This window comes from Nicotiana tabacum, chromosome 3 (genome assembly GCF_000715075.1).
Source record: "Nicotiana tabacum cultivar K326 chromosome 3, ASM71507v2, whole genome shotgun sequence".
Lineage (NCBI taxonomy): Eukaryota > Viridiplantae > Streptophyta > Magnoliopsida > Solanales > Solanaceae > Nicotiana > Nicotiana tabacum.
The window spans coordinates 214,384,855-214,529,033 of record NC_134082.1 but is presented as its reverse complement, the minus strand read 5'-3'; the positions used below and the strand labels follow the sequence as shown (position 1 = coordinate 214,529,033).

The 144,179-nt window shown below is 37.9% G+C and overlaps 9 protein-coding genes across 12 annotated transcripts in view; 6 read left to right on the top strand and 3 right to left on the bottom strand.

Annotated features, from left to right (window-relative positions):
• The window catches only part of LOC107827579 (uncharacterized), a 9,114-nt gene extending 6,749 nt beyond the window's left edge, over positions 1–2,365 (bottom strand). Inside the window, exons 1-3 of one of the 2 annotated variants that reach the window (XM_075250587.1) lie at positions 2,156–2,365; positions 693–1,110; positions 473–609 (exon numbers count right to left, since the gene is read on the bottom strand). In XM_075250587.1, coding sequence (XP_075106688.1) covers positions 473–609; positions 693–1,013 — 458 coding nt within the window. In that variant the 5' untranslated portion in view covers positions 1,014–1,110; positions 2,156–2,365. The remainder of the gene's footprint in view (positions 1–472; positions 610–692; positions 1,111–2,155) is intronic. The other variant, XM_075250588.1, reaches the window with a different exon arrangement.
• A 45,614-nt stretch (positions 2,366–47,979) lies between these two features.
• Positions 47,980–76,173, top strand: LOC107779612 (histone-lysine N-methyltransferase, H3 lysine-9 specific SUVH4). The gene is made up of 15 exons (XM_075250586.1): positions 47,980–48,510; positions 48,610–48,675; positions 49,493–49,552; positions 50,758–50,809; positions 52,218–52,330; positions 52,761–52,937; positions 54,716–54,814; positions 55,434–55,532; positions 66,099–66,148; positions 66,223–66,311; positions 72,799–72,958; positions 74,141–74,246; positions 74,344–74,526; positions 74,826–75,056; positions 75,884–76,173. Exons 1-15 carry the CDS (start codon positions 48,118–48,120, stop codon positions 75,995–75,997), a joined length of 1,992 nt encoding a protein of 663 aa, XP_075106687.1. The 5' UTR covers positions 47,980–48,117; the 3' UTR covers positions 75,998–76,173.
• A 2,241-nt stretch (positions 76,174–78,414) lies between these two features.
• LOC107779605 (uncharacterized) lies at positions 78,415–92,182 on the top strand. Of its 2 annotated transcripts, none has more exons than XM_016600058.2 (9): positions 78,415–78,720; positions 79,429–79,478; positions 79,645–80,895; positions 83,776–83,864; positions 89,477–89,579; positions 89,671–89,775; positions 90,622–90,739; positions 91,496–91,654; positions 91,808–92,182. In XM_016600058.2, exons 1-9 carry the CDS (start codon positions 78,564–78,566, stop codon positions 91,969–91,971), a joined length of 2,196 nt encoding a protein of 731 aa, XP_016455544.1. In that variant the 5' UTR covers positions 78,415–78,563; the 3' UTR covers positions 91,972–92,182. The 2 variants fall into 2 exon arrangements, with proteins under 2 accessions (XP_016455544.1, XP_016455545.1); XM_016600059.2 differs by having other exon boundaries at positions 78,491–78,720; positions 91,817–92,182.
• Positions 92,183–102,794: 10,612 nt separating this feature from the next.
• Positions 102,795–109,689, top strand: LOC107779606 (sialyltransferase-like protein 1). Its single transcript, NM_001325285.1, is given in 11 exon segments — positions 102,795–102,912; positions 103,047–103,126; positions 103,487–103,573; positions 103,674–103,751; positions 103,852–103,943; positions 104,083–104,284; positions 105,600–105,690; positions 107,432–107,490; positions 108,729–108,877; positions 109,139–109,220; positions 109,309–109,689. Coding segments are annotated over 11 exon segments (1,419 nt in total).
• Positions 109,690–110,229: 540 nt separating this feature from the next.
• Positions 110,230–110,989, bottom strand: LOC107779607 (uncharacterized). Its single transcript, XM_016600061.2, has one exon. The coding sequence runs from the start codon at positions 110,960–110,962 to the stop codon at positions 110,372–110,374; it is 591 nt and encodes a 196-aa protein (XP_016455547.1). The 5' UTR covers positions 110,963–110,989; the 3' UTR covers positions 110,230–110,371.
• A 2,467-nt stretch (positions 110,990–113,456) lies between these two features.
• Positions 113,457–116,820, top strand: LOC107779609 (uncharacterized). The gene is made up of 2 exons (XM_016600063.2): positions 113,457–114,577; positions 115,843–116,820. The coding sequence occupies exons 1-2, from the start codon at positions 114,002–114,004 to the stop codon at positions 116,557–116,559; spliced, it is 1,293 nt and encodes a 430-aa protein (XP_016455549.1). The 5' UTR covers positions 113,457–114,001; the 3' UTR covers positions 116,560–116,820.
• Positions 116,821–117,096: 276 nt separating this feature from the next.
• On the top strand, positions 117,097–119,936 carry LOC107779608 (pentatricopeptide repeat-containing protein At3g26782, mitochondrial-like). Of its 2 annotated transcripts, XR_001646649.2 has the most exons (3): positions 117,097–118,157; positions 118,264–119,445; positions 119,546–119,936. XR_001646649.2 is itself a non-coding variant. In XM_016600062.2 (2 exons), the coding sequence occupies exons 1-2, from the start codon at positions 117,240–117,242 to the stop codon at positions 119,305–119,307; spliced, it is 1,962 nt and encodes a 653-aa protein (XP_016455548.2). In that variant the 5' UTR covers positions 117,097–117,239; the 3' UTR covers positions 119,308–119,936. The 2 variants fall into 2 exon arrangements, 1 of the variants encoding a protein (XP_016455548.2); XM_016600062.2 differs by having other exon boundaries at positions 118,264–119,936.
• Positions 119,937–122,091: 2,155 nt separating this feature from the next.
• LOC107779610 (mitochondrial phosphate carrier protein 3, mitochondrial) lies at positions 122,092–126,444 on the top strand. Its single transcript, XM_016600064.2, has 6 exons — positions 122,092–122,541; positions 123,502–123,863; positions 123,947–123,990; positions 125,472–125,686; positions 125,820–125,944; positions 126,063–126,444. The coding sequence occupies exons 1-6, from the start codon at positions 122,125–122,127 to the stop codon at positions 126,121–126,123; spliced, it is 1,224 nt and encodes a 407-aa protein (XP_016455550.1). The 5' UTR covers positions 122,092–122,124; the 3' UTR covers positions 126,124–126,444.
• Positions 126,445–126,589: 145 nt separating this feature from the next.
• On the bottom strand, positions 126,590–135,455 carry LOC107779611 (B3 domain-containing transcription factor FUS3). Its single transcript, XM_016600065.2, has 6 exons — positions 134,711–135,455; positions 128,697–128,786; positions 128,376–128,476; positions 127,948–127,994; positions 127,760–127,836; positions 126,590–127,638 (listed from the first exon to the last, which is right to left on the bottom strand). Exons 1-6 carry the CDS (start codon positions 134,966–134,968, stop codon positions 127,318–127,320), a joined length of 894 nt encoding a protein of 297 aa, XP_016455551.2. The 5' UTR covers positions 134,969–135,455; the 3' UTR covers positions 126,590–127,317.
• Positions 135,456–144,179: the final 8,724 nt, after the last annotated feature.

Sequence of the window (144,179 nt, the reverse complement as noted above, 5' to 3'; positions counted from 1 at the left end):
ACACTAAGAAGCCTTAGTTCATCTTTTCTTCTCCATGTGCCTCACGACCTCTCTTTGCATCCGTAAAACAATTGCTGCTTGGTGGGATAACTATAATTTCCAATCTCATCGGAAGAACACAATGCTAAAATCAGTATCTTTATCTGCACAATCTCAATTTATATCAAAAACATCTCCTAGCTTCTTTTAAATGTATAGAAAACTAAGAAAAGGGAACCATATCCCATCAAAATTTGATAATTCCCTGAAATGGGAAGACCAACCCGAGTACTGTCAGATAAAAAATAAAATATCAAGAGCCCACCACAACTCCTACTGTCCGAAGTAACAATAGAAGTCACAGCAACCTGAAGTACAAATTCCTAATAAGTAAAAAATGGAAAATTGAATGTTTCCATAAGAACATCTGACATATTGTTCTCAGACATGTGCAATGTTGTCATGCGGAGATATTTAGTAAAGAAAGACTTGCCACTTAACAAAAGGATTTCCGAAGTGAAAATTTTCCTGCCCCAGCAATTTACAGACAATTTCATCTGGATCTGACCCTTCCGGCAAAAATTGGGTAAGAAATCCTCTCTCATCTTCTGACAAGTTTGCCTGCCAGACCTATATCAATTTTCATAGCGTAAGACACAAGGAAAGTCATAGCTTCCAGTATATTCAGCATACACAACTTCATAGACAATTACCTCGTGCGAGAGGACCTCACTTAAATTTTCGAATTCAAAAATTCCGTGAGGTAGAGTAAAAACATCAGCCAGTATACTATGATGGTGGGAGAGAGAATCCAAAAAGGGAGTCAAGTCTCTCCATGAAATGCCAATTTGCTCCTTCTTGGCAAGAACACACCTTTTTTTGTCATCCCAGACCAGAGAAACATTGGATCTTAACTTCAAACTATATCTTGCTAATCCCTGCTTCTTCTTCTTCTTCTTCAATCCATGGGGTTCCTGAGAATAGTCAACAGTGCTGGCAGCACGTAGACGTTTCTTCCACTGATCAGCCACCATTGTCAAAGCAAGCCACAACAATTACCACTAGAGCATAATGATGCTATCTCAATTTTGATCAATGAGTTCCTCCCTAGGAGTAGTCAGTTGAGAGCTTCTAACAAAAACATTAAAACAAAAAATTTAGCACCTAACACCAAATATTAGAGAATGTCATAGTGCTGGAAAAATATGTTCTTAGGTCATCCTGGTGCGATGGTACCCAAGAATGTTAATGCAAGGACCTTTTACTTTGAAAGCATTGTAGCCAAGAAAAATCAATTTTTGATGAAATATCAAAAGGAAGCTTGAAGTTGATGATTCTACAGACAACATGTCCTTGTTTTCACACATCCTATAGGTAAAAGAGGGGAAATAGAATGCCAATCAAGTGCAATGATACGCAGATGAGGTGAAATCGTTCATTAAAGGCATGTAGACAGAACAGGTAATAAATTATAAACAAACAAGCTTCATAAAGAGCAAGAGCTCATCCGAAAGCCTGTTCAATTAAGGAAACAATTGAGACACGTTTCAGTTGCCGAGTCACCTCTTAATGTATCGGTACCCAAGGAAAGCAGGTCAAGTCCACTTCTATGATCAAATAGATTAAGACTACGTTGAGATTACTGCAAAGGGTACTTCAGAAAACCATACAATCCCCACTCCACTATCAACCTCCAACTGTCCTTGTAGCTGTCCCCCTCCCCCCCCCCCACCCCACCCCACGGCACCCGGGCAAGGGAAATAATTGGAAAATAATAACAGAAAGAGATACTGATACACAAAATATATATATATATATTGAGATTGAGAGAGAGAGATCACTAATAAGATTAAGGGCACACCCAGTTAAGTGCGTTGGATAAACAAACTGATAACTGGTTATGTAAATAACAGAGTATAAAATTTATATCTAAAAAAGGTACCAAATAATGAAAGCCCAAAATACGAAAGACAGTGATAGTAGGAAAATGTGTAATTCTCGCGAGGAGAGGCAGGATTGATGCCGTTTAATAAGTAAAGGAGAAACAGAAATCCAGTGAAATAATATAGGGTTGAAGACTAATTAGATAAATCACAACATGAGAAAGATATAAAATCCAATAAAGAAGGCAACTTTGACACAAATAACAAAGCCCTAAATAATGAAGCTAAAATACCTGAAACAAAGTCAATACAGAGGAACGAGGCGGCACTCGCAGCAGCAATGAAGACAGGGCGACCGAGGAGCACAAGGGTTGCAGCGTTATCCGATACTCTTCGGGACAAAGCACAAGCACTGGCGACCTTTTTTCCTTTTTCTTTTTTTTATTTTCTCTCACTCTTCTCTCTTTTTTTTTTTTTTTTTTCTCTCTCCTTCTCTTTTCTTTTCTTTTCTTTTTTTCCTTCTGGCGTATACGTTTGGACCAACAGGACCCATTATGGTTTTTGCGCATAAAATCCGAAAAATTGAATTTCGAATCGGATTGAATTAATTTGGTATTTTGGTGTTGATTTAATCGATATTTTAGTATGGTATTTGTATAGGTCAAAATTTGATCGAAAGAATTCTATTTAAGGAAAAACGACCAGGAGTCAACCAAGCCGAAGTCACGTACAGGAAGCAATATACCAGTGAATGACTCAACTACGGTCGAGGTCGAGCACTCAGTTCGGCCCGAACGGCTAATTCAACACTTAGACATTTTAGAGGAATACTCTACAGGATATTCCAAAAACTTAGGTATTCCGGTTAAGGACCGCTGGGTAAGGAAAGCGTTTTGTATAAATATCATGAGAGAGAGTAACAGAAAGGGGGCTGATAGGAACACATATATACATATACATCTCTGAAGGAGAAGATGTTCCATCCTTTCAGGCTCTTCGCCAAAAGGGAGAGACAAATCTCACGATCCTCGTAGTCGTATGTAGTTCAACTTATCAAATGTACGAATGTCTATTTTGTTCAAAAATGGTGACTCTTTTCCTTTATGTATTCTTCGTTATCATTTGATATTTTTGGAGCCATCTTCCTTTTCTTACATTATGGATTCCAATCGCGATTGTAATCAAATTTTACGTTCAGCTATGCTTGTTTATTCATATCTTCTATCTCAGATCTAGAATAAATTATCTCTAGGCTAGGATTTACCCCATATCTTCTTATTTAATTAGTGAACAAAAAGGGTTAAAACTTTTTGGTCAAACAATTTGGCGTCGTCTGTGGGGATTTCCTAGCCAAAGTTTTAGTTTCCTCTAGATCTAAACTGGGTTCTAATTCTACTTCCCGTTCGTTGTAACTTCATCATTTCGCTATGAACACAAATTTGAGGAATTCGTAGGCAAGATCTTGAAATAACCAAACCAACTTTTAATCTAGAATCATAAAATCGAAATTATGTCTGATATATATACGAAAACTACGGTTCGACATAGTTATAGTTTCGGCACGTTGTGAATGCAAGCTGTCGAACTAGGACTGTGGCCGTCACGTATTTTGCACGTCCATAATCCCGTCATCATGTTACCAATCTATACCTTGCGCATACAACCTTCTCCCTCTCAGAAAGGAATAATAACCTGTTGTGTAATTCCTTGAAATGACAAAACTCATTCCCGCCTATATGTTTGCGGTGTGGATTATGTTTTCGTATCTTCATGCACTCGGGACTGAATCGGATTGGGACTTGAACTCGAAAACGGGCGAAGTAAGTCATCAGCCCACAAGGTGCCCAGATTCGACTAACGCTAAAGCTAAGTGTAAGGCTGAGATCGGATCTGAAACTGGCACTCTCAATTCATTGCAAATCAAATCAAAGGGACTTTCCAGACTCAAGTAGCGGAGATGGCAAAAACACCAAGCCAACGACCCACAAGATGTCATCCGAGTTCGATAGATATCATCTCAACCAATGATAGGATCTATGAAGCATAGCCAAATAAGGGAACATGGTCGCTCCCTTCCACCCATCAACCAACCAATTGAGGTAACAAACGATTCGTTCGGCTTTAACTTGCTATTTCTTTTCAGAGTGGGACAGGAACAGAGGCATCCTCACAGACACGTGAACAGGGAACAAATACCATCAAAATAGCACACCAAGAAAATGCCTCGCACCATATCATCCTGCAAGCGACGGTCGAGCGACCTCCCCCCCCCCCCATCAAATAAGTTGGTACTCAACACCATAAAGGAAAAGTCTATACAGACTGACCAGCTGGGAAAACATACGAACCTCTCCAACATGCAGATAGAACACAAATGTGTGAAACTCACTCACGGGCTCGCCAAAGTCACTATGCAACGACATAAATAGCTAAAATTCGATTCGTACATATATTAAGACATCCTGAAGCTTGAGCAATACATTCATCGTCAGCCTATCAACTACCTCTCCAGGTCGAGCGATGAAGGGACTAGATAGACCAGACTCCTCGAATGTATGTACGGATCGTACATCAACATGTAGTATTCTCCAATAAATGAGTAAGCGAAGCAGCATACGGAATTCTGACGTAACTCCACCAAGTTCACATCACGCCAACACAGGAAATGTACATTTGGCCTCGCTCGAATTCATTAAGAGTTAAATTCGGCCTCTCTCGAATTTACAACAAGACAAATTCGACCTCGATCGAATTTACGACAAGACAAATTCTACCTCACTCGAATTAGCAAGTCAAATTCGAACCCCCTCGAATTAACAAGTCAAATTCGACCCCGCTCGAATTAGCAAGCCAAATTCAACCCCTCTCGAATTAGCGAACCAAATTCAACCCAGCTTGAATTAGCGAGTCAAATTCGACCTCACTCGAATTAACGAGTAAAACTCGACCTCGCTCGAATTAACGAGTCAAACTCGACCTCGCTTGAATTAACGAGTCAAATTCGACCTCGCTCGAGTTAACAAGTTAAATTCAACCTCGCTCGAATTAACAAGCTACATTCGACCCCACTCGAATTAACTACCAAAAGTCAGGGATTTGTTGTGAGAAGATCCAAGAAATTCAAAAAAAAAAGGAAAGGCCAAAGACGTACAATCAAAGATAAATCAATTGTTCCATTCAAAGGAAAAATAGCGTTTTACAAAAGGCCAAGTGGGGGCCCACCCAACTAACTAAGTACTGAAAAACTAAGTACAGGAGGAAAAATTAAGTATAAAAGCTTCACTTAGCATTATCTCCATCCATTATGTCATCTCTCTCCCCGCTTGGTTCAGCGACTTCACATCCATCGTCACCCTCTCCATCAGAATGTTCATCATCAAAGGTAAACTCGTCCTCGGCTTCATCATTTCCACCGGCCTCTGGTGTCGCGGGGTCATAGCCGCAGGCAATTCGGGCCTCACGCACTTTAACACAAACTTCTTCGAAAGCGGCTTCAGGAACATTCCCCACTATCAACAAGCCCTTACATATATCCCGCTGAGCCTCAGCGTGGATCTACATATCGTACAAAGGGCGAGAAACGTCAACGGATGCGGACGAAAGAGAAGGAGTCGAAGCCAACAATCACGCCCTCTCAGCCTCGAAAGCAACAATTTGATCACCCAGGCTCAAGACATCTCCCTCAAGCCCACCAATTCGCCTATCAACCTGTGCTTCCCTCAGAGTGGCTCCATCTCAGTTGCTCGTTCATACATGAGGACGCGGATAGAATTTTCTAGTGTCGCAACCCTCGCCAAGGCCGCTACTCGGGCTCCCCTTGCCCTCTCCAGCTCGGTCGCCTTCCTTTCCAACTCGGTCACCTTCTCCGCCAATTCAACACTTAGACCAGCGACTCTGGTGGCACTCTGCTCAAGCTCCGCCCGCAGGCCACCACCTTCACCTGAAGATCAACACACTCAGCCACAATCCCCTTGCCCACATTGAGCTCTTCTTCTTTAGCCCTAAGCAGCCCCTCTAGTTCGTTTCATCTGCCAATGGACCGTATCAGGTCCTCGTCCTTCCGCTCAAACTCCTCCCTAAGGGACTTAAGATTGCCGCCCGCCTTGAGTCGTGCATGTATCTCGTGACATTTGTCACGATATCAGCAGTACTTTGAAACCATCTTCTGAAAAGCGACAGTCTGCCTCACCTCGCGGTGGATACTCTCAGTCTCCAAAATGAAAGTTTGAAGAAAGAAAATAGAACAGAAAGAAAAAGTTAGCAAGACTGTAAGACGTAAAACAAAGAAAGCAATAAAGTCCTCACCCTCAAAGTTATCCCGGCTACGCCCCATGACAGACCAGCATCACTGATCTCCTAAAGGGCCCTACTTTCAGTAGTGGAACAAAGAAGGGCAAATTGGGGCACCAGGCTCACCGTGCCCTCCAACAAATCGTAATCTGAAGAAATTTCGATCGCGCGGGAGGAACTGTCCATTCCTGCTTCAACTCGAGTGAACCCCGCCTCAAACATGTTTATGTCCTCAGGGTCAATATATGAACTGAACTCATAGTCATCTATTACCACGCCTTTTTCCCTCTCGATGGTCACAAAAGGAGCACGGGCCTGTTGTAAAGTCGACGGACCATTCGGACTGATCGCAGCAGCTTCTGAGCTCTGCCCCTACCATGGCAGACTCCCCTAGGCTAGGAATGGGCACCAACTCCACGCCCAAGGGGGATACAGTCTCCTCGTCTAAATTAGCATCACCATTAGGCGCAAACACTACCACACGGGATCACCCCTATGTGATGACCCAAAAGGTCATCACTTGTATTGCAAGTGAATTCCGTATTCCAAGGCCCTATTAACCTCTTTCAGTCTTACCTCGATGTGCGTGTGCAACCCGGGCATGTATCCGAAAAGCTATTTTTGTGAAATTTTTGTGGAAAATGATGAATATTACTTTTAAAATGAATTTGAGTTGACCTCGGTCAACATTTTGGGTAAACGGACCCGGAATTATGATTTGACAGTCCCGAAGGGTCCATAGGAAAATATGGACTTGGCCGTATACCCGAAATCAAATTCCGAGGTCCCAAGCCCGAGAAATAAATTTTTAAAGAAAATTGTTTTCTTAAATAAATATGAGTTTTTGAAAATGGAATGTGTTCGGAATTTAATGGTATCGGGACTGTAGTTTGGTTTCGGAGCCCGATACATGTCCTATATGGTATTTAAGTTGAGACCGTAAAGTTTAGTAAGAATCGGAGTCCGTTTAGTATAAATCGGACCTTCATTTGAGAAAATAGAGATTTTGGATGTTCTTGAGTAATTAAATAAATTTGAGGTTTAATTCATAGTTGTTGATGTTATTTTGATAATTTGATCACACAAAAAAGTCTGTATGATGTTTTTAGACTTGCGTGCACGTTTAGTTTGGAGCCTCGAGGGCTCGGGTGAGTTTTAGATAGGTCATAGAGTGGATTTAGACTTAGAACATAGTTGTTGCAGCTTCAGAAAAGTTGCAGGTCTCTGAACCAGTCTATGCGGTCCGCAGTGGTTTCTTGCGACCGCGGTGGGGACTTTGTGGCCGCGCTCGATTTCTTGCGGTTTGCTGTGGAGCTCCGCGGCCGCACTGCTTTTTTATGTGATCCGCGGAGAGGGTCTGAGAGGGGTATATTGAAACGGACTTTTTAGTTATTTCTCACTTTTCAAAACCCTAAAACATAAGAGACGATTTTTCAAAACACTCTTTCTTCTGCAAAACACTAGTAAGTGATTTTTAACCTACTTCTTTCACTCCTTAACTTCTTTTAACAAGATTTCATTCTAGAATCTATGGTTTTCATGGGGGAATTGCGGATTTTGGTTAAAACCTAAGAATAATGAAATTTGGGGATTTAGACCTCAAATTGAGGTCGGATTCCAAAACCAATTATATATCCGGGCTCGGGGGTGAATGGATAATCGAGTTTTGGTCCGAATTGTGGGTTTGGACCAAGAGGGTCCGGGGTCGATTTTTGACTTTTTGGGAAAAACTTTATAAAACCTATTTTTATGTGTTGGAGTTGATTCATTTAGCATTTATTGATATCGTTAAGTAAATTGTGGCTAGATACGAGTGAATTAGTAGTGGAATCAAGAGGTAAAGAAATAGTTGAGATTTGAATTGTGTTCGTGGCATCGAGGTAAGTGTTTGGTATAACCTTAGCTTGAGGGATTAGGAGTTGTGTCCTATTTGCTATGTGTTATTTGTCGAGTACGATGTATAGGCATGGTGACGAGTATCTATACGTTGGTGTCAAGAATGCCCGTGAGTCTTATACTATGATTAATGTGATCCTGTTTGTATTGTTCATGCCTTACGTGATGATTTCTATTGTTGAGCAAAGCTTGTGGAAGTAATAGTGATATTTGAACATTGAAGAGCGTTGGCTCAAGTTGTATAATGAATTGTGGAAGTATAATTGGCAATTGAACCTTATAGAGCATTGGCTCAAGTTGTGAAGTGAGTTGTGAAGTAAATGTGAAAAAGAGAAGAGGATTATTATATTATCTCCCTTGTCGGGATGTTGTTGCTTTTAATGTTATCTCCCTTGTCGGGATGTTGATGTTTTTGATATTGTTCCCTTGCTCGGATTTGATTGTTGAACTATTGTTCCCTTGCCGGAATTTTATTATGATTTTAATTATTTCCTTACCCTTATTGCTTGAGATTGTTGTTTGGGTGAGGAAGAGTGTTAAAGCATGAAGGGTGATGTCGTGTATTGTTTTGATGAGAGAGTGTTAAAGCACGAAGGGTGATGCCGTGTATGATTTTGTGAGGAAGAGTGTAAAGCACGAAGGATGATGTCATATTGCACAATGTACAATTCCGTGCAGATTATATTGATTTCATGGTGAGGACGAGAGTAAAAGCACAAAGGGTGATGTCGTGCACTTGTTTGATTTCTGATTCTTGTTGATAATTGAGTTATGGTATTCCTCATATTTATCTGATGTCCTTCTATTATCATTTGATGTTTCCCCGCAACATGTCTCCCCCTCCCATTCTTAACTATACATTATTGCTTTTATCTTCCGTTGTATATGATTTAACTGCACATGTTTATTTGATAGTCTGGTCCTAGCCTCGTCACTACTTCGTAGAGGTTAGGCTAGGTACTTACCAGCATATGAGGTCGGTTGTGCTGATACTATATATCACACCTCCCTTTTTCACTACACCCCGAAAGGGTGTAAAAGAGTTTTTCCAATTAAAGGATGATCGAAACGGGATTTATTATTTAAAAGATTCAGAGTCGCCACTTGGGAGATTTATGGTGTCCCAAGTTACCGGTTGAATCCCGAATCGAGGAAAAGCTTGACTCTGTTTAACAGTCCGCGAACCAGAAATTCGAGTAAGGAATTTTGTTAACCCGGGAGAAGGTGTTAGGCATTCCCGAGTTCCGTGGTTCTAACACGGTCGCTCAACTGTTATATTCGACTTAATTATCTGATTTTAAAACACTTTTAAGCCTATGTGCATTTTAACTTTTAACCGCTTTTAATCAATTTTAAAAGAAGATTGAACATCGTTTAAAACATGTCTTTGGATCGCGCCACATGAAATGCACCCACAATCCTAAACATATTTTATTCAACGTTTTAAGATTGTGATTTGGGTCACATAAAATGCACACCCGAGTTTAGGAAGGTAATATTATTAGGTGATGCACTTAAAGCAACTACGAGTTTGCAACTTTGCGAGGGCCATGAAAATTTGCTAAATGGCACGCCTCAAATTCTAAGAATTTTAAAAGAAATAATTAAGCGAGGGCCATGCAATTGTCATTTTTGTTCAGCGTGGCGCACCTCAATCTATTTGTCTAAGATTGATCAAAATATTGGGCCATAAATTATACATTTTCGGCTAATATGGCGTGCCCCAACCCATTTTAAAGGACCTAGTTAATTAACTAAAGGTCTAAAGTGATTTGAATTCCATCCAGGCAAACAAATAACTTAGCCCTTAAGAATCAATAAAATGGAACAACGTTTGGTTAACATAAAGCTCAATCAAAACAGGCACAAATCACATTCTGTCATTTTTGCACATTGGAAAAGGTCTAGGCTTGAACGAAATTTGTAGCACATCAAAAGGACATTGGGCCAACGCTAAAGGCCCAGTTGCAAGATTCAACGCCAAATCACACACAAGAACTTAGAATTGTACACAATTGGTTGAATACCAATCAGCTAAAACTATATTGAGCACATGATTAAACTAACATTTTTGCTTCTTTGATCATTTAATCATAGAGCACCTAAAACTATATTTCTAATTAGGTCTGCACTTTGGACCCAAGTTTGCCTTGGACTCACACGGCCACATCACAAGGAAAATAAGCATTGGGCCCAAACGAGCCCAAACCAGATTTCAAGGTCAATTGCTGGAGGTTTAAGACACAATATCGAGTCTCCTCAGAAGCAAACAACATATATCTAACCCTTTCTTCATAGCAATAAACCAGGCCTAAAATTAAAATATTTAAAGTCTCATTTCTCAAGATATCAACATTAAACTTATTGATGCCTCAATTTAAACAATACTAATAGGCAAATCCACTATTCTCAACATGAGTTTACGACCATATTTCAAAGTACAACCAATTCTGAGCAAGACAATACACACCACAACAGACTACACATTTTATACCTGTCATGATATTTGATTCTACATAAAATTGTTACCAAGTAATGTAAAACCGAAATGTATAGTCAAAACTAGAGAAAAGCTGAACAACCTGCCTCCAATCCAACTCATGAAACATGACTCCAAAATAAACTGAAAGCCAATAAATACCAAACAAGATTCAATTACAATTTTTAGTATAAACCTCAAAATTCAAAGTATAGCTCTACTTTAAACATACTACACCAAGGAAATCAAACCAAACAAATCCAGTGGAACCAAAATAAAGAAAAAAGACAGCTAGTAAGAAAAAGAAGGCCTTCATTTCTTCAAGATCATATCAACCATCTTACACAACTAGAATCATATATATATACCTGAAAATTGAAAGGAAAAAGAAGTAAGGAAGCAATAGAAAATTAGCAAAACAGTGCCCAACAGTAACAATAGAACAGTAACCTCACAGCAGTTCAAAGCCAGTTTTAAAATCCAAAATCAGACCATCTTCAACCCAGATAAGTACTTGTGATTTTTCAGAAATTATAGATAAACAAAAGGAGCTGAGAAAAACAAAAATCAGGACTCAATTTTGGATTAGTTTTACTAAGAAAAGTAGAGAATTCAATGTTCTTCTTTTGAGCAAGCCGTTTTTGTTTTTCTGTATTTTAGCTCTTAAAACTCTGCATTGAAAGGCAAGAAAAGATGCCTTTATATGCAAGGCAAGTAGGGCAGCCATAAGGAAATAGTTTCTGCACTTAGGCCCTTTATGAATTTTGGTTTTTGCTACTTAGTCCTTGGCTAGTTTTTTTTTTCTTTTTCTGAACTACCCTTAATGTATTTTGTAACTAACACAACAGCCCCCACCCCAGCTTCTAGGAAGCTTCCTAGTTCATTTACCATGAGATTCCCCACCCACAACTCCTATTTTACCCCTTTAAGCACCTTGTTATTACCCCTGAAATCAGACAGATATGGGTCATGGGTTGAATTGACCCAGTAGTTAAGCCAAACGTGGACTCAATGCTGACCCAATGGCCTAAAACAACCCCTTGGGGGGAATTCTAATTTGGCTTCAAAGCCCAAGCAAAAAAATGAGCCAAATCAAATCAATCAACAAATTGAGGGCAGACACTTAAATGATTTTGAAACCAAGCTTACACTAATTGAACACAAGTAAGCAGGATATTGACTAAGTTATCAAAATAAACCTAATTAAATTAACTAAGCGACTAAACGGGAGACGAAATCAGAACTTCAGTCATGCTGTTACCAAGAAAGACTAAACATACCAAGAAAAATCAAGGGACAAGATTTTGAAAAATAAAACTAAAAGGGAATAAAAAGAACATTATTTATTCTCGCCCAGAAAGTTTTGGTCGAGTTTCAGTTGAATTGACCAAAGAAGAAGAAGGAGAGATGAAGAGCAACGAAACTGAAATAATGTCAGAAATGAATAATGAAGGAAAAACTCACCGACCAAAGCTCAAACTCGGGACTGATATTTCGATTTAAACCCGCGAATAATGTCAACTGTCGAATAACGTTATTTCATGGTAAAACCGGCCCTGAACACTCATGAAAACTGGAGAAACACCCTTGCATGTGTAGATTTGGCTTTGACTTCTGGGGCTCGAACCTTAGATTTAAGATTCGAGACGATCTAGCAAGATTCAAGGGAAACGGAGTGGGGATTTGATACAAGGGGGTCATGGTGGTCTTGTGGTGTCAATTTGGAGTGGTTTGGGAGAAGTTAGGTTTTTGGTCTGACTTTTGATTGAAGATTCGACGAGTTCTAGTATGATTCGAGGGAGGAGGTTTGGAGATTTGGGAAGAGGAGGAGGAGAGGAATCTGTGGTGTTAATTTGGTAGTGATTGGACACAGACCGCCACCGTGGGCGATTTCCGGCGGGCAGCGGACGGTGGTTCGAGGTGGCGTTTGGTTGGGGTCTCTGAGGGTTTGAGGGAGATGAGAGATGAGACATGGGGGTTTTGAGGGAGGGGTGGTCTATTTCGGACAGATTTATATGGGGGAAAGGGTCAGTTCTGAGTCGTTGGATTTACACGGATCAACGGCTCAGATCAGGGGCCAAGGAAACGACGTCGTTTGGTTTCAGGTGAGACGGACCGGGTTGGGGATATAGGTTTTGGACCGGATTTAAAGGCAAATTGGTTTGGGCTTTGGGCAAATTTCGAATTTTGTCCCAAACTAACTCTCTTCTTCTTTTATTTCCTATTTCAAAACAATTCTTTCCAAAAATTCTTTTTTTCCTTTTTTTCCCTTTTTTAAAGTTAAATATAAATCTAAATTAAATCCTAAAACCTAATTAACCTATCAAAAACAATAATTAAACCTGAATAATAATTAACACAATTAATAAAGAAAACAAATTGAAAGAAAACTACTCAAAATTCAAAATTAAAATCAAAAGTGCAAATTAAACTATTTTTGTAATTTTTCCCACTTTTATAAACAACTAATTTGCAAATTAATCTTAAAATATAGTATTAAATCCTAAATGCACATGCCACATATTTTTGTATTTTTCATTAATTAAACAAAAATAAAAATGCACACACAAATGCAAACAATTATCAGAACATGCCACAAAATCCACAAAAAATGCAAATAATGAAAAGAAGTTATTTTGTTTTGAATTTATGGGAGTAATTCATATAGGGCAAAAATCACATGCTCACAGCTGCCCCTCTTTGTCCGGAAATATAAAGAGTTTTCGTGCAAAGATAAAGTGAGCGGATACAAGCGATTTTTGCCATTTGAATACTCTGTGGGAAGCATTTTTGAAAGATTTGACTGCGCCCTGCTTCTGAGGTTGCCTACATATCCTTGGCTATAAAGGAATCAGGTCAGTGTAGTTTGGGAAGTTTTGGTAGCTGGGACTACCATAAAACTGTGGTTTCACTATTGTTGTTGTTGCTGCTACTGCTTACTGCATCCACTTATTACACTATGATAAAATAAAAAGAAGCTAGACTAGAGTATGATCTATGCATTACAAAATCCTATCTATCTTCAAACTTGCTCTTGCGGTTCTTGTTGCCTTGTATTCTCCCGGTGGAATCCTTTTGTTGCCGCCTTGAATTGTAATCTGAGATATTTTCTATTTCTCCAGGTGGATGCCTCACTGCCAACTACATTTTAAGATGTTTTTTCTTTTCTCCAGGTGGACGCTTGACTGCTGAACCTGAATGTATTCCCTGCTCTCCAGGCGGGCTCCTAATTGCTGAACTTGAAATGTATTCCCTGCTCTCCAGGAGTGCTCCTGACTTCAATGAAATAGACAAAAAACAAAGAAAGTTTTCTGCCCCAGTTTGGTGGCTGGGCACACATGTAAGTGCAAAACGAATCACATAACCAAATATCAATAAGAACTTGAAAGCTAAAACTTGAATTGTACTCCCTTGTTCTCCAAGCGGGTTCCTGATTGCTGACTTGAAATGTATTCCCTACTCTTCAGGCGGGCTCCTGACTACTGACTTGAAATGTATTCCCTGCTCTCCAGGCGGCTCCTGATTGCTGACTTAAAATGTATTCCCTGCTCTTCAGGCGGGCTCCTGACTGCTAAACTTGAATGTATTCCCTGCTCTCCAGGCGGGCTCCTGACTGTATGACTTGAAATGTTTTCCCTGCTATCCAGGCGGGCTCCTCACTGCTGACTTGAAATGTATTCTGTGCTCTCCAGGCGGGCTCCTAACTGCATGACTTGAAATGTATTCCCTGCTTTCCAGGCGGGCTCCTGACTTCAACGAAATAGACAAAACAAAGAAAATTTTCTGCCCCAGTTTGGTAGTTGGGCACAGATGTGAGTGTAAACTACATCATGTTATCAAGTATTACAAAGAATTTGAAAGTTAGGTCCCATTATCCAGGAGGGTCCTAAAAACTCCTAGTCAAATGATGGCCTTACAAATCTAAATTATATCTTCTAAAGGTGTGAATCCTGCTAAATCTTGTTATCTAATAAGGTCTTAAAACTACATCTCATTATCCAGGGGGTCCTGAAAGTCAAACATCAAGTCTTATCTTAAGAGTGACAACTTTTACGGCTGAATTATACTACCCTACAACAAAACTTACGCTAAATGTTGTTATCTAATTGGAATCTTAAAGCCAAGTCTCATTATTTAGGTGGGTCCTGAAAACTCCTAATTGAATCTTATCTCGAACGTGCAAACTTCTAAACCTGCTTATATTCCTTTGGGATACATTTATGCTAGATTACGTTATTTCTGAACTTTATGCTAGGTCCCATTTTCCAGGAGGGTCCTGAAAATCAAAAATCAAACCTGTTTGGTGACCGCCTTTCTCCACGGAGGGTTTCTCCGAAACAACCGAATTTTCCTGCCCCTGTTTTAATCAAAGAAAATTTTTATTAGTTTAAAATGTGGTGGTTAGTTGATGGCATTCTTGCTGAAGGTCTCTCCGCTGTATTGTTTGTTTTGACTGGCTTCCCCAAACTGGCCCTGAACCGCTTAACTTTCCGACTGACTTTCAAACCTCCATGACTTTTGATGACCCGAGTGTTCTATACCCGAACCGTTGTTTCACACCTCTGACTCCTTTAACTGAAACCCTGCATCTCCCATAAAATTATTAAATCACTTTGCCGATGGAACTTTTGCTGGCACTTTATCCCACTTTACATCATGCTATCTTTGGTATGCTCTGATCATACCGTGCTTTGCAATCTTGAAGCTAGTAGTGAGCTTTGAAATTCCTTCTTATTTGCTTAAACAGAACTGACATCGGGAACATCTTAGAGAAATAAACCCAAAAGAAATGAAATGCAATGACTTTCAGAGTTAAGGATAAGAAAATCCAAAACTAGAAGACTATTTGAAGAGGAAAAGGAAAAAAGACTTATCTGAGTGGAGCAGCTGGCACCAATGATCATGAAATGCATTTCGGATTAATCGGCCCAATCTCACCAGCCAATCAACTTTCAGTTACCATACTTTGTTGCCTCGGAATTTCCATAACCTGATTTCTTCACCCAAATCCTGACCTTGTTCATCCTGCGGTGCCTTGAAAGATTTTCACCAGCATACCTCCCTCATTCGTTCATCTGTCAACTCACTTTCGCCTCAAGGTGCCCGTTAGGGTTTTCACCAATAAGACTCTCTCATTTTTATTTCTCTCTGCTCCCGTCGCCTTACGGTGCCCATGAGGGTTTTCACCAATAAGACTCTCTCATTTTTATCTCTCTCAGCTCTTGTCGCCTTATGGTGCCCATGAGGGTTTTCACCAGTAAGACTCTCTCATTTTTGTTTTATTTTCCCTATTTGGACCAGAGTGTTGCCCCTAATATGAATCACCTCTACCTGCTCGGTTTGGCATTTCTCAAAGACTGATCGGAAGGTTTTTTTTTTGGACCGTAATGTGGGCTTTTGGACGGGATTAGAAAGAAAGGGTATAGAAGGCTCAAAACAATCCGAAAGGGTTCAAAAATTACAACTTTCGGAATCAGATTTCTTACAACAACCTTCTGCCCTAGTTTCCTGTTTGGGGACTTTTGGATTTTTATTTTGATGGGACCGAACTATGAGGATGCCTACGTATCCTTGACAGGAATCAGGTCGAACGTAGTTCATGTCATAGAAATTACTTTGTTGTTGTGATTATCTCTTTTCTCTTTCTTTTCTTTTCTCATTTTGCTTTCTTTTTCTCTTTTGTTGCTTTTTTTTGTTGATAAAAACATATTTTCTCTTCTTTTTTACTTATCTTTCATGCTTGTATTTCTGATATTCGCTACTGATTCCGAAAGAGGGGTATAAAAGAAAATATATAAGGCTCAAAGGGATAACAAAGGATAAAGTATTTAGATAGCAGAACAAAATGCCTTCGTCATTCCAAATCTTCAAGAATATGCCAAGTACAAACAAATATAAATTAACCAGAGAAAATCATACATAGTATCTCTTGACCGTATCGGAATTGATGGCCATTTCTACACACTTGCCTTCTATATCTGTTAAATATAAAGCGCCATTTGACAACACTCTAGTTACGATGTATGGCCCCTGCCAGTTCGGGGCGAACTTGCCTTTGGCTTTAGCCTGATGAAGAAGAATGTGTTTCAATACTAACTGACCCACTTCAAACTTCCGTGGACGCACCTTCTTATTGTATGCTCTTGCCATTCTTTGTTGATACAATTGGCCATAACACACTGCTGCCAATCTTTTCTCGTCGATCAAACTCAATTGTTCCAAGCGGGTTTTGACCCACTCATCATCATCGATCTCAGCCTCCGTGACAATTCGAAGGGATGAAATTTCCACTTCCGCGGGTATCACTGCTTCGGTGCCATACATCAACAAATGAGGAGTCGCCCCTACTGAAGTATGGACAGTAGTGCGATAACCTAACAATGCAAACAGCAGCTTCTCATGCCATTGCCTGGACCCTTCCACCATTTTCCGAAGTATCCTCTTTATGTTCTTGTTGGCTGCCTCAACTGCTCCATTTGCCTTAGGGCGATATGGGGTGGAATTGAGATGTGTAATCTTAAACTGTTGGCACACCTCTTTCATCAGATGACTATTGAGATTAGCCCCATTGTCTGTAATGATCACCTTTGGTATCCCAAACCGGCAAATGATATTTGAGTGCACAAAATCAACCACCGCCTTCTTGGTTACCGACTTGAATGTTTTAGCTTCTACCCACTTTGTGAAATAGTCTATGTCCACCAGAATGAACATGTGCCCATTTTATGTTGATGGCTCAATTGGCCCAATGACATCCATGCCCCACGCGATAAAAGGCCACGGTGCAGACATCGTGTGTAATTCAGATGGTGGAGAATGAATCAAATCTCCATGAACTTGGCACTAATGACATTTATACACGAAATTGATACAATCTTGCTCCATAGTGAGCCAATAATAACCTGCTCGGAGAATCTTCTTTGCCAACACGCACCCGCTTATATGCGGTCCACAGACTCCAGAATGTACTTCGGTAATAATAGTCGTAGCCTGTCTAGCATCTATGCATCTTAGCAACCCAAGATCTGGAGTCATTTTGTACAGAACCCCTCCGCTGAAGAAAAGCCTGCTTGCCAACCGCCTAATTGTTCTCTTTTGATCACATGTGGCTTGTACTGGATACACCCCCATCCTGATGTACTCCCTAATATCGTGAAACCAAGGCTCCCCATCGAGCTCTTCTTCTACCACGTTACAATAAACATGCTGGTCGTGGACCTGGATATGCAAAGGGTCTATATAAGCCTTATCTGGATGATGTAACATTGACGCCAAAGTAGCTAAGACATCAGCGACCTCATTATGAATCCTCGGAATATGCCTAAACTCTATTGATTGGAATCGCTGACAAAGATCATGTAAACATTGTCGATACCGTATGAGTTTTAAATCCCGTGTTTCCCACTCCCCCTGAATCTGGTGCACCAGAAGGTCCGAGTCACCAAATACCAAGACTTTTTGGACACCCATATCCACAGCCATCCTCAAACCCAAAATTCATGCCTCGTACTCAGCCATGTTGTTAGTACAGTATAACCAAAACTAAGCTGTAACAGGGTAATGATGCCCTATTTCAGAAACAAGTATCGTTCCTATCCCAACACCTTTCATGTTAACAGCCCCACTAAAGAAAAGTTTCCATCCTGGCCTTTCAACCTGTTCCAACTCATCAATGTGCATTACCTCTTCATCAGGGAAAAAGGTCTTCAAAGGTTCGTATTCTTCATCCACAGGATTCTCAGCCAAATGGTCGGCCAATGCTTGTGCTTTTATCGCAGTCCGAGTCACGTAGACAATGTCAAATTCTGTGAGCAAGATCTGCCACTTTGCGAGCCTTCCCGTGGGCATAGGCTTTTGGAAGATATACTTCAATGGGTCCAAGCGAGAGATGGGGTAAGTAGTATAAGATGACAAATAATGTTTCAATTTATGGGCTACCCAAGTTAGGGCGCAACACGTCCTCTCAAGATGAGTGTACTTAACCTCATAAGATGTGAACTTCTTGCTGAGATGATAAATGGCTTGCTCCTTCCTGCTAGTGATGTCATGTTGTCCCAACACACATCCAAATGAATTGTCCAAGACCGTCAAACACATAATCAAAGGTCTCCATGGTTCTGGCGGGACCATCACTGGTGGGTTTGACAAGTACCCCTTTATCTTATCAAATGCTTCCTGACATTTATCTGTCCACTTAGCCGTAACATCTTTCTTTAACAGTTTGAAGATGGGCTCACAAGTTGTCGTGAGCTGAGCAATAAACCTACTGATGTAATTCAATCTCCCCAATAGACTCATCACCTCAGTCTTGTTCTTTGGGGGTGGCAACTCCTGGATAGCTTTGATATTTGACGGGTCTAATTCAATACCTCGGCGCTGACTATGAATCCCAACAACTTTCTAGACGGGACACCGAACGTGCATTTTATAGGATTAAGTTTGAGATTGTACATGCGAAGCCTTTGGAAAAACTTTCTCAGATCTCTAACATGGTCAGACTGCTTTGTAGACTTTACAATCACATCACCCACACAAACCTCGATCTCCATGTGTATCATGTCGTGGAATATGGTCGTCATTGCCCTCATGTAAGTTGCCCCGGCATTTTTCAGACCGAACGGCATGACCCGATAACAGTACGTTCCCTATGGTGTGATGAATGTCGTCTTTTTTGAGTCCTCCTCATCCATTAAGATCTGATGGTAGCCCACATAACAATCCACAAAAGAACCAATCTCGTGTTTGGCACAATTATCGATTAATATATGGATGTTCGGCAATGGGAAGTTATCCTTGGGACTACCTTGTTGAGATCTCGATAATCAACACACACCCTGGTCTTGCCATCCTTCTTCGGCATAGGTACAACATTGGCTAACCAGGTGGGATATTGTGTGACCTAAATAACCTTGGCCTCAAACTGTTTGGTGACCTCTTCCTTAATCTTCACACTCATATCAGTTTTAAATTTCCTTAGCTTCTACTTGATAGGGGAAATGTCGGGTTAGTGGGCAATTTGTGAACCACCAAGTCAATGCTTAAACCCGACATGTCGTCATATGACCATGCCAAGAACATCTTTATACTCTAACAATGCTTTAATTATCTCTTCTCTGAGTTGTGGTTCAAGATGGACGCTTACTTTAGTTTCCTAAACATTATCTTGGTCCCCTAAATTGATTGCTTCTGTATCACTCAGGTTAGGCTTGAGTTTTTCTTCAAAATGGCTTAATTCTTTACTAATCTCTTCAAAGGCTTCATCCTTATCATATTCTGATTCAACATCACATTCTATTTCTTGAACTACTATTTCAGAATTAGATTGGCTTTTAAGACTGGACTGGAGATTCCTCATGAATGTCATATCATTGAAGCCAATATAAAAAGAACTGTACAAGGAAGAAAAGAAAAATAAAAATAAAACTATCAGGAAGGAAGAAAAAAAGGAAATTGCATTTCATTGAACTTAAAGACAACAAGGTTTATACATCCAAACGGACGAAACATAGAATCTGAATTACAACCCTGGAATAATCCAGATAAACTGAAAGAAAATCAAAGCAAACTACCAAAACTCCTTCCTGGTGGGGAAAAGAGTAGCTTCCCGATTATTAATCTTTGCACTGGGCCCAACAAATTGCACATCCGCCTCGCTAGAACCCTCTCCAACTTCCACCATGTTCACTTCGTCAAATATCCTCTCGAACGTTTCCATCAAACCTCCATCCATATCAACCACCGAACTGGGAACCATCGTCACTGGGCGCTTTCTGGTGCTAGGCCTGACAAATGATCTGGAAAGATGCGGTACTGGCTTTGGAAGGGCCCATGCTCTCTGTTTCATTTTTCTGGCTCTTCTCACGTCTGCGACTGTGGGCTTGAACCCCAGAAAAATGTATCCAAGTTTTTAGGAAGAGAAACCGGTTGTACGATACCTTGCAGAGATGCACTCAAACCCTTGCCCGGTACAAAAGCATTTTTTAACATTTCAATGGCTACCGTGACTGATGCGGTAGCTACCCTTGGAGTTGGCACGCACTTCCCTTTTGGAATTTTATCTACCGATACCATGTTAAAAACCTGATAAACCCATGGTCCCTTGTCGTCTTCAAACTCTATGAACGGAATAATGGGATCACTGGGAACACACAAATTATCTTCGCCGTGTACAACAATTTCCTGTCTATCCCATTTAAACTTGACCATTTGATGCAAAGTAGACGTGACCGCTTTAGCAGCATGAATCTAGGGGCGCCCCAGCAAAAGGTTATAAGAGGCTGCCACATCTAACACTTGAAATTCCATATTTAACTCAACGGGCCCTATGGTTAGCTCTAGTATTATATCACCCACTGAATTTTTGCCCCCATCATCGAACCCCCGAACACAAATGTTGTTCTTGTGAATTATATCATCGTCCGCTTTCAGCTTGTTCAACGTGGAGAGGGGACAAATGTTCACACTAGATCTATTGTCGACTAGAACTCGGGTGACCACAGAATCTTTGCATTTCACCGTTAAATACATGGCCCTATTATGCTCAGTGCCCTCCACGGGCAACTCATCGTCGGAGAAAGTAACCCTGTTCACCTCAAATATCTTGTTAGCTATCTTTTCCAAGTGGTTTACTGAGATTTTGTCAAGAACGTAGGCCTCATTCAAGATCTTCATCAAAGCCCGACGGTGCTCATCTGAATGGATCAATAATGGCAATAGCGAGATCTGAGCCGGTGTCTTCCTTAAGTGTTCCATAATGGAATAGTCCTGCACTTTCATCTTTATCAGGAATTCCTCTGCTTCTTCCTCGGTCACAACTTTCTTTACCAACACTGGGTTATCTCTAGAGGTCTTAGCTTTTCTCAACTCTTCGGGGGCAAAGCATCTCCTCGATCGAGTCAAACCATGGGTCTCACACACTTCTTCTTTATCCTCTTTCCCCTTGTAAGTCACTGTCACTCGTTCATAATTTCATGGGACTGCCTTGCTGTTGACTATCGGTAATTGAGTTACTAATTTGATAATGACAGGATCTGTGTGGGCACCCTTCACAATTACCACATGCTTGTTTATCAGTCCTGGCACAACCACTTTCGCTCTTTCATATTTCCCTATAACGTCAATTAGGACCCCTTCTTGACCCCCACAGATGGTTCATTATTTGCCCCATTCAACTTGATCACAGACTTCTCACTTGTTGACTTTTCAAACAGCTTGGCTTCACTGGACTGAATCATCATGACAATTTGTGAAGGCTTCTTAGGCTCCCCTCCCTTGTGCACTATCTCAATCATATTTGTCTCATGATAGGACGACAACGGATTCTGGTTGATATTGGGTGCTTCCGGAGCTTGGACCTCAATCCGATTAGTATCAATGAGCTCTTGAATAGCTGTTTTCAATTTCCAGCATTTCTTTGTGTCATGACCCGGGGCCCCTGAACAATACTCACAACTCACTGAGCGGTCAAGATTTCTGGGAGGGGGATTTGGTAGTTTAGCCTTGATTGGATTCAACATACCCAACTGTCTCAATCTGTGTAATAGATTGGTATATGATTCTCCCAATGGAGTGAAAGTCTTTTGCTTTTGCAACCTCTCATTCTTGAAGGCCTGATTTGGCCGAAAACCTATTCTCGGGGGATTTATGTAGGCGCTTGGTGGTGGATAGGTATTTTGTGGAGCTGGGTATGGGTTTTGTGGAGCTGGCACATGCCATTTTGCGTGAGCGGGAGGTTGGGTATAGGTTTGTGCGCGATGGACGGAAAAATGGGGATCTGGCGGTGGGTAGTAGTGTTGTGGTGGGCTATATGAAGTGTGGGGGTAAGTTTGGGGATAGGGTCGAGGCTGGTTGTAGTAACGTGAAGGGCCCCTGGATCCAATCCAAGCTCATGACTCAATTGTCGCAACATCCTCTTTCTTCTTCTTCCCGAGTATACCTCCAGTGCCGTTTTGAATGACCTGGGTGGTCGCTTTGATTGATGAATAACTCATGATTTTGATGGACTTGAGTCCCTCCTCAACCATGCCTCCCATTTTTACAACCTCATTAAAGGACTTACCCACTGCTGACACCAAATAACCAAAATAAGTGGGCTCCAAAGCTTGTAAGAAATAATTAACCATTTCACTTTCTTTCATCTGAGGGTTAACCCTCGCTGCTTGATCTCTCCAACGGAATCCATATTCCCTGAAACTCTCACCGTGCTTTTTCTCAATCTTTGTTAATGATAGACGGTCTGGGATAATTTCAAGATTGTACTGAAAATGGCATGCGAAGGCTTGGGCCAAATCGTCTCATGTGTACCACCTACTGTGATCTTGTCTGGTATACCATTCCAATGCTGATCCACTAAGACTTTGGCTGAAATATGCCATCAGTAATTCATCTCTTCCGCCTGCTCCTCTCATCTTGCTACAAAATCCTTTTAAGTGTGCTACTGGGTTACCATGCCCATCATACAGATCAAACTTGGGCATCTTGAACCCTGATGGTAACTGAATGTCTGGGAACAGACATAAATCCTTGTAGGCCACACTTACTTGACCCCCAACCCCCTCATATCTCTGAATGATTGTTCTAAGCTTTTGACCTTTCTGATCATCTCTTCATATTCGGGATTTTTGGGTAGGTTCTCGGTCTCTGCCGAGAGATCAAGATGAGGGGTGTAAGAATATGGTTTCGGGACTTTGAAGGTGGGTTCAGGGGGATAGTACTGGTTGTCGTGAGTCTGGAACAAAGGTTCACTGGAAGATCGGTGTAATGCAGTAGGTGGAGGTGCCACAAAAATAGGAGTGATTGGTGGAGGAGGGTGCGGGACTTGTCTGGGTGGTGGAGCTTGAGATGTATGGGAAGTGGTGCCATGGCATTGTTGGTAGAGGGGAAAGGCTGGAGATGAGTTCACAGTGGGAGGTCCTGAGGTTGAGCCAATGGTAGGATATAAGCAGGGTTGGCAGGATAAACCGGTGGCTAATGCCCATTTGCCCAGGCTTGGTACATTTCAGCCATTTGATGCTTTAACTTATACATCTCTTTCTTCATCGCATTAATATCCAATTCTTCTACCTCTTTTGACGGGTCAACAATACTTGCCTCCAATTCTTGGTTGGTCATGTTCAGCTTGTCTTTTGATCGGGTGTTGTATGAGTGAGTTGCTAGAATGTCAATCAACTAACCACCTGCCTGGACTGAATACATCAATAACAACTTTGTTAGCGATTAGGGCTTTAACAGATTGGTAACCGCACATTTTGGGGAATGAATGCACCTAAGCAGTTAACCGTTTCTATTATGCATTTGATCGGATGCTTGCATCATCCCGGATTTTTCCCTTTTCTTCTTTTTTTTCTTTTCGTCTTTTCACTCTTGCCCTTGCTTTCTCTTTATTTTATCCTCTCATTTACCTCTTGTTTTGCTATTACTTATTTCTCCTGATTTTCTTTTTCTTCTCTTTTTTTTCTCTCTTGTTTTTCCTCTCTCTTTTTCGCTTGGTTATAGTCGAATCCTATGGAGATTGCCTACGTATCATGACCCCGCATCAATCAGACTGAGCGTAGTTCTGGGAGATAAGTGTGAAAGTAGATAATAAAACATTTTTGGGATTTTCAATTTTCATAAAGGGCAAATGTTTTAATTACAAAAACTCAAAACTAACAGACTCCAAGAGAAACTAACAGACGCTGATGAAAAGACGAAATACAGACTCCAAAAATAAAGAAAAATACATACTCGAAAACAATTGACAAACTCCAGCAGAAAGAAAATACAGACTCAAAACAACTGACAGACTCTAACGGAAAAGGAAATACATACTCAAATGAAAAATCATGAATACATCAATGCTCCTGGTGCCCGCAGGACATCATTCGGTCTCGCCGCGGGCCTATATGCAAGATCCCTTTAAAGTCGATCCAAGTCACTCATTATCTGTTTAACAAATGTCATCACTGCCGCGAAAAAGGTGGTGCGAGTCATATCCTCACAGGCTTGGCACTTCACGACAATGCAATCGGCGATGGCTCTAATTCTCTCTCTTATGACCCTTTTTTTCTTGTAACAAATGCCCAATCCACTGGGCCCTGGCTTCCAAAGTATGCTCGGCCACATGATTCTGCTCCTGAAGTTGTTGCAAATCTATTTCTAATTATGCTAATGTTATATAACAATGTTCCCTTTCAACCTTGAAGTCTTTCGCCTGTTTGATCATTTTGTTTTCCGTGGCGATGACTCTTTTCTTTAATCTCGCGACCTCATTGTCGTATTTTTCTTTCAACTACTTAACCAGGCGTGCTCGTTCATCTGCATTTTTAGCCAATTGCTTTCGAACCCTGGCTAGTTCACTTTCTGCTTTGTTCAAATCAAAACTATAGTCACTCACTTTCTGCCTTAGGTTATTTATGAGTTTTCATCTTTGGCACTTCAGGCGGGGTTTTTTGCCGCTGTTTTCATTTTCTGAATTTGAGCTCGAAGGGTCTCGTTTTCTTTAGCTAGCTTTTTCTTTTCTCCTTCGTCTGCCGTGGCTTGCAAGCTATTTTCAAACTGAAGGTCCCTGACTTGTTTTTCCAATTTGCTTAGGGTAGCCCTATACTCATTTTCTTTGGTCAACCAGTCCCATTGCACTTGTGCTCCGTCGGTAAACTGTTGGACATGGGGTCTCTTTGCGGGCCTTTCAAGCTCATGTTGAACTTATGATCTTTTACCATACCAAGCAGTATAACTAGGCTCCACCTCTCCTCTGGATAGATCTCGTACTTGAGTATTATGTCCTAAGAATCTGCACTTATGCCAAATCCGACGCACTTTTTCTTTTGGGAAGGCAACTTTTGGTTCTAACTCAATGACCTGCCAACTCAAATCTTTATCGTGTAGGATGGTCTGGTATCAGCCTAACTGACGTAGGGCTTTGTGCGGAGCATAAGGCTGGATACTCCGAAGACCCATCAACAGCAAAAAACACGCCTCTTCCGACATATAGATTACTTCACTCATCGAGAGCCACCCGATCGTCCATTCGATCTTGTTTGCATTCAAAGATCTCAAATGAGCATGCCATGCTTCTGTACCATCCGGGAACTCATAACTCTCTACCCGCTTTTCATGTTTTTAGATGCATTCAAGGCCAGTCATACCACAATTCAAGTATCCAGGACGGTGGCAAAGGTGTTCCTCCATCCATAGTTGTAACAACATATTGCACCCTTCAAAGAACTTCCCTCATTCTCGACAATGGGTCAGAGCTCGGTAAATTTCCGCCAAGATCAGCGACACTATAGTCCCATTTGCCTTTTTCATCATAAAGTGAGCTATCCCTACAAGTCCCAACTCTATGTTCTCGTCTTTTCTAGGGCAAGCCAAAATACTCAGGAACGCCACTATGAAAGTTAATCCTCTCCGAGCTTCCCACTTTTCTTGGTTTCCCGCGTGAGTAAGACCGGTATCTGGCGTTTTTAAGCCACGGGGATTCCCGTAACGTCGATACAGAAAGTAGAAAGTACAAATCCTTTAGCCAAATTTCCGTCTCGGATGTCACGACTGATGCTTAACAAGTCCAAAAATTTATGAGAGGTTACTGTTCTCGGTGCCATCGGGTATTGACTTATAAGATTCCCTTCGAAATCGGCGTAGCCTGCTATCTCTTCCAGTGTAGGAGTTAACTCAAAATCAGCAAAGTGAAATACATTATGTGTTGGGTCCCAGAATGGTATCAAGACCTCAATCACGTCTTTTCTTGGCTTAACCTTCAAGAGCCCGATAAGAACACCCAATGCTTTTGTCACAACCTTTGTGATTCCCCCAAATCATGCCACCACATATGTAGCTCCAAAGGGATCTCTTCACGGACTGAGAAAGGTTCATTTTGAATTATGCTCATCCTGCATATTTATTAAGGTGATTTTAATTAGAAGAAAACTATGACTCATTTTGACTCAAGAGAAATAACCATTTTTCAAAATTCTCACAAAATATCCGGCCTTGCCAATATGGCCTTTCAGCACTTCGAAAATGAAGATTTTAAGGTTGTGTCGGCTAACCAACCAAAACCTTTAAAAGTGACTAAAGGTGGTTGTTCTTGCAAAAATAGCCTTCCGGCACCCTTTTAGGGACATTCGACTATTTCTGACAAGAATGGCATCACCCTAATTATTTTCAAATTAAAGTAAAATTTTTGTTCTTTAGGGCTATTTTTGCAAAAAGGAAGTTGAACCCGATGGGGGTTGCCTACGTATCTTACACCCTGTGAGAATCAAACTGGCGTAGTTCAGGCAAATAAAACAAACTATTTTTGAAAACAAAACTCTTTTTTTTCTTCATTTTTCATTTCGTTTTTTCTCAAAAATCCGGCAAAGTTTTAGCACTATTTGGACATTGTTTTTTCTCAAAACAGGTGATTAACTTTCTGAACCCTCTACACTGCTATTTCTTTTTTTCTCGACTTTTTCCAATATTCATAAGCTGGTCAACATGCAAGTCCGAAGCAAATAAATGCACAAGTAGCAAATAAGATGCATCAGGATGGTCTTTTTCATTTTTGGTACATATGTCCTAGACATACCCAACCCCTGTGTTGAGTCTCCAAAGTTCAATGCATATGATGCAAGCAAACGTTCCTACTAGGGATCCGGCATGAGGTCTTGTTATACTAGGTTCAAAACCTGGGTTTATTGTTCTAGACCTGGCTTACCCAAGCGGACAGTTCGAGTCGGGGGAAGGGGGCAACGTACCGGTAATACAGAAGCTTCACCGGCTTTGCAACTTGTCCGAACCTCGTTCTAAATTTGGGATATGACTCTAACAGAAAAGAAGTCACATGAAGTGCACACTTCTTCATGATTTAGAAGACTCAGAGGGAGGAGGGATTTCGCAACAGTTTATATACAGTTCACGGAATATTAAAGCGGTAAAATCAATCAATTAGCACATTAGGCCTAGGTCATGAAACAAAATCAGATAATGGATAAAGCCAACTATAATAATTATTCTAAGCTCGAATTCTTGAACTCTGAACCAGAGATTCTGGGTTCGATCCCCAGCAGAGTCGCCAAAGCTGTCACACCTCCCTTTTTCACTACATCTCGAAAGGGTGTAAAGGAGTTTTTCCAATTAAAGGATGAACGAAACGGGATTTATTATTTAAAAGATTCAGAGTCGCCACTTGGGAGATTTATGGTGTCCCAAGTCACTGGTTGAATCCCAAATCGAGGAAAAGCTTGACTCTATTTAACAGTTCGTGAACTAGAAATCCGAGTAAGAAATTTTGTTAACCCGGGAGAAGGTGTTAGGCACACCCGAGTTTCGTGGTTCTAACAAGGTCGCTCAACTGTTATATTTGGCTTAATTATCTGATTTTAAAACACTTCAAAACCTCACAACAGTTCAATGGAACAATGGCCAGCAGTAGAAAATCAGCAAAACAGTGGCCAGCAGTAACAATGGAACAGTAACCTCACAACAGTTCAAAACCAACTTTAAAACCCAAAATCAGACCATCTTCAACCCAGATAATTACTTGTGATTTTTCAGAAATTATAGATAAACAAGAGGAGCTGAGAAAAACAAAAATCAGGACTCAATTTTGGATCAATTTTACTAAGAAAAGCAGAGAATTCAATGTTCTTGTTTTTGAGCCAGCCATTTTTGTTTTTCTGTATTTTAGCTCTTAAAACTCTGCCTTGAAAGGCAAGAAAATATGTCTTTATATGCAAGGCAAGTAGGGCATCCTTAAGGAAATAGTTTCTGCACTTAGGCCCTTTGTGAAATTTGTTTTTTGCTACTCAGTCCTTGGCTAGTTTTTTTTTTCCTGAACTACCCTTAATGTATTTAGTAACTAACACAACAACCCCCACCCCAGCTTCTAGGAAGCTTCCTAGTTCATTTACCAAGAGATTCCCCTCCCACAATTCCTATTTTACCCCTTAAGCACCATGTTATTACCCTTGAAATCAAACAGATATGGGTCATGGGTTGAATTGACCCAGTAGTTAAGCCAAACGTGGGCTCAATGCTGACCCAATGGCGTAAATCAACCCCTTGGGGAGAATTCTGATTTGGCTTCAAAGCCCAAGCAACAAAATGAGCCAAATCAAATCAGTCAACAAACCGAGGGCAGACACTTAAATGATTTTGAAACCAAACTTACACTAATTGAACACAAGTAAGCAGGAAATTGACTAAGTTATCAAAATAAACATAATTAAATTAACTAAGCGACTAAACGGGAGACAAAATCAGAACTTCAGTCATGCTGTTACCAAGAAAGACTAAACATACCAAGAAAATCAGGGGACAAGATTTTGAAAGATAAAACTAAAAGGAAATAAAAAGAACATTATTTATTCTCGCCCAGAAAGTTTTGGTCGAGTTTCAGTTGAATTGACCAAAGAAGAAGAAGGAGAGATAAAGAGGAACGAAACTGAAATAATGCCAGAAATGAATAATGAAGGAAAAACTCACCGACCAAAGCTCGAACTCGGGACTGATATTTAGATTTAAACCCCCGAATAATGTCAACTACTTGTTCTTTGTCGAATAACGTTATTTTATGGTAAAACTGGCCCTGAACACTCATGAAAACTTGAAAAACACCCTTGCATGTGCAGATTTGGCTTTGACTTTTGGGGCTCGAACCTTAGATTTAAGATTCGAGACGCTCTAGCAAGATTCGAGGGAAATGGAGTGGGGATTTGATACAAGGGGGTCATGGTGGTCTTGTGGTGTCAATTTGGAGTGGTTTGGGAGAAGTTAGATTTTTGGTCTGACTTTTGATTAAAAGATTCGACGAGTTCCAATAGGAATCGAGGTAGGAGGTTTGGAGATTTGGGAAGAGGAGGAGGAGAAGAATCTGTGGTGTTAATTTGGTAGTGATTGGACGTCGACCGCCGCCATAGGCGATTTCCGGTTGGCGGCGGACGGTGGTTCGAGGTGGCATTTGGTTGGGGTCTCTGAGGGTTTGAGGGAGATGAGAGACGATACATGGGGGTTTTGAGGGAGGGGTGGTCTAATTCGGACAGATTTATATGGGGGAAAGGGTCAGTTCTGAGCCGTTGGATTTACAGGGATCAACGACTCAGATCAGGGGCCAAGGAAACATCGTCGTTTGGTTTCAGGTGAGATGGACCGGGTTGGGGACAAGGGTTTTGGACCGGATTTAAAGGAAAGTTGGTTTGGGCTTTGGGCAAATTTCGAATTTTGGCCCAAACAAACTCTCTTCTTCTTTTATTTCCTATTTCAAAACAATTTCTTCCAAAAATTATTTTCTACTTCTTCTTTTTTCCTTTTTTAAAGTTAAATTTAAATCTAAATTAAATCCTAAAACCTAATTAACTTATCAAAAACAATAATTAAACCTAAATAATAATTACTACAATTAATAAAGAAAACAAATTGAAAGAAAACTACTCAAAATTCAAAATTAAAATCAAAAGTGCAAATTAAACTATTTTTGTAATTTTTCCCATTTTTATAAACAACTAACTTGCTAATTAATCTTAAAATATAGAATTAAATCCTAAATTCACATGCCACGTATTTTTGTATTTTTCATTAAGTAAACAAAAATAAAAATGCACAGACAAATGTAAACAATTATCAGAACATGGCACAAAATCCACAAAATGCAAATAATGAAAAGAAGTTATTTTGTTTTGAATTTATGGGAGTAATTCATATATGAAAAAAATCACGTGCTCACACTACACTCTGCACTGTGTGCAGATCCCGGTGCAACAGCTTTTGGACCTTAGCTTTGGGGTTGCTCCCTTTAGTCCATTTGGAGATCCAAGGTAGTTTTGCAGGCGTCCACGGGCCCTGGCGTCTCCCTCTATCCTTTCATCCTGTTTCATTTACGTATTTTAGAAACAGTGTTGTATTTATTTTTCGACCTTATTTGTAGTATTCCTAGACCGTTTGTGAAGTTATGACACCAGTTCTGGATAGTTTTTGTTTAAGAAATTGTATCGGAATTATTTACATGGCTTAATTTGTTTCTTCCGCTTATTTAAATTCCGTTGTTTATAAACTTTGGTCCATAATTGTTAAAGGATTTAAAATGGGAAAAAGCTAAATTGTTCAACGATTGGCTTGCCTAGATTTCACCAGTAGGCGCCATCATGACTCCCGATGGTGGGAAATCCGGGTCGTGACAAGTTGGTATCAGATATCTAGGTTACATAGGTCTCACAACTCACAGACAAGCTTAGTAGAGTCTGAGGGATCAGTACTGAGACGTCTGTATTTATCCCAAAGGCTACAGAGTTAGGAAAAACTTTACATTTATTCTTTCCTGTCGTACGGTTTGGTTTCTCACTGCTAATTGAATTTCTACTTTGTTCTTTTGCAGATGGCGAGAACACGCACTTCCTCATCCACTAATCAGCAGCCCGAGCCCCCAGCAGCAGCCCCCATGAGGTGCATAGGGTAAGGCTGAGGCCGTGCTAGAAGCCGAGGTAGGGGCAGAGCTCAGCTCAGAGCAACAGCACCAGCGGCGGAGCCTCAGGTTGAATTTGATGATGAGGTTCTGGCCCAGGAAGTTCCTATAGGCCCGACGCAGGTCCCGAAGGGGTTCATTGCTACCCCAGTACTCCAAGATGCTTTTGTCCTTCTAGTGGGCCTTATGGACAGTGTCACCCGGGCAAACTTGCTTCCTGTAGCACCAGCTGTCTCTCAGGCTGGAGGAAGAGCCCAAACTCCTGCTACTCGCACTCCGGAGCAGATGGCTCCCCAATTTCAGACTCCAGCAGCTCAGCCAGTTGGAGCAGTTCAGCCGGGTGTGGTAGCTCAGACCGGTGATGGAGCAGCTATGTCTACCGATGCCTTGTGGAGATTTGACAGGTTCACCAAGCTCTTCACTACCACTTTCAGCAGTGCATCTTCTGAGGGTCCCCATGATTATTTAGACAGCTGTCACGAGGTTCTTAGGAACATGGGGATGGTGGCGACCAATGGGGTTACTTTTGCTACTTTTCGCCTATCTGGATCCGCCAAGACTTGGTGGAGGGATAGTGGAGACCACGTATTATTCACAACTCACCCACTTACTCTAACATAGAGGTTACTGACATTACTTCACCTTCATGAATCAAGTGTCCTCACACAACAAAAGAGAGTAGTTCCACACAATAAAATTTAAGAACACTTAGGAACTCAAGATAGAAAGAATTCACTCACTCTCAGAAATAACATTCATATGCCAAAAAATATGCACCATAGGCTTGCCCGTAGTGTACTACTCTACTAATTGGGTTCATTCAGTCTAGGATCAAATAGGACCTTATTTGGTTGTAATGTAGGCTGCGGGACGGGTAGGATACATTTAGATATAAGAGTGGTTACACCTCCCTAAGCACTTTAATACATATAATTTAACATTCATACCCCATACTTATGTCAAACCAAACTCTACCTTCACCTCAATGTATATTACACCATACTTCTTTAAGCACAATTACATCAAGAGTTACCACTTATTAAGGAATACTTTTTTTTCACAACAAAACATCTATTTTTTTTCAATTCAAGTGGCTCTTACTTTTTTAAAACAGTGCACGTTTCTCCTTATTTCATTAGTTCCACTCGAAGCCAAACTAGTCACCCTATACTTTAACTTTTACAAAGTTTATAAATAAGTCAAGTGCTCATGAGAGGTTACAATGTTTCAAATAGATGGTTAATTCGAAAAATGGGTAAGGCTTGTAATGTGATTGCCAAAGAAACAGAATTACAGGCTCAAGGGGGTTAACTATGATACATAACAATTATACGGGTAAAATATACATATCTGGCTCAACAAAGAAACGCTTATATCACTTCCAAGACTGAACAAATCTACTATTTCGCTTTGCAAACACACGGGGCAAGTTCTAAGCATCGAATGCAATGCACAAAATAACACCCAAACCTCACATACACATGGCACATAACTCACTCAGGATTGGTTTCATCAAGACACTTTAGTCAAGGCAGCTAAGCAAAGTTAAGACCAAACAATTTAAGGTACTTATACAAGAGTAAAAAACTGAGCCTAAGCGTCACAACCAGAGTACTTACTATTCTTAAGGCGTAAAAAAGTTAAGAGATATCTCTACAATTCAATTCATCTCACACTAGCTCCTACTCCTAAAAAAAACTAACTACACCCTGTTCAAACAAAACCCTTGAAAAAGAACCGCGACACAAAGAAAAACAAAGGGGTAATTGCTACACTACCTAACAACAGAAAATCTTTTTGTCTTTTTCTTTAGACTTAAATCCCTCAAGAAAATTGTCTAATAGATCCATTGTCGGGAAAAGTCCAATCTTTTTTTTGTTTTTCTAAAAAAATATTCAATTAAACTAACACAACTAAGTCAGCATAGAAAGTCACCCAAACAATCTCCTCACCCCACACTTAAAATTGTGCATTGTCTCCAATGCACCATAACTAATAGAAGGGTAAAAGAGATTCCCTGGTAGGCCAAAGGCCGAAGCACTAACAGCTCACTGGGTACTCAGACTTCTCCCAAGCTTGGTCCTTCGTGCGGGTACCTTACACTTAGTTCCAACCATTTGATTTGTTGTTGCATCCTTCCAATAACTTTGCTTTCCATGTTCCTAGAAGATAAAAAAATAATACAATTAAAAAAATAAAAATAAAAAAGTAGTAATGTTGGGTTGCCTCCCAACAAGCGCTTGATTTAACGTCGCGGCATGACATGAATCACTTTTTGTCTCCACCTTGAGCTTATGAATTGAACCTCAAGTTTTGCTTCAAGCTTATGATTATGCTCTTGGGGCGGTGGAACGAATCTAACTGGCCCAAGGAAATAATATAGTATTTTGCACGCCTTGGCCTTTGTATGATGTATGTAATCCTGACTTTCCAGCAAGAAGAATTCTAGAATGTATGCACCTTGTTCCTCATTCCTTGACTTTTCAATTGGTTCGGATGACTCTATTTCCATATCATCATCCAAACACAATTTGAAAAAATACTTGGAGTGTGGACCAATGCGCTCACACACATGAACTTTAGGACTTTCAGCATCTTCAATGTCAATGATACTAGAGTCAACAAAATTAATATCCTCAATGTCCTTGGCTGACTCTAGTCTCACTTCTTCAATATCGCCATCCTCAAATTCTAGTTGGTTAGATTGTTGGTTTTCTACTCTGAACTCATTCATTTGCACCTCAATTTCGGCATCTAATTCATGCTCTTCTAGGCTACTATACACATTATTGGCTTGTTGAGTGTTAATTACCTCAACTAGTTGACTCACTTGTGCCTCCAAGTTGCGAATAACAATATCTTGACTTTGTATGAGTAGTTGTTTCTCATTATTTTGTTCCACAAGGCAACTTAGGATATCCTTGATCTCTTTCAGGTTATCATCCCTAGGTTCTTTGTTCCTATTAACTTTACAAGAAAAAAAAAGAACCATCAAAGTAAGGGATTGGGGGAAGATAAAAAATATAAGCACAACCATAAAAGTGACCATCTCGACCACTACACATATCACATACATTCCACATATAAGATTGAGTTGGTGCACATAACTCGCTCTCGGAAATATTTTGATAATTTTGACATGGGTGGTTTTCTTCACAATATGCATAAGGAGGATTAAAAGTAGAATTGCCCACATCCAAACTACCATAATTCCACGATAACATGTTTCTCAAATTAACAAGTAAAACAAAAAATATATAAAAAAAATTAAATACAACAAAACAAAAATAAAAGTTCAAACTTGCAACCAAGCAATATGTACACCTACAGCTACATCGTTAGTTCCCCGGTAACAGCGCCAAAAGTTGATCACGCCCAACTCTAGTCCTAAAAAGGATAAGCGGTCGCTGCAAATATAATCCGGTCTAAAAGTCGGGAGTCGAATTCCACAACGAACTAAGGCTTAGCTATATCTGTTTAATATCACTAAAAAGATAAGTTTGAACAATTTTCTAAATTATAAAGATTGAGATTTATATTACTAACTAATTAACTAGAAAATACTAGAAAGCTATAAAATTATAAACTAACGAGACAAAGGGTTGGAGACTAAATTAACGAGGTCTAGAGTTATGATTTTTTCAATTGTCGGAATCCTTCTAGCTATGTTCCCTACAATTTTGCCAATGTATTCTCTACTGATCTTTAGGTGCCGTAATTCTCTCTCGATCAAGTACAACAATTTACTAGACATATTATCTAGAACTACGCTAGTTGACTTTATCTAACCGCTCACTATGACTATGTCAAGGCTTTGTTATTTCTAAACCTACCTTTAAACCCGCTGTATTGATTTCTCACATACGTTAGGAGTGACATTGTTCAACAACCACCTAAATATGTACACTTTCTCAAGCAGCAAATAATAAATAGGCACAGTCAATCGATGGTCATTCAATCAATAACAATAAACACGTAGCTGAACAAGTAGAGAAATCCAATGGCTCAATGATATAAAAACATAACAAGAATTTATCCTACAAAAGGTTTTATCAAAACCCTAGATGACAAATTAGCTATTCATAATAGTATGTAAAATTACAATACTAAAAGTCATAACCAACAATAAAAAATAGGAAGAGGAAGGAAAAACTCATAGAAGAATTCCCCGCCTTGCTCCTATTGTGTCTCTGCCTCCTTAGGTTGAATCTGTGTCAAAAGTATGTCCAACCTCCTCAAAATACCATTTTTCCATGTATATATACCAAGTGGGGTCGGGCCCGAACAATTATACCTTCTCCTATGCGAAAAAGTATAATTTTTTAGGTCTGGACGCTCGCGGTCGTAGTCCGGACGTGATATTTTCCCAGTGCACTGCCTCAGTTCGCGTCTAGGTCCGCTGTTGCAGTTTCGACCGCGTTTTTCACCCCGTTACGTTTGGAATTTGGAAAAAACATAAAACATGAAAGTTGTATCACTTTGAGTTGGCTTTTCAACCATATATTATGGATCCCAAATGGAGTTCTGAAAGAAAAGTTATGTGCATTTGACTAGACAGTATGCAATATACCTACTTGATTCCTCGTTTCGTTGCTCTATCATACGTTGATCCCCGAATACGATCCTGGCTTAATTCCTTGGGATTTTACTCAGACTTCAAAGCTCCAAATTACTTGAATTCATTCCATAACATCTACATAGTTCGGAATCACTCCTACAAGGCATAAACACACATAATTAGTGCAAAATATTAGCGATTAAAGCGAAAACTCAACTAAAGTGCAGTAAATTAGAGTGTAATAAGAGACTAAACCTATCATCAAAGGCCGAGTCTGTGAGGGCCGTAGTCTGTAAAGTAGCAGTGGCCTGAGCACTCTCACTTGCAGCCGCAATTGGTGCATGCCCGATCGAGAAACTCAACTGATGGAAAGGAGGTATGGGAGCCCTCGCCCTCCTTATGACCCATCCGACCTACCAACGAGAGAAGCTTAAACCAAAGAGAAAATAGGGGGGAGGAAAATACAAAACAAAGGGCAAAGTGACTAAGGGCAAGACGAGATGACTCACCGGTAGAGGGTCTATACTGGAATCTCTCGTGGAACGACGACCATTCACGAATCCCCATCGTATGGGGAAAAACCTGGCTCACCCACTTGCAGATATCAATGACTAGCGGATGAGGGTCCTTGTCAACTACAAAAAGAAGAACGATCAAATCACCGGAAAGGGACAACAAAATAACCATTTGGGAGAAACTTAGAAGCATAATTCCACTCCTCGGGGAACTCGTTAGGGTTCGAAACAACATGCTTTGTCCTAACAAAGAAGAAGTTGTCCCAAAATCATCAGTTAGTCTTGTCATCCATCTTCATCACCAGGTCCTTGGTCACACGATAACGAAGATATATCATCGTACCCCTGTGAAAACTTGGTTCGAAAAAGTGAAGCAAGTGATGAAAAGGAATCCCTGCCCTGCCAGTTCTGCATACTTTATGAGCATGAGGAAGAGCTTGTATATATCCGGAGAAAGCTGAGCAGGGAACACCCCATAATAGTGGCAAAAGTCCTCCGCTAAGGAAGGAAGGGGAAGTGTGTAACCGATGACAAACGGGTACGCATAATACGCACAGTACCCCAAACAATGTATCTGCACGACGTTGTTACCCGCGAGAATGAGCTCAACTTGGTCAGGAATCCTCCACTTAGCCTTAAGCGCAGCAAGCACCACAACATCCATTTCGAAAACGACGGGCTCAAGATCGGAGTCAGAAAAGTTCTTGAAATCAGTCCTGGATTTCACCGAGCGTGGAATTATCTCAACCACAGTGGGAAAATTCTCATCTTCTGCAATGGTTGTCCCCTCTTCATGTAAGGCATATCCGTTTTCGACGAAACGGTACCGGAGACTTTACTGGAGTTAGATTGTGCACTATCCATGTTTTCTTTGGCTATGTAGATGAGAAGTGCTAAGGTGGAAGGGGTAACAATGGAAAGAAACTTCAAAAGAAGAGAGATAGAGACGTAAGAGTCTGAAGAGGGAGGAAACAAAACCCTGGAGGTTTTGAATAATTTATAGGAAACATAGCAACCCAAACGAGAAGTTCTCTTCTCTATTTATAAGAATACAAGCACCCTAAGTAGGAAAACCAAACGCTGTCATATTAACTCTAAAATAGAAGAGGCACAAACGTAACGTATAGGGAACGTGTGCTATAATGACGCATGACAAATTGACGTCATTTCAAACTAACGTAGCGGTCGGGTATGACTCTCGAAGTATCACATTGTCATCTAGTTATGAAAGGTTCTTCTCTCGACCTAGATGCTCAGATTTCTCAACTTGAAAACTGGCGGAGTCCGACCATCAAGCTCATCTAAAGACGACCCCGACAGGTGGAGGGACTTACTGTATAGGTCAAAATCGGATCGAAAGAATTCTACTTAAGTAGGAACAATCAGGAGATAACCAAGCCAAAGTCACATACAGGAAGCAATATATCAGTGAATGACCCAACTACGGTGGAGGTCAAGCACTCAGTTCGGCCCGAACAACCAGTTCAAAACTTAGACATTTTAGAGGAATACTCTACAGGATATTCTAAGAACTTAGGTATTCCGGTTAAGGACTGTTGGGTAAGAAAAGTATTTTGTATAAATATCATGAGAGAGAGTAACGGAAAGGGGATGATGGAAACACATATAGACATATACATATCTCTGAAGGAGAAGATGTTCCATCCTCTCAAGCTCTTCGCCAAAAGGTAGACAAATCTCAGGATCCTGGCAGTTGTATCTAGTTCAACTTTATCAAATGTACGGAGGTCTATTTTGTTCAAGAATGGTGACTCTTTTCCTTTATGTATTCTTCGTTATCATTTGATATTTTTGGAGTCATCTTCCTTTTCTTACATTATGGAATTCAATCGTGACTATAATTAAATTTTACGTTCAGTTATGCTTGTTTATTCTTGTCTTCTATCTCAGATCTAGAATAATTATCTCTGGGCTAGGATTTACCCCATATCTTCTTATTTAATCAATTAACAAAAAGGGTTAAAACTTTTTGGTCAAACAATATTCAGTATTAAGTTTTTGATATTTCGGTATACCTAAATACAGAAATATTTAAGTCTAAGTCCACCTCTATTTCTATTTTCCAGCCCAATAAGCCTAAGCCCAACACCCCAAGCCTCATAATTCCCTTAGTAAGTCCCTTAGGCTTAGAAACTTAGAGCTACGGTAGTAGCTTCTGTTATAGACTTCAACCTCAATAAGTCTTTATTCCGTTATTTTTTCTTGTATCATTGGATTGGAGCAACAATTTTTGTAGTCACATTTTTTCAGATTTTGCAGTGCAACATTCAAATGTTCTTGAAGCAATTGCCTTAGATGCTGACCTTCTCGAATGCTATAGATATTCTTTTCACGTGTAAAAGAAGGAAGTTATTTTCATATGGCCTGCTTCCATTACAAAGTAGGAAATATAAACATATGATTGATGACTCTTCTTCGCTGGAATCACTATAACATATTCTGGTGATGTATTGCAGGACAAATCTGGAAATTCGATTGTAACATTTTTATTATGCTTCCAAGAGTTGAGCGACATGAAGTCAACGGGTTCCGCACTGTCGTCTCATACTAGTTTGGTTAGTATCGAAACGTACCAAAACCATACTGAACCAAACAACAAAATACTGAACTGGTATTTGGTATGATAATTGATATATCGAATATCGAAATATTGAACTATAGTTTTTAAATACCGTACCGAAGTATCGAACGTCCATCCCTAGTTTTTGCTAGTACGAGTATTCTCAAATAGAGTTTTTTATTGGCATAACTTTTGGGAGGTTCTTTTCAGAAATACCTTAAAATATACTGGAACATGAAAAAAATGACCTTAGAATGCTAGAAATGATGTTCGAATAGAAATCTAAAATCAAAATTCCAGTGGGACTACATACTTTGATAATATACTTCTTGGTCAGTCTTTTTTTATAAAGTACTTCTTCCAACACTAACTTAATCTAATTCGAATTTTATTATATGCTAAACTAATATGGTTCTCCAGGTAATAATTTTGAATTTCATAACAAAAATAAATGAAAAAATGTATGGAACTATCACGAAATACTCAACTTAAGCAAAGAATTGTACACATTAACGAGACATCACTATATTTAACTGAAGGAATTTGTTATCTGGACTAATCACGAGTCTCTCTGTTATCTGAACGAACAAAGTAATTAAGTTGAGCAAATAACATGTAAAATATATTAAATTTATCGAGACGTTCTCATATATTATCCAGTATAAAAGAGGTAATAAAAATATAGTAGTTGATACGCTTTTCGTGAACGTATGCATCATTTACTATTCTAATTCCATGGGGTTTAATTTCCTTAAAGAGTTGTATGCTTTTGCTCATTATTCAGATAATACTTTTTAAGTTTGTGCCTCCGGGCCTTCGAGAATATCTTATAAGTTGTATTAGAAATTGATATATATTATATAAATTTTAAAGTAAAATGATTATTTATTGATTTTGTCTCCAATAGATCGAGAAGGGGAAGAGCCTGGCAGCGAGGCATCAGTATTCTCCATGTTTTCTCTCCAAAAGGTTTGATACAGATCAATCTATCGAAAGAAGCCTTTATGTGTAAAGTGATAGGGGTAAATTTGTTATTTCAATATTTAATTCATGTATTACTAATACATATATTAGTTATTTCATATTCTACATCGCATAAAATAATACACAGATTGACCCATAACTTAAAACATATATTATTTATGTAGAATTGTAAAATGACAACCAAACAAGATATTAGTTATGCTAGATTTTGTATAAAATAATTAATGGCTACCAAATATTATATAAGTTATGTTGCCCCTAATACATGAATAACTTTTCTCCTAACCAGCTACGAAACGACCTATAAGTACAGAGCTTTGGCACAATGGTTGTACGCACCATTGCCTATTCCAAGTGGGTCATGGTGGACACCTCAGTTGATTTTGCCTTACGATTGTCGAAAATCAAAAGAAATTTGATAGTATTTTAGTTTCAGAAGAAATTTGATAGTATTTTAGTTGATAGGTTATCCAGTACATATGTTATTAAACGTCATAAAGTGATGATATGTCTTACTTTTGCACATTTATTTGTTTTAGGACGTGGTTAAATTGCATGGTATTTCTAAAATTATTGTTACTAATAAGATGGGAAGTTGCTCTGATGGTAAGCAACCTCCACTTCCAACCGAGAGGTTGTGAGTTCGAGTCTCCCCAAGAGCAAGGTGGGAAGTTCTTGGAAGAAAGGATGCCGGGGGTCTATTTGGAAATAGTATCTCTACCCTAGGGTAGGGGTAAGGTCTGCGTATGCACTACCCTCCCCAGACCCCACTAAGTGAGATTATACTGGGTTGTTGTTTTTTACTAATAAGATATTAATTTTTTGAGTCAGTATCCCGTGGGGAAGCTAGGGAAAAGTTATTATTTTCTACTTATTGTCACATATTCATATCTATATTTATATCTATATCTAACTATCTATATCTATCTAGCTATCTATACTATATTAAAAACACGATAACTCTTAGCGAAATGTCGTTCGCCTTTTTTAGCCTCTAAAAATAAATTTCACATGGAACACAATTGTAATTTAAGTTACTTTCTTGATATTTAGGATATTTAAATCACCTAAAATTTTGGTTATTAAATATTTCCTTATTGAACTAAGTAAGAAAGTCTTAATTTTACCTTTCACCATAACATGTTAATTAAATAAGAAAACGTGCTCATGGGTTACGTTTGTTGAAAATTTTCTACAACTTACATTTGATGATTTAATAGTTATTTAATTATTATTTTAATATTTAAGAGCTTAAAATTAATTAAAAATTTTCTTATTAATTTATTTTCTTATTCGAACCATGTAGAAAGTTATAATATTTAGAGATTATTAAAATATCACTTCGTATAGGTCTTGCACGTAAATTAGATATAAATAATTAAAAATAATAGATAAAAGAAGAATAAAAAGATTTAAGAAAGAAGAAGTACGAGTTCTTGGACAATAACGTAGATAATATTACTTTATAAAAATATACAAGACTACCAATAATTTTATTCAAATATTTTACTTTATACTTTCAAAAGTTTTAAATGCACAAATTAACAAGATAATTTATGAGATTTCTTAATTATTAATCCATGATATATTTAACTAAATATGAGCCGGTTTATCTGCCAGCTTTCAATTGTAGATTCTCTTACTAGCTTGATCTATTTCTTCTTTTTTTTTAATGTCTTTTTTTATTTATTGTTGCGCTTTGATTTTGTGTTATTTAAAGTTCGTAGATTATTAGTTGTCCATTTATATGTTATAAGTTGTATCCTTCAAGATTATTTCTATTTCCAAGGTTCTTGGCTGCGAAACCGAAATTATGAAATTACAAACTTGAAACAAATCTTAAGTTGAATTATTGATGATTGAGGACTTGTGAGATAGTTTCTTTAATTATTGAGTTAGTTATACACAACCAATATTCATGATCATCTTTAGGAACTTACACTTTTATTTTATAACTCAAAATTATTTTTAAATGGTTTATACTCATTAAGACAAGATTATCGCGCGTAACCTAAGACTAGTAGCATGAAAAAACTTAAGTGGTTAATAGGGATTGAGCATAAATGAAGTTGCCTAAATCATATTGAAAAATCTTCGTAAGGTGCATATTTTCATGCAGGCATTAAATTTTACACTATCGAAACTACCGGAATATCAATGCGCGATTCAACTATTATTCATAACATCTATGTATTTCTATAGTAGAGTTGACAATATTTAAATTTGTTAGTCTTATTTATTAAATGCTAATGGTGAAAAAAATATTATGTTTTTTATACATGAGATTTTAGTATGAATAATTATATATTTTATATTTTGTTAGATATTGTGAACCTTGATTCAGAATCTTATGCCTCACCGAGAGCCTACCATTTTTCAACTTAACTTCAAATATTATTTTCTTTTTTAAAAAAATTACACTCCTTTTTGGGGGTTGTCCCCAATGGTTTGCGAAAGTAATGGGAGACTTGCTCGGTAGATTTTTTTAATCCAAATGCGTACTTTGTCAAACAAATATCCAAAAAAAATTAAAATATTAATCACAATCACAACTCTTATGAGGAACTACTCATCATGCCATTCTCATAAGTCATGAGATATCGTTGATCGATGCGACTAAAAAGAATTACAAAAATTCAGTTAATTTTTTCCGTCTAACCAATCCTAATCAATTCAAAACTCCAAGGTAAGACATAAGCCTTTTTCTTTTTCTTTTTTTCTTCTTCTTTTGCTTCAACTCACAAAACAATTTTATTGTGCAAAAAAAGACCTAATAGAGTTTTTTCCAACAAGCAAATACTTACTCCAATACAAAGCTAGTCAGCTTTGATTTACATATCTAGAGGTCCGATATGTAAATTTTGTTAGTTGTGAAAGAACTGATTCTGAAAATTAATTGAAAATAATTTCGAATCAAATTTAGATGTCTCTGTTTCAATTTATGTGGCGGCGTTCGAATTTTATAAGTCATTTTTTTCTTTAGTTGTAAACTTTTTGTATGTGTTTTAAATATTTCAAATTGTTAGTTATTGTGACTTATAATATTTTTTATATTTTTTTTCAAATATGTAACTTATATTTCAAAATTTAATAAATTTTATGTTCAAATTCATAGTTCAAAATTAAAAAGTTTGACTATGAAAATCCAAACTATGCCACATAAATTAGAATAAAAGGAGTAATAGGTTGCGCTTTGAGTTAGCTTGCCCTTTTTCTGTGAACAAATAATACTCTATTCAAAATGAGACAATTTTGCCTCTTGCATTTGTTTTTCGCCAAAAGGGCACTTTTTTTTTTAGCTACCTGGTTAATGATAACACACTTTTGGAAAAACTAGTCTCTCGGCACGTGCGTTGCACGTGTATACCAAGTCATATAGTATACGTTTTTATAAAATAATATTAATATTATTAAATAAAACTTTGAGCAAATAATTATACATGATAGATTGGACATCGTCTAACCTTCTAAGATGAATAATCAAGGTTTAGTTAGATACATATAATTCTTTTTACTTATTATGATTTTATAAGGTACAAACATGTAATTAAAAGTATGTCACCTAATACTTCCTTATAGATTAATCTTGGTGTTTCTTCCTTTCATGTGTTTTAATTGTTTTGTCAGAACCAAAACTTTTATTGTCGATATTGATAGAGTATAACGTAGTTGACTATGTGAGAAAATATGTTGTGATAGATATAATCCAACATTGCGGATTGTTTGACCCTACGCACCTTTACGTGTTGGACTTCATCCCATGGTAACTGATTTCTCTACTTTCATTGTTCATTTGCGGATTGATAATACTTGCTGCTCAAGTGCTCTACTGCTGGTTAATGTCTAATTGCTCTGTTAGCCATATCTTAAAGCCTGATATGCAGCTTGCCTTGGGAAATCTTCCTTCGTACCATTAAAAAGATCATGATTTATGTTTTGGAGTCACTCTGCCACACAAATTTACTATATTCTAAATATTTTTTCTTCCGATAATACCATAGAATTTGATAATATTATTCTAACTTCTAGTTGATAAAACTAACAGAGATGGGAAGACCTAGTGTAATATTAAGAAACAACAACCCAGTATAATCCCACTTAGTGGTGTCTGGGGAGGGTAATAGGTACGCAGACCTTACCCCTACCCTGGGTAGAGAGGCTGTTTCCAAATAGACCCCAACATCCTTCCCTCCAAGAACTTCTCACCTTGCTTTTGGGGAGACTCGAACTCACAACCTCTTGGTTGGAAGTGGAGGTTGCTTACCATCAAATCAACCCCTCTTGTCCTAAATGTTAAGAAACGTGTCCTAAGTGGAGGTTCCTTAATATTAAGAAACGTGTGCCTGAATGTTGCCTACTTCATATCTCATGTACTGCTCAAGTGCCACAGGTCAGTTTCCTTTGATAAATACTTATTGGTGGAATAATCACATCTAAAGTTCTTGTTAGGGTATAATATTATTATGTACACATTCAGTTTTATTTTGTCAGGTATGCACATACTGCACTTATTAATCAGAAGAAAAATTACAGGAAATATATTAACAACTTGCAACCATACTCGCAATATATAACCTTACAAAGCACATACAAACATAAAGCGATAATTAGAGTCATAGTTGTATTGGGAAAAAACTGAGTTTATATTAAAGATGACGTGGCATGACACGTGGTTTGGTTAAATGGTCAAAGCGCAACAATTGACTAAGAGGCACGGATGGAGACAGCCACGGGAAGAGGAATTTAAATAGACACGAAACGAAGTGCAGATACGAGTCTCGTACCAATTCAAGTCATTTAAAGCCAACGGATTAGAAGGCATTAAAGACAAAGATCTGATGATAGAAAGGAGTCCAAATTCATTATTAAATACCTAATACGTTAGAAAATTGGTATTTAATAGGAATGATTGTATAACGGCTTATTTAATATCATTTATTACTCATAATTATATCATTAAAGCTGAGGCTTCATTCATTTACATAGAATTACCTATAAAAGGAAGAAGTATCATCATTTGTAAGGACACAGAATACTATTGGAAACTTATTGAAATACAAAACTATTTGCTGCTTTACCATCATTCTCAAAAGTATTTTATTTTCGTCTCCTGATTATCAGTAACCCAAATTTCTTTTTAGCTTTGACCAAAGACTCAAATTTTTGGTTAAACAATAGTCTCCAAAATTACAGGAGGACGAACACAAGTGTAGGCTTAATTAGAGGTATTATGTATTCAAGCAGTACATCTCAAAGTAACAAATAATTGTTACTCATGTAATCATCTCCAAATTATAAACTATAATCATCTCCAAAATATAACCATTTCGCAGAACATGTCAACTCAATAACAAAATGTAAACGTAGATCGGTAAATCAGTTGAGAAACATAGCCAAGCCAAGGAGAAGCATAAGAAATTTGTATGCTCGAAAGTCTCTTTGCAGTGAAAGCCAAGTAGTGGCGGAGAGATGACTGATATGGTTAGATTGAAGTGGCGCTGGAATATAATCCCCACTTTTGTTATCAACAAATCGTTACTGGTGCATCCTTATTCCCATTTCTCCAGTAAGTCGGCAACAGTGCATCGTATAGGGTTGAAGAAGCAAATAACAGGGTGACCTTCAGAGGCGGAGCTGGAGTGTGTGGGTTCTAAAATATAGAATAAGATTATAACCTAAAACTGATATAAAATATCAAACCGACTAAAGAATAAGTATCGATATTTAATATATAGTTAAAAAGTAACTAAAGACAAACACAATATATAAATATAAACATTATCATTTCAATTGCACTCGACGAGTTGTCATGTTTTGAAAACCAGCAGAACCCTAACTTTTTCTTTGATTTGGGAATTGGAAGAAAACCCAGCAGAACCCTAGTTTTTTTTTTATTTGGGAATTGGGAGAAAAAGTTTGTCTTCAAATAACAGGGATGTCGTAGTGAAAAAATGTATTAAAGAAACGAAACAAAAAAACACTGCTTTAGTGGGGAATCGAACCCATATCTTTTTCCAAAGAACCCTCAGCCCTTAGCATTGAACACATATCTCTTTTGTTACTGGGTTCAGCATGATATATTTATATAGATGTAGTAAATATTTCAATACAAATACAGGGTTTCGAAAAAAGTCACTGGGTTTACCCGAACCCGCACCCACTACTGTACCTCCGCCCCTGGTGACCTTCTAGACCGAGTAAAGTTGCTTTCCATGAGCAATTTATGTTATGTATTCTGAAGGAGCGTATCCCATCACATGGATAAGTAACGAATTCTCTGAAGTTTGAGTGAACGACATCGATTCGGACCTAATCGGGGTTTTTTTGCCCGTCCGATTTTTTTCCAGTAAGTACATAATTAAGTTTTTAAAATAAGAAGGGTAAAAAAGTAAATTAACTTTTTAAATAAGGGCTTCCTGCTTTTAAAGTAGAAGGGTAAAAAAGTAAATTAACTTTTCAAATAAAGGCTTCCTGCTTTTAAAATACTAGTTTAGTGTACGTGCCTTGCACGTGTATCTCGTGTCAAATAAATATCTGTACAAAAATAATGTTTTTGACTACAAATGCTTCATCCCAATTTTATATATACGATTTTATATTTTTTTTTATCAATTTAGCATTGATATATTTGTGATAATTTTCATATATACTAACCTTAGTTTGTATTATATTTTCAATTATTGTAATTTAAGGGGGGGGGGATTTAGAAAACAATATGAAAAATTAGAGTTTTGGAATAAGAAAAATGAATCTAGTCATCTAAAAAATGTAGGGTTATTCTCACCATTTTATTCCCTTCTTTTGAGTCGTCTGCTTATTCTCATCTCATAAAAGTTTGTACAACCAAAACTGGTGACAATATATAAATAAATATCAAATATATGAATAAAGTTACAGACGAACATAAAAAATACTAAGCGACATGAAGTTTAAATCAATAATTAAAGCTTAGATCATAAATTAATATGATTAAGTTATCATGCCAATAAAAAATTTATAAGAACTATGAAATTCATTCCTCCTAATCTCGTCCCAAAATCATATGAATACTATATTCATCAAATAAATAAATATCAAATACAAAAGTATAATAGAAGAAAATCGAGCTTTTCTGTAAAAACCTATCACAAAGAGAACTAAATAACTTTGAAAAGCCTATCCAACAATTAATAGCTAACTATAGAATCTTAGGAACAAACAAAATATTGAAATAGCAATATATGTGTTGAAATAATTGAAAGAACCATAATTAGAACCAATTTTAAAATTTAACTATAATTAGAACTTTGTTGAATAGAATTTTGATTTCAAATAGTTAAAAACCATTAGTATGTCAATTTTGATTCGTGTAAGTGCTTCCGAAATCATTGTTCATTAGTATGTCAATTTCAATTCGTTTTGTGCTTCTAGAATTATTGTGCTTTTTTACTTCTAGAAAATATTAAGCATAATTTCTAAAGTTTTGAATAATAAGAAAATCTTATAGTTTAATATAGTTTTAAAGCTTTAATATTAATAGCGTAAAATAAGGACATTCATATAAGGTCTTAAAGCGTTAATATTAATAGACGTCAAATAAGGACATTCATATAAGGTAAAAAGGTTAATAATTTAAAGTGTTAAATATTAGGATTTGCTATCTAGTTTAATAAGGAAAGATTTAATAAAACAAATTTGAGTTGACTTTAAAGTCCTAAAATTTGGGAAAGCAACTTAAAATTACAAATTTATCCAATGCAAAATCTTTTTTTAAAGGGTAATAAAGACGAATGAAATTTCGCTAAGGGTCTTTGTGTTTTTAATATAGTATAGATATAGATATAGATATAGATAGATTGATTATAGATTATAGATAAATGAAGCATATGGCAAAAATGTCCAATTGCTGAAAACATCTTAGAAGGTCGAGTATTAAGGTTGTAGGTTAGGGGAGAGTTGTGAATATTTCTACAGCACAATAGAGTGAGACTAGCCAGTTAGGAGTTAGAATAAGAATGCCATTGGTCGTCTAGTGATGCAGGGCTTTACCTGCTAGTTTTTACTATACCAGCCATCTTTTTCGTATTTCATATTCGGTACTTCATATCTATTGTATTGTATTGCTGTTATTTTATTATGCATTTTTATGGTACTAATATATCGGCTTCTGTTGCTTTTTGAGCCGAGGGTCTCCTGGAAACAGCCTCTCTACCCTTCGGGGTAGGGGTAAGGTCTGCATACATATTACCTTTCCAAACCCCACTTGTGAGATTATACCTACTTGTGAGATTATACTGGGTTGTTGTTGTTGTTTTATCTTGGAAGAGAAAAGTTTTCAAATTTGCATAACGAAAACAAAAATTACTCAAGAGTCTGGTACAGGAGTGCTGGGCGGGAAAATGAAACGTCTCACGAGTATCGAGGGGAAAAAAGTGAAATTCGAAGCCCGCGTCGCTTCCCTTATTTTGCTCTTCTCACTGTGTCGCATCTCTTTCCTCCTAACGAGCAGCTATTCATTAAAACCCTACAAATTCGAAAAACCAGAATCCCCAAAATGGTGGTTGCCGAGCTTTCCGGTCACAACAATGACTGCACAGAAGTGGTGGTTCCAAGACGTTGCAGTGCTAGAATCAAGACCTTGCAGAGTCAGCAGGAAGCTCAGCGAACACGGTGCCGCTCCAACGACGACAGAGCTCTTGAGAAGAAAGCAAAGGCTCATAAGGCGAGAAAGGCGGATACTCCTGCTACGACGCCACAAGCTATTGATAATGACGTCACGGTGACCAATACTCCAAATGATTGCACCAACGATCATCATCATCCTGTTGCTGAAGCCTCCCAGAGTCAGAGTCCCCATGTTAACGGGGATGGGACTGAGAAAAGTGCGCATCTAAGGGTAACAGAGACTGTTCGCAGATTTAACAAGCATTATCTCCATCTCGTTCAGGTACATTTCATTAAAAACATGAGAGGAATCAGCTTTAAAGCATCTCCTTCTCTCTGTTATGTGCTAATGATTCTCTCTCTTCTTGTTGACTGTGGTCAGGAAGAGGAGATAAGATGTAGAAGAGTTCAAGATGAACAGAAAACAAAGAAGCATTCAAAATCTAAGGTCAGCCCTCCCCCGACCCTGCTGAGTTAAACTAGAAAAGTACAGTTGGTAGTTAGAACCAGGATACATATCAACATTCAACTTCAGTATCATCCTATTCTCTCTTTGCGCCCAAATTTTGTTTTAGTCGTTTGTCCTTTTAGTGCTCCTTTACTCATATTTGATTTATGATTTCAATCAATAAATTTCCAGTTTTTTCTGATTATCCTCATCGTCATTTAAATTGCAGACTCACCTTAAAATTGGTGGGTGTTTGTTCCATGCACACTTTACATCTTGAGTTTGTTCCCCCTGTATGCCCCACACTCCCTCAAGCACTCATTATGCATTATATGGTTTGATTTTTACCTCTCAAAAGTCAAAACATTCTTGTAAAATTTCCTTTTTAAATATTTAACAATAACTTATGTTGTTATCCTATCATGACAAAATTTGGCGACTTAGAAAATTCTTATGTACATATCCCAGGTAAATTGATTTTTGTGTACACATGGTATACCATAATAAATGGCCATTATCCTATTAGAAATTCATTTGTGTACAGAAGTTATACAAATTTAAATGCCTATAGTCTTTCTTATTTGAATCTATTGTTAAAAATGTAAAGTCCGGGACTTATGCCTATGCTTAGGAGCTAACGTTAAGTAAAATAGCCTGTTATGTGTCTTTGCTTTTCAAACAATGATGTTCATCTCCATGCTCCTTAATTTTTCTTATATTTTTATTATGATGGTAGTCCTTAACCTCTTCATTTTGGATAAAATAAGCAAAACATGGTAATCCTTAACGTCTTTTGCTTTGTAACACATATGTGCAGGAAGCTGAAGATGATGGTAAACGCAGTTCCAAGCGCCCTGATCTAAAAGCAATTTCTAAGGCATGTATTGCTTCATAAGTTCATCCTGGTCGTGTTAATACCTTTATTTGCCTTAATGTTGTCAACAATACATGTCTTATCAACTTGAATGATTTTGACCAAATCCATATACTTTTGTGCTTGAGCTAGAGCAAAAGAATGTTTCAAAATTCACCAATAACTCTGACCTTTTCTGTGGCAATTTACAGTACTATTGACATCTACTAGAAGATGGGGAGGGCCTCAATATGTCACTTTTAATTACTTTTGTCAAATCAATCCCCTGATTGAGCACCATTCCTTCTGATTTATTTGCGTGATAAATCAAATACAATATGATGACTTTTATTTGGGACAAGTACCCAAGTAGTTACATCAGCTCATAATACAAAGTTCAGTTTGATGGTAACAAAATCAATTGAATGTAACTTTTGAAGTGTGAAAGCTTAATGCTCATGCTCTTAAAGTTCAGATCAGTGGCTTCAAATTTATAATGAGGCTGTTGAAGAGTTTTGAACTTATGCAGTAATCTAAGTGACCTTTGATGGAGCCTTTTGTATGCTCTAGTATATCTTCACATCAATTTATAATTGAATAGTTCCTAGTTTTCCCTTCCTCTAATTTATGTCAGTCTGATTGTGTATGGAGTTGAGATAATGAACACTTGAGAGATTGGTAAATGGTACATGATTCCCCAAAATTGCCTGGATTAGATTTCAATTTTTTTGATATTTGAAATTAATAACGCCTATCCCCATATATATGGGTTTTATAGATATCGGAAGTAAATACTCATTTCTCTTTAACTGATTTCTGTTAGAGAAATGAAGACTACTTAGAATTCAAGTGTGCTTTTGTAGGGTCTTGAGGCATATGAATAGGCAGCACAGGAATGTGATGAGAATAACAGTTAAGAAAAAAATGAAATTTTGTCTAGCATTTTGAATTGAATTAGAAAGGAAATCATGCAACAAACAGTTGGATAAAAGGTGTTTCTTTTTTCTTGAGATCATTCACTTGAAACCACTTTATTTATGCCAGCTTCCATTACTTAGCTCTAGTGTTACCATTCATCTTTTGTTTCTAAATGGTATTAGACTGATTTAGTTATTATGCAAGAACTTGTATTCCATTTGCTTTGCATGTGGATACTTCATAAAAGATTTGAGGCTCTGTTGAGTAGTTCTACTTTAGTACTACTGATTCTTAACAAGAAAAGTTTGCAGATGATATTGGCAAAGGAGGTTTTGAATCCTGAGAAAATTGGCTCCATTCCAGGTTGTTTGTCTACTCTTGTCATGCAAATATACGTTTCATGCTATGATTGATTTAGCAAATGATGGTTATTTGTGTATGGGCGAGAATTATAAAAGTATCCACTTGCTTTTCTCAGAAAAACAACTTCCTGCTTCTAGAAGCTTACTTTCTATTTGAATTTTAGGTAATATCATAAGATTTATGCGTAGTAATCACTTAATAGCTGCCTCTTAACATACATTTTTATTTTACGTTGAATAGAGCTTCATTTCATATTTAATTTCTAGATAAAGGTTAGCAATTGCAATATTAATCCACATAGTTTTGCTTTGGTGGCTCTCAAATTTTAATTTTAATTGCTTTCACCCATCAAATAATAGCCTTAACTTCCCTTTTCGATTAGATCCAACATAGTTCCTACCTTGCATGGTATAATTTTTTTATGTGAACCTCTTTTACTCTTATCAATGCAGCCTAAAGAGAACACAATTAATTCTCTTAGCTTCCTCTTCTCACACTTGGATTTTCACATGTATAAAGAGGCTCTATGATGATGATAGAGACTTAAGTAGCTTTTGTCTAACAATGATTGGCCTTTTCCTTAATGTTTTTTCTTCTTGTCATAGTTTTTCTAGTCCTTGTAATTTTTTTTGGTGATTGTTCCTGCTATATTACTATTTCTTTGGCGATTGTTCTAATGGGAACTTATTTGAGCAACTTGAGTTTAAGGGAGCTTGTTGAAAGTCAATATAGTAAATATGTCAGTTTATGCACCGTCATCTTCTATTTATTGTGTTTACACATGTATTTGCATTTAATACTATATTGTACTCTTGGCTTGAGGGTTTGAGGTTATGAAGTTTACCATATCACCCAAAATTAAAAAACAAGAAAAGAAAAACCAAATTTGTTCTCTCCTTCTCTATCCGATTTCATAAACCCAACATGGTCTCTCAGCATGTATTAAACAAATCTAATTTCTTGCGTTTGAGTCAATCCTGTCCAGTGAATGCAGAGGAGGAGTGTCTTAAGTTTGATAATGTGATTTGCAGATTTTTCTTGCAGCATGTAACTTTTCCCTTTTGCAAATGCAATAAAAATTGATTAACCATTTGAGTTTTCAAACAAAGCAAATGTTTGCATTTTGATCAAACACACACATCTATTGCATACTTTGGCTAGAAAATGGAAACTTTGATGATGATGAATGGGCCAACAAGCTTCTAACATAACACATCTAGAGATTAGACCTTCAGCTTATGTGTCAAGTAACTTCTAGAAGCCTGCATAACATTAGTATTGGTCCTTGTCCTTTACGTTTGAAAATCCAATCAATCTATATGGTTTAATGGTATGTTCTCTCATCCAATTATGTTTTGGGTGGCTACATTTGTTTTTGAGAATTATAGGTTTAAGTTTGTTGTGGCAGGCATTGATGTTGGTCATCAATTCTTTTCGCGTGCGGAGATGGTCGTTGTTGGATTCCATAACCATTGGCTAAACGGCATTGATTATGTTGGCCAAACTGCTGGGAAAAAAGGGGTATATAGTTGGCCTTTGAGTTTGAGAAACAGTTGACTAGCTAAAAGAATTTCAATCTTGAATTACATATATTTTTCCTTGCTCAACCTATAATAGTGAATACTGTTTTAATTTTCATTTCTTCTTATAACCCATTTTCTTCCAAATGTCACGAGAATTTCTTTTTACTCAACATTTATGGGCGTAATTTCAAAACAAACATTTTCAAGGATGTTGTGGTGGTGCCTTGGAGAAAGAAGATAAGTTGTGTCATGAAGGATGTCGGTTATCTGGTTCATTGTTAGAGAAATTTTGATCCTTCATGATCACTGTCCTTTACTGCCTAGTCTATTTTTGCAGTTAGACATTCTAGAGATCTCATTTTTTTTTTCCTTTTTTTTTTAAACTTGTGTTGTCGCCTGTTGAAATATGATCCCTTCACATCATATAGGAGTACAGAGGCTACAGATTGCCCCTTGCTGTATCTATTGTCCTATCAGGGCAGTACGAGGATGACCAGGACAACTATGAAGAGGTTGTCTATACTGGTCAAGGTGGAAATGATCTACTTGGTAACAAGCGCCAAATAAAGGATCAAGTCATGGAACGGGGTAATCTAGGGCTCAAGGTTCGCAATTTTTCTTCTTTCTTTGCAACTATTTTTGTTAGTATTGCTTCATTTATTCTGAATTTAATATATTATGTTCTATCATCATGGGCTTGTGATAGGTTAACTGACAATCCCGGTTTATGCGACTCTGCTTTTATTTACCGTTCCATTCCTATAGAAATATGGCTTGCAATTTTATACTTTGATGTGTTATTTCTCTATCTAACTAATTTTTTCAACCATTACATTAATTTTTTCTTCTACTTTGTTTAATATAAGTCAGATTTAACATTTTAATCCGTGCCAAGACAAATACCGGTTTTATAAAATGGAAAAAGGCAGTAACTTTATGAATTGAAAGAAAGACTCATTTTATGCTCTCTCTATGGTTTCTCAAGCATAAAAATCTTGACAACCAAGGTTCAAAGGGATACTTTTAGAGAGAGAGGGGCATGTTGTTCTCTCTTCTCTGGTGAACTGAGTCTCTTACATTGCATGAGTCCAATGTATGTGTTTATTGTGGGAAATAAGAAATGTATGCAGCTTTTATTTCTTTCGCTTTAGAGACAGTGATAGTAACTTGATATAGTTTGTTATAAAATCAATTATTATAGCTTCTTTGGAGTAAGTCTATTATTAAAAGCTTGAGTTCCTACTATCTTATTTGTCTGGCAGGTTTCATGTCGTTTTCTTTGCTGTCAATTCTTTTGTCTAACAATGAAGAATAAGCTAAGTGGGGGAAGAGTAGGATAGTGGTATTTACCTGAATAAGCAGTGAGAAAGATACCCAATTGTAAATTGTGTATTGTGGAGGTTTTTGGTTGGGATTTTCAGAAAAAAAAAACATTAGAACAGGGGATTTTTTTTTGAATTACCATCAAGGGTAACAAATAAGCCAGAGATAAAAACACAAAGCTTGGAAATATTTTATCAGTAGTAATTTTTCCAGAGAGATTTTGGTGATCTTTTTCTGATATTTTAATAAGCAATAAGTAACTCAAGATGATTTTCCTTTTCCACATTTAGCTGGTGAATATATGATAGATTTTACTACAGAAATAGAAAATAACAGGACGAAATACTAATGTTTTACACTGAAAAACACAGAATCTACTTCAGCAAAGTCTGAGAATAACCACTACAACACTTATAACTTCTAATTTACAGCATATAACATTCTAGACTGAATAGAAAATGACTGAAATCAATACTAGCGACATAGAGCCAAAATACGTATTACTAAGATTACGAGACATTAAATTTCTAGACATTCGAGAGGCTAGAACTCTCCCAAGGATTCTATATTTTTCTGTTGAATATTTCTCACCCTACTGCTTCTTTCTTTCTCCAGATAAAACTGCCCACTACATGAGTAACTGTCAACAAGCGGTTACTAAGTTTTCAATTTGTTATTTTATGCCCTCCTGGAATAAGTTTTTGTAACCTGAGGCTTATCAAAATATTTCTAAAGAGGCGTGATTAAAATATGATACTAGTACATTGGTGAAATTTCATGATTTCGATGAAGTCATTTATATAGTAGCACTTATTGTTCTATATGTTCATATTGTTCATGCTGTGGTGTTTTGCGGCTCTTTAGGATTTGATTGGTGTTTTTAGCACTTAACTATGTTTTTATCTGGTAAAAGCTTCATGACTAATGATGTTTTGCTTTTTTGAATGTTTAGTTTAATTTCTTTTCTTTTTGGCAATTAATATTGTGGTGCTTATTGTTTTTTTGAAGTCTTTAGGAGTGGTCAAGTTGTTGATCTACATGACTTGCTCTCTATTTGCAGAATTGTATGGAGCAATCTGTCCCTGTTAGGGTTACACGTGGACATCGGTGTGTGAATAGTTACGTTGGAAAGGTTTACACCTATGACGGCTTGTATAGGGTAATTAATTTCCTCATCTTTGAATCCTGAAAGATTTCTTTCTGAATAGATGCAGAATGTGCTTGTAAAAGTTGAGACATATTTCTATTTGTTGATATGAGGTTTGTCATTCAGAGCTTCCCATCTTTGTTCTATCTTTAGCGTTAGTTTAAACGGGCTGTTTTTAGAATTATTATGTATGTAAACAGCTGTTGCTAGCAACACAACAGTAACCAAATAGAAGAATATGAAAGCAACATTCAATCAACATATGGATGTGTGAGTGTTGACTATGTAGGTGATTTGAGTGGTTTACTGTTGATGAATATGTGCTTAATCTCATGATATTGGACCATTTAATCTGGTCAGATGTGGATTCTGACCGTGACATGTTTAGTTATGTAGGATTGACCAATCTACCAGATACTTCTAATGGGCTAAATGACCATCACACTGATAAGGAAAAGTGCTGGAAAAAGTAAAGAATATAAATACGTGATGTCATTTTTCAGCCTTCTGTTGTTTGTGCTAGTCAATTTTTTACTTTCTTCTAAATTATGGCGGTGAAGATTTGGGTGCTGTTCAAATGTTAAAACATGGATATATTCTAGTATTACGCCAAATTAGCTTTGTTTTGCAGGTTGTAAATTACTGGGCAGAGAAGGGTATTTCTGGATTCACCGTTTTTAAATACCGATTAAAACGTGTTGAGGGTCAACCTGTGTTAACCACCAACCAGGTTTCTTTCCTTTTTTAACTTCACCTCTTTTGCAGTGGTATTTTATGCTTTAATTTTAAGCTTTTGTTCCTGTGCCAAAATAGTAAATGTCCTTTTGCACTCTTTGATTTTCTATCTTGGACTTCGGGGACTGCAAAATAACGAATCTCTTCTATTTTAAGGTAGAAACTTCGAATTTGTAATTTCACTAATGAGTAGATACCTATGTTTCTTGAGTTTGTTGTCTGGAACGTTCAAGCAGTTTGTTTCGTGAAAGTCTTTCTTCTCTAGATCTTCACTTGTTTTACATTGTCTTTGTGTAACTTCTAAGTTACCTCCAAGTTCAATGCTTTCACATGGTTTTGAATTCATAGTAGGCTACACACACACCTCTGATTTCTTCTAATTAGGGGCAAAATAATCTATTTCTCCGAAATTATCTTAAAAACTTCGTCTTCTTTTTCTCCTTCTTCCTAAATTATGGTTAATAGAATATATTTTATTATTGGTGAGAAGTCTTTTGACATTACTGAAGTCAAAAATGGTGCAGAGGTTTGGTACGAATGGGTGGAATGCAAGAAGAATTTCATGAGGAAAATGACTCTCGGTCGAAATGTCATGTTGTGGGTTTGTGGTCTTCTTCATACAACATCTGATCGAAAGGGGAATGAACTCAGAAGGTGGAAGTCCAGAGACCATGTCTACAATTTCTTATGTACAAAGAAATACAATGATTTTGGCAGATATATAAGCATTGTAGCAGTACAGGGTGAACGCAGAGCTATCATAATCCTTCTAGAAGCCGTATTCAATGTGGGATGATGAGATGTTGCATTAAAGATAGAGAAGTTCATAAATAAGGTGGCTCCAGCTGTGAAAAGCTTTATCAAACCAAATGTGAAAAGTTTTGTCAAACCAACAGGGGAGCACTCTTATATGGAAGCATTCAAAACCGATAAGTGTGAGGCAAAAGGAATCTCGACGTCGTCTGCACAAACCCCTTTTGGTCAACGAGTTGCTGTTCAAGGGCCTGGAATTTTTGATAAGGATTTACTAAGCAGATGTTTGGTTGGCAGCTTCAGTGATACAAAGGAATTGCCCACTCTCTCCGACATCAGGAGATGGGTCACTAACAAATGGAGCAATATCCCTAGCATACAAATGTACGAAATGCATGGCTCAAAATTCTTGTTCGAGTTTTCGTCAAGAAAAATGGCAGACCATATCAAAATGGGGGAATGGAGATGGATGAACAAACTGTTGATGCTTGAATGGTGGTCGCCTATAGTAGGATGCTACCCGGCTGATGCAAAGTTGGACTGGGTTTAGGTGAGATTACTAGGGATTCCTCTTCATCTTTGGTCCTAGAAAATCTTCAAGCTAATTGGGGATAAATGTGGGGGATGGATTAAAACAGAGGAGGAAACTTCTCTCAGGAGTCATTTAAAATGGGCTTGAATCAAAGTGAAGGGCCCATTCGACAGAATCCCAAGAGTCATAGAGGTAGAGAAAAATGGCATAATTTTCTCTGTGCCGATCTGGTGTGAATCGTCGGCGACCTGGTGCAGTGTTCATGGTACATCAGAAAAATTTGAAATTTCTAGGGGTCCTAACCCTAGAAATACAACTATGGGTGGGTCAGGAAAGTAAGAGGCACGTGGCTCAAGAGTCATGTGACATTGAGGTGGGGCCTTCTTTTAAAAAAGGTTCACATGCTATTGCTGAGTCATCTAATGGGCCTAGTAAAATTCAAAGTCCTCTTATTTCTTTCACTAAGCCTATCCCCACTTTTACTTAAAGCCCAGAATTGGGAATAAAAAATAGATTCTCACTTCTCTACCCAGGGGACAGACCCGACCCGATGTTGGAAGAACTCTATGCAATTCATAACTTAATGGACATCGTTGTATCAGAAGATCCACCTTAAACGGAAGACCCACCATGTCTCTCAGATGCAATAGGGAATTTGGCTTTGCATGGTGGATTCGAAGAAGAAGGCCAAGCTTTAGGGGGTGGCGAAATCATTCCCTTCTCCCATCTACCCAAGAATACCCTACAATTGTCAAAATATGAAGATCAAGAGGCATGGTCTGTTGATGAAGCAGAATCCTTGGACTCTCAATTTCTAGAGGCGGAGATGGAAGCTTCCTTATGGGTGCACAAAAATGTTTTGAAGATGAGCAAAGCATACAGAGTGAACTTCCAGGGGTGCGAGGGAGAAGCTTTGTCCCTCCTCATGAAAATCGATATGCGCAGATTAGAGATAAGAGAAGAAGCTGCTTTAAATATAGTGTCGACTCCAAAAAAGAAGAAGGGAAGCATGGAAGTTTAGAATCTGGTGTTCAACATGAACTTCCCAGAGTCCAGTTCAAGAAGCAGGGGGAAATCTACCTTCAATTGTTATCAATGAAGGTAAAAATTATTTCTTGGAACGTGATGGGATTGAACAGAAGGGATAAAAGATCTATTGTCAAGTCTCTATTTGAGAACTGGAAGGCTGATATCTACTGCTTACAAGAATCGAAATTGGAAGGAGATGTGCAGAGTTTTGTGAAACAAATTTGGGGGTTCAGATGGGTCAAATTTGGCTGTCTTGAAGCTAGTGGCAGTAGAGGGGGTATCTTGGTTCTTTGGGACAGTAGATCCTGGAAAAGGGAGGTGATTAGTGTAGGTAGCTATTCTATCACTATTAAGTTTGATGCTCAGGGCTATAATTTCTCTTGGCACTTGATTGGAGTTTACGCTCCGCATTGTAGACTTGAAAAAAGGAATGTTTGGTGGGAAGTTGCTGCTTGGTCCATGGGTTGTTTGCGGAGATTTCAATGTCACTAGGTTTATGGAGGAAAGAAGGGATAGTAGCATCATATCAGGAGCCATGACTGAGTTCTCCAATTTCATTGAGGACCTTGAGGTCCTCGACCCTCCGCTTTTAGAGGGAGTGTTTACATGGACCAGGAGCAACAATTCTCATATTGCTTCTAGATTGGACAGATTTTTGCTCTCCTCTGATTGGAATGAGAGCTTTAGGAACATAAGGCAATCAGTGCTTCCCAAACCTGTCTCTGACCACACCCTCATTTTGCTTAATTGCGGTGTCTGGGAGACTTCTAAATCTTATTTTAAGTTTCAGAATTGGTGGTTGGGAGTCGAGGGCTTTAAGGACATGGTTGCGTTGTGGTGGTCTTCCTTCAATGTCCAGGGGAGACCCGACTTTATTCTCGCTCAAAAACTCAAGCTCTTAAAAGGTAAATTACAAGATTGGAGCTTAACTCAAGGAGGAAACCTGTTAGCTATGAAATTTGATTGTCTTAATAATATCCTGGTTCTACAAATTGCCCAGGAGACTAGGGACCTTACTGAAGATGAATTGTTATAGATGGCAAGCCTTACTATGGACCTAGAAGAAATTGCAAAGAACGAGTAGTTATCCTGGAGACAAAAATCAAGAGTACAATGGTTGAAACAGGGGGACAGAAACACAAAGTTCTTTCACAAGGTGGCAAATGCTAACAGAAGGTTCAATGCAATCGATAGACTCACCATTAATGGGGTTCAAGTTGAGGATTTAACTGCAATCAAAAGTGAGATCCTTGATTTTTACCTGTATCTGTATAGCGAGTTCCAATCATGGAGGCCTGAGTTCAACTATAGTCAATCCCCTCAACTAAATAACTCAGAAGTGGAGTGGCTAGAGCGGAATTTTGACGAGCAAGAAATTTTGGATGGGCTTAAAGCATGTGCAACTGACAAAGCTCCTGGACCTGATGGATACACCATGAGTTTCTTCTTACACTATTGGGATGTCCTAAAAGAATATCTGGTGAATACTTTTCAGAATTTTCACTCACAAGAATATTTTGAGAAAAGTTTCAATGCTACCTACATAGCTTTGATTCCTAAGAAGGTTGGTGCAGCTGAGCTGAAGGATTTTAGACCTATTAGTCTGATTGGCAGTGTATACAAGATCATTTCTAAGGTGTTGACTGAAAGAATCATGGATGTAGTCTATAAACTTGTAGACTCTCAATAGATGGCCTTCATCAAAGGCAGGCAAATCATGGATGCAGCTTTAATAGCTAATGAATGTGTTTACTCCAGAATTAGGGGGAAAGATCCAGGGGTGCTGTGCAAACTTGATATTGAAAAAGCTTTTGATCATGTAAACTGGAATTATCTTATCAAGCTTTTGAAATATATGGGTTTAGGCTGCAAAAGGATTAAGTGGATTCACTTCTGCATTAGTAATGTTAGATTTTCCATTCTTGTGAATGGCACTCCAGCGGGGTTCTTTCCATCTCAAAGAGGATTAAGGCAAGGAGACCCACTCTCACCTTTCCTCTTCATTATTGCCATGGAAGGTTTGAATAACATGATCAAGAAAGCCTGTCTTGAAGGTTGACTGAGAGGCTTTAGGGTGCTCAACAATGACATAAGCAATTTGGAAATTACTCACTTACTATATGTTGATGATTCACTGGTTTTCTGTGATGGCAAAATAGAGCAAATTACACACTTGAGGTTGATTCTGACTGTGTTTGAAGCTGTGTCAGGTTTACATGTAAACTGGAGAAAATCCCTTTTGTTCACTGTGAACGAGGTTCCAAACATTCAAAGACTAGCAGGCTCTTTGGGCTGTGAGGTGCGAACTCTACCTGCTACATATCTGGGGTTACCTCTAGGGGCTAAAAATAAGTCTCAACAGATATGGAATGGAATTGTGGAAAGATGTGAAAAGAAACTATCTAATTGGAAAAGCAATTACTTGTCCCTGGGAGGTAGGGTTGCCCTGGTTAATAGTGTTCTAGATGCTCTTCCCACTTGCATGATGTCTCTCTTTTCCATGCCAGTCAAGAGAAGAGAATCGACGCTCTGAGGAGGAACTTCATATGGCAAGGAAACAAGGAGAAGAAAAGTTACCACTTGGTCAAGTGGGAAGCTCTCACATGCTGCAAGAAGTAAGGGGGCTTGGTTATTAGAAACCTAAGGCAACATAACAAGAGTCTTTTAATGAAGTGGTTGTGGAGATTCCCTCTGGAAGACCAAGCCCTATGGAGGAAGGTGATCACTGAAAAATATGGGACTGTGGGGCGGTGGTGCACAAGTTCTGTTACCAGCCCATATGGAGTGAGTGTTTGGAAATCAATAAGAGCCCTATGGCAAGTTTTTTCTTCCAACATTAGCTTCAAAACTGGGAATGGCATGAAGATCTCCTTCTGGAATGATGATTGGATAGGAAATGGTCCCCTCAAGGAGAGTTTTCCAGATATTTTCAGCTTAGCACAGTAACCTGATGCAACTCTAGCTGAAACTTGGATCTTACAAGGTTGGAACCTAACCTTTAGAAAGATTTCTCAATGACCGGGAAGTGAGTAGAGTGTCTGATTTCTTCAGTCTTCTACAGAACTTCAGGGGAACTACCGAATAAGAAGACAAGCTGGTGTGGGTCGGAAGCAACAATGGTATCTTTACAGTAAGTTCAACATACAGGATTTTAAATAGATGTGACTAGAGCTACGGCCTCTGGCATTGGAAACATATTTGGAAGGCAAAAATTCACCTAAAGGTGACAATTTTTTGCTGGTTAGTAGTCAAACATGCTGTTTTAACTCATGAAAATTTGATGAAGAGAGGAATACAACTGTGCTCAAGATGTTTTTTGTGCGGAAATGAGAATCAGACAATCAGTCATTTGTTCATTCACTGCCAGGTGACTAGCAGATTGTGGCAGTTGTTCATAAGCATGAAAGTCATAAGCTGGACAATGCTTAGGAGAACTGATGAGATGATGGCAAGCTGGAATGGCTCCGGGATAATCACAAGCCAAAAGAAGTGGTGGAACATTGTCCCAGCATGTATTTGGTGGACCATTTGGAAGGAAAGAAACTCTAGATGTTTTGAAGATGTGGCAAGCCACGAACAAAGGATTAAGATGAATTGTATATTTTTGTTTTATTTTTGGTGTAAAGAAGCACTGGTACAAGATGTAGAATCTCTAGTAGATCTCATAGGCTCCTTGTAGCTGTTACAAGATTGGTTTTTGTCTATTTTGGGTCTTGTAACCTGTTACTCCTTAGCACAATCTTTGTGCTAGGGACTAATTTTATCAATATATTGGAATCTGTTACCTTTTCAAAAAAAAATAATCTATTTCTCCTAATGGATGTTTAATATCCAGAAATCTTGAGCATACGCCTTTTTGCAATTTTGGGGAAACAAACCAAATGAATGTATGTATTATTTTTTATGGAATGAAATATAGAATAAGAATACAAGAATTAGCTTTAAGGGCCCGTTTGGCCATAAAAAAAGATTTGTTTTTTTTCAAATTTTTTTTCACTTTTTTTTCTTCAAAATCAGCTATTGGCCATGAAAATTCAAAATTTCACTTGAAGTTGAATTTCGGAATTTGAAAAACTCCAAAAAATTATTTTTCAAAATTTTCACTTCAAAGCACTCATAAAAATTCAAAACAACTCTAAATTGTTTTATGTCTAAACACAACTCTAATTTTCAAATACCATTTTCAACTTGATTTTTTAACCACTTTTTTCGGAATTTCACAATTCTTATGTCCAAACGCCCACTAAGTAGAGTAGAGTATGTGAAGACAAAGCTGCCCTTAAATTAGGCAATCCCTACATATCAATGTGTTACTATTTACTGCATAACAATCCCATGCATTATTATTCAATGCGTAGCTGTCACGACCCGGATTTCCCACCCTCAGGAGTCCTGATGGCGCCTACTAATGGGAGCTAGGCAAGCCAAACCTGAACTACTTGCTACACTTTCATTTTAACAAACACAAGTCGATAATATGATAAAAGCGGAATTTTTAAATAAATAAACGGAAGTCAACAATTATATATCTTAAGGCTATGTCTATTACAACTTTTAAAATCTCAAATACCCCAAAACCTGGTGTCACAGTGTCACATACAAGGTCTGAAGAAATATAATACACTGTTTCTGAACAAAAGGAAATGAAACAGAAAATAGAGGTAGAGGGAGATACCTGGGCCTGCGGACGCCTATAGGTCAACCTTGGGTCTCCGAGTGGACTGAAAGAAGCCCTCCAACTACTGTCCGGAAGCTTCTCCTGGATCTGCACACAGTGCAGAGTGTAGTATCAACACAATCGACCCCATGTGCTGGTAAGTGTCTAGCCTAACCTCGGCGAAGTAGTGACGAGGTTAGGACCAGACTACCAAATAAACCTGTGCAGTTCATATATATGTACAATGGAAAAGAAATACAGACATAACCAGTCAATGTGGGAGGGGGAACCATGCTGTGAGGGAGCCAATAGTTCCGAATAGTAAGGCACCAAATAAGGAAAGAAACGACATAATGAGAATATCAACAAGGAAGCAGAAATCAACAATTGCACGACATCACCCTTCGTGCTTTTACTCTTAGCCTCACCAAAGCAGTTTTTATAATAAAAATGTGCGCGGCATCACCCTTTGTGCTTTTACTCTCGTCCTCACCAAAACAATGATATAATCAAAATGTGCACGTCATCATCCTTCGTGCTTTTACTCTCTTTCCTCACCATATAATTAATAGAATCGGCACGGAATGGTACATCGTGCGGCACGACATCACCCTTCGTGATTTACACTCTTTCCTCACAATAACAAACAATGCACGACATCACCCTTCGTGCTTTTACACTTTCCTCACCCAAACAACAATCACAAACAAAGGGGCAAGGAAATAAAGAAAATAATAATAGAAGTCTCGGCAAGGGAACACTATTAAACAATTAAATCCCGACAAGGGAACAACACCAATAATCTCAACATCCCGGCAAGGGAGATAATCAACAAAGCAACAATATCCTAGCAAGGGAACCATTTAATTACTCTTTCTTTCACTTTTGTTTCATAACTCACTTTACCACTTTAGCCCATGCTCCGAAGGGTTCAATCATCTCATATACTTTCGCATATAACAACGAAATCAAGATATTCCCAATTTAAAGACTCACGGTCATGCTAGACACCAACGCATAGATACTCGTCACCATGCCTGTACGTCGTACTCAACGATTACCACATAGCAAATAGGACTCAACTCCTAATCCTTCAAGCTATGGTTAAACCAAACACTTACCTCGATGCACAAACACAACTCAAGGTTCAATTATAGCTTTACCCCTTGATTCCTCCGCCAATTCGCTCGTATCTAGCCACAAGTACTTAATTACATCAATAAACGCTAAATGAATCAACCCCAGTGCATAAAAAATGAGTTTTCCAAAGTTTTACCCAAAAAGCCGAAAATCGCCCCCGGACCCACATGGTCAAGACTCGAGGTTCGAACCAAAACTCGATTACCCATTCCCCCACGAGCCCAAGTACATGATTTGTTTTGAAATCGGACCTCAATCGAGGTCCAAATCCCCAATTTGTGAAAAACCTAGGTTCTACCCAAAACACCCAATTTCCCCCATGAAAATCATTGATTTGAGGTTGAAATCATGTTAAAAGATGTTAATGACTGAAGAAAACTAGTGAAAAATGACTTACAATTGATTTGGAGAAGAAAAGTTGTTTGAAAAATTGCCTACCAAAAATGAAAAATAACCGAAAATCCCGTTTATTTATACTATTCTCAGGTGCCCTGTGCGGACCACACAAAATGGACTGCGGCCGCACAGTCCTTCCTGAGGGTACAGAATTCCAGAGCCCACGTGCGGACCGCACAAAGTTGACTGTGGTCGTACAACCTTCCACCGCAGACCGCATATAGTCGACCGCGGACTGCACTGGCGGGTTCAGAGACATGCAACTTCTCTGAACCTGCAACATCTGGTTTTAAGCCTAAGGCATCCCGGAACCTACCCGAAACTCACCCGAGCCCTCGGAACTTCAAACCAAGTGTGCATACTAATTCAAAAACATCATATGGACCTACTCGTGTGATCACATCATCAAAATAACATGTAAAATCACGAATTCAACCTCAAACTCAACATTTTCATCAAGAACTGTCAAAGTTCATTAACTCTTCAACCGGAAGTCCAACTCACGTCAAATAAACTCCATTTTCACCAAATTTTACTGTTATCTTTCAAATACTATAACAAGTTTGTTCCGAGCTCCGGAACCAAAATACGGGCTCGATAATAATGGTTTCAAACATTAATTCTTTTCTTTATTTCTTAGATAATTCAGTAAAACAATTTCTTTCAAAAATTGATTTCTAAGGCTTGGGACCTCGGAATTCATTTCCGGGCATACGCCCAAGTCCCATATTTTACTGCGGACCTCCTGGGATCGTCGGAACACGGATCCGGGTCCGTTTGCTAAAAATGTTGACCAAAGTTAACCATAATCAAAGTTTCAACTCTAAAATTTCTATTTCTCATATTTTCACATAGAAGACTTTCCGAATATTGGTCCGGACCATTCATGTAAATCAAGGTGGGGTAAAAAGGAGAGATTTTTAGGCCTGTGTTACTATTTACAGCATAACAATCCCATGCATTATTATTCAATGCGTAGCAATTCCTGTATTATTATGCACCGCATAAACAATCCTCGCATTATAATTTCTGCATAACTAGACCATAAACCAAGCGATCCCTAAATGTTGCAATGTGATATTTGTTGTTTAAGTGTTGGTTAAATGAATAATATATAATAAAATAATATTTCTAGTGGTTGTTGGGCAAAAGCACCACTTTCTAAGTTAGTAGCAACTTTATATGACACTTAGAAAGTGGTGCTTTATTTGTTTCATAACTTCTGATATCGCTTATTGAACTTACAACTCATGGGCATTTTGGTTTACTAGTCCCCAATTCTCTTTTGTGCGCTGCTTCTCTCTAGCTTTAGGATTGCACCGTCCCTAGAGCTTTAGTGCCTAGATGCCTCTTTCTTTTGGAAGACAGTTGATGCTTATTTTAGATTACCAGTAGTCATTGAAAATGAAGTCCACTATTTTTTCACTTTGGTACTGTGAATTTTTCCCAATAAGTTCATAATTTTCATTAAAGAGTGGCAAAAATGTGCCTGTATACAAAAGATATACCAAAAAATGGAAAACTTTACTCTACTTGCAACTGCCTTATATTTTGAGCTAAGTGCTAATGTAGTACAAGTGTACAACGAGAGAAGGGATTTCATGTACCTTAGCTTTTTCTTTATTACAATCAATGATGCAAGTGCCTTCATGCAGAACTAGAATTCTTTAGGTGCTGATCATAATTAGCTTAATTATTTAGTCACCTTGATCTCACCTACTATTCTACTGGGGCTTTGAAGCTGGTGTCCTTATCTCCTCATTTCATAAAGCTTTGCCCTTTGGTTTTTTTATTTTTTATTTTTTTAAAAGTATGCTTATGCCCTTTCTGCTCTGAAGCAGCATCTCTACTTCAGTTAGTGAGCTCCTGCAACTATGGTTAAAATTCAGTTGTGCAAGTGGCTTGTTAGTTGCCATATTATTTAAATGACCTAGCTGTAACATCCTGTAGCTAAATGACCTCTTTGTATTTTGTTGCTCCCTGCACCTTCAGCCACTTCCTTGCCTTCGATCGAATTTTAACTTTCCATATTATTTTGCTTCTGTTGCATGCAGGTACATTTTACTCGAGGCTGTATTCCCAACTCCATTTCTGAAATACGAGGGTGAATGAATTATAACTGATTAATATCGTGAATTGAATTAAAAGAAAGCAAACTCTTACATTTTCAATATGTAGGTTGGTATGTGAGGACATTTCTGGTGGACTGGAGGATATTCCTATCCCGGCAACCAATTTAGTTGATGATCCACCGGTAGCACCGACAGGCAAGTACCTATGTCTTGGTATTATGCTGTTCTGATGGCTTTCTTAATACCTCCTTCCTCATTAGCAACGACTTTCACGGTAATGCCCAAAATCATTTTATACATATGGAAAATTTTGACTTGTCTGTACTATTAACTTTTAGCTCGATCTGAAGATAAGATAGCAGAGAAGATATAACGAGGCAGTTGTCTCCAAGTTGAGACAACAGCCTCGAAAATCTATGAATTGGAAAATATCTTCTCTAAGCTTTATATTGGAGAATAAATTACTTATATTTGTGTATTTTCAGAGTGCTCATTATAATTTAACTTGTATAGATGACTGGTTGAGCTTTGTGAAAAGCCACCCTTTTCTCATGAAAAATTATTGCAATGTGTTAAATGCAATGGGGATCGGATTCGAGGGTAAGGGTTCTCTATGTTATATCCATCTCCTACCCACAAACTGTAGTGGTATTTCTCCTACACAAAGACACTCTTCCAGCCTTACATGCTTGTTTTAAGATGGCTGGAAAGGTATGTCTTAAAAGCAACACCATCCCCATCCTCTTAACTCTTTTCCAGTTGTTTCCTTACTTTTTCTTATTACGGTATTTTGTCCAAATGATTAAGGTTCATAATCTATCGAAGGAAGTTATTTTAATAGACTAATTTATCTCTTGGTTTTCATACATATTTTGCTAAAAGTATTGGTAAGAGTTAGGAAATTTTTAATATGAAAAGTACCCATTCGTTGTATATAGAGGAAAAGGTTTAGAATCCCTATAATTGTGTAAGTAGGAATAAGAATTATTAAGAATTACTTTCCTTTCTTTTTTATGATTACTTGCATACTACCCTTTCTGTTTTGGGATTACTTGTAAGCACAATATAAACCCCAACATGCTTGAGGGTGAGTGTGTTCATGGTTCGGTTTGGATCGACTTTTTCCTAAAAAGAAACTAAACCAAGTAAGTCGATTTTTCAAATATTAGAACCAAACCAAACCAATTAAGTCAGTTTTTTCTCGATTCGGTTTTTGTTGGTTTTTTCGGTTATTTGTCGGTTTTTCCTTAAATATAAGACATACACTACCAAACTCATATTCCAGCACTACATTTTCAACATAACACTATCAAATCAATTGCCCATTAAGAAATCTATCATTTACCAAGATATATTGATGATAATTGAATCAAATAGTGATGAATAATTTAAGGACTCAATTAAAAATTGATTATTTTTAACATAAAATAAATTCTTAAACTTAACAAAAGAAAACTACCAATCAAACTAGAATGTAAATGCAAAGAACTGTACTAAAAGTGCAAATGATTAACATTTACCATAAAAATTTAGAAACTTTGTACAAAATTATACATTTATATATGTGTGTGTGTAATAATAAATTTGATATAACTGCTTCTATAGTCGGTTTGGTTCGGTCTTTTTCGGTTATTTTTTTGATTAAAACCAAAACCAAACCAAATTTGATCGGTTTTTAAAATTCAAAACGAAAACTAAACCAAACAAAAAAGTATCGGGTTTTTTTGGTCGGTTTTGTTTGGTTTTCGATTTTTCGGATTTTTATGAACACTCGATAATGCCCAACTCTAGTCCTAAAAAGGATAAGCGGTCGCTGCAAATATATCCGGTCTAAAAGTCTGGAGTTGAATCCCACAGAGAACTAAGACTTAGCTATAATTGTTTAATATCACTTGGAAGACAAGCTCGGACAATTTCTAAATGATAATATTAAGATATTTATGGCTAACTAATTAACTAACAAATTAAGGAAGTAAATTAAAAACTAGGGATACTAAGGGTTGGAGAAAAGATTAGGAGGTCTAGAGTTATGATTTTCCCAATTGTCGGAATCCTTCCTGCTAAGTCTTTTATAATTTCGTCCTAGTATTTTCTACCGATCGTGAGTACTCTGAGTGTCGTAGCTCTCTCTCGAGCAACTACCACAATTTACCAGATGTATTCTCTCGAACTACACTAGGTAGCACTAATTCACCGCTCACTATGATCACACCAAGGTTTCGTTATCTCTAATCCCGCCTTTAAACCCTCTATATTGATCTCTGACATACGTTAGGAGTGTTGATTTTTTTTTGATTTGCACCGGGTGTTCGAGCCTCTATGAGCCCCGACTAATCCCGGGGGTTCGCAGGCCCTCGACAAGGAGTTTCCCGCAAGTACACCACGGTTAATTCAGGTTTTACCCAGTTCGATGACCCTTAGAAATTGTTTGCACCTAGTGGGTTTCGAACTTGAGACCTTGAAAGGGAGCAAACCCCAAGGCTCAAGTCAATTGCCACCAGGCCAACCCCTGAGGGTTCATACGTTAGGAGTGATGTTATTCAACAACTACCTAAATATGTATTCTCTCTCGAGTAGTACACACTAAATAGGCACAACCATTCGATGATCATTCAATCAACTGAAATAAACACGTATTTGAACAATTAGATAAATTCAAAGGCTAAATTATATTAAAACATAACAAGAATTCATGATGCAAGAGATTCTATCAAAATCCTAGACGACAAATTAGCTATTCATAAAAGTATGTGAAAACACAGTACTCCAATTCATAACCAACAATAAAAATAAGAAGAAAAATGGGGAAAAACTCGTGGTTAAATCTTGCTCCTAGCGTATTCTTGCCTCGAAGGGTGTTGTCTAACCCTAAAGTAGTTTCTCTCTAGCTTCCTTAGGTCTAAATTATGTCAAAAGTATGCCAAAGGTCCTCAAAATACCGTTTTCCATGTATATGTACCAATTAGGGTCGGGCCCAAACAATTACACCTTTTCTTACACGAAAAAAAAACACTTTTCCAGGTCAGGATGTCTGCGACCGCGAATTTTGGCCAGTTTCTGCCTCACATCTGCAGCCAGTGCGCGACCCGCACTTTTTGTGCATTTTCACCCTCTTCTGTTTGGAATTTGGAAAAATGTAAAACATGAAAGTTGTAGCCCTTTGAATTAGCTTTCCAACCATATATTGTTGAGATTAAATGGAGTTCTGAGCGAAAAGTTATGTGCATTTTATTAGATAGTGTGCAATATGCCTACTCAGTTCTTCGTTCGTTCTTAACTATCATCTGTTTATCCCCAGCACGATCATAGCTTAATTCTTTGGACTTTTACTCAGACTTCAAAGCGCTAAATCACTTGAATTCATTCCGTAACATCTACATAGCTCGGAATCACTCCTACAAGGCATAAAATACACAATTAGTGCAAAACACTAGCGATTAAAGCTCAAACTCAATTAAAGTGCAGTAAATTAGAGTGTAATAAGCGACTAAAATATATAATTATAGCCTATCATCAACACCCCTACTTGAGCGAATAAAAAAAGCAATTCGTTTTGAAATCTCTTCTTTATTTACAAATATATCGTAGTTAAGAAAAAGTTCATATATGCAATATTAATTTTTTAGCATTGAAACCAAGTTATTGTTTACACTTTCATTAGTTTTGGTATTTGTCAAGATTATTTGTAGTCTAGTTAGAGTTTTGCATGTAATTACAGAGATAAGGTTTCATGATTATATTTCACGGAACAGATATATGGAGGATTTATATAGATGATGACAACTGGCTTGGGATAAAGGTATAGTTGATTACAACTATAACAACCCAGTGGGATTCCACAGTATGGGGAGAGTAATGTGTAGGCAAACTTTACCCCTACCCTGGAGGGCAGAGAGGTTGTTTTCGAAAGACCCTCTGCTCAAGAGGAAGAATAGGAACAAGTAAATAATAACAATAAGGTCAGGAAAATGATATCAACAATATAAGGACCGGAGAAAAATAAATGGAAGAAAGCAGTAGCAATAGCAATAGCTAAACTAATAGCAACAAGCAGTAACACGACTGGGTACTAGAAAGCCGAAATGGAAGATCATACTAAAACAACCGTAATACTGGCATTCTAAGAAATGAAGACAATGTACTAGTCAACTAGCCCTAATAAACCTGGAACAACTTAGAAAAACACACAACCACCTATTACACTTTTACCTTAATCTTTGACCTTTATACCTTCATGTCAAGGGCCATGTCCTTGATATATTGAAGTCGCGCCATGTCCTGCCTGATCACCTCTCCCTGGTACTTCTTATGCCGCCCTCTACCTCTTCTCCTACCTGCCAGCGCCAATCGTTCACACCTTCTCACTGGGGAATCTTGGCTTCTCCTTCTCACATGCCCAAACCATCTAAGCCTTGCTTCACACATCTTATCTTCCATAGGGGCCATACCCACTTTCTCCCGAATAATCTCATTCCTAGTTTTGTCCAACCTAGTGTGCTCGCACGTCTATCGCAACATCATCATTTCAGCTATGTTCATTTTCCGGATACGAGAGTTCTTGACTGGCCAACATTCTGCCCCATACACCATAGCTGGTCTAACCACCGCCTTATAGAACTGACTCTTAAGTTTTGGTGGCTCATTCTTGTCACACGGAACGCCAGATTCTAGCCTCCATTTCATCTATCCCGCTCCTATACGGTGTATGACATCCTCGTCAATCTCCCCGTCTCTTTGGATAATTGACCCAAGATACGTGAAACTTCCTCTCTCGGGAATGACTTGTGAATCAAGCCTCACGTCTATACGAGAATTCATCTTCTGGATACGAGAGTTCTTGACTAGCCAACATTCTTCCCCATACAAAATAGCCGGTCTAACCGCCGCCTTTTAGAACTGGCCCTTAAGTTTTGGTGGCACATTCTTGTCACACGGAACGCTAGATTCTAGCCTCCATTTCATCCATCCCAGCCCTATACGGTGTATGACATCCTCGTCAATCTCCCCGTCCCTTTGGATAACTGACCCAAGATACGTGAAACTTCCTTTCTCGGGGATGACTTGTGAATCAAGCCTCACGTCTATATCTGCTCCACCTGATACTACGCTGAACTTGCACTATAGGTATTCTATCTTCGTCCTGCTCAACTTGAAACCCTCGACTCTAAGGTCTGTTACCAAACTTCCAACTTTTCGTTGCCACTGCCCCGTGTCTCATAAATCAGCACTATGTTAACATAAACCATGGCATCTTCCCTTGAATATGATGCGTTAGTGTATCCATCGCCAAAGTAAATATGAAGGGGCTGAGCTCAGATCCGTGGTGTAACCCCATCCCAACGAAAAAAGTCTCCTCCCATTGTCCTCACCCGAGTCTTAGTTCCATCATACATGTCCTTAATCACTCTAATGTACCTCTGGCCTCCAAGCATCTCCAAAGGACCTCTCGAGGAAACTCGTCGTACGCTTTTTCTAGGTCAATAAACACCATATGTAAATCTTTCTTCGTATACATGAAATGTTCCACCAACCTGACTAACAAGATGGATGGCTTTCGTAGTCGAACGTTCCGGCATGAAACCGAGTTGGTTCTCGGAAATAGACACCGTCTTTCTATCCCTCGCTTCTATCACCCTTTCCCACATTTTCATTGTGTGACTAAGCAACTTGATACCCCTATAATTGTTGCAATGTTGGATATCTCCTATCATCGTACTCCACCTCCACTCCTTAGGCATCTTCTTTGTCCTAAAAGTAGCGTTAAATAACTCAATTAGCCACTCCAATCCAGCCCTACTCTCATACCTCCAGAATTCAAGTGGGAACTCATCCGGTCCGGTCGATCTGCCCCTGATCATTTTACGCTTCGCCCCCTCGGCCTCTCGAAACTAAAGCGCCTACAGTACCTAAAATCACAATTGCTCTCGGAGTGCTCCTAATCGCCCAACACAATGCTCCTATCCCCCTTTTCACGGAGGAGTTCATGGAAGTAAGTCTGCCACCTTCGCTTGATATGTACCTCCTCCATTAAAACTCTGCCGTTCTCGTCTTTGATGCTTCTCACTTGGTCCACATCACTCGCCTTTCTCTCACTCGCCTTAGCCAGCCGAAACAACTTTATGCCCCTGCCTTTGTCCCTCAGTTCTTCATACAAACAAGCAAACACTGCAGTCTTAGCTTCCGTGACCGCCAGCTTCGCCTCTATCTTAGCCTTCTTATACCCTTCTCTGATGTTCCTCTGAATAATTTTGAGTTTTGAATTGTGATCATAGCAGCCTGGTTTTTGATACTTGATGAAGGATCCCTGTTTCTCTTTCTGCCACCAAAATAGTTCACATGCTACTCCTGTGCTGTTTACTTTGCATTATTGAGTCTCCGTCTTACCTACTGCATGAATCCTCAAAGCTTTATCAATTTCTACAGGAACTACCTAAATGTGTTTTTGTGTTACAATTTTTAACTTCCCTTGATTCTTGTCAGTCTTGTGTGTTTAACAAGGGATTTCTGATGGAAGTGGTGGAGATATGAGTGAGTTAGTTGGGAGCTTTTGCTGTAGGTCTTAGACTGATTGAGGCTTATATTTCGGCAATGTCGTGAACGTAAACATCTTGCCAATGTGAATGTATTGCTCTTATCCATTTGTGCCTATCTTTCTTACGTTTAAACTTTACACAACATTCAGGTTTCACTTATAGCAAGCATATTATTTGCGCCAAAGGTATAAAGCTCCCTTCAGCTTCCACAGGATGCAAGTGTCGTGGTTCATGTCTTGATCCAAGAATTTGTTCTTGCGCTAAACTCAATGGTTCTGATTTTCCCTATGTTCACAAAGATGGTGGAAGGTGAGTGCAGTATTTCTCTCCTTTGTCAGAGTATGTTAGTTTAAATTAAAGATGAATATCATTTACCTTGTTTTCTACCATCCACTTGTGCTGCTAACTTTACATGTTGACTTGCACAAGAATTGCCTACTGTCAATGCATGATTATCTGGGCTTACATGCTACGTGTTTCCTTCTTTATGTTATTTGCACTTTGATCTTCTCTTTCACATATAAATAGTGCTCTTTTTCCTCTTATTGTCCTTTTTAGTTCTTTGTTTGGTATATCATGGGTGATGCCAATTTCCAAGCATTGCCAGGGAGATAATGTTCATTTGGAAATGTGGGTCGTGGGATGAGGCAGACATGGTGTAGGGCATGTAATGTTGGTCCACTAGCATAGGTTATTTGGAGAGAGAAATGGGAGAGCTTTTGAAGGGCTAGAGATGATTTTTTGTTGAGTTGAGGAGTAGCCTTCAATCCCATATTTTCATTTGACACCCATAAAGTTCCTTCTTGTGTAAATGATTGGGTGCGTTTCATAGAAAACCATGTCTTTTTGTAGGGTTTCTACTTTTTTGGTATACTTGTATACATGTGCGTTTTGGCCCAAAATTAATGGAATTTATTTACTTTATAAAAGAAAGAATAAATATATTTAGGTCTCTTGGGAGTTCTTGGTGAAATCTCATTGCTCTCTCATGATGCTTTATCTTTTGTGGGCCTTAGGTTATGTCAAACATTATTAATGGTTCAATAAGCCCTGAAGATAGGTGCAAGACATGATATCTGCTTTCCTGAAGTCTCATTTAGCAGGTTCTTTAGTGCAGTCACCAAGACTCGTAAGGCATACGTATCATTGCCAATGGGCGTTATCCTGAAGGGCCATGACACGAAACAGTAAATATTTCTGATTAATAGAACCAAGAATTCTTTAAGGTCCCTGGTCTATTATAAAAAACATTTTCTGGTCCCTGTTATTAACTATTTTTGATTAATAGAACAAAAAATATCTCAATATCCCTTTAGTATGTATATCAATTATCTCGTATCTATTTGGTTTTTTAATTTGTGAGAAGTGTTGATTGGGCTTTGTCTGGTGCTTGACAGCAAAGTGCAGAGCTTATTAATGTTCTGTTTGCAGTTGACTTGCAATAGAATTCTTTTAACATGCCTTCTGTTTTCGGTATATTTTTCTCTGTAGACTTATTGAGCCAAAGGCTGTTGTTTTTGAATGTGGTCCAAATTGTGGATGTGGACCTGCCTGTGTCAACCGCACTTCTCAGAAAGGATTGAGATATCGGCTTGAGGTTCTTTCACTCGTCCATTAACCAGAGTTCAGATTTTTCTATACAGAAGATTATTGCATATTCATTTCTGCCGATGTTTCATTGTCAATGGGAGCAGGTTTTTCGTACTCCAAACAAGGGCTGGGGTGTGAGATCATGGGATTATATACCTTCTGGAGCAACCATTTGTGAATACATTGGTTTTCTAATGAAGACAGATCTGATTGACCCTGCAGCAGAAAACAGCTATGTTTTTGACATTGATTGCTTGCAAACAATGAAAGGGCTGGATGGGAGGGAGGCAAGTGTTCATATATTTGATTCCTCAGTTTTCCTTTTCCGTTTTTCTTATTCATATACATTTCTTCTAGGATTGGCCGAATGGCGTTTTCATAACTATAGTCTTATTCTTATCATTTGCTCCCAGACATAAATTAAAGATTTAGCCATGTACAGATCATCACTCTTTTGTGCTCTCATATTTTTGGCTGTTGCAGTTTTCTCAGAGATCAGGAATCATAATAATAGCAGTTGTGTGCATTGGTCCTTTAGTTTGTTTTTGTTTTCTTATCCATGTCATCTTCTTATGTTCTTCTGTAGAGACGGTTGGGTGAGGTTTCTTTGCCAGGATCCTGGCAGAAGGATGTTGAGAAGACTTCAGATGGAGGGCCAGAGTATTGCATTGATGCAGTCTCTGTTGGCAATGTTGCGAGGTTTATTAATCATAGTTGTCAACCTAATTTATTTGTTCAATGTGTGTTAAGCTCCCATCACGACATTGGCTTGGCAAGAGTGGTTCTAATGGCAGCTGACAACATACCACCTCTGCAGGTTCTTGCTGAATCTTTCTTATTCGTGTGTTTAATGAACTCAATTAAAATTGTTCTTTTTGTTTCTAATTGGACATCAATGGTTAACTTGGTGTGGTAATGGGAAGTGGGGTTGTGATAAGAAGATTTCAAGAATCATGGATAATGTAAAAATATCAACAAAAAGGTTACATGAGATGGATCTTTTGGAGAAGAAGCAGTGAGTAAGCGCTCCAGCTTTTCTAAAGGTTAAAAGGACTGCTGCCTAAAGCCCCTCAAAATCTTGAGAAAGTTTACTTCAGACTTAGCTGAAAATACAGCCTCTCCATGTTTATGCCTTCAGTTTGCACTATTAAGAAGTTGAATAATGTGCTTGGAAATATTCATATAAAAGAAAGTGAACCTATAGAGACTTGTGCAGAGTTAATAATTCATCTCACCTGAAACTCTCTGACTGGAAGCTGTGGCTTCCAAACTATTGAACTCCTCATTGAAAGCTGTAGCTTTATAGTAACTGTTTAGACCAATCAACAGGCTAGAAAAAGGGTTTCTTACTTCAAGAGAAGGAGAAGACGTCTGTTCGCCGGGTTTGGTGGAAGGTGTTTCTCGTTTCTTTTCTTTCCTATTTTTAAGTAGGAGGAGCTTGTTGAAAGTGTTGGGGGCAGAAGTGCACAGGTTTGATTGTGTGATTCAGATCTAGCCTGACCCTTAATACTTAGAATGGTTGGATAAAAATGAACAGAAGAGGGAATTTTATCCCTTATTGGGCAATAATATAATATGAAAAACAGTACGAAGTAGCCTTTATACTATTAAATTGCTTATTGGTTTGTTTATGTTTCCCTGTAGGAATTCACATATGATTATGGCTATGTGCTGGATAGTGTTATGGATCGTGATGGCAAGGTTAGACAAATGGCTTGCCACTGCGGTGCTGCTGATTGTCGTAGGCGTTTGTATTAATGGGATTTATAACCATTCTTTACGTGTTACCTGTAGCACACATTACACATTTTTTGCGAATTTATATGTTGATTTCTCATCATCTGCTCTTCTGCGAAGTGGTTAACGAATGCTGGGAATTTGCCCTAGTGTGTATCTCCCTGTCGCCAAATGAGAAAAGGAACTTGTTCTTTTGATTTCCCTCTCATTGTGAACGTGCATACTCTTGTTAAGTATATATTACCAGGTTCCTGTGACTCTGTCTAGCAGGTCGATTTCTTTTATTATGTTCTGGTTTTCATTGTGCCGTGCATTGATTATCTGTTTTATCCATAGCATAAACTGAAGAGAAATGATGTAAAGTTCGGTACTGGAACGTATTTTTGAGTTTGTTTTGGGACTGCCCAGTTTATGAACCGCCAGTCTTTGACTTCTATGGTAGTGGCATGTCCCAACCCAATGCATTTTCACGTTCCATAAATTTGACTTCAGATAGGGAGATGAGCGAAGAATAGTACAAAGGTTGTGTGTGCATCGCAAGTAATGAAATTTAACTGAAGTGACGCCTGATCAATACATTGATAGTTTTTTTTCCTGTAGATGATAGGTGTGTTGAGAATACTAATATTGGTGATTGTTGAGACTAGTACTTCCTAGTGTGTCGATCTGGAGGGTGAGGCATTAGGTTACGCAAGCAAATGTCTGAGAGGATCTCTCTGATTCCCAACCATGCGAACTGCTTGCGTTTTCATTTCCTCAAATTATACCAATGTTATAGAGAGGCAAATGACTTGTATTTGCAGTTTCTTTTCATTTTGTTATTCGAATGGAGGATGCTCCAAAGATCAAGAATTGATTGTTGTTGATAAGGAAAATTTTCCGCTTTCACTTAAACAAAAGGACAGACAGAACTGGTGGACTCTTTCCAAAATGAATCACACAAAAGTGAAAATCAAGCATTGTGGTCGTCAATGTCCATAATGGCTCTAGTTCTATAGCGTCTGCTATGATTCTGCAAACTTCCAGGTTTAGCTCTGTCAGCTGCATTATACCACTCATCTTCTTTCGTCGGAGAGATTCCACGGCAACAATGCTAAGGGGATATTGTTTTTCTCTCTTGCATTTGTTCTGCCTTAGCGCCTTGCTTTGTGAAGTACCCGTGCGTCCTGAATTTTAGTTTTTCAATTTAAATTTTTGGGACAACAATATCATGAGCCCGTTTAGGCATAAATTTTTTCCCCTTTTTTCCGAAAAAAATTCACTTTTTTTCGAAACCAGCGTTTGTTCATAAAATTTTTAATTTTCACTTGAAGATGCATTTTGAAAATTTCCGAAAATTTGAAAAACTCTAAAAAAACTATTTTTCTAAATTTTCACTCAAATCACTCACAAAACTTCAAAAACAACCCAAACTGAAATTTATGTCCATCTCTAAATTTCAAATACCATTTTCACTTGAAAAAAATTTTCACTTTTTTTGGAAGTTTACAATTCTTATGTCCAAACGCCTACTTAGTTTAAAATTTTAGGACAAAATAAGTAATGACTAATCTCTAAATAGCATCTTGAGAATGACTATTTGTGCACTTGCCCCAATTAAATGCTATCTTAAAAAACTTTTAAGACACTTCAAAATTCATAACAAGGATTCATAATCAAGGGGAGAAAAACAAAAGAAGTTTAGATAGCATACTGTCATGTAGTCTGGTTATGGGTCTTCATTGTAATCATTCTGGTAATTAATGAAATCTTTAGTCCCAAAAAAAAAAGTGTTTAAGCTATAACCTATAAAGATTAACTTGACACCATAATTAAAAGAACTATTTTGTACTAGTTAATGCAATGTTAGAAGTAATGTATTCATTAACTAAACTTTTGGAATGGCTAACAACTTGTTTGGATGGTTGTTACATATTGTTTCATAATGTATTGTATCGTATGTGAATACAATGTTTGGATAGATTGTATCATTTGCCGTCATTTTAGACTTTTAGGATATCATGCACCAGCAATACAAATAATAGACTTGCACTATTATAAAGAAACATTACGATACGAGTTAAAATTATCATATAAAAAGGTAGTGTAAATGAGAAAATAAAATTATTTAATAATAATAATAAAGGGTGAGATGAGAGAAAAAGACAAGGTAACGACACGACCACACCAAATCGGTCGTTACATAAAATGGCACATTTCGTCATTATGCAATGACGGATTTAACGATACGATACAATAAAATTTTAGTAACAATTAAAACAAACATCCTATTTAAAAATAACAATATGATACATGCATAAAATGACACATTTCGTCGTTACGTAACGATTGATTTAACAATACGATACAATAAAATTTAAATAATAATCAAAACATACATTTTATTTAAAAATAACAATACCATATAATACAATAGCTAACCCCTATCCAAACAAGCTGTAAATGACTTGGTGCCAAGTTACACCCGCCCCCCCCCCCCCTCTTCCCCGCCTTATATATTTGGGTCTTCGGAGGCTAAAGCCCGAAAAGATCAACAGCAGTAACCCCCGCTCGCTATAATCTCCCAGGAAATCTTTGTTGGAATTTCATGTCCATCTTGTCTGCCCATAGCGACAATCATACGGCTTCCTCTTCTTCTTCCCCAAGCTCTCCAAACCCTAACTCCAATCATGGATCCAAACAGCAACAAGAACCCCCTCGCCCACTCGGCGACTCTCCCTCAATTTCCTCCGACAACTTCTCAGGTATTATGCTCTTTTACCTAATTCAACTCTGCCTATGTTATAATGTCATATTCAGGGGCCTACGCAGAATTTTTTGGAAGCGGTATCGAAATTTAGAGAGGGTAACAAATAAAGAGATTGCTTTAATAAAATCATACTTTATGAAAACACAATTTAAATACAGTAGTACAGTTCCCCCCACGAACTTTTATTTTTATAGAATGTACTCATAATAGACTCAGTACAAAAATAAACAAAACAAAAAATCTCTATAAGACAGCAAACATTTACTCAATAGGACGCTGCTTCTTTCAAAAAAATTCCAGAAGAATACTAAAATATTAAGAAAAAAGTTGTTAAACCGTGGGGAGTCAAATGCTTGACCACAAGCAGAAACTGGATTGCTTCACCAACGGGCCAATATAGTTGTTAACGTCAAGTTGTGTCATTTATTATATTTAAACTATATTTCTTATTTTTAGATTATTTACATATATATTAATAAATAAAATTTCCGGCCAAGCGGTGTCGGATGACACCGCTTGGCTCAATGCGCCTCCGCCCCTGGTCATATTGTTGCATTTGTCTTGCGTCATACCTCTTTTTCAGTTGAGTTTTCCTTTTCCTCTGTTTGTTTTTCAAGGGAATGAGTACCTCTATCATAGTACTCTTCAGCTTGCCCAATGTAGTTGTTTTCTCCATATCATGCTTTAGTTTTTGTTTTCTCAGGAAACATGGCTCCTACTACATCACATGCTACTGGCGGATCTTCCAAAAAGGTAAAATTTTGCATTTTGCAGCTTCTCTTCTCTTAAACCATTTAATTATGTAGCTCTTTCACAAATGCACCCCTTAGACGCTAAATGTCATGATCTGTTTTTTAACTCCTTATTTGTTCATTCCATTGCCGGTTACTTGGATGATTTGCTCTTCAAAATACTGCAGGTGAACAACTTCAGTACCAGTCAAGATGGTTTCAGAAGTTTGGGACGTCCCAAAAATGGTAGAATCTCACTGCATGAACCAGGGAAATCAGCTGGGACCATTGATCCTTCCAGCAGACGCGACCATTTTGGCTCCAATAGTCCTCAAGGAATTGCAACGCGCTCAGCTCCAAGAAGAACCCAGATGGTTAGTGGCAACCACTTGCTGAATTTTCATTATGATCCCATTTCTCGTCCACAAACTAGGGCTCCTCCTCCAAGGAGATACATGAAGAGAAAGCCTTACAACAAAGACTTGTTTCTCCAAGCAAATTACAAGTTTGTTCTGTTGGATTCAGGCAATTACACGCCTGACTCAATGGATCCGGACAAAATTTTACAATGGGAGGATATTGTTTGTGTGAGATATTCCACTCCATTTCATGTGCAATGCCCAATATGCTTAGAGGATCCTTTCTGTCCTCAGATAACATCATGTGGTCATATCTTTTGTTTTCCTTGTGTTATGCAATATTTAATGATCTATGAAGACGATGAGCGGAAAGACGATTTCAGGAAGAAATGTCCCTTGTGCTTTATGATGATATCTTCGAAGGATTTGTACACCATCCAAATTGAGAACGTTAAGCAACATCGTGTTGGTGATGCCATAGAGTTTGTCCTTTTGACCCGCGACAAGGATTCATTTACTTTATCTTTGAAAAATAATGATGGCACTGGTGCTACAGAGGAGGTTCAGAAGTCCTTTTCTAAGTTCACATTTACTTCAGATGTCGACCTTTCTGTCCGACAGGCAGTGTCTGATCTTGATAGTTGGTTAGCTAGAGCAGATTCAGGCCTAGTTGATGACATGGAGAAACTTCCCTTTGTCTGTGCCGCAATGGAACAATTGGAGCAGAGGAAGAAATATTGGAATGAGCAACACATTGCTGTCAAAAACAACACTAGCAGAGACAATTATTTGGGAAAGTGTCCTAATGGATCTCTGTCACCAGAAAGTTCTCAGACCCCGTCTGGTCCATCTACTCCAGAAATGCCATCCAGTCATCCCGCTGATCAGCCGATATCGCAGGAGAATTCAACTCTCCATAAGGCAGTGAGGGACTCTCAGCTTATTCAAGCTGCAGATGCTGAATCAGTAGGAGATTGTGTTGGATCTTCATTGACCTTATATGACAATAACAAGAGCGTACAAAAAGACAATAGTGGCGTTACGGACAGAGAAGAGATCAATTCCTACAGTTTCTACCAGGTGAATTTAATTGCGGATCATGTTTTTTGGTATCATATACATAGGGGAGCAATTATTAAATAACCTTTTTTGTGAGTATTTATTTTCTGTAAGTATGTGGAATTCAAACTGCCATATTCTCGAGGGAACATCTCAAACCTTGTCATGTTTTCAAAAGAACATCTTAATCCTTCTCAGAAAAAAGAACTTCTTAATCATTACGTTGTCTTTCTTATGCAAGTACTTGTGTATTACATTTAGATACATGTGTATTGTTAAGAAAATGGACATTTGGCCTAACTCACCCCTAAAGTTAGCTAATGAGGTGAGGATTACCCAGAAATATATAAGGAGCAACAACCAATTTTTTTTACAAATATGAGACACTTAACAACCGTTAAACCCCCCCTCCTCTGGTCCTGCCCCTTACGTCAAGGACTGGACATTTGGAGAGTAGACAACATAGCATGGTAGCCACTATTGAGTAACAAAGAATAGGGATGAATCTAGCTCTGATACATAGCTAAGCAAATGGACCTTGAGCGTAGCTCATACTAAAAGTTAGCTCATGAGGTGATTAGACCTTGTAAGAAGAAATTAACCTATTCCTTCAACGACTGTGGCATACTTAACAACAAAAGTAGTAAGATCATCTGTGCTTGGCAGGTACCAATGAAATAGCCAAAGATCACTATTTTCTTATAATGATGGTGCCATGTTCAGCTTGGTATGCACTATTTTACGAGGCCAATGTGTATAGAATTTTCCTGCTCGTGCTTTGTCAAATTCTAGTATAGTTTATGATATCGTCCCATAAAGATTGGATTCGTTGAATTCACTTGATAATATATTACAATAAAATTTCAATTTTTACATGTATTTCTCTGAGGAATAATTGCTTATTGCTAATGCAATTATATTTAGTTCACTAAGAAATAGTCAATTAATAGTACTCCGTGAGGTTATGTGATTAATTGAGTTAAAACTAGTGATGATTAGACCGAAATATTTTTCTTGCTTGAATTGTGCCAAGAGGTAGTAAAAACTTCGTGAGAATATTTTTACTAGAAAATCAATAATCTTGCCTACAACAATTCCTCCGTGAAAATTAAAACTGAGGCAAGCAAGATTACGAACTTGGAATAATAGTTTACTAAAAATTACTCTCACAATACTATTTTATTCATTGGTTATTATATATCAATTTTGCTTCGTGAGAATTACAAATCAATATAAAAATAACTTAGAGATAAAATTATGTAGAAGTGATAATAATGATTAATTAAAACTATTATTACAGCACAGTACAAAGTATAAAAAGAAAGTTTCAAGCCAAGGATATATTAAACTGAAATAGTATTATAATATATATATCAAGCTTCATCAACTATCCCAACAAAAAAAGATTACTCCATTATGAAGTAAGAAAAAACTAATTTAGAAACAAAGAACTTATGAAGAAATATTATTCTTCTAAAGAAAGACAACTAGTAGAAAATACTAAAGACAAAAGAGAGACCAAAGAGTAGTTTTCTCTTGCCCAAAGACCCCCCCCCCCCCCCCGCGTCACAATACAATATGAGTAGCGAAGGTGAGATGATGTTGCAACTTTAAGTTTTGATGTTGTAACTTCAAGACTTAATGTTGTGACTTCAAAATTTGATATTGTGACTTCAAAGTTACATTCACTTTTGTTTACCACGTGCATTGCTCTTTTTCCTCTTTATTTTGCTTGTAGTACTCTTTCCTCAATTCATCTTTCTTCTGCAAAAGTTGTTAGAAAGTATAGGATAATCGAATATATTTATTCATGGTTTATTTAAAAATCCTTATTTATATGTATGAAAATACATGAATAATTTATATTCATCGCTTACCAAGCACAAGTACTCGGTAACCATGTCCATCAAGGTTTAGTAGATGGAGAAACATCCCGAAGCTTTTTTTTTTGGAATTTAAACCTTGGTCTCTAAGATCACTATTTTTGTTGGATAGTTGGTTCTTTTCTGTTTGCATGGTACTTATCCCTCACCTGAGCTTCATAACATTGTTGAATTGAAGGGAGGTATAAAAGAGAAGTCTTTCCAGTGTTTTCAGGCACTCAGTTTGTTGCTGGTGGTTGGGATGACTTGGAGCAAGTTTCAGACTTTATTGTTGTTTTGAAGTGATTGATTTGATTCTGTTGAATCTACCTTTTCATGAACAAGTTCTTCAGTGGGGTTTTAGCTGCTGATCGAAAAATCTATATGTAGATATAGATATAGATAGTCTCCCTTACTTAAATACATCAGGCAAAGTCGGGTAAAGCCATTTTCCACAAAGAATATTCCGTTCTTAATTTTGTGTGCTATTACGTTTTTAATATATCAACGCATGTAGTTGATAAAATTGTATGTTGTAGAGCCTAGTGATTGGATTTCATTCACAGAAACGGGAAGCCCATGTATGCAAAAATATAGATGTACCATATAAAGATATTGTTTTCCATGAAGGTCATCTGATCATTCGTAGAAACTTGAATGCTTTGGCTTCAAAATAGACAAAAAAGAGTGACAAACTTTCCACTTGTGAATATGTGTTATTGACACCTTCAAAGGTCCTCTTTTGCCTCTTCTTCAAATGGTCCAATTAATTGCCTGGGGGTCATTTCTCATGCTTTCTTCTGCTTCCGCTTGCTTCTTCCCTTTAGCTCCACGGCAACTCCTTAATGCATCCTAGCATAATCTTGTCTGAAGCTAAGCATAACATTTGATAGTATTGCTGCCTCAATTTCTTTTGTCAACTCAAACTAAGCATAACATTTCTGTTTAGTCAATATCCTTCTTTTTTTCTTTTTGTTGTGTGTGAGAGATATGTAATGTACAGCTTGATACATGTTTTATGCTTTCCTGATTATTTCAGGCAGTTGATGGTCAGCACCTTATCCTTCATCCACTGAACATGAAGTGTCTTCTGCGTTACTACGGTGGCTATGATAGTCTTCCTAACAGGTTTGAAAGCTAGTTACATTCTTACAGTAAGTTATGCTGTATCTTCCAGTGATAGGTGGCAAGCAGTGTTTTTGAGAGCGCGACTTGCAAAAAAGCGACAAGGTCTCGCCTCGCTTCAAAAGCGAAGCGCAAAGCGAAGCGCACACTTTATTAAAGTGAAGCCCGATTCTTAAAAAACATAATGTAAAATTATAAATAATCAAAAACTTCAATTTAAAAACTTAAAAGTAGGTACTAGGTACCACCAAATCATCCACAAACCATAGGACAAGCAAATCATTCTACTCTTCTTCTTCTTCTTCTTCAAGATTGTCAAAATCTTGAATTCCTCTATTATCTTCATATTACTCGTCATCTTCTTCTTCCCCCTCCTCTTCATGATCACTTTCATCTTCATCAATTAGGGATAGGGATCGACTTCCTAATAGAGCTTGAACTTGGAGTATATCTCCTTAAACCATAAGGATTCTCCGGTTCTCCCCAACTCCACTATCAACCGCAACATCACCCCAAGTGAAATCGGAGTCGCCTTCAAATACCTCTTCATCTTCACAATTTTTGGGGACTCCGTTTAGCCACTCATTAGCCTCATCAATATTGTCCAAAAGAATTGGATCAATTATATTGCGGTGGTTGTAGCGACATCTCAATGCTCTATTGTATTTTATGTACACTAGATTATGGAGGCGCTTCAAGGTTAGTCGATTCCTCTTCTTTGTATGAATCTGCAAACAAGATGTGTCAACTAATTAGTAGGAGTTTGGACAATTGAGATATAATTTACTTTATCTCAAAACACGAAATAATTCTTTTTATTTCTCACGTGTTCAAAAACACTCTAGTTCCTTTCACATCCGGATGAGCTACAAGTTGAACTTAGAACTTTGATGGTGAAAGTCTGTAACTCCGGAGTCTCTACACCATATTGGTCCTACCACTCAACTATAGAAGTCAAAAAAAATGTTCAAGAGTTAATAAGTATAAAAAATAAATTGAAGTTAGAGCTATAAAATATAGAAACACTTGGTCACCTGGCGACTTCGTCTTTCTTTGTTTAATTGCAAGTCGAAGCTTAAAAAGTCCTTTAGCTGCCTTGTAAGTAGCAAGCTGATCTACTATCTTTTCTTGCAAGTCTTCATCTGGGGTCAACTTGATAACAACCTGATGGAATCCTGTCCACACTTCTTTAGCCAATGAATTATTCTCATGCTGATCATAATAGAGTGACGGGTTCAAAATAAGTCCAGCTGCATGCAAAGGTCTATTAAGCTGCTCATTCCATCTTGCATCAATGATATGAAAGACCTTTGCATATTTCAGCTCATCAGTGAATGATGCTTGAATAGCCTCTTTGGCCCTATCCATAGCTTCACAGAGGTAGCCCATTGGTGGTTTTCGCTCCCCATCCACCAAACGGAGTACTTTAACCAAAGGGCCACCAATTTTAAGAGCATGAAGGACATTATTCCAAAAAAATAAGAAAGAATAATGCGTGCAACATCTTTCCCCGCACTTTCCTTTGCAAATTTACTCCTGCTCCATTCCTCTAAAGTGAACAACTTTCTTAAATTGGCTTTTTGCAAGTGGATACTATGCAAAGTCAAGAAAGCAGTGGCGAACCTTGTCTTGCCCGGTTTCACCAATTTTTTTTTGCATGGTGACTCTTCTCATCATTATTCAATAACAAGGGCCGTTGAGAAATATAAGAATGTACCCTAACGCCCTGGCCAAAAACTGTAGAGAAGGGTTTTTCCTTGAAAATGTCCCCGAACATCAAGTTGATACAATGAGCCGCACATGGAGTCCAATAGACATTCTTGTACGCTCCTTCAATCATGCCATCCGCTTTCACATTTTCACTTGCATTATCAGTGACCACTTGAACAACTTTGCTTAGGCCAATCTTTTCGATGGTGTTCTGAAATAAGGTGAACATTTTGATGTACTCAGTGGATGAGTCGCTAGCATCAATGGACTCAAGAAACAAACTTCCCCTACGAGAATTCACCAGCACATTAATAGTCATTTTCCCAATTCTTGTCGTCCACTTATCCATCATAATGGAGCAGCCATACTTGTTCCACACAACTTTATGCTCCTCAACAATTTTATTAGTCTCCTCAACTTCCTTATTTAGATAAGGACCTCTTATTTCATGATAAGTGGGAGGCTTCATTCCAGGTCCGTATTGACCAACGGCCTCAATAAAGTCTCCAAAAGTGTCATAGTTGACACAATTGAAGGGGAGCTCAGCATCATAGACCTATCGTGCAAAAGCTCTAACTGCACGATCCCTCAAAATGTCTTTAGCAATTTTTGTACATCTTTTCCACCGCTCTTTGCTTCCGGCTTCTTTGGGAAATAGCAATCTATAGGACCTGTAGTCGATGATCTATGGCTTGACCCATCTCTTCCCCGTTTTGTTGGAAGTGACAATTCTTCAATATCAGCATCATCATCATCAAGATTGGTCACCATTAGTTGATGACTCATTTGATTTTTTTGCTCCTTCTTCTTCTCAACAAAATTCTTTATTTCTTCCCTCACCTCCGGTGGGCATTTCGGACAAGTTGTGACGTTTCTATCGCCACCAATAAGATGGTATTTAAAGCGATAAATTCCACCCGTTGTCGTCTTGTTACAAAACTGGCATACAACATTTGTATTCTTCTCATTAACTCTATCACCATATCGCCAAGCCGGGTCTTTCTCTTTCGAACTTTGAGACATTTTGAAATCCCTATTAAGATATAAGAAAATACATAATCAAATAAACTGAAAATACATATTATATACTCCCTCCGTTTCAATTTATGTGAACCCATTTGACTGGGTACAGAGTTTAAGAAAAGAGAGAAAACTTTTGAACTTGTGGTGTAAAATAAGGCACATATATTTTGTGTGGCTATAAATCATTGCATAAAGGTAAATTGTTTCCAAATAAGGAAAGGGGTCATTCTTTTTGGCACAGACCAAAAAGGAAATAGGTTCACATAAATTGAAACGGAGGGAGTATCTTCTTGATGTTTTTGTTGGACACTTTTACGGCTCCATTCATTTGAGGTCTGTAGGCTGTGGAATTCTTGTGCTTGATTTTGAAAGTTTTACTGAAAATATAACATATGTATAATTAATTTTATATGCTGAAATATAATAATAACATATATAATTAATTTAAATGCTGAAATATAATAATAAAATGAAATACATATAATGATTAATTTTATATGCTGAAATATACACTAAAATGAGAAGGAAAAAAAAAGAAAAAAAAGGATACTTACTCTATTCTGGAGAAAGAAAGAAGAAGAAGAAAGAAAAAAGAAAAAAACGAGAAGAACTGAAGAAGAAAGGAGAAGAACTGAAGAAGGGAGAAGTGTTCAAGCCTTCGAGGTCGACTGGTCGAGCGACTGATTTGAGACCTCTGTTTTTTGTGAAGGAGATTGGGGTTTTTTGTCGATTTAGGGTATGTTTTGTCTAATAGAATAATAGACCCAAATTTTTTTTTTAAAAAAAAAAGGCCCCCATGCGCTTTTTGCACAAAAGCGATCGCTTCATCGCTTTCTTCGCTTCCTCGCTTTTTCTAGTGAAGCGTGCGCTTCTGAAGATCGAGTCGCCTCAGGGAGCTAGAAGCGACACTGTGTCGCGTCGCGTCGCTTCGCGCTTAAAGCGACGAAGCGCGCGCTTTTCTGTTTTGTTTTCTTGATTGTTAATTCCTCATTGACATCGGCGAAAGGGATCTCTGTTTTATTGTGTCTATTTTAGTTGGTTTCATAGGAACTGCACACCGGAGGACCCATCAAAATCAGTTTTGACACATTTAGGTTGTTCTATACTTTACTGTCATTTGTAAGGAGGCAACAATCAGATTGTACGAATGTCTTAAAGGGCAGCCCGGTGCACAAGGCATTCCGTGTTCACGCGGGTCCTGGGAAGGGCCGCACCCCAAGGGGTGTGATGTAGACAGCCTACCTTAATGCAAGCATTAGTGGCTGCTTCCACGGCTTGAACCCGTGACCTATAGGTCACTCGGAGACAACTTTACTCCTTATGTGGATTAATTTACTCCTTGATGGAAGTTGCAATTTCGTCCCTACTCTTCTGGGGTTTCAATTTCGTCCTTGATAGATGTCTTCTGTTCCGGATGGTCCTTGGTGCGATTGGCTACTAAAACCTAGCTCTATTTTGACACATGTGACCTACTGGACAAAGTTTGAAGGTACATTTTGAAAAACCTTCTTTTGCTAGATAGCTGGCAAGCCAACAAACAGATTAAATCCCCATTCTCACTTTTCATCAGAGAATAGCTAATTCAGAAAGGGATTCTGGAAGAGGTGCTGTGTGAAGGGGGAAGTTTTTGACGATCTCGGCAAGCAAAGGAAGGGCGTGATGCATCTGAATCATAGGAAGAAAAATGGTTACGACAAGTTCTAGGGAGGGACAGAGATAGTGAATAGTGACTGGGAAAGGAGCAGGGGATATGCTAAGCTTGGGGTGTAGAGGAGTTTGCACAGGGCTATGGTGTGCAAGGGGTCTCAAAGGGTATGAGAGTATGAATTATAAGGGGTACTGAGGGGAGAATTCTGCAACAATGAGGAATGTTTCGGCAAAGCAGGCGAGAACAGAGTGGCCGGCTGGTAGTGTCACCAGTCTGTTGAATGTGGTCCTCCCTTTCTTTTCCCTCTTTTCTTGGCTCTTTTTTCCGTTTTAGTGGTTAACTATTTTGCTCAACTTTATCCTTAATATTCACCATATCTAGCTTGTGCAATTTCATCCTTCATCATATGTTGGTTTCATCTATAGACCAAATCTTAGACTGGTTATGAGATTGGCACAGCCAGGAAACTGGTGAATCTATCGCAACTTAGGTCACATTGGGGAAAAGATGAATGTTGCTCACCCTATGTTCTTCTTGCGGGTAAGAACAGTGAGGTTTGTGTTAATGTCCCTCCAGCCCCTTAAAGGTTACCTTTTTATGTATGCATCTTTTATAAGGCCCCTTTTCCCAAAATATGAAGTGGGGATTATTAGACCAATTTATCTAAGTTGCATAAAGAGGAAAAGAGGGCTTTACACATGACATGAAGGGGAGAGTCCCCTCCTCAAAGTTTCAGCTTAAATCTCATTTCAACCCCCTTTACCTTCTCTCACCTATGTTACAGAAGGTAGTTAGCTTCATTTTCTGTTCTTGAACTGTGATTCAAAGTGAATTTGGGTAGGGGAGTCATATAATTTGGACATATTCTAGAGGAACTGTTGGTGCTGCTGGTAAACTGACCAGAAGGGTTGGGGATGGCGATTTCCTTTGGCTTGTGAAGGCCATAGGAAGGATGGATTTGCTATGACAAAGGGGAAGGATGGACAGGTGGGTGTTAGAAAAGGCATAGAGTTGCCGCTTGCTGGTTTCTTTTATTTAGGGGTAGGTGGGTGCGGTGAACTGTGCTGTGAGCTGATAGAGGGAATAGGTTTACCAGTAAGGAGGGACAGAGGCTAAAGGGTGGTAAATACCATGCTTACTCGAAAATAACATTATATACCTGTCTATGTGAATATATTTGAGCATATGCCATTTGTTATTGTGCAACCACTTAGAATAGGAATTTTGGATACAGAATTAGTGGAAAGATATTACAAATGGAGTCTGTGACGCAATCTGAGGCCATGAGAAGGCGCTACCGCTTCTTAAGTCATTTTTCTTTGACAACAACGTTTCAGGTACTTGCTGTGATGCTTATTTCTAGAAGTGTGTTGACTTTACTTCATTAATTGGTTGGTTCACTCTAATTTTTTCGCTTGTAATTTTCAGCTCTGTGAAATTAATCTCAGCAAGATGTTGCCCATGGATGCACTTTCTCCATTTATGGAGGAGATCAAAAGTAGGGAAAAACAAAGGAAGTGGCTAGCTAGGAAGGTTTGTAGCCCATGCTTCTCATCAGAATTTCAGTTGATTTTTCTGTTCTTGTGCAATTGAATGGTTTAGCATCATGGGTTTATGATGCTTAGAAAATCCCAGAGTGAACAAGTGCAGGATATAAATAACACCTGCTGAAGATCAGTGGAGGGACTTTTTAGAGAGAAAATGTGTAGGATTCCACGGTCTACCTTTAGTATGTAACTAGATCCTTTTTGTGTTATAAGATTAATTTTCATATAGCAAAATAAGAGTGCTTAAGATCAACATATATGTTATAAGCTAAAAACGCATCGCAATTGCTCTGGTTCACAATAAGATTGACAAGTAAAAGCGTTAGGCCAGTCCTTAACTGATAGTTTTATACTAGGAAGTCCCCAATCCATCCTACTTCATTTAACCCAAAATAAGATGGACAGTTGCGCCCAAGAGATGACTTATAAAGCCTCTAGAGATGCTCTCACATCTTCTATAAAAAAAAGAAATCAAAATGATGTAAAAGAATTGATGAGAAGAAAAATAAGTAAAGCGGTGAAAGATAAGAAAAACTAACTTAACGGGGAGTATATCATTGCCATCCCTTTACTCAGGCTATAGATGGCCCTGCCCCATTGCCATCCCTTTTCTTGGCTAGATTGGAATGAGGTCGTTATAGTGGTTTGGATGTCTTGTATTGAAAAACAGCTTGTTAATGCTCTGTTCACATCTCTTTCTTCTCAGCATCGATTACGCTCTCATGATAACCCAAGTTGACAGTGCACACGATTTAATAAGAAACTTGGTTTGGATGATTCCTTTTTTTTTTTTTTGAGAAGCTATTCAAAGATGATATTTTTCTTTATCCAGGAACTGCGTGAAAAAGTTAAAGCTGAAGCCATTGGCATGCACTTAGAGCCTTTGCCTTTTAGCTTTGCAGGACCTTCTTACACAGAACAGCCTAATTTCACTAGCGATGACTTCGAAGGTACGTCAAAAATTGCTATTTATGTAAATGGGTTTTATGTTCTCATCTTACGTGGTTTTAACCATCCCGGAGTATATCTGCTAATTTCCCAGTCTTTATATAAGTGGAAGATGAGCATACCATTACTTGGTTGGTTATTAGACAATTATATTCCTTTAAGTGCATAATCTTCATCTAATAAAGTGCTTAATTGTGCACATTGTTGAAGTGTGTGGCCTATCTTATCTAAAAGCTTAAGCTGTTAGAGAGATTACACTTTTCTTTATTTAATTGTCTCTTCAACGTGCCCCTTACCTGCGAGATTTGATTCAATTTCACGGACTAAGTACGTGAAATTCATTATTGATAATGGTTGGCGGTGAGACTTGAACTGAGAACATTTACCTGCTCTGGTACCATGTTGAAGTATGTGATCATATCATCTTTAGAAAGAACATACTGTTATTTAGTTAGTTATGTCTCAACATATACAATCACTTTCTTGCTAGTAATTATGTGACTCAAATCGTTATAGAAAATGGTTTCTGTCGGAAGCTAAATTGAGCTTGAATACTGGCGGATATTTCAGAAGTTTGACTTTTGCCTTATGCAGTATTGACACCGACGCTATTAACTGTTTATTTGTTCGTCATGATTGCAAAGGCCTTGGTAGATTTGGCCTTTGTTTTTGAAGTTCTTATAATATTGCTTTACCTATGTGCTAGCCGTTATCCTGTTAGTTGAAATGATTGTTCTTGTGTTTGTACATGTGATAAGCTTTGGGAAGTACAAGTACGACTGTTACATCATCAAGCTCCCTAGTGCCTGGAGGCAAGCAGCTGTTCTCCAGTGTTGCAAGGCTTGGTTTTGCCGCTGGATGTGATCCTCCAGCGCTGAAGACGGATGAGCCCAGACGTGATTCTACTGTTGCATCTGGTATCTTTTCAATTCTCATAGTTGACTTTTGACATTGAATATCTGCTATAATCTCAATTCCTCTTTGTCATGTTTTCATCACAATTTGCTGTAAACATGCTATTGTTTCGTTTTGCTTATGTGGGATTAGTGCTCATAACCAGTGGACTTCAGTTCTTTCAGGAACAAAGAGTTCTGGAACCCTGTCCTTTGCAAATGTAACGTCCAAAGCAAAAGCTGTTGAAGGTCCCAATGCGTCTAAATCAAATGATGCAGGGAAGAGGGGGAAGAAGCCAACTCGGATCCTAATGTCAACGTCTGGTGGTAGGCGTTACTGAATCTTGAAGGGACCTGATAAAGAAACCTATCTGTATATTAATAGCTGTTTTACCTTTTATCTGTAACCGGGATTTGCTAGTTATTACTCACCTAGATTTGAGCATGGTGTTTACGTACAGTGTTGTGAAGTTGTAGCTAGCGTTTGGCCATTGTTTCTTAAATTTGTTTTGAAAAATCTTATTTGGGTGAAGTTTGGTTTGAAGATTAAAATGTGTTTGGACTTCAGTTTTCAAAATATATTTTACTTTAAAAAAAACATGAAATATGACTTATACCTACAAGTTTTAAAAACTATCACAAATACCCAACATTACCTTCATCAATAACATTCATTATATTATCGTAAACCGTAGTCATGAACATAAATAAATTTGGTACAAAATTATTATTTTTATAATGAACTACATAATACACTATCGGATGACCGAGAAGACGAAATAGCATGATCATAGAAAAAAAAGGCAGAATACATAGACAGACACTTAAACTATCAAAGAAAGTTCACTTGAACACCTCAACTAAGCCATTTTCCACCCAAACGCTTTTACTATACTTTTACTGCACCAGTTTAACACGTCTGACTGACATGGCAAATAACGTGAATATCACTGCATTTGAGCGCGTGAACAGTAGAAATATGCTGACAAAAAGCCTATTAACGGTACAATAAACGGTAACATCCCTCCTTTCTCCAATAATATAATTAGACCCTCCTCCCTCTTACCAGCCTTAATTCTTCACCATTCCCTCAAAATCCCGCCCTATTTCTTCACCTTTTTCTTGATTTTTTTTAAAATTTCTATTCTTCTCTCCAAATTATGTTCGAATCTTGGCTTAATAAGCTCTCTATTATGTCTCTCAAAGCAAAAGTCGATTCATGTTGGTGTGGTCATGAATGTCAATTGAAAACTTCATGGACTCCATCTAATCTTGGAAGGAGGTTCTATGGATGCAAAATTGAAAAGGTAAGTGATAATTAACTACAATTAATTAATTTTTAGTCCTGTTATTTTTGGGCTAATTTTAGTTTGAATGAATTTTTTTGAAGGACAAAGGTGGATGTAATTATTTTAAGTAGGTTGACGACGAGTTTCCTAGCCAAGCGAATAGGGTTATTTGGGGTTTACTGAACAAGGTCAAAGCTTTTGAAGAAGAAGGGGCTCGAGCAAGAACAAGGAGAAAGAAATTGGCTTCTATTACAGTAACGATGCTGATTATTTGGGTTTGCTACTGTGTCGTTAGTCATTGAAGTTGCTGTGATTTTGCTGGTGGTTGAAGTATTTTGTGGGCAGTTTGTAGTGGTGGTAGATATATTTTGGGTGTATCTAATGTTTTTGATGTAATTGTGGCTTGTGGCCTTACTTCAATGAAATGAAACAACTTTTGCAGTTTTATGCAATTTGTTATGCCTAGGTGATTTTTTTTTTGCAGTTTTTATGTATTGGTTCAACTTTTCTGCAGTTTGATGCTACCAACTGAATGCATACAAAACTGAATGCATTTGTTTAAATTGAATGCAATTTTTCTGCAGTTTGATGTTACTAGATAACGTGTTTAAACAGAGGCATTTAAATTGCATTAAACAGAATGCTACCAACGCATTTAAATTGCATTCCAGCTAAAGTATTTTCAACAATTCCAAACAACTAGCAAAATACATGAACTGACCCAAAAAAGACAAAATAATCAATCCAAGTTTGGATACTTAGCAAAATACATGAACTGAAATCTAAAATAGCACAATCCTAACACAACTATGGCGCTGGAGGGGCTGGACTTGCAATTGAAGAGGTAGTTGCTGAAGTTCCAATTTGGCTTCTCTTGTTTGCACTTAGTTGTTGTAGCTGGGAAGTAGTTATAGTATTTTTGCCTTTAAACTTAAGGCCAAGAGGTTTAAATCCAAGATCGATATTGACTGCACTGGTATCCTTTACAACTTTGGTCCCATATGATACAACTCTTTCACCCGAACTACCTGGTTGAAATTGACATAAAAGGCAGAAATTGACATAAAAGGCACATAGATCAGTTTTAATAAATGGTAGTAATAATAAAATGAAGTTGTGAATAGACAGTCCTTACATTAATGATAGTCATTCCAGTTGTAGGGTTGGTGTAACATCCAAAACCAACATTTCTTGGCCTCTTAAGTCCATCAGATGGTGTTGCAGATTCAGCACATCTTCCTCTTGTTCTTTTAACCTAACAGTAATTTTCTAGGAGCAGTTGGGGGAGGTGCATTTGGAAATGCACCCCTGCATTTATAACATACCCTTGATTGGCATGTAGACTTGTTATGGCCTCCTTGATGACATTTTGAACATGTCATCTTAACTCATTGCTTAGAGAGCTTGCCATACTTCTTTTTATTAAGCTCATTCTTTGCCTTTCTTCTTTTCTTTTGGGACCTGCCTGGCATTGGCTTTGGTGCATGAGGCTCAATTACCATGTTATTAGTGTCAGGCGACATCTTCATGTTGGGGATTGGTTCAAGAAAGTATTGGTATGCCTTGAGAAATGTCTCCTTTCTATACCAGTGATCCACATAATTTTATGGTTCTTCTTCTTGGTGATAGATTTCACATATTGCATGCGCACAAGGGATCCCTCTTAACTGCCAGGATCTACAAGTACATGTTCTTTTCCTTAAGTTCACTATGTATCTATATTCATACTCATCAACCTCAAACCATCAGTTCCAAACGACAAAACTTTGCATTTTCTAGACAACTCCTTATTTTCTTCTAGAATCACCCTTGTCATAGGAGAAATGTCTGTAATCCAAGTCTCTGCAAACTGTATCATATCAACATGTCTCCTAACTACTTTATGTCTAATGTCCTCTAACATGGTAATAATAGACTTGTGCCTAGGTGCTAATATCTAAGAATTAAAGGTCTCACACATATTATTTTCTACAATATCACATTTGGAGTGTTCAAGGAAAAAAGCTCTACACCAATACTCTTTGTTATACTTCAATAAGCTTTCATATATACCTTTTCCAAGCTTTCCCAAATCAGCCAGTTCTTTTCTCAACTTCACCTCAAAACTAGCCTTAGAACACCTCCAGAATTGCTTTCTCATCTCCTCGCCTCTCCAAGTTTTTGACCAGTTAGACCATATATGCCTAGCACACATTCGATGCTCACAATTTGGTAGTAACTCTTGAATGCTTGGTACCAAACCCTACAAACAATAATGAATCAAACAGAAAACAGATGAGGCAGAATAAAGTAAGCTAAAACAGAATGTAGACAAAATAGAAATCAACAGAAATCAGAAAGCTAAAACAGAAATCAGTAAACTAAAATAGAAAACTAATGAGAAGCTTTTGAACCATGAAGTCAGAAATCAGAAAGCTAAAACAGAAACAGAAATCAGAAGTAGAAAGATAAAACGGAATAAGATGAAGTAAAGTACCTTTTGCATATTAGACATAACTATTAATCTAGCTCCATCTCCCAACTCCAAGTCAGCTATTAAGTTGTTTGGAAACCAACTCCAAGATGCTTTTGACTCATTGTCTATCACAGCCCATGCAATGGGATACATCTGTTGGTTCCCATTTTTCCCAATAGCTACCAACAATTCACCCTTACATGCTACTTTAAGAAAACACCTATCATCAAAACCAATGATTATACTGCATCCTTCCAACCAACCTTTCTTCAATGCATCAAAGCAGACATAGAAATATTTAAACAGATTATTTCCAGGCTCTGAATTTCTGTCAGTTTTGACCAAGCAAGTACTACCGGGATTGGTTTGTTTAATAATATTAGCATAGTCACATAATCTAGCAAACTCCATCTTCCAATCCCCCATAAATTTCCTAAGCACTATTTTTTTTGCACTGTAACAGATGGTTCTACCAACATATAAACCCAATTTATCTCTAACTAATTCTTGTATTTCCCAGATCCTAATATAGGGCTGAGATGTGATCATATCTCTGAATTTGTCAGCAATATACTTAGAATTACAAAGCTTGTTTTTGTTCATTGGATTGCACTTGTGAATAGGATGATACTTCTTAACTATAAAATTCCATGAATCCCTGTCAAGACTTGCAAATAACTCCCACTGGAAAATTTTTGATTTACATTTCACCCTCACCCTAGTTGCCTCATTAGATCTGAGTTTTAGTTGTGTGTGGTATTCAATAGCATAGTTAGTCACTGCCTTCCTAAATTGTTTGACATTCTCAAATATCATGCCAAGTTCAAAAATAGCCACAACACAATCTGGATCATATCTTAACTTTGTACTCTTCCTTCTACTTGGCAAATCAATACCAATTTCAGCTTCCACATCTAGCTCATCATCAGAATCATCACTACCTATATCAAAACTATCAACATAGTCCTCATCCCCACCTAATTTACCAGCATATTTGTCTGTTTTGTTCTTGCTAATGTTTTCAAACCCTCTATCTATTTTTCCTTCTCCTAGAGGTACTTATACATGAACAGTTGGTTTTTTCCTTCTTCTAGCCTTTAGCTTGGTTCTCTTTTCATTCCTAACAGCTATCAGCTCTTCATCAGCATCACTATCATCTTTTTCTGGTACAACATCAAACTCTGAGTCGCTACTATTGTCCAGCTCTGAAATAGCACCATCAAGGTCTGTAACATCATCTTCCCTTACTTCAGTTTCAGTATCAACCTCTTCCCTTACTTCACTTTCATCAACAACATTTTCCCTCACTTTACTTTCAGCAGCAACCTCTTCCCTCTCTTCTATTTCAGCAGCAACCTCTTCCCTCACTTCACTTTCATCAACATTTTCCCTAATTTCAGTTTCAGCAACAACCTCTTCCCTCTCTTTTGTGTTTGTTTCCCCAGTTGCACCATTTACTTCACTTAAACCTATTTCTGGACCACAATAAGTCTAGTATGAGGCACATCATCCACTACCTTAGGGTCTAGAACAATATGTTGAATATACAAATGTAACTCGTCTCCATTTTCAAGGTTAGACACAATATTCAATAATTGTGCGTCACTATCCACATAGACAAAAATATTAGTTTTCGGGTCTTGGTAATAGAAGCCACCCACTGTGGCATATCCCATTTTTTTTAGTGTAATATAATAGTTGTGGAATAGAAAAATGGTCTTTATCTATATCATCTATTAACACCTCCTGTTCCCCCACATATTTCGAGTTATGGTCAAGGGTAAAATTACCACCATGGTGAAAATTAACAACAATAAAGTCTGACATCACTATTTTAATATTCTCCAATTTCTTTAAAAAAAACCTAATTGTGGTCCCAAATCAGTCCCAACTCCCACAAAAGCCCACCACTAAAATGACTACAGTACAAACACTAAAAAGACTTACCCTTTCAGCACTTCAGTTTTGAAATCAAGGAGCACTTCAACAAGTTAGCACCGACAATATACTGATGATCGTTCTTCAAGCACATATTTGGACAAAATCAAACAAATCGAACACCTATGGCACTAATTACCACTCAATATCGAACGAAAACGAAGCAAAATCAATGTACACGCATCGCTTTGGGTGGATTTTACTGGAATCGAATTTGGGTCTTAGGGCTTTTTTTAGTCGTTTGTTGTTTTAGGAATGTGTAAAGAGAGTTATAATTAGGAATATAGTAAATATGCTTGGTTTTAGCCGGTAAAATAATCTATGTGTCTGTCACAACCCGGATTTCCCGCCTTCGGGAGTCGTGATGGCGCCTACTAGTGAAAGCTAGACAAGCCAGCCAACTGAAATATCTACCTTATTTCCCGATAACGGTCAAGAGTCAACAATTAGATAACAACAGAATTGAATAAGCAGAAGTCTGCATTGAAAAGATTTAATAATACTGCTAGCACCAATCCATAACAAATCTACCCAAGACTGGTGTCACAACTTCACAGACTGTCTAGGAGTACTGCAAATAAAGGTCTGAGAGAAATAAATATAACAATGTATTTGGAAATACATGAAAGAAACATGAATAGTAGATAGAAGGAGACGCCAAGGCCTGCGGACGCCTGCAGGACTACCCCGGATCGCCTGATGAACAAGGAACAACAATCTTGCTGCGGTCCGAAGTCTACAGCACTGGGATCTGTACAAATGAGTGCAGAGTGTAGTATCAACACAACCAACCCCATGTGTTAGTAAGTGCCTAGCCTAACATCGGCGAAGTAGTGACGAGGCTAAGACCAGACTACCAAATAAACATGTGCAATAAAGCGTACAAAAATAATATGAAGCAGATAACAATGGTGGCAACAATGATCAACCAGTGATATAAATAGCAGGCAACAAGAACAACATAAATGTTTCTCAATAAATAATAAATACAAGTGTAATCAATTAATCAAGTCTTTCAAATATAACTTTTTCGCCTATAAACCCTCAAGTAATAATCTCTAAAATAATATGCTTTTCAATAAATATATTTCTTTCAAATAAATATCTTTCAAATAAGCATCTTTCGAATATAATTCTTTCCAGTGAAGTCCACCTTGTGACGCCTCATTTCATAATCATAAATAATATAGGTCTCAGCCCACTTTCAAAATTTCACGGCACCTCGTGCCCATATTTATATCACAACCTCATTGACAACTCGTGTGCCATTAAATGAAACCATAATATTTTTCCCGGCACCTCGTGCCTATATCATAATCTATCATTAATAAAAATCATCATATTTTTCCCGGCACCTTGTGCCCACATGTTTCTGTCTCACATTTCGCAACAACATTCTCATGTTACTCAATTCATAGGGTCCATAACCCAATACAATTAAGAATGTTCAAAGAGCCTCATTTACTTAATATAAAGTAGAGTACAACTTCCAACCCAATTAGGAATCAACAAGAAAAGATGAAATTATTTTTAGAAATCATTTGATAAAGAAAATACCCTTTTCAATTAAAGTACAATATCGAATGAATCATTACCTTTAATACGAGAAATCAATAAATCAAAATATAGTAGAAATTCCTTTTAAGTAAAGTACAACCTCAAATGGCTTAAGGGGATATAATTGAGAAACTAATTGAATTAAGGATGTAACAATTATTGAAGTTTGAAGTATTGAAATGTATATATATGTATAAATGCGGTGAGATATTGCAAACACTGTAGGTTCTAACACAAAGGATCACAACAATAAAGGAATTCAAACAGTTTAAACACTTGAATTGATAACAACAAATAAACACAACAGTAGAAAGTGCATGGCATCACCCTTCGTGTTTTTACTCTCTCTCACCAAAACAATACACGGCATCACCTTTCGTGCTTTAACACTCTCTCACCAAAATAATGCACGGCATCACCCTTCGGGCTTTATGCTCTTCCTCACCCAAACAACAATCACAAGGCAAATAGGGTAAGGGAATCTATAACCTCAAAATAAAATCAAGTAACAATAGAAAATCAGTAAATAAAAATAAATGACAACATAACTCAATTATCAGCAAAAATCAGGGAAAATCAAGGACAAATGCACGGCATCACCCTCCGTGCTTTTACTCTCGTCCTCACCATAAGAATCAATATAAACTGCACGGCATCACCCTTCGTGCTTTTACTCTCATCCTCACCATAAAATCAATATAATCGGCACAGAATTGTACATCGTGCGGTACGACATCACCCTTCGTGCTTTATCACTCTTTCCTCACCATATGAATAATATAAATGTGCACGGCATCACCCTTCGTGCTTTATCACTCTTCCTCACCCAAGCAACAATCACAAAGCCATTTGGGCAAGGGAAAATCAAAATATCACAAAGCCATCTGGGCAAGGGAAAATAAAAAATATCACAATAAAATCCCGGCAAGGGAACAATAGTACAACAATCAAATCCCAACAAGGGAATAATAGTACAACAATCAAATCCTGGCAAGAGAACAATAGTACAACAATCAAATCCTGGCATGGGAACAATAGTACAACAATCAAATCCCGGCAAGGGAAACAATATCAAAACAATAACATCCCGGCAAGGGAGACAATATTATGATTCTCTCTCTCCTTTCTTCTTTCACGTTTACTTCACAACTCAATTCACAACTTGAGCCAATGCTCTATAATGTTCAACATTTCTATTCTCAACTTGAGCCAATGCTCTACAATGTTCAACAATTCAATTCTTAACTTGAGTCAATGCTCAATTCAATTCTCAACTTGAGCCAATGCTCTACAATGTTCAACAATTCAATTCTCAACTTGAGTCAACGCCCTACCATGTTCAACAATTAAATTTTCAACTTGAGCCAACGCTCTACCATGTTCAATTAACAATAATATTCCACAAGCCATATTTCTTAATAGAAATTATCATATAGAGTATGTACAATACTAAACAGAGTCACATTAATCATAGTATAAGACTCACGGGCATGTTTGACACCAACGTATAGATACTCCACCATGCCTATACGTCGTACTCAACAATTAACACAAAGAAAATAGGACACAACTCCTAATCCTTCAAGCTAAGGTTAGACCAAACACTTACCTCGCTTTGCAACCAATTCAAAATTTCCAATAAGCCTTTGCCTCGCGAATTCGTGCCCGAAATCCTCAAATCTAGTCATAAACAATTCAAAATACTCAACACGAATCGTAGGAACTAATTCTATATGAATTTACAATTTTTTCGGATTAAAATCCAAAATTTAGCTCAAAAATTGCCAATGGGGCCCACGTATCGAAATCTGACGAAACTCATAAAATCCGACAACCCATTCCGATACGAGTTTAACCATACAAAAATTATTGAATTCCGATGTCAAATGGACCTTCAAATCCTAAATTTTTATTTTTGAAAAGTTTTACAAAAACTTCAATTTCTTTCATCCAAATCCGAAATAAACGATGAATATTGATATAGATTCATGAAATGTAATCACTTCCGGATATAGAAACTTACCCAAATCAAAATCGTGAAAACCCCCTTTGGAATTGCCCAAATCCGTGCTTGAATGACCAAAAATGGAGGAAATCTCGGACCCCTTCGGTTTTTACATTGTGCAGGGGTATTTTAGGGATTTTACATGCTCCACCGCGCTCCTGCCGTGTTCCGCTGCGCTCACAGGCAGAAAACTCTTGAATTGCCGCGCGGCCGCTCGCCGGGCGCGCTTATGATACATGTCCGGTAAAATGGTCATAACTTTCTGTATACACCTCCAAATGATAAATGGTTTAATGTTCTGGAAACTAGACCCAAAGAGCTTTAATTTCATAGGTTTTGCATTACACAACTCATTATATCCATGTAGATATGATCGTCCAAAGTGAGGTCTTGCGCGTACTCATTTGCAACTTTAGTCTATTATGTGATTTTCCAACTTGGCTTGGACTTGGAACTTTCCTTAGACCCCATATATCTTATAGTACACCTCGTGCACTTGCTATCATATCCAGTTGGTATCCATCATGGTAGTAGACCTCTTCCACATATAAGATAATATAATAAGAACACGTTAACTTTCTTATTTCGCCGAAATGCGCCGAATTGTCCTGTGGACTTCCAAATCCAAATTCGGACACACATCTAAGTACAAAATCACCATACGAAGCTATTGACATCATTAAAATTCCATTTCGGAGTCGTTTACGCAAAAGTTAACTCTCTGGTCAACTCTTTCCATTTGAACTTCAAAAATAAGATTTTTTTTCTTCTTCTTTAAATTTAACTCCGAATCTTACGAAAACCCAAACTTGACCATACATGCGGGTCATGATGCATATTACGAAGCTTCTCAAGGTCTTAAGCCGTTGAACGAAAATGCAAATTCTTAGAATGAAAATTCGGATTGTTACAGTGTCATTGTAAAAAAACGTGTCAATTTTTAATTGATTAGATTATCCATGCTGGAAGCGCGTAAAACAAAAACATACCATGTGAATTGTGGTTCAATACGTAAAAGCAAGTTAAAGAATGAAATATTTTGGTGCGTATGAGCTCAAGCAGTATAGCACATATTGGTTAATTCCTCATGAGGTTTTTGGTCCCTGTTAATGTTCCATGGTATTTAGCAACTTCTAAACCCATCAGTGTTGCTCTTTAAACATTAATTCCACCCACTTGCATAAGCGGAGCCAGAATTTCAAGTTTATGGGTTCGAGATTCTAATCATTTGAAATTACTGGGTTCTAGATTAATAATTTATACATATTCAATAAAAAATTTAAAAAAATACAGGATTCAAACCAAAGCTACTGGGTTCGGCCGAACCCGCTCCCGACATTCTAGCTCCGCCACAGGCCACTTGGAAACCTCCCAATCAAACTTCAAATATAACAAGTAAGCAAAACTTCCTCATAACATAGAACGAGTGCTATTTGGAATAGGGATTTCCAATATTGGAGTATAACTTTCCTTTTCATATTAGAAAAAAGATAGGAAGATAAAAATGTAACACATCCACTATTTATATCAAATCAATAAATGTAAGTTATGAGCGGGTAAGTATTTACATTGTATGCCTCCATCCATTTTAATACTAACTTTAATTGATGGTATTAAGTCCGAAACTACCATATGAAAAATTCTTGTTTATTAAATTAAGATAATATTAATGAAAAGATATACTAGTAAGAAATAAGAGATTATTAATTTAATGAGCAAAACATAGAAGAAAGGTTGCTCCTATAATGATAGGCATGAAATCAGGATGAACAGAGATATAGAAACAGCTGAAAAATAATAAACAAGAGCAATAATTTAAGTGCTTGATTTACTAGAGTAAAGCAAAAGTGGATAAAAATTGGACAAAAGGGTGTTAAATTAAGCAAAAGCAAGAAAGCCCAGATCTTGGGGGGAAATCAAATGACAAGACCTGTGAAGCAGTCGCCAATCAGCAGGAAACCAGCTCTTGTTCGTCTCCTCTGTGTTGCTGCGCTCTTCTCCATCATCCTTCTCGCCATTCAGTCCTCTTTCTTCACTGGTATGCTATTTTCTCCTCTTCCCTTAACCCTCACCATTTTCTGTTCCATTTTTCTTTTTAAAATTATTAAAATGCTATACTGTTTGATTGATTGATTGATTTCAAGCTAATTTAGAATGTCGCATTTGATGCAGGCAGTTGGAATGCGGTAAATATCAGCCGAGAGGAAATTCGGATCTTGTCCGACTTCCAGTCTAACCTTCAGCAATGCGTCGTAATATACATTTCTTACTAATTTTTATATCTTATTCTCTACTCTCATGCTATAGAAACGTTAATTTTGCTGTTACGTCTCCCATTTTCCCTTCCTATAAGAATAGTTTACATCTCCCATGCTTTACTAGTTGACCTTCTTGACAGCTGTCGTATGCTCGATTTCTCACTGACCTTAGTTGCTGCAAATCTGAGTCTGTTGAAGCTTGTGTCCCGTTATAACCTATGGGTTTCTTTAACTTCTGAATGGTTGCCGTGGAATTGAACAGTGATATGCATTTTCAGCATCTTATAGCATGTATGCTTTATCAGCTCCACATGTTAGTGTTTCATTGTGTCTGTACGGAATTTCTGTTTCCAGGCTAACCGAGGGCTGGGATTGACGGCTCACATCATTGATCATTGCAATGTGATTCTCAAGTTTCCTGAAGGAACTAATAGCACTTGGGTTTGTCTCTCCTCGGTCTCCTTGATATTGTTCTCCTAGTCAATTATCTACAAACCACTGAAATCCCCATCCCTTCGATGTGTGTGGATTTCACTTGCAGTACAATGAGCAGTTCAAGATATTTGAACCATTGGAGTACAAGTACGATGTTTGTGAAGCAATACTTCTGTGGGAGCAGGTTCTTCATACTTGTTATTCACATTACTTGATGCTTTTAAACTTGTTTCGAGGCTTCCACTAGTAGTATCGTAAATAAACTGAGATTATCTGAAATGCAGTATCGTAACATGACGACAGTGTTGACAAGAGAATATCTGGATTCTCGACCTGATGGATGGTTTGACTATGCAGCAAAAAGGATTGCACAGCTGTAAGTTATTTGCTCCATCTTCCATCATCATCATTATTATTCACCCTCTTAATCAATTAGTGGAAGATTTAATGTGATTAGCTCTTCATATTTTAGTTCATTATTTCCTTTTTTAGTTTTCTACTTTGCCTGTATGCAGAGGAGCAGACAAATGTTACAATCAGACTCTGTGTGAAGAACATCTCAATCTAATTTTACCAGCTAAGCCTCCATTTCACCCTCGACAATTCAGAAAATGTGCAGTCGTTGGTAATTCTGGAGACCTCTTGAAGACGCAGTTTGGAGAGGAAATTGACAGTCATGATGCAGTAATACGAGACAATGAGGCCCCTGTTAATGAGGTAATTTAGCCCTTTGTCCGATGAATATAAAAATGCTTTATGACTCGAAGCATTTCCAAGGACCCTATGTCATGTCAGAATCCATGTTGAACACAAGGGCGGTTGGGCATGAGAAGCGTCGTATACTTAATTTTTTCGTCTTCAGCTCATCCTTCTGTCGGTTTCCTCATGTACTTCTTTGTTTTCAAAAGTTGGCCGTCATTACACTTGTGTTCTTCGTGCCTCTTGCCTTAAGGAATTGGCTTTCTGCATAGCATGTACTATCAGTTATGAATTTTTTTTTCTAATCTTTGAGGGTATATTTTTCTTGAGAAAGCAAGAAAAAAGAGTTAACAACTTGTGGCTAAATATGTCGATACTGCCTATAGATGATGATGCCACTGTGTATATAAAGTACCTATCAAAAGAATTTTTCCTGATAGTATCTCCCTGTTATATGCTATTAAGGCAAGTCCCTTATTGTCCTGGACATCATGTACTGATGCGCTATCACTCGCGCCTAGATTTCATTGTCAATACAATTCTCCCGTTCAATCAACTAATTGCGCCTAGTTGGGGTTCATTATATGAATCTCACCACTCTATTCGGGCCCAATTCATTCAATACTAAATAATTTGTCTTTTAAGGCAAAGTAGGTGTTATCTAACTAGAGTTCTCTACAACACAATACTCTTACTAAAATAAGTTACACCTTCTATGATACACTTTCTATTTTGGGACATCCCAAAATGTTTGAACACCATAATACTCGTATACTACTTTCACAGCTGTCAAGAATTTCAGTTCATTAAACTATTGTACTTTTAAACTTTGCTGTGATGTATCCCTATCAAACTAACTTATCAACCATTACTTTAATATGTTTCTCCCACCATCACTAATATAATATATATGTCAAATTAACATCCTAGACCTGTGCCTAGTCAATGTTGCATATAAAATGAAGCGAGGAAGTACTTATTAAAGAATTTTTTTTTAGATATCTGTATGTTTACAGGCACTCTTAAGTTGGATTTTAGTCCTCATTCTGTTGTATTTTGCATATTCGTAAAATTCTCATGTCATTATCCATGTTGCTCAAGGGATTTCTCTCCATGCAATACTGGTAAAGCATATGTTGTATTTTTATTATTTGATCAACTCTATTTGTCTATAGAATAACTAGCTCTTTATGCAATACTGGCCTTGTAACTGAGATCTGAGAGTGCTGAAGACTACCAGCTTTTTATGTAGTCATTAATCTGCATAATCTGTTAAAAGCTGTATCGATCCAGCTAAATTGTGAAAATAACTGCTTATAAACATGTTATGCAGAAATATGCCAAGCATGTTGGCCTGAAGAGAGATTTTCGCTTAGTTGTACGAGGTGCTGCCCGAAACATGATAAAAATTCTCAATGGTTCTGGTAAATTATTAGAAAACCTATTTTATTTTCCTGAACATTTGATGTTATACTTTTTGCCTTCTGTGTTTATCTTTATTCAGATTTATATCATGCTTCTTCCCATTTTTCCATTTTCCTATATTGACATCAAGACAGAATGATGTCTGACAATCTTTGATGTAATGCACTTAGCTCTAAGGGGGCATTTATGAACATCAACCAAACAAAAATTCTTTAATGATCTCATTTTTGACTAATTAAACCAGCATTCAGCGGTGGTTCTCGGTTTTTGAGTTCTACGGAAAGAATGAAACTCTAGGTGTTTTGAGGCAAAGTAATCACTGTATCGGAAATGAAATACAGATGCCTATATCTGCTCCTCTTTGGTGCAAATTTCATGATGTATATGATTCACACTCAATGGTAGACTTCATTAGCTTTGTTTGCAATTGAGGCGTAATTGTTATTTTTACTTATTTATTTTTTGTTAGACTTCATTAACTTTGTACAGGAATATGACATTCTGTATAAGGCTTTCCCCTTCTTTTGCTTTTTTCTTTTCTTTCCTTTTTGCTTTTGGCATAGGGGACTGCACTTTTGTACATTCCGATCAATTTCTTGGTGTCTGAATTTGATCTTTCGGTAATATCTTTTGTTTACTGATCAGAAAAAAGAAGTAAAAAACTCACTACCATTCAGCGGCAGTTATTAGTTTTTGATGGTGTGTATTGATAATGTCTGTAATTTGAGGATTTTAGTGTTTTTGTAGTTAAGCAAACTCTAGTCTTTTTGTTCTTTTTGTTATTTGACGTGTGATGTAGGGTAGTTCATGCTTGTTATCTGTTGCAGTGTGTATGGTTCTTATGTTGTTGATATGAGTATGTCATATTAGGATTTCAGTTAAACTCACTCTGATCCACTGTAGAAAAACCTTAAGATTAGCAGCAGTAGTTGGCTTTTATAATGCATATTAGTAGTGCCGTGTACCCTTACTTGTGTTATTGAAAGTCAAAGGCTAGAATAGCTTCTCGCGAAGAATAATAATCAACTCTTCTTTAATGATCTAACGGTTTTCCAATCTAATTTGACCAATCAGGTTTTGAGCATGATGACTTATATTGATGAGGATTCAAGTTTTTAGAGCCTTTTAACTTTTCGATAGTCTCAACCTAGCCCTTTAAATATTGTTAAATTCAACAAACATTTTATTTTTGGTTTTGCCTTTCTGTTAAAAAGGGCAAACAGCCCTCAATAATAGGGGGCAAAAACAGCGTCTAGCATTGACCTCAGTACCCCAGTCTAATTAGCATAGGTTCTGGGATCATGTTTGTGTGGTCCGTTAGGCTTTCTTAGCTGATAGCTTTGTGACAGACAAAAGGTATGTGAAAAAAATGTCAGCTGAATGCCGAAATAGCTGAAGGGCTTAAAAATGACTTTCAGTAGTCTTGAAGGGCTATTATGTTTTGGTTAATAACTCTTTGCTATTTCTGTTCAATTGCTTCCAATACAGTTATTTGACATTAGATATAGGGTCAAGGGTAATTCTTATCGTTTAGAGTTGTTTACGTGTATTGTTGATATTAGTAGGTCAGCTACATTTCTTATCCTAATGAAGAGCATCTGAAATATAGTACTTAGTAGTTAACTGTTTACTGCTCTTTTTGTGATCGTTAGCAATGATGTGGATGTGATTTGTGATGTAGGAAGCAATACTTATGAAACTTTTACTCATTATTTGTTGCTATTCCTTTTTTACTTGCAGACGACGAGGTGCTTATAATTAAAAGTGTCATCCATAGAGACTTCAATGCAATGATAAAGGTAATATATGATTCAGATAAATGCTAGTATGTTTTTATTTCTATGTTTCAGTTGAATTCTTTTACTTATTTGTTTCTACATCTTATTTTTCTTAAGGTTGTTATTGTTAGTTTTAGTTGTTCTCAATTTGCATATTCAATCAAGTGCTACCAGTGAATGATCATAATAGGACTTTCAGCTGATACTTTTTCAGTAACTTGTTGAAGAATTTACAAGCTCAGATAAGAATGCATATGTAATTATAAGGAAAAAAGAAATGAGATAGCTACTTGTTTAAAAATTGAATGCATATCATGCCCCGCCCCCGAACTGATATGAACAAGAATTTGCATAATGGCAGGATCTTTGTAAGTATGGGCTACTTGCTCTCACCCACTGCATGTACTAATTAAAATTGAAATGAAACTTTTGCTTCCTTCTGACGAGTTTTATGGCGACCACCTTTCTCTGCATCTTTTGACCATGGTTTCTTATACTTGATGCATGCAACATTTTATTAATTTTCACCTACTCTAACACTCTAATTGGAGGCATGTTAAGGAAACTCTGATGGAACTAAGCTGTATTTTTGTAGGTGGTGAAATATAGATTTCTTTAGGATTCTGAATATTGGTGTTGGTAAAGGATGATGGAAAAACATTGACTAGGAAAACCAAAAAAAAATGATGATGAAACAACGAATGATGCCTGAAATCAATGGGAAATTGGTGTTTTTGAGATCAAGATAAACCAAAGGAGGCTGTCAAACTCAAAGGTGAAAATGTGACTAGGGTCTAGATAAGTACATTGTGGAGCATAAAACCTTGAAACTCCACCCCCACCCCCCAAAAAGGGAAAAACTGAAGCAGAGGTAGAGTGGGGGAGGGGAATTACTAAGGGATGTCGGTGAAAATTGTCGAACTTGGTTGCAGGATAGATTACTAAGTAATTTTCTTCAGAAAACAGCATAGCTTTGCATTATAATGGGTAGAACTGGAGATTGAAAATGTCTTTGATGATGCGATTGCTAAAAGCATAAGGGATTTGTTTATTTATTTTCAACATTTTGAGGCAGTGGTTTTACCCTCTTTAGGCCATGAATGACTTGTAAAGATGTGTGCTTGATTATGATTATAAAAGAAGCCCAACTACAATTTCATGGCATGGTGGAATATGATTTCATAAGGTGGCGTGGGTTCTGATGCTTTATGATACCATATTCATTTGAGAAAATGACAGACCTCCATTATTCATTACAGAAAATCCGGAATCCAGTCTATCTGTTCCAAGGTATCGTACTACGTAGAGGTGCCAAAGGAACTGGGATGAAATCAATAGAACTAGCACTTTCCATGTGCGACGTTGTTGACATTTATGGTTTCACTGTTGATCCTGGTTACACAGAATGGTATGTTCTATTATTCCTCATCTTTTCCCTCGTAACTTCAGCTTTATTAGTTACAAAACATATACACATTTGAAATACTCCGTTCAAGTTTTCTTTTTGCATCTCTATCCGATGTGAAAGATTGCCATCTTTCTGGAATATTCAACACCTCTACTTGGATTCCAACTACTTTACCCTTTCTTAACTTTTCCCTGCCATTTCATACATCTAAAGACCATTAAAAGTTATCTCTGTGTGGTTATTACAAACTTTGTTTTCTAGGACTCGATACTTTTCTACACCAAGGAAAGGGCACAACCCACTCCAAGGGAGAGCATATTACCAACTCTTAGAATGCCTTGGAGTAAGGACATCGGATTACTTCAGCTACAGTTCAACTTTCAATTTCTTCATTTGTTGTTCAATGCTCTCACTAAAAATTTATATTTTAGGTCATACGCATCCATTCTCCTATGCGAGCAAAGAGAAAGCAAGACTGGTCCGATGTGCCTAGTCGAGAAATGATAAACAGCGCTCACAGAGCTGCATTGCGTCTGAAAAAGAAGCAAGCTGGGCAAGAGGGCGTATTGGGACAATTTGTTAACTGTAAAGTATGGGGCAAATCAGGTCCCTATGGCACTGGACCTACATCTGGTTCTGAAGATATGACAGATATCAGGAAGTCATCAAATTACAATCGATGGGAAGTCATGCCTTTTGAGAGCTTGAGGGGGGAAGCACGAAATCACTATATTCAGATGGAAGGTGTGTCTTTGTATAAGATGGATGGCAATAAGCTGGATGATCTAGTCTGTGTGAAATCTGAGGCATGAACCAATGGCTTGATATGATGCATCTATTCGAGTAGAACCTAATTAATGTTTTTACATGCACAAATACGAAGGAACCAAGTGATTTGGGCTCAACACCTGAAGCAGCTTCCTCCTGGAGTGTAAGCTAGTGACAGCCACCACAGGGAACTCAGAGCTGAACTGCAAACATTTTAACCATCGTCCATTGGAAGTGCATGCCAAATATGACTGAAATTTGCATATACCTAATGATCTAAAGGAATGAGCAAAGAAGGGACCATACTCTGAGCTGTCCTTACCTTTTCTTAAATTACACGTTGATTTTGCAAGTAATACTTTGTTTCGTTGTTGATTTTCTTTAGTTAGGAACATCTTGCTTAAAATCGTTGCACTGTGAATTGTGATTTTAGAATCTCATTTCCAGTATAAATTGGATAGAATATTTTAGTGCATGTTCTGTTCGTTATTTGTGTAAGGACCCGTTTTTCTATCATAACATAACATTAACTGAGAATGCAACGTAAGGCATGGCATTGACGCACTCAACAGCAAAGCAGAAAATAATCATAATGCTACAGCATAACTGAACAATTAAATCCGCAACTACAAAAACTCGAATGAGAAAGACCAAAATCAATAGATGAAAACTAGATTACTAGTATCAGTATATCCCCCATAACAAAAAGAAAACAATTTTAAAGCATCAAGTCGACTTCTTATTCTTATTGCCACTGTTAAGAAGGTCGTCGGAAACAACCTTGAGTTGTTTCCTTTGCTTAGATTTTGCAATCTTTTTAAGAGTCTTTGGATTGGTGATCTTCTGAACCTTAGTCCCAGACTTGAGAATGTTTTCCTGCTTCCTCTTGTCTCTTTCCTCCCTCTGCTTCCTCTTGTCAACCTTGTTCTGCCTTATCTCTTCCTTGAGCTCATTCATCCTCTCCTTGTACGCCTTCTTTATCTCCTTCTCCTTTATCCTCTGCTCCAGCGGCTTCCCTTTCACGCTCACCTTCGCCGCCGATGACCTGTGTTTCCGCGGCTGTTTCCAATTCCTTCCTGATACTCTCCCTGCGATCACCCCGTCGTACGTCGGCCTTCCAAGTACCGGCTTGTTTGGATCCTCCTCAGATGGAACCGCCTGTCTCTTTGACGCTGGAACTGGATTCTCCTCCTCTACTTCCATGGCCGCTTCTCCATCTTCTGTACCATTTCCTAACTCTTTCTCTGCTCTCTTTCGCTTGTATGTTTTCCCTCCGAAGCCTTCGTCCAGGCACCGAAAATCCACGGTGCACGCCATTTTTTGTAAGACAGCTCCTTCCGATACCTAGCAAGCCCTAATATACTTGTAATGTCGCTTTCTTTTCTAATTTTTGGGCTGGGCTAAATCTAACTGCGTTATGGGCCGCTCACCCTCTATAACCCTTAAAATTTTAACAGTCCATGTTTTCCCTCAATGTTGGGAGAAATTCAAACAATAGCCAGATTTAGAACTGTTCGTTCAAAAATATCCCAGTTTCAAAAATAATCGAATTTTAGCCACTTTTCATGTAAAGATAAATCTGAGCGAAAACACTGTTCAAACCCCGAAAAATACGCTAATATATTATACTGGAGTTCCAACATAAATATATTGAAGTTCCAGCAAGTATCATTGTCCAGTATAATATACTGGAGTTTGGAGCACCGGTGCTCCAGTCTCCAGTATATTATACTGGAGTCAGCAAAGTATATCGGTCCAGCATAATATGTTGGAGTTCATACACAGGTGCACCGAACTCCAGTATATTATGCTGGACTGGTATCTGTTACAACAAAATAGTGGTTATTTTTCATTGACTTCGTAAACATTGACTATTTTTGAATGACCAATCAGAAAACTGGCTATACCGTGCTATTTTTACTTGTAAAATCAGTCATTTCATAATTGATGTGATGCATCTTACTGTGATTTTTAATTATTTATTGTATGTTAGCGTATCTAAGAATTGTAACAAATGGAGTATACTCCACGGATCCTATGTTTGGACTTTCACAGCATTATATAAATAAAATTTTCAGTTTCTAAAGAAAAAAAGGAGTACTTCACAATTCTTAAAAGGAAAGATGCAAAACAAGCAAAAACAGAATTTTTTTTTTTTTTGGGCAACTGAAAAGTTTTCATTATCAATGGAGTAATGTACAGTAAAACGCTCCGACATGTATAGCAAATTTGTTTTCCTGTGTAACCATATCTTGACTAAAAATAAAATCTATTAAGTGCATATAATATTAATCTTACTACAAGAACTATCAAATTAAGAAAGTAAAGGCTGATATTTATGATGGGTTATGATATTTATTTGGATAGTGGAGCTGGGCGTAGCAAAGAGGCAGAACGAAAAAGATAAGGTGGGTTAGCGAATGTTTTGTTGTAGCCAATGCAATAAATTTTTGGCTATAACTTGTAATCAAATATAATGGGCTAGCGGTTGTCTTAAGTTTGTGCCGAACGGTCAATTATGTTAGAACCTCCAAGTTTAATCATAAACTTAACTGAAATAGTATGAAATAGGTCCCTCTTGACTTATAATTGACATTGTTATGTTATGTTGCAGAATATAGATACGTATTGAATTAAAATTTAAAACCACAAAGCTACTCATCTTGTTGCCATTGCTTGAAACTTGAATATTGCATAACTTTTAGCTTGAACGAAATTTGTGCTACTAGAGACATGTTGACTTGCTTTCGCATTGTGTTACAAAAAAATTAAACTGGAAATTGATGCTTTAATTGCTGTAATTTTGATTGGACGTAAATTTAAATTGAGGGCAATTTTGATCTTTTAAAAAATAAAAGTTTTATTCCTATTTGGTAGAAAATATGTTACTGATCTTCTTTCCCACTGGAATTGGAGATCCGATCCCAATTTTAGTGGATTATGGTCCAAATTACTATAAAATTGGATCAAATATGGTCCAAATTACTACAAAATTTTGACCATGCTATAAAACCAAGAGTTTATTAATTGCATGAATACATTACATGTAAAGCCTATCTTTTTTCAACATGTGTAAAGTCTTTTCAGTGTTCTATAATTTGTGTAAATTTTTTCATGATTTGTCATAAAAGATTTATTACTAAAACATGAGAAGCATTGGAGAAAATCTACAAACAATTGCACAATCTAATCTAGGGAAAAAAGTTACTAGGAGAGGAATAAAATTGATCATTTGCGAAAAGAAATACACCGGTAGAAAACGTTTGTGACTGAGGTAAAAACCAGTGCCCATAAAAAGAGGAAGGAATGTGATATAATTGGCTATAGAAATTCAAAAATATCCAGATTTACAAGTGGTCATTCAAAAATAACCACAGTTTCAAAAGTAATTGAAATTTAGCCACTTTTCATGTAAAGCTAAATCTGAACGAAAATACGGTTCAAAATCCGGTAAACACTAGTATAATATACTAGAGTTCCAGCATAAGTATAATGGAACTCCAGTATATTATACTGGAGTCAGTATAATATCACGATCCAGCATAATATGCTGGAAGTTTACAGGTGCTCCAATCTCCGGTATATTATGCTGGAACTTTTCGCGTGTTGGAATTCCAGCATGATATGCTAGAAGTTCATACAGAGGTGCACCGATCTCCAGTATATTATGCTGGAACTTTTCGTGTTGCATCAAAATAGTGACTATTTTTTAATAACTTTGCAAATGCTGGCGGCTTTTGAATGACCAATCCGAAAACTGATTAGCCGTGGTATTTTTACGATATAATTGGCTGAGTGAAAGGCCTGACTCGATCTGGCAAAATATAAAGATATAGTAGTAATAGTAGCAAGTAGTGTAATAATGATAAGTGGTCTTAATTAGCAATTGCATCTGTTAGCCGAAGTTTGCGCATCCTCCTATTTTTACCATGCCCCTAACATGTTGTCAGAAAATGTAAAACTGCTTCTATCTATCTTCTGCATCTTCCTCAGATCCCCTTACCCCATCTTCGCCCCATTTCTGGATTTAACATCAAGTTATAGAGTTATCCCTCTCTTTCCTAAACAATAAGACAACACCACAGAAAATCTACCTATTCCTAGCTCCTATTGCCGCTCCCAAATTGAAGAATACAAAACAAAAAGATTCCATCTTTTTACCCCCAAAAGCGGCCAAGTCCAAATCAGAGGAATTTACTGAGAAGAAAACATCTTTGTATAAGGTCCGGTGTGCTGAATCCTATGTTTCTTTCATAAAACTCTTGTCTATCTGTCTGTAAGCAAAGCTTAAATACAACTACGATCCACATACCTGCTAGCTAGATCGGAAAGATCCAGATAGTATTGTAATCATCAATGGGGTCTTCTCAGTCGGTAGCCGTACCCTCTGAGGAAGATGAAGAGCAAGAAGATGAAGAAGAAGAAGATGGCGAGCACGAGGAGAATGATACCCCAGATGAGAGACGTCAATTATTAGGTGGTGACGACGATACTACTCTGCTCAAGAAGGTTCTGGAACAAGAGCCCGAGATGTTACCTTGCCACGCCTCTGCATCTCCTCTCTCCCCTCAGCTCTCCTCTTTCGGTACCCCTCGTTTGGGCCCTTCCATTAAGGTGTGGGACCCTTATAATGTCCTGGCTCCCCCGCCCCCACTTCCGCCTCCCCCTCATTTCCACCGCACCTTCTCCTCTGATTCTGTGGATGACGATAGGACCCTCACCGAAGTCTATTTGATTAGTAATGGCGAGTGTCATATGAATTTAAGGCCTGATTTGATTGCCGGCCGATGTCCCGAGGCTGCACTTACCCCTAATGGTAAGCGCCAAGCCAGAGCTTTGGCTGTTTTCCTCAAGTCTCAAGGGATTCGTTTCAATTCTATGTATACATCTCCCTTGGATCGGGCTCGAGCTACTGCCCTCTCTGTTTGCCAGGTATCTTCATTCTTTTCTCGTCCCTGTGATTGCTTTTATGTGAATGTCAGTTTCTCCGATTATGATTGCTATTGATTATCTAACTACTAAGCTCTGATCTTTTGGATTTGATTGGAAATGTCAGAAATAATATCCCTTTGCTTCCAAATTCCTATTTTTGTGGGCCGGAAAAAAAATGAAACACTTCACCAACCAATTGATGTAAAGTCCTATATGTTATACAATTATCAGCTGTGGGAGAACATGATTTTTCTTCATCAGTTCTAGGCAGATGCATGTTTCCTTTCGTTACTTGTAAGGTTTTCCTCTTATAGTGCTCCAGTAATTGTCAGGAGGCATAGTGATGCAGCTTTAAAAGAAACCATTTGAATTTGTTAGTTGCTTTAGTTTCAGGATTTATATGGCTGTGACTGTCTCAGTTGTTTGGATTTGGCAAGTTTGTAGTTGGAATTTCGTACTACTAGGAGTTTGAACAAAGGTGAGCCCAAACAACATATTAAAAGGTAACTTTTGGTTTCAGATGATCTCGGGATAACAGTTACTTTGGGGATAAAAGTTAGTCCAATTCCTCTAGTAGAAAGTACTAACAAGATTCATACCGGAGGAAAACAAATACTATCATTGAAAACAGAAAAGGGAAACTAATTGTATCTATCTGGGATAGGTAGAGTGTACTATATTATCATCCTATATTACATTTCCACACAGTGCTTTAAAAATATCATACCTGTGCATAGTGTATCAGCGAAAGGGACAGCAAGATTAGTACCGCAAAGAAGAATTGCATAGTCTGTAGTCGTGAAAGCCATAATTGGCTTCTCAGCAGACTTTGCGTGTCAAAAGCATTCTTACTGCCTTGACCACTAGCAAATCCAAAGATTATGTTGCTGTTCTTTCAGAGCAGCTGAGCCGTAGTTTAGCATCACATCTCAGAATTATGCAAGCTGCAAGGAAGCCCAACGTCGAGCTTCTTCACTTTTTAAGTTCTGCAATAAAAGCTTACTCTCTCTTGTATCTAGTTATGTGTATTAAAATTGATTTAAAAGTTGAATCTTTTCCATTCTTAGTGATGCATAGTATGAAGTTTTCTATGGGGATGATGATGCAAATTTCGACTGTAAGTAGAACACCTGAATTGGCTAAGTCCCAGGGATTAAGTGTAACATGTTTTTTTTAATAACCGATTTAGTATAACATATTATTAGCATGCTGTGTTAAGGCCTTGTAATTTTGGTAATGTATGGATTCATCTGTTAACTGTGCAGGAATTGAACTTTTCAGAGGAACGTATACAATCCTCTGATGCACTACTGGAAATGAGTCAGGGGCATTGGGAGGGATGCCACCGCTCGGATATATTTACACCTGAAACAATTAGTCTAATGGAAAGGTTCCAGCCTGATTTTTCAGCACCATCTGGAGAGTCACTGAGGCAGGTGGAATTTCGGATGGTACAATTCCTAAATGGAACTGTTATGGCATTGCCTGAAAAATTCAGATCTGATTTCTCCCCACCAGATCAGAGTGAGAGCCAGGCTTTCTCAAACCGTGGTTCTCATGCACTTGTCAATTCAGTTCATGACCGAGATGGGCCGCCTTCATTCTCATCGTCTCATTGGGATTTGCACCACAGGAACCGACAAGGACTTTCGAGGAAGAAGTCTGGAAAGAGTAGGCTTCAGATCGTGACAACTACTGGGGATCATGAGGCTGATGATGAGATGTCACCTCGAGAACCCATTAATCCTAACTCCATCCGTGATTTAAATGTGCAAATCACTACTAATGTTTCTCAATGCATTGGTATTTTTACTCATTCAATCCCAATCAAGTGTCTTCTTACTGCCCTCCTTGGCTGCAGTGCAATGATGTCAAGTAAGATATGCATAGATGATTCTTCTGTTACGGTGCTACAGCATTCCTGGAAATTGGGATGGCAGATCAAGAGAATGAACGATACTGCACATCTTAGGCTTCTGTAGTAAATTATTCTATTCGGCAGCTGAGATCACTGAGAAAATTCAAGTATTTTGGCTTTAATTAGGGAGTTCTTCAAAGCATTCACGGGATGTGTATTCTACAACCAGAGTCAGATCACTGGATGATACTTTTGATGATTATCAATTTCTTTTGCAAAATTAATTCCACTTCTCCAACTGCATACTGAAACTGAGTTTGAGTTGGAACCACGGGTGTGGATTATTGTTTCAGTTTGTAGCATTTTAAATTATTGATATTGTAGGGCATTTCTGGTGTGGCTTTATAATAAGCTGTTGAAAAAATCAGGCTGAGTTTGTTCTGTAGTAGCTTTCTTTTCCTATTATTGATTTTTACTTGCTAGTAATGCTTGGCGATCTTTTACTTATAAAGGTTTATGCTTGGAAGATTTAAACCCCCCAAATCCCAATTCGTGGTTAGGCGCTACTACTAAGCAGCAGGGACGGAGTTAGAAGTCCGAATATAGGTTTGGCCGAATCCAGTTATCACCACTTAAATTCGTCGTTCTAAAATCTAGAACCCATAGATTTAAAATTGTGGCTCCGCCTTTGCTACTAAGTACTATCTAACAAAAATTGCAAACCACATTAGTAGTCGTTTGAACTGGTTATACAAATTAAACAGTTCCAAGCCACAAGTGCAACCCTTTCCACTGTATGAATGAATGAAGAATACCAATTTGGCTCCACTCTGTACAGTCTCCTACTTGTGTCGACGCCAATATTCCACAAATCCTAACTTGGCCAAGTTCTTCAACAGATACTTAGACAAATCCGATGTGTTCTCGTGGAACTTTATCATTGCCGACTTGGCTCGGAGCGGTGACTCCGTCGAAGCCCTTCGAGCTTTCTCTTCCATGCGAAAGCTTTCTCTCAAACCAAACCGTTCCACCTTCCCATGTGCCGTCAAATCCTGTTCCTCCCTTTCCGATCTCACTTCCGGCAAGCAGACCCACCAACAAGCTCTCATCTTTGGTTATGAAACCGACCTTTTTGTATCCTCCGCTCTCATTGATATGTACTCCAAGTGTGGTCAACTTGCTGATGCGCGAAAGCTGTTTGATCAAATTCCTCAAAAGAATGTTGTTTCTTGGACCTCCATGATAACTGGCTACGTCCAAAATGACCAACCCCATGAAGCGCTCTCGCTTTTTAAAGAGCTCTTGGCGGGCCAAGCAGAGGAACTAGTTTCTCTTGACTCGGTTTCCATGGTTTCCGTGCTATCCGCTTGTTCTCGTGTTTCAGGAAAGACCCTTACCCAAGGGCTCCATGGCTTTGTCACGAAAAGGGGATTCGATGAGGACCCGGGAGTTGGGAATACGTTAATTGATGCCTATGCTAAGTGCGGTGAGGTTGATTTGTCCAGGAAGATGTTTGATGTAATGCCTGATAAGGACATCATTTCATGGAATTCTATGATCGCAGTTTATGCCCAGCACGGACTTTCATCTCAGGCACTGGAAATTTTTCGTTCCCTGGCGTGGGATAGAGAGGTTGACTACAATGCTGTCACCTTATCAGCCGTGCTGTTGGCTTGTGCACATTCAGGAGCTCTTCAGGCTGGCAAGTGCATACATGATCAGGTACTTCAGGACTAACCCACCTTTACAACTGCTGCATTCTTTCTGACTCCTTATTTTTTAACTGTATTGATGTTCTTAGTTGTCTGTTGGGCTTTGATCTCTTTAGGTTATAAAAATGAACCTAGAGGATAATGTATATGTGGCTACGTCCATGATTGACATGTACTGCAAATGTGGAAGATTAAGGATGGCGAGGAATGCATTCAATCGGATGAAGGAAAAGAATGTGAAATCATGGTCTGCCTTGATTGCAGGTTATGGTATGCACGGTAGAGCCAGGGAAGCCCTTCAAGTATTTTACGAGATGAACTTAGCTGGGGTAAAACCAAATTATATTACCTTTGTCTCTGTCCTAGCAGCTTGTAGCCATGCTGGGTTGCTGGATGAAGGGTGGTATTGGTTTAAGGCCATGGAGCCTAGATATTGCATACAACCAGGAGTGGAGCATTATGCTTGCATGGTTGATCTTCTTGGACGTGCTGGTTTCCTTGCCAAGGCATATAATTTGATAGAAGAAATGAAGGTGACGCCTGACTTTGTTGTTTGGGGTTCTCTTCTAGCTGCATGCAGGATGCACAAGAATGTCGACCTTGGGGAGATTGCTGCTAGGAACTTGTTTGAATTAGACTCAACAAACTGTGGGTATTATGTTTTGCTCTCGAACATATATGCTGATGCTGGGAGGTGGGGAGATGTAGATAAGATGAGGATACTTATGAAAAATCGTGGATTAAGTAAACCTCCTGGGTTCAGCCTGCTTGAACTCAAAGGCAGGGTGCATGCATTTCTTGTTGGTGATAGAGAACACCCTCAACATGAGAAGATTTATGCATATTTGGAAGAATTATCTGTAAAGCTGCAGATAGCTGGCTATGTACCCAACATGACATCTGATCTTCATGATGTTGAGGAGGAAGAGAAAGGACTGACATTACGAGTTCATAGTGAGAAGCTCGCTGTTGCTTTTGGGATTATGAATTCCGTCCCTGGTAGTACAATTCAGGTGATTAAGAATCTTAGGATATGTGGAGACTGTCATACAACAATTAAGCTAATTGCCAAGATTGTTAATAGGGAAATTGTAGTCAGAGATGCAAAGAGATTTCACCATTTTAAGGATGGCTTGTGCTCCTGTGGGGACTATTGGTGATTCAAGCATTGAACAAAATTTCATGTTCGCCGACTAATCGACTTCCAGGTGTTGTCATATGATCTGCAGTGGTGCTTAAAGTGATAGAGATTCGCAGCAGAATTGATCTTCTTCAATTGTGCGTCAATCTCACACTAGGTAGTCGGCTATATGAATCCTCCATATCCATCTCGCTCTATTCCTCATTATTCAACAGAATTTGTCATAGCTCGGCTACTTTTATGCTGGTCTTATGCAGGATACTAATATCCGATTAATATTTCCCTGTTGTGTGGTATGTACAAGACCAAAAGAGAGAAAGCGGATCAATAAGAAGAAGTTGGACAGAAAGTAAAGGTAATTTTCTTTCTGTGAATTCATTGTCTGCTCGACTCTTCACTATTCAACCTCTTGTATCCACTATGGAGAAAGCTGAGTCTTGTTTGTTTAAAACGAACATGTCATTTGGGTTGTCCAGAGTTTTGTGCCTATTTTTGTTTACATCAATTTTGGAATTCTGCCAGCATTAGCAATACTGTTTTTCACCTTGTGACAATGTTAGTTTTTTTGACTGGTGGATATTAAGGTATGTAAGAAAACAGTAAATATTGAAGGCGGATATGATTTTGGTGGTTGTTTTGAGTGCTGAAGCTTGTAGTTTACGTGTTGTTTTAAGCAAATGATATGAAATACTAGAGGTATGTCTTGTTATTGATATGAAAATGACTTATTCCATAAATGACAATCATCTCACTATTTGGTGCAAAAATTCTTATTAATGAAAACATTAATAATACCAAATAGTGAAAATAATAGTACTGTCTTTAAGAATAATTTCAAAGGAAAACTTAATGTTATACCAAAATGATAAAAAGAAAATAATAACATGTTGATGCCTGTTTGTTTCTATTCAAGAGAGATAAAGAAGAAGAAAAAATGAAAAAGTAGCACTGTAGTAGTTCCAACTTGCCTTTTGGCTAATCTGAATTGATCTTTAAAAAAAAAAATTTAAGAAGAAAATTTTCAAGTGGTACACTTGAACTGGGCCGTGTAAATGTCATTTGGTGGGTGAGTGCTCCAATTTTATTCCCAGCTCCGTTGGAATAACTGTATTGATTCTCCCGATGTAACACTCCAAGGGAATATACCGCTGAGGTCCTCCATTCGAATTTACCATCATGCCCATACTTGCAGACCTGCTTCATGAGCATGCCAATACGTATTAACAATACGTGACAAGGAAAGATTGGTCTGATGGTAAGCAACCTCCACTTCCAACCAAGAGGTTGTGAGTTCGAGTCACCCCAAGAGCAAGGTGGGGAGTTCTTGGAGGGAAGGATGCCGAGGGTCTATTTGGAAACAACCTCTCTACCCTAGGGTAGGGGTAAGGTCTGCGTACACACTATCCTCCCCAGACCCCACTAGTGGGATTATACTGGGTTGTTGTTGTTGTTGAGTGAGCCTTGGAAAAATTTATTTCACGCAGCACATGACTTCATCAGTATTCAAACAAAAGAGAGATCAAAACATATATTACCGACCGGCAATTAAGTTAACTAATCCCAATATCTTCACTCTACGGCATTCAAGTTAACAATGCAATAATCCTGTTAGATCATTTGCCTATTAAACTAGTGAACCCTTATTTCCAGTAAATATTTTCAATTGCAAACAAAATAACTATTTTTTTTAACACAAACAATGAGCAACAAGTTGAATAGCATTTCACAATAGCTAAAACCATAACAATATGAAATGCATGTATTGATTCATGCAAAGATGTTCATCTCGTTACCATGTAGGTAATGATTATGTTGTTATATCCGTTGTTTCCACACAGAGGCGGAGTCAAGATTTGAAGCTAATGGATTCAGAATTTTTGCCTTCTTAAATTACTGAGTTCTAAATATAATTTATATATTTGCAATAACTTTCTTTAGACAAATATAAGATTTGAACCAAAATTAGTGGGTTTGGCTGAACCCATAATCGACATGCTAGCTCCGCCGGGGACCTCATTCACTTAGAAGAATACATTGCTAGACTTCTGAATTTTACCTTCTTCTTTTTTTACCACAAATATCACAATATATACACTGCACAAATGCAACAACGTTTCCCAACTTAGCAAAATGAAGTAAGTTCGATTAAGGACTGGGAAATGAAGGAAATGAAAGACTGCTGATACTCACTCCATTGGAGCTCCCTAAATGATTAGCGGAAGCTGAGAAGCAATTCAATTTGAAATTGTCGTTTATTCACTGCAAGTGTCTTTCTATATTTTCTCTGATATCTCTACGCCTATTTACTTGTCTGTGAAAAGCAAAAGTCTCGTCTAGTTAGTCATAAATTACTTAAACTAGTATAGATTTACGCAGGTTGCATATAAAAGACGAAATAGGTATTATTTTTAGTGGCCACAAGGCTTATTTCAAGAGGCAAAAAAGATAGAGGGACTTGTGACTTAAGTCATATGTTCAAACCCTGTTTCATGCGAACTAATCCTGATATTTAAGTGAAAGAGACTGAAGGTAGATGATGAGTCCATCGTTTCGAATTTCGAAGACCAGAACAAATTTCTTGGTTATAAACAATTATTCATTTTTAACAGGTGAAGGGTGAAAATTGGTTTGGTAAAATGTGATGCATTTTATTTAACACAAAAATGATGGCATGATTAACGGCTCATTTGATTAGGAAAGAAACAAATGATGGCGGGGGCATAAAGGTAAATTGAGACACTAGGGCCGGTACACACTGTATTGGTCACTCCGTGTAAATAACGCAAAGAGCATGGCTGATTGGTCAGTATAAAAACGTGGAAATTTTTATTGTACTATGTGTTTTAGGTCCAAAGAGCTATTGGGAGAGCGAGAGGAGAAGGTTTTCAGTCCTCTGCAACCCTCGCCCATTTCTCCTCGCTTCCGATCTCTCTCTGCGCCGTCACAAACTCATTTCGCCATGGAGAACTCACGCCGTCAGTCTCTTCTTCCAAGCTTCCTCTACACTCCATCTTCGTTTTCTTCTTTCACTCCCAAAACCTTTGCTGTTACCGAGAACACCACCAGTGTGTTGCCTGCTGCACAGCCGTCGTCCACCAACAAGAGCTTTGTGATTCCTGCACCTAGCGAACCTGGAAAGATCGAGATGTACTCACCGCAATTCTACGCTGCCTGTACCTTCGGTGGTATCCTCAGCTGTGGTCTCACTCACATGGCTGTCACTCCGCTTGATCTCGTCAAATGTAACATGCAGGTCTCGATCCAATTTCATTTACGCTTTGCTTTTCAGATCTGTCCATTTCTGACGCGATCGTTGACTTCTCAACTCTTTTAAACATCATTATATGCTCCTTTTTTTTGTGTGTGTGTAGATCCGATATATACTCTTCTGGATTGAATATCATTGCGCATGTTCTAGATCTAAATTTGTAACGTGACTAGCAGGACTGATTTTATTGGCAAAAGTAGTTGATTGGTGATTTCTCTGTATAGAGGAGGAGGGCGTTATTATTTTGTTTAAGATTTAATTGGAAATTATTATTTCAGATCTCAGTCTATCATGTGTGTAGTAGTTTGAATGATTTTAAATGTGAAATGTTCCTCTACATGTGACAAAGCGAGGAAGCAAGTCTGCCTTTTCATTTAATTTTGATTTGTATTATCTTTAGATATATGGAAAGGGGAAGGAGTGTGCTATTCAGACTTGGCTGTTTCCCATCTCATCCTTCACATGTCACTTTTGCTGATTATGATTGTGCAGTTTGTCAACACGAGACTGTATTGGACTCTCATGCTATTATAGTATTAGTCTCAGTGCTTTTTAACCCTGAACCTTGCTAAACTATCCTACTCGGTCACTGAGTCGTATTATTGCTTAAGAGTCTTATCTGCAGCATTAGCTAAAGGTTTTCAAGTAGATTGAGGAAATGGCATTTGAAAACATGGATAGCTTTTTCTTAGATTTGTGATTAAAGAGCTTCATTTTTACATGTTTGGACATTGTGCTCGTAATGGTCCTAGATATTTTACTGTACTGACTTTCCTTCCCAATGGGATAGTTTCTCATTTGCTAGCTTCCCCCTTTACTTTTCTTAACTATGGTATGATGTCTTCATGTGTGAAACTATTCCCTTGGTAATTAAATTGTTTTTATTTTCTTACCGAGCATTAGTAATGAATTATCTAAACTGACTGAAATTTCATAAATTCCTAGATTGACCCCGCGAAATACAAGAGCATTTCATCTGGATTTGGAGTGCTGCTTAAGGAACAAGGTGCTAAGGGCTTCTTCAGGGGATGGGTTCCTACTCTTCTGGGTTACAGTGCTCAGGGTGCATGCAAGTTTGGATTCTATGAATTCTTCAAGAAGTACTACTCTGACCTTGCTGGAGCAGAAAATGCTGCAAAGTACAAGACTCTGATATACCTTGCTGGTTCTGCATCTGCGGAAGTGATTGCAGACATTGCTCTTTGCCCATTTGAAGCTGTAAAAGTTCGTGTTCAGACACAGCCTGGTTTTGCTAGGGGATTGTCAGATGGATTACCAAAATTCGTAAGATCTGAAGGAACCATGGGGTATGCTATTATCATTGTTGTTAGCACATTCCTGAATCTGTACCTTATAGAACAGATTTTAATATTTTGTTATATTTTTGCAGCCTGTACAAAGGTTTGGTTCCTCTTTGGGGACGTCAGATTCCATGTAAGTGGAACCATCTGTCTTCTACTGTTTGTTGTTATTTACTAACTTGCTTATTACCTGGGATATTTTAATAATGCGACTAGGGGTTTGATATCCATATGATTACCCAAATGAGTGAGAAGCGTTTTGATGTTTGCTAGAATTTGTAAAACTTAGGGTCTGTTAGTTGGACCTGTCTTAAAAAACAATAGAAACTCCAAACGCGGGACCTCCCCTCGCTACCCCCTAAAAAGATCGATGGAATAGTTATTTGAGAAAATTAACTTTTCGTTTCTCTGTTAAATAAAACAAATAGAGAGATTTCCTTCTCCACGTATGTTTATTAAATGCGGACAGTCACCTTACTTAGAACTGCAAGAGTTTCTATAATTAGGATCCAATAGGCCCCAGAAGGCCTGGAAGTTGAAGATGGATATATAAGGGCTTATGTTTGGATGCAGCAGTAATTAATTGCCATAGCTGATGGACTTCATCAAAAAAATTGTCATAGCTGATGGAAATTTCTTGTCTCTTTCTCGTTCTGGTAATGGCTTCCTTTTTTGGTTGGTGAAAGCTAGAAAGTTAGCTCTCAAGCACCTTCACTTGTTCGAGCCAAGTAAATAGGGTCACTTGTTGAAATGCTCTGCTTTATATTAAGAACTTATTGCATTTTTCTTTGGAAGACAAAATATTGCACGTAAGCCTATGATCTAAGTACATTGCAAGTTTTAATATGCTTGTTGGCCATTAACATACTATTCCACAAAATTGGGTATTGAACTTTATGGGGAGCTTGGGGAATGAAAGGGGAAGGACAGGACTAGTGGAAGGGGGCAATCAGAGGGAGAGCAGAAGCTTCGGGAGGAAGGGGACATAATAGGGCTTGGATTGGAGTATGATTGGATGGAGGTTGGCGATTTAAGTTAAATGTGTAAATTAGAGTGAGAATGGTTTTTTTCCTTGGGGGGAGCATAGGTCTGGGATTCATTAGTTTCTAAGTTGGACGGTCGAATGATGGAAAATCTTGCGGAATTCTTTGACAACATTCCCTTCTATTCATATGTTTAGATGCTCTTACTCTTCGGAAATACAGTAGGATTCGAGGGTAAGAATTTTTGAACCTTTTTGCTGTTATAACTTGTGATTTAAAGCAATACAGATTAAGGGCTGGGAAGGTCCATGTCATGATGTTTTCTGCTCTTGGTAGGTTTTAGAGGGAGGCCCATTTTTGGTTCAGGTAGAGTCGTCCTAGTAATTCACCCAAAGCTTTCCTTCTTGATTCGGTCTTTCATCTATTTTTTTCTCTTTTTCTACTTGCACGACACAAATAAAAGTATAATCCTGCGATGTTGCAGAGCCTGAAACATGATGCCTATTTTAAGACTACTGTGTATTTGTTTTATCAGTGCATATCTGTTTGTGCTATTGTTCTTCTAATTTTGACTTTGTTTTGAGTTACTATTTGTTGTTGGGCATTAAGGATTAAACGTCGTAAATTGCAGATACAATGATGAAGTTTGCGTCCTTTGAGACTATTGTGGAGATGATCTACAAGCATGCAGTCCCAAAGCCTAAAAATGAGTGCAGCAAATCTATGCAACTTGGTATTAGCTTTGCTGGTGGATATATAGCCGGTGTCTTCTGTGCTATTGTATCCCATCCTGCTGACAATCTTGTCTCATTCCTCAACAATGCCAAGGGTGCAACTGTTGGTGATGTAAGCATTTCGAAGCTTCTATCGTTTGTTGCGCCATCTCTCTTTTCGCCTCTTATTTTTTGAAATGTCCTCAAGTCATTAATCTTTCACGCGAAACCCGCCATTTGTTTCTGACAAAAAACTATTTCCTCAGGCCGTGAAGAAGATAGGAGTAGTGGGTCTCTTTACCCGTGGGCTTCCTCTACGTATTGTCATGATTGGAACTCTTACTGGTGCTCAATGGGGAATCTATGATGCTTTCAAGGTTTTTGTTGGGCTGTAAGTGTCTTCTTCTAACACTTAGTTGGACATTCTAAACCTGTCTACCTTTCATGTATCAGTCTGCTTTGAGAACTTAATAAATATGTTTGGTTTATTTTTTCTGATGCGATTTCAGGCCTACAACTGGAGGAGTTGCTCCTTCTGCACCTGCTGCCTCTGAGGTTGCAAAGGTGTAAGGTTGAGTATAAACTAATTCTTCGCCAAGCCTAGTAGTAAGAGAAGACTTCTCCAGATGAAACAATAAACACAGATTGCCAATGTTTCTCTAGTGCTCTTTCGTAGTAAGCTGGAGAGTATTCTTACACAACAATCTTGACAATTTTATATTTCTCTAATTTTGAGATTTTGGAGAGGGGGAGTCCCCCTAAAACTTAAGCGTTGCGGATGTTTTTTTGTTAGAATAGATACAAAATCAATTTGATGCTAGAAACGCTGTTCCCTCTCGAGGATGGGAATAACAAGCATATTTGGGGCTATATATTTTTAGTTTGCCGAGCTATAGCTGCTGAATGATGATTCTTTTATTGCTCTGTTGTTTTTGCTTTTTCAAAATCCCATTGTTACTGAAGCGAGTTTTGAGACTGCCTCTGCACCCCATACCCACGCCATCTCTGTTTGTGCGGTTTGTGCTGCAGTTGATATATGGATCCGTAAATGCAGGAAGATCAATTGCCGAATCTAAGAGACCAAATTGAGTGCCTTCTATGTATGTTGGTAACCTGTGGGTGAAGGCCGAAGGGTCAGGTCACCGCTACACATCTCTGATTTTTTCAAACTTAAAAGAGGGCGAGGTCACCTCCTTAGCTTGAGCCAAACAGAACAAAATGAGGGGAAACTATGAAAAACTCTTCTCTTAGACTGAGAAAAGCTGAAGTGACAAAATCTACAAGCCGGAGTAATGAAATAATTACTAAACACCTCTGCTTTTCCTTTAGAATATTCATTAGACAACACAAACATTTTAGTAGGGATTATGCTAAGAGTAGAGCATAGAGCACGGTTTCTAAACATGACAAATCAAACAAAGCTTGATGACAAGATTATAAGCCCGAACTATGCACCTTTTTATTTCATATTTTTCCATTTCTTAGGTCTCCAGTTTATTACATTTACGGTGGTAAAGAGTTTTTGATCCGAACTTGACAACAGAAGCCAGCCAAAAAAAGTACAAAACACCCCCAGAAGTCTCGGCCCCTTCCTTACAAAAAACCAAAAAACAGAAACCTTAACTTACTAGTACAATTCCTTGTGCTTGTAACTGGAGTATCAGCTTTATACTTCAAGGTTACCGGTAGGAGTATGGATTAGATTACAAGGCTGCATGGGATTAATAGTATGTATCCCCCTATTCCGCTATGCGCGTGCAGACCTTAATAGAAATCATCAACAGAGAAGCTGTCTTCAATGGATCCAAAGCTTGGCATTGGGAACACATTAGTTGAGTAATAGGTCATAGGACCCCCTACAAAATCGAAGGCAGGCTCGTTCCAGAAGCTGGTATCATAAATGAAGGACATGCCCATCTCATTGTCCATTGCAGGGAAGTAAAAGCTGGACATATCCAACTCTGGTTCATTCATAAGCACCCCATTCCCATCATCTGCCGCCTGTGCATAATCAGTTAAAATCATGTCTTCCGCTTCATAACCATGAAATACTGCTCCATCTCCAGCTTTCCTTGCTTCGATGCCCTATATACGAACAGACCACATATATAGGTCACAACAAACAATAGCCTTTGACAACCGACATACATTTATAACCTTTGAAGTAACTACACCGACAACATAAGAATTAATTTAGCAAGCTTACATAGATCTGCTTCTGATCATTGTAATGGAGGGCAAAGTAGTCTCCTTGGCGTAATCCATGTGTTTGGACAAAATCACCTGACCATCAAGTTTCAAATCCAACAACATTAATCTGCTTTTAGTTTTAGCCCTTTAAGAAACAGAACAGAAGTAAATAAACTTGGAGAGAAAGGGCTCTCGAGATCTCACCAGTATTTTCAAGCACATACATCCGACTGCTGTTATTTGGCCAGTACCTATAAGAAAAGCATAATATTCAAGAGAAAGACTGTTGTAACAATACATAAACTGTGTGGGCGAACTATGTCCGAACATAGCACAAGCAACTGTATTTTCTATGTTATTCTTAACAGCCCCCACCCCCACCCCCACCCCCTCCTTTCTTAAATGTTGACTTAATCAACCAATTTGTTAAGGCACTAGCAAAATATCACTACAATGCCAGGTATTAAGAATGTCATCTAGCTCAAGGATGACCAGCATCAAATAGTTTAATCGCTTTTATCAAATATGCTGGCCTTCACATCCTTGCCCGGACACTTCAATCTATATTGCTTCACTGGCTTAGAAATGTCGCTCCCTCAAGTAAATTTGAAGAAAAAAAAATAACCTCAGACCTGTATCTGAAACTCCAGACATGGATGCCATCCATGTCATCCATGGTTATGGGAAAACCTTCCTTGATCTCAAGAGTTGGGAGATATCGCTCAGCTGCTTTCTGAAATTAATCATGATACAAAATTTAATCGGGTAGCCGCAGACTTTTTGAATAACCATGGCATACACAATATTGGACAACTGCTAAATCATTAGTATGGAAATCTTAAATGATTGCGAGATTAATTATCACTTCAATGTGTACTCAAAATAAAAAAAAAGTAAGCACAAGAGATAAGTGTTCTTAATGCATTTACAACGATGCTATAAAAAGTCCAAACCTTGGGCACGACAATTCTCCTTAGGGAGCTTACATCACTGTTCTGAAGCTGCTTGTCAAAGAGAAATCTGAACCCTGTCGGTTCAAGTGCCTGAAGCATAAACAAGCCGTTACAGGACTTTCTAATATGCAGAACCAAACTTGGCTGATTCGTGATCACAAGACAATATGCCAGTTTCTTTTAAGAGATGGTACAGAGGATTGCAAGGAAAATGTATGTTAACCAGAAAAAGAGGGGAATGAATCTAATGTACTACATTGCTAACGCTATATAAATAAGCATCAAACATATTAAACATTTCAGAACTCACTGCAATTAGTTAGCTTCAATAGAATGATCAAATTTTCAGCTTCATTGTCTTTTATGAAGTACACACATATAAAACAGATTTTAAGACACCCATCTCCAGTACTTATACCATAGTCCATCTAACACTCCCAATTATTGGATCACCCTGTATCTGGTATTTCGTTATATCTAGAATTGCATAAGCTATTATTTCATGTTTTTCCTTATTCATTGAAAGGAATCCAACTATGTTCCAATTCGTTACCTTCTTCAAGAGGACGTGACAACAGGTGGAAGAAATTTTTGCCTTCCAAGGCTATCTCACTCTCACAATTTTAGGAAGCTCATAAGCTGGATATGGGCCACTTAAGAGCTCCTTTTTACTTGAATGATCTTCATAGCAAGAAATTCTTGTCAAAAATAAAATAAAATCCACAGATGAGGACATGACTCGCACGAAGGTATTGTTGAATGACATTTCAGGGGAAGCAAGGGAAGGCGAAATCATGGCGGTCCTTGGTTCTAGTGGCTCGGGAAAATCCACGTTGATCGACGCCCTTGCAGACCGTATAGAAAGGAAAAGTCTTAAAGGTACTGTAACATTGAGTGGTGAAGTTTTGGAGTCCAAGTTTCTAAAAATGATCTCAGCTTATGTTATGAATTCTTAGTTGCCATCAAGATATGACTCAGTTAGGTTGCAAAGTAGTTGGAGGCCTCTCTTGATTGGTAGACAATATCCTTAGAAGTTGGTTTCCTGATTAACTTAGCAACTAAGTTTATGCACGCAGTGCGAATGACCATAAGCCCACATCCATCAGGGACAAGTGAAGTCATGATAGGTACGAAAGCATATCACTTGGTCTTCTTTCACTGGGATAGGTGCACAAACAACCACAAACGTCACACATCCACCACACACCTACAGTTTAGGTGGGCAGCGAGATGCTACTTGTGACTTACAGTTTGGCTTGTAGCATGTAGAGACAGAACTATAAAGTCTTTGAGCTATTTCTAAAACAAAGTTCTTGCAGCCTCTCATTATATTTTAAATTCTAATTTGGCTGGTTGACAGCTTAGGATTTTACCAAAAAATGCAATAAAGGATAATTATTTTTTTGCACTTTTTCAAATACATCTTAGACATTAGACGATTTCAATCGTGTTGTTCAAGGGTTGAATGATAATGGAACAAGGCTTACGACTAGTGAAGTGCAACAAGGCTCAAGCCAACTACTTTTGGCATTATATCTAAACTATAGTTATCAATATTTTTCACACCACCCAATATATAACCATTGATAGAATTTAACAAGCCCCAACACAAGTAGTTTATGTCGATATATATTACTAGGATTCCACCATAATTTTGGTGAGTTATCTATAGGAGATGATTGGATACTTGAAACAACACTATTCTTATACTTTCTAGTTTGAATAAAAGTTTGTACCTTAGTGCAAGGATAAGTATGAGATCCAGAAAAATCTTTAGTTCTAAAGAACTCCTAATTTTTTTTCTAAAAAGGAAAAGTATTAAGTATTTGAAAAGAAATGGACCTATATAGGAGTGGAATAATATAGAAGAATCATACACCCAACCCCAACAAGGCTGGGATTGAGGCGTATTTGTTGCTACATAGCTACATCTAGCAATACAATTTACACAAAAGGGTTGGGTTTGCGATGGACTTATTGTTATATGTGCGATGTTCGATAGAACGAGGAGATTAGGTTGTGTACATAATTATGCCTTCTTGTAAGGGTTGTCTAGTATCCTCATCCTTGTATGGTATAAAAAGATCTTCCTCATTTGATGAAGACTTTTTCTAATATAATTTGCTCACCCGTCACGCCAACCCGATGTCTACTTCTATCCGGAGAAGAAAAGGATCACTTGTGATGGTATTTCCTTTTTAATCCATCCCAGAAAGAATGACATATTTCTATATTTACATATAATTTGACTTTAAACTCCGCATTTTATCTTAATGAGAAGATTTATAACCACACAAATATCTATGGCTTGTTTTACACCAAAAGTCCCAAAAGTCTTTCTTTCTCTTCGCATAGAGTCTAATACTATCACATAAATTGGGATGGAGGAGTAATAATTATCCGTCCTTTGGGCTCATTTATCACACTTTTTATGAACCTCAAACTCCAAAAATGACACGATCTTTCAACCAAAAGACATAAAATAATATATGCTAGGCATCTTTGTAACTTTAAGATCTTTGTGAGAAGACATTCAAGACACGACTTAAGTACTCAATTCTCACGAGTTAGAGGACCATAGTGGGCTTTCCTTTTGCAGCTATGTTACCAATTTACTAATTTAATTGACAGCTTAAACAACTCAATATATACCACACCATTGAGTGGCTCACCTGAATGCTGACTCTTACTTTCCTATGTTGAAATTGTCATTCGGCCAATGACTCTGTTGTCCAATCGACTGATCATGTTGATCATATAACTGGAAGGGAACATATCAAACTAGAGGTGAACGATTAGTGTGTCCTCTGATCTCCACGTCGAGACAAGATCGACAATTTTTTGGGGAGCTCAGTAAAACATTTCTTCTTAAATCATGCTGGTAGTAGAAAGAACTAGTTTGCTTTGTTTATCTTCTTTCTTTGAGAAAAAATTTGCTTTGTTCATCTTCTTATCAACCTCTAGTGCCAATGCATCATTTATGCTTTATCTATTCATCTTCATGAAATGAAAATGTTCTTTCCACGTACTTCAACATTGCCGATCTAGCAAATATGAATTGGAGTCTCGCTTTGATGATGGGAGATGAGATCTATTGATCTTAATAGAGTATTGCTCATAGGGGGAAAAACTTGCACAACAATAAATGCAGTTGATTGGCGGATAGCCGTATCATTTTCCATTAGCCATTGGAATTTGACACTTTATTTAATGCTTCATATTCTAGTCAAGCAAGAAGATGATATTCTTGAAATGAAATCTATTCTCTTCATGTGCTTCAATATTGCGGAGGTATCAATTGGCTATTATCATGTTTAGAGGCAGATCCAGGATTTTAAACCCTATGGTTTCAGCCTTTAAGATTTTTAGCATTGAACTCATTATATTTTTAAAGCTATGAGTTCAAATCCACTATTTATTGAAATTTTAGTAGATTTTACACATAAATTTATTCTCCGCATCGAAAGTTATGGGTTCAGTTGAACCCCTCACTTGTACGCTACATACGCCCCTAATCATGTTAAGCTATAAATTCGTGCTTGTTTGCAATTACAAACTTTTGCTCATTTTGGAATGCCTTCAATCTTTGTGGTTTTCACCTTTAAATTTAATGCTTATTTAGAGCATTTTGACCACGAAAAAAATGCTTATTACGAGCATTACTTAATGCTTCGTCTTCTCGTTGAGCAAGTTGGTTGATATAGTTGTTTTATTGTGAAAATCATTTTTGCTTTAATGTTTCCAAGGTCTTAGTTGAGCATCATCTTCCTAATCTTGCCGTATATCATTCAATGATGTGTCATCTAGTCAAGCATCTAAACAACTAGGCAAATTTTTAGTGTATTACTACGTAGTTAACCATTCAAAGAAGAAGGTATAATTTCCATATACTCCATTACTCTAGAATGTATAATTGCCATATCACTCTACACCTTGCATAGTTGCATTGAGTGATTTGAACATTTTTCTTCTCCGGATAAAGGAAATCTATAACTGAATATATATCTTATTGCTTTAGATACTTAATCTAATACCGTGGAATTTGTTTCATTAATATCTCAAATTATCTCAAGTGTAGCTTGATCTTAATTCTTACATAAGTGCCATTATAGGCAAAGATGCTACATTCTTCAAATTAAGGATTATAGGCAAAGATGCCACATTCTTCAAACCAAGGACCTATTTTAGCATCTTCGTCCTCTTCCAACTGTTGCAAACGCGACGGCATAAGGTCGTCCCGGATATTGGACCCTCAAATTTTCAATCTCGATTTTCACAGGGAACTCTTTCTTAGGTTAAAATCCAAAATAAACAGAACCTACAAATATGTAATCCCCTAAGCAGCACTGAAAATTGTAAATATTAAATTTTCTTTACCAAGTTAAGCATAAGAATGGTATTTATGAATGCAGCATGAAGAAAATGTAGGCAAAGACAAGGTAGAGCAGGGATGTGGTAAAAAGACATTGCTCTTTTCTTCATTCCAGTTAAGGATAGTAGGAATAAAAAAGAATGTTCTTTTGATGACTAATCAACAGAAAGATAATCCAAAATATTTGGAAGTTGTAATTTGTATGGTAGGCGTACAGGGTGAAGGAGTTCATAATATTACTAGAGAAATTCTTTGTGAGGGATTGTAGCTACGAGATTAAATACTATATGGGGATTGGGCTGGTCCAGGCCCACCCAATTGCCATGTAGTTGGGTTGGACCCGGCCCATTTGACATGTCTAGAAGGTGTCCATTATATATAATTTAGCTATACTGGAAGTATGTCACACTAATGGGGAGAAGCAGCTATAAGAGGGAATGGATCTCTTATAGTCAAAGGCAAATAATGTGCGTCAAACTCAAACAACATTAGCACCCCCTATTTCTACTTACTAAAGTAGAAATCAGTGGTACACTTCGCCAATACAGAATTAGTTCTACTCTAATTAGTCTGTCCAACTAAAACCAACAAAAAATAGAGCAGAGTATCCCCCAAATTAAGAAAAATACTGAGTATAGTCGAATTGATTTCCTACAACTCCAACAAGAAGAAGAACAACAACAACTCAGTAAAATCCCACAAGTGGGGTCTGGGGAGAGTAGTGTACGAAGACCTTACCCCTACCCGAAGGGGTAGAGAGGCTGTTTCCGAAAGACCCTCGGCTCAAGATAATAAAAGACAAAAGGGGAGAATATTAGAATCACCACGAAGATCATAGGAAAACTAGGAACATAAAATGCACAGCAAAAAGCGATGGCTAGTAAATGTATCCTGCGTCGAAAATAGAAAATAGTAAGACGCGACATTTCCCCTAGCTATCTTAGACAGAACCCTATAGTACTAGGCTCACAAAGGTACAAAGTAAGGGCAAAGTAACGCAAGACTCAACTACCTCCTAGGCTACAACCGTAATACTCGACCTCCACAACTTCCTATCAAGTGTCGTGTCCTCGAAAATCTGAAGCTTCGCCGTATCCTGCCTGATCACCTAGAATTAAGTACTCCTTCCTCCTTAACCAGAGGTTTCGGGTTCGGGTCTCGGGGTATGAAGTCGTCTTTGTTAGGGAGCGCTTTACACAACGCGGGACTTACTGGTGCGAATCCGGATTTAGTCGGCCCCAATGTCGATAACGGATACCAGATGGGCAACCAAAAAAAGAAAAGGAAATCTCGAGAATTTATCCAAAAGAATATAAATTAAAGAGAGGAATAAATGGAAGTGAAAGATCTAGCAGCAGCAGCAGCAGCAGGGGAGATCACAGTGTAACAATTCCAAATTAAAATAACGTCAAAGAAGGGGTATGATTTTCCCATTAAAATGCCGACTGATATTTCACCCACCACATCCTTCAGAGATACGATATATATATTATTTTTTTGGGCAAAAGATAAAATTAAATGGCAATAAAAGGAAAGTGTAATTTAGTTGAGATGATAAAAATTAAGGAGTACTAGTACTAGTAATAAAGGAAGAAAAGTGATTAGCAAGAGAGTAAGTAAAAAAGGTGAGAGGAGAGCATACACGTGCGACAGGCATAGGAGGAGGTGGTGGCACGTGGGGGAGGAAAGATGGGAAATCCAGCAGGGAGGCAAAGTTGATAGAAGAACGCCTACGCCTCTGGCTGCGACTTCTTTTGGTGGTCTGATGAGGAGGTTGAGCATTCAAAATATCAGTAGGAGTAGTAGCCTCAAAAACACCATTGATCATAGACGTAGGAGTATTGGCAACAAGTGCTGCATTTCCATCTGCCATCACTCCATACGCCTCGGTCATCGCCATTATCGATCAACTCCTTCTACTCCACCACCAATGCTGCTTCTGCTTATTTCTGTAAAAAGCTCTCTGTTCTCTTTTTCCTCTCTTTTTGTGATATTGAAAATTGGGGGAGTTTTCGGTGAGTGGGTGGGAGGCTAGTGTCATTATTATCACCAAACTGGCTGAGATTAGTGGGTCTGGCGTTTTGCTACCAAATGGCACTGATACGATTGACATTTGTGCAATCCTCATTCAGGAGAGAACCTTTAATTTTGTTTTTTTTTTCTTCTCTCGTCGAGTAAATTAAAATAAGAAAGAAAGTGTAATGTAATGAGCCAAAAGATGAAATAGGTGTACTGTAGGGGCAAGGGAAGTTGGGACTTGGGAAGAATTCCAAACTTTAATGAAGGGTTTCACTTCAAACGGATTCATAATAAAAATTAAGTGGGTGAGGAGTTGTCACTTTGTCTTTGTTAAGTGTGAACGGTCGAAAAAAAGGATGTGGGGGGGGGGGGGGACGGTTAGAATGGACAAATAGTGTGACGGATGGAGAAGAGGGAGGAAAGCCAGGTGTTGAAAAAGCTCTGATTTCTTGCTCACTGGAATCAATGGTGCTTTCTTGCTTTGGAGTTTCCGTCATTTCTGCCTTTTTATGTTCACTTGCCTCACTCTATACTATACTATATGGAGAAAACGAGAAAACGATGGAAAGACAGACATATTGTGGGAGTGGTGGAGGGTTTAATTCATTCATGGCTTATTAATTTGTATACAGTGAGGGGGACTGGTTTTATGGATTTAAGCAGTTTTTCTGATTTAGTTTGACATTAATTTATACAGTGAGGGGGGCTGGCAGATTTTTAAGTGCGCCATGGACTCCCGCTTCTCCTCTATTGCTGCCACGTCTCACCTACCTCTTTTGCAACCGGAGCCCCGATTCGTTCTAATTTATTTTGACATTGATTTCAAATTTTAATTGGTCTGATTTGTATTCGATTTTTGTTTAATTAAATATAGTTTTTAGACTTCATTTGTTTGCATTTGATGGATACATGAATGCTCTTCTTGTTATAGTAAGTGCTGCAATTGAATCAACTTTTGATGCAATAGAATATGAGTTCTTGGTGTAAACGTAACCGTAGTTGATTAAATATTCGTCGTGATCATATCTCAAACATTAAGTGTATTTATTTTTAAAGTCTTAATCTTAATTATTAAGTTTTTTTTTTAACTTCACAATCACAGCCACTAATAGGTCTGAATGATTAAGAATTATAACAAAGACTTAATTTCATTAAGATGTTATCAACCACATTCATTATAAATTGCCATCATTATCTACCATTATCAACTATTACCATGCTATCACCATCACCACCACCTCCTTAGTCATAGTCGCAATCATTATCGACAACCACCACCCAGAATTTCCATTACCCCCACCACCATCATTCTCAACCACAACCACAAATTCGTCCTCTTCAACTACAACAACTAACCATCACATCACCATCAATAACCATAACTGACACTGCATACTATCTTTCTCAATCACAACCACAACCACAACCACCATTCTCAATCATAATCGTCATCACTATCAATTACCACTAGCTACAACTCAGAACCACCATCATAAATCAAAACCACCATCAACCATCGTCTCTAGTCGGCATTCACAAGTACCACCATTATCCATCACCACCGCTAACTACCATATTTTAAAAAAAAATAAATTGATAGAATATTAGATTAATTCGTATTTTATTTAAAATTTATGTTTATTAATTTTCAAATAAAGAAAATTTTTATACATTCAGATGTTAAAAAACAACCATCTTAATCATTTAGTATTCAAATCTTAATACACATTTTAATATTCGGCTATGTATTCAGATACCTTAATCTTAATACACATCTTAATATATAGATGTGTATTCAGATTTAGACGTCTTAATCTTAAAAAATAAATTTAGTAAATTTCTTCATCTAAATTATTCCTTTAGTAATAAAATAGGGCAGCCCGATGCACAAAGCATCTCGCGTTCATGCAAGGTCCGAGAAAAGACCACACCCAAGGAATGTGATATAGATAGTCTACCATAATATAAATATTAGTAGCTCTATGACTTGAACCAGTGAACTATAGGTCAAGCGAATATAAATTTTGTAACGACCCGACCGGTCGTTTTGAGCTTTTGCACTTTGATCGCCATTTCTCGGGCATGACTTGCCCCGTATGATGTATTATGACTGATGTAAATTGTTGGTTTTGGTTTTCACGAAAATCGGTATGAATTTGAAAGAACAGTCTCAGCTAAAAGCTTTGAATTTGAAAGGTTTGACCAAGAGTTGACTTATTTGTATATGAGCTCGGATCGGAATTTTTATGATTTGGTTAGTTTTGTTGGGTGATTTATGACTTAGGAGGGTGATCAGAATTTGGTTTTGGAGGTCCGGTGTAGAACTAGGCTTGAATTGGCGAAGTTAGTATTTTGGTGAATTCCGGTTGATAGGTGAGATTTCGATCCGAGGATCGGAATGGAATTCCGAGAGTTGTTGTAGCTTCGTTATGTCATTTGTGATGGGTGTGCAAAATTTTAGGTCATTCGGACGTGGTTTGGTTGGGTTTTTTATCGAAAGCGTATTTCGGAAGATTTTTTTGAAAACTTAGGCTTGAATTCAATGTGAATTGATGGATTTTGTGTTGTTTGAGGTGTTTTGATGATTGGAACAAGTTTGAATGAGGTTTTAGGATGTGTTGGTATTTTTGGTTGGGGTCCCGGGGGCCTCGGGTGAGTTTCGGGTGGTCAATCGGACCATTTTCTATGTTGAGAAGTTGCAGAAATTTCAACAGCTGTTGCAGATGATTTTAGCCTTCGCGATCGCGTGAGGTCTATCGCGATCGCGTAGAAGGAATATGGGTTGGCCTGAGTTTGGCCTTCACGTTCGCATTTGAGGTCTTGCGTTCGCGGAGGGCCTTGACCTTGTGCTTCGCATTCGCATGCAATGGTTTGCGTTAGCGTATAAGTCTTTGGGGGTCCAATGGATTTGTTCTTCGCGTTCGCATCATCTGGTTCACGTTTGCATAGGTCTGGAAAGTAAGGCATCAGGTTCGCATAGTAGGTATCGCGTTCGCATAGTGCATTTGAGAGTCTTGGAATTTTTGCTCTTCGCGATCGCGAGGCTTGGGCCGCGATCACGATGAAGGAAGTTCAGAGCTGGGCGGAAAGTTTATAAAACATTTCATCCGCGATTTTGAGCCATTATTCCTCCATAGCCGAGTATTTTGAGAGCTTTTTGAGGGAAATTGAAGAGGAATTCATGGAGAATTGATTGGATGTAAGATTTTCGAACCTAAAAACGTGATTCTATTGTGAAATTTACCTAGAAATTCATGGAATTTGGCTAAAAATGGAAGAACTAGGGCTTGGAATTTTGAAACTTTTATATTGGGATTTGAAGGACCATTTGAGGTCGGATTTGAGAACTTTTGATATGTATGAACTCGTGGAAGGATAAGGAACCCGTTGATGTAAAAATTTCTGAGTTTCGAGAAGTGGGCTCGGGTTTTGGTAATTTCGGAATTTGTGCCCGTTATGGATTATTTTCGCTTGGGCCTTGTTCCCTTAGCATATTGTGATGTTTCGTTTTGATTTTGAATAGATTCGACGCACGTGGAGGCCGATTTGAGGGGCAAAGGCGTCGCGAGCTAGAGATTTTACAGGTTCGAGGTGAGAAATGATTGTAAATGATATCATGAGGGTTTGAAACCCCGGATTTGCATATCGTAATGCTATATTGAGGTGAGACGCACGCTTGATGATGAGCGTGGGGTCGTTTACTATTAGAGATTGTGACTTGGTCTGTTTCGATTGACGCTTTTACCGCGTATTTGATTGAAACTTATTTGTTATCATCATTATTTGGACTGATTGACATATTTGGGCTTCGAGCCAACTATTTGAACCCTCCGGAGATTTTTATCACTATTTCCTCACTATTTTGATCTACTACTTGAACTCAGTTGTACTGTTTTCCACTATTTTACAACTCAACCACTTTTACTCGGTTTTGAAACTAAAACGATTTAATAAATGATATTTTGGGCTGAGAACTACTATTTTTACTAATGCCTGAGGGGCTTATGTAATCTCTAGACTGAGTATGGTCGAGGGCCAGATGTGAGGATACTAAGGGATCGGGATGCGGGCCGCAACAGTGTTATACTAATACTGATATGGGGCCGATGGCCTAGATTTTGATGCCACGATATGGCTTGATATTGCACTTGGGCCGTAAGGGGCCCCTCCCGGAGTCTGCACACCCCTAGTGAGCGCCGTCGACGAGATATATGGATCGGGCTGCACGTCGCAGTGATATATGGATCGGGCTGCACGCCGCAATGGTGCTGGTACTGTTCTATGTGTTTACTTTATTCCATTTGTCTGCCATTATCTGTTGTTTGTGCTACTTCATGTGACATTTATCTGATTGCCTGGCATTACCTGTTAATTGAGTGTTGTGCCCGAGGGGCGGATTTCCGTGCTTATCTGCACTATTGTTTTGCACTCATTTGCGTAGCCGCTGAAAAAGTCATTTTTAAAAGAGGTTTAAACTGAGCTAAGATGTTTTTTTTTCAAGGATTTCACAGTTTCACTGCTTTTACTCAAAAGGTTTTAGACTGCTCTATACAGCATGATGATTTGCTTTACGTGATTTCTTACCGCTCAATTATTATTTACCTTTATTACTCACTGAGTTGGAGTACTCACTTTACTCTCTACACCTCGTGTGCAGATGCAGGTATTTGTTCACACGGTAGCGGGTTTTGAGCTGGTCGGAGGCTAAGTTATCGGAATTTAGTGAGGTGACTGCCAGCGTTCGCAGCACCGCATTTCTTCCTTTTGTTTATCAGTCCTATTTTATATGTTTCAGGCCTTGCAGTTATGTTTATCCTCTAATAGATGCTCGTGACTTGTGACACCCCGGTTTGGGCTGTGTTTGGGTTGTATTCCGCACTTAATAAAGAAAACTTTTGTTTAGACTGTGGTTATTTAATTATGCTAAAACTGTTTATTAATATTAACTATTCTGAAAAGGCAAAATGGGTTGGTTGGCTGGCCTTATCTTCACGAGAGGCGCCATCACGACCGGATCGGGGTCTGGGTCGTGAAAACTTTACCTTGTGATAAGTGCTTATAATGGTGGATATCCGAAGTTTTTTTCACTGTTATGCTATGTTTAATATTTAAAAGGGAATCTTATAGAAATATCCCAAAAAAGTCTCAACTTACCAACCTCTAGCCATTAATCATAGTTTTATCAAAACTAACCAAGCATATATAAAAATTGAAAACCTAAAGAAATAAGGTTCTTTCTTTCTAAGAATCACACACAAAGATCTCCTTCCATATTTTCAAGCGCGATTAGCAAGATGCAAGATGGAAAGAAAATTTCATGAATGAGGTAGCAAATAAAGTGATGACATACAATATATATATATATATATATTGTAATGACCCGATTGGTTATTTTGAGCTCTAGCGCGTCGTTCAGCAGTTTGAGGCTATGAGCACCTTTATTTCAAGTATTATTACTTGTGTGCGTGGTCGGAATTGAATTTCAGGAAGTTCAGAGTCAATTTGGAAAGAGAATTCTCATTTCGAAAGCTTTAAGTTGATAGAAGTGACTAAGATTGGATTTTTGAGTAAACGGCCTCGGAATCGGGATTTGAAGGTTCCAACAGGTTCGTAGGATGATTTTGGACTTGGGCGTATATCCAGATCGGGTTTTGGAAGACCCGGGAATGTTTCAGCACCTATTGTGGAAGTTAGCTTTTTTGGAAGAATTTCATAAGTTTGGATTGTAGTGCATTTCATGTTATCGATGTCCGTTTGGGATTTCAAGTCTGGAAATAGCTCCATATGGTGATTCTGGTGTTGGGATCACGATCGAAAGTGAATTCAAAGGTCTGTGGGTCATTTTGGAGTCATTTTGCTAAAGTTGAAAATTTGAAGGTATTTGAGAAGTTTGACCGGAAGTGAACTTTTTGATATCAGGGTCGCATTCTAATTCCGAAAGTTGGAGTAGGTCCGCAATGTCAAATATGACTTGTGTGCAAAATTTGAGGTCAATTAGATGTGATTTGATAGGTTTCGACATCGAATGTTGAAGTTTGAATTTCTCAAGTTTATTAAGTTTGATTTGGGGTGTGATTCGTGATTTTAGCGTTGTTTGATGCGATTTGAGACCTCGAGCAGGTCCGCATTATGTTTTGGGATTGGTTGGTATGATTGGTTGGGGTCTCGTAAGCCTCGGGTGGATTCCGGATGGATAACAGATCAAAATTTGTATTTGAAGAAGAATTGAAGCAGCTGGTATCTGGTGTAACCGCGCCTGCGAGGTTTTGGTCGCAGGTGCGGAGCCACAAAAGCGGCCCGAGTGTCGCAGAAGTGGAAATGGATGGGAGCACAGGTGTGACGCAGCTTCCGCAGAAGCGGTCCTGGTCCCGCAGAAGCGGCCGTGGGCGAGTTAGCTGAGAGCGCACATGCGATGGAGATTTCCGCAGGTGCGAGAAGCAGGTTGGGCAGTGTGTTCTTTTAAGCGAGGGTTTGGCTCATTTTTAGCATTTTTTTTCCTCTATGGGAGCCGATTTTGGAGCAACTTGGGAGTGCCATTTTCATCACCAAGCATAAGGTAAGTGGTTTCTACTAGTTTTGAGTTAATACTTGGATTATATACGGATTTGAGCATGAACTTTGGTAGAAATTTGTGGATTTTTGGTAGGAGACCTAGAAATTTATATTTTGGATTTTTACCACAATTTTGGGCATGGAATTGAGAGAAAATCATATATTTGAGTTCGTGAGGTCATGGATAAAGTTCATATTCGAAAAATTTCGGAATCCGGGAATGTGGGCCCGAGGGCGATTTTGTCAACTTTTCGAGCGGAGTTGAGATTTTATATAAATTGAATTGTTATGAATATTAGGGTATATTTTCATTGGTTTGCCCATTATTTGGCTAGTTTTGGAGCGTTGGGGTATCGGTTTGAGTCGTCGGAAGGACTTGGAAGCCGGTCATTGGGCTTCGAAGCGAGGTAAGTCTCTTTTCTAACCTTGTACGAGGGAATTGTCCCCATAGGTGAAATAATTGGTTATGTGCTTCTATTCGTGAGGGGTTACGTACGCACGAGGTGACGATGGTCCATGCGCAGCTACTATTATGATTAAGTCCGGGTAGTCTAGGACCCAAAAGCATGCTATACTTGGAATATTTGTAATCTTATTGACAGTTTGAATTGCTTAAATCACATCGAATTAGTAAATGGATTTCTAAAAAGATTAAATTTCATTTTCTTACATTGTTAAAAGAGAATTGGCTTTTTTGGATAATTGTTCCATGATGACTTCTTGATTGACTGTCTGTGTGTGTTTAATTTTAGAATGGGCCAAATGCCTCGGCTGATTAAATAGATGTATCTATGGTTTGCGCCATTCGACCCTCTGGCAGTGCACAGTTTAAATATTTATTGGATCGGGCCGTACGACCTCGGCATGATTTGCGGATGCTTGTAATACTTGCTTGAGATTTGTAAATTGATATTGCCTCCCTGGTCTGAGATAAATTGATAAATAATGGATTATAAATTTGGAGACTCCTAAATGTAAAAGGGGATGTTTACTTGTTTTCTTGACTTACTTGAGTTTATTGCTGCTTTAATGAATCCATGATTGTCGAAGTCGGCCTCTCGTCTCTACTTCTTCGAGGTTAGACGGGATACTTACTGGGTACAAGTTATTTTCATACTCATACTACACTTGCTGTGCATTTTGTTGCACAGGTTCATGTGTGGCTAGTGGCTTAGTGGTGTAGCGGTATGGTTGATGCGGGGACTTAGGTAAGTTGTATCTTGCGAGATGATTCGCAGCCAGCAGAGTCTCCTTCAGAGTATTGTACTGTATCATTTCATTCCTGTCCAATTGTAGTCCGGACATTTATTGCATTTTATTTTATTCCATGGTAAACGCTCATGCACTTGTGACACAGGGTTCTGGGATGATTATGGGGTATTTGTATTAATTCCTAAACGTTTCTATTTAATTTGAAACAGTTATCTTTTACTAGTAAAATTGAAGGAAAAATCATAGTTTTCAAAATTATTAAAACAAGGCTTAAATTAAATATTTATGATTGGCTTGCCTGACAGCAGTGTCCGGCGCCATCACGATCCTTAGTAGATTTTGGGTCGTGACAATATGGTATTAGAGCACTAGGTTCCCTTAGGTCTCACGAGTCATGAGCGAGTCTAGTAGAGTCTTGCAGATCGGTACGGAGACGTCTGTACTTATCTCCGAGTGGCTACAGGGCTGTTAGGAGTACTTCCCTTCTTGATTTCCTCATCGTGCGATTTGATTTCTTTGAGGCTTATGCCCTTGTTTCTTTCCTACTAGATCTTACGCGACGTTGAAACGCTTATTATAAAGCGAGAATTGAAGAATCTTAATTTTATTACAGATGTGGTGTGTGATGTTTCTCCTAGCACAATTGGTTGGGCTATTGTTGTCGCCTTACGGAAGGTGTAAGCACGTGATTTTTGCCCAATATGAGAATTACTCCCAAAAAAATTCAAAAATAAAATGATTTTTCTTTGGTGTGAAATTTTTGTGATATTTTGAATAATTATTTGTATTTGTCTGTGCATGTTTATTTGCTAAATTAATAAAAAATACAAAAATATGTCGCATTTTGCATGTAGGATTTAATTCTACAATTGTTAGTAATTGAATTTGTTTTACAAAAATTAAAAATTACAAAAATAGGCATCGTTTGCATTTTTAGTATTTAATGTCCAAATATACAATTTTATGCTTAATTAATACTTAATTGTGCGTTAATTGTTATTGGGAGTTAATTTGCGCTTTTATAACTTAATTTAGTTCTTAATAATAGTTTAAGTATTTTTATAATTTAGTTTTAGAAAAATAAAAGAAGTAAAGAAAGCGAAAATATAAAGAAAGTCGGAATTGGGCCTCTTCTTCAATTTCAAGCCACAGGCCCAAAAAATGGCCCAATCTTCCCTACGACCCAGTCCATTTCGAACTGGGTCGACCCAGTCCATAACCCAAAAGACCCAAACCCCTTTGTCTTACATTTTACAAAACAAAACAAAAATTAAAAGACAAGAAACCCTAAACACTAAACCAATCCGCCCCCACCCCTCCTATCTTCT

Bases quoted from the DNA above. Each gene is read 5' to 3' on its own strand.
- LOC107779612 (XM_075250586.1), top strand. From the start codon at position 48,118: ATGGTGGTTGCCGAGCTTTCCGGTCACAACAATGACTGCACAGAAGTG. The intron at 52,938-54,715 runs GTTCGCAATTTT...CTCTATTTGCAG, and splicing joins GGGGTAATCTAGGGCTCAAG to AATTGTATGGAGCAATCTGT. The intron at 72,959-74,140 runs GTGAGTGCAGTA...TTTTCTCTGTAG, and splicing joins GTTCACAAAGATGGTGGAAG to ACTTATTGAGCCAAAGGCTG.
- LOC107779605 (XM_016600058.2), top strand. From the start codon at position 78,564: ATGTCCATCTTGTCTGCCCATAGCGACAATCATACGGCTTCCTCTTCT. The intron at 80,896-83,775 runs GTGAATTTAATT...TGATTATTTCAG, and splicing joins ATTCCTACAGTTTCTACCAG to GCAGTTGATGGTCAGCACCT. The intron at 91,655-91,807 runs GTATCTTTTCAA...AGTGGACTTCAG, and splicing joins TGATTCTACTGTTGCATCTG to TTCTTTCAGGAACAAAGAGT.
- LOC107779607 (XM_016600061.2), bottom strand. From the start codon at position 110,962: ATGGCGTGCACCGTGGATTTTCGGTGCCTGGACGAAGGCTTCGGAGGG.
- LOC107779609 (XM_016600063.2), top strand. From the start codon at position 114,002: ATGGGGTCTTCTCAGTCGGTAGCCGTACCCTCTGAGGAAGATGAAGAG. The intron at 114,578-115,842 runs GTATCTTCATTC...TTAACTGTGCAG, and splicing joins CTGCCCTCTCTGTTTGCCAG to GAATTGAACTTTTCAGAGGA.
- LOC107779608 (XM_016600062.2), top strand. From the start codon at position 117,240: ATGAAGAATACCAATTTGGCTCCACTCTGTACAGTCTCCTACTTGTGT. The intron at 118,158-118,263 runs GTACTTCAGGAC...TGATCTCTTTAG, and splicing joins GCAAGTGCATACATGATCAG to GTTATAAAAATGAACCTAGA.
- LOC107779610 (XM_016600064.2), top strand. From the start codon at position 122,125: ATGTGTTTTAGGTCCAAAGAGCTATTGGGAGAGCGAGAGGAGAAGGTT. The intron at 123,991-125,471 runs GTAAGTGGAACC...CGTAAATTGCAG, and splicing joins TTGGGGACGTCAGATTCCAT to ATACAATGATGAAGTTTGCG. The intron at 125,687-125,819 runs GTAAGCATTTCG...CTATTTCCTCAG, and splicing joins AGGGTGCAACTGTTGGTGAT to GCCGTGAAGAAGATAGGAGT.
- LOC107779611 (XM_016600065.2), bottom strand. From the start codon at position 134,968: ATGGCGATGACCGAGGCGTATGGAGTGATGGCAGATGGAAATGCAGCA. The intron at 128,787-134,710 runs GTATGCTCTCCT...TTTATGCTTCAG, and splicing joins CTCCTATGCCTGTCGCACGT to GCACTTGAACCGACAGGGTT. The intron at 127,995-128,375 runs GTCTGAGGTTAT...CTTTTCTTATAG, and splicing joins GTCTGGAGTTTCAGATACAG to GTACTGGCCAAATAACAGCA.